Raw genomic sequence first — 144,179 nt, forward strand, 5'->3', positions numbered from 1 at the left:
CTTTCGACACATTGAAGCGCTGGACACATAGAGAGCGACAGACTGCAAACTACATCTGTCAAATATTAAAATACACACGTTCTTATGGGCAGTGTTATTTTGACAGCTGCACGACTACACGACTGCAGGCCGACAGTTGTCGTTCTCGCTAACTTCAATATCCTCCTATATTTGCTAACGACAGTAGGACGACAGTAGAATGGAAGATAGAAAGAGGAGGTAGAGGGTGATGCCACTAATATGTAAAATGTAAAATTATTCACAGCTCTAACAAACTTGAAGTTATTTTACAAATAAAAGCATAAAATAGCTATATTATAGCTCTGTTATATCATGTGTAATAACAATTGATAATTTAAAGCAAAAATATTGACGTATTTACTTATTTTTTGCATAAAAAATTTCACTTTGAACAAAATATTTAAATTTCATTGAAGTGAAAGGAATTAGTATGGCCACAACGAAATTGTGTACATACAAAATGGACAACTGCGTTGTTTTGTGTACATGCCGGCCATTGTGTTGTTGTTGCTTCTCAAAATGTACATGCAGTAAGATGAACAACGACGTTTTCAGTTCACTGTCGTGCTGCTGCAGTCTGTCGCAGTCATTGTGTTCACCACTTGACTCTTTGACATGAAAGCAAAAAATATGAGCTTCGCCATTGGTTGTCCGCGTCAACGTAGATTTCGCATGAAGCATTTAGTGTACATATTTACATACATATGTTGCATGTAGACAAATTTACAAACATTATGCGTATGGTCTGTCATATTTGTTTACATGCACATATAATTATATATGGACAAATGTGCGACCGCTTGGTCTTTTAACATGATATCGAAAAGTTTAATGACCAAAGCAAATATTTATTTAAGTATATAAATATACATATGTATGTCGTACCAAACCTATATAAATGCATATTTAGGTAGTAATACAAATCTTATTGAATTAAGTATACATATATGTATTTGCAAAGATTTTATGGAAATCATCATAAAATAGCTCAATTTTAAAATATATATGTAAAAATTATTAAAACACTTGTTGAGTTTTAATCTTTTTTATTTCTCTTGTTTACACAAGAGCAGCCGTTTGTATCGGTCGATTTATTACAACTGATTTGCTTAAAAAAATATTGCGACGACTACGCCTAAATACCTGACTCTTTGTTTTATCTGTCAGTTGCTGCACATGTTTTGTGTGTTTGCGCATATTTGTATGTACTCGTATAGTGTAGCTAATTGAAAATCTTTTTTTATATACCTGTGATAAAATACAAAATTGGTAAGTTCTACGATGCGCATTTTTACATGAATTACATGTGTTCACATTTTGTTCATATTATTAGATTATAATGCCTAGGGCCACCTTAAATCCTTCAACTGAGCGAAGAAGACGTCAATAACTAGAAGAAGTCGACCAAGCCAGCAAAGAAATATTCATCTAGCCCATGCAAGGCAAACAATGCGTAACCGCCGACAGGAACAAAGTCATCAAATGGTAGTCCAGCGTAGGAGTGACTTGGTACCATCATATATTTTAAAGTTAAGCAGTGACACAAATTCTAGGAGAATACAGGAAAAGCTTCCAAAAACTTATTGTTCCGCACGCCTCGGAATCATCCAAGAACCACATAGCGTTGGGCGTATGGATCAACAATGTATATTTTGTATTGCAAAACTATTTGCAAGTGAAGTTAGCGATAGAAGTTCTTCAATTTGTTGTCACAAAGGGAAGGTGAGTTTGCCAGAAATTTCTGTATGTGAAGAAATTAAAACTATAATCCAACGCAATGATTCTGTAACAAAAAACTATTTGGAAAACATAAGAAAATTTGACAACTCTCTAGCATTTGCATCAGTTCAAGTAAACTTTGTTAACATCTTTTGTTTCAAGCTAAACGGTCAAGTATATCATAGAATTGGAGGTTTACAACCACCTGAGGGCGAAACACCCTCATATGCTGGCCTATTTATTTCAGACAATGATGATGCTTTGCACTATCGTACAAACCGAGAGGTTAATAACAGTTGTTGCCAATTTCTTATGAACCAACTACAAACAATGCTTATACCCTACAATCCGTATGCGAGTTTATTCAATTGTGTCAAAGATATGTCTAATAATATTGCTGATATGCAAATACAATTTAGTACGGAAAATGCTTTCCATCCTGGAAGATATAATGCACCCACTGTATTAGAAGTTGCGGCAGTTTTTTTGAGTCAAGATGGTGTTCCACCAGGCAAATTTGACTTTACAATTTCTTATAAGTCAGATGGATCACTTAGTAAAATATCGTATCTGAGTCCCCATTCAGATCCAATGTGCTATCCTCTGCTCTTTCCCTGTGGAGACGCAGGATGGAGACCAGGTATGCAACATCTCGACATCCACGCAACTGCAATACGAAGCGTTACCACTCAATTGCAATATTATTGGTACCGTTTAGCAAAAAGAGGTGAATTTAATATAATACAAGCTTCAGGCAAATTATTTCAGCAATACGTTGTAGACAGTTATGTCAAAGTGGAGGGCTCCAGAGTTGCATACATTAGATCATTTAAAAAGATTTAAGAGTTGAAAGCTATACAGGGTTAATGGATTTCCTTCATGCAGATGCTCAACAAAGAGGTGCAGCTACAGGACTTCCTGTTATTCTTCCGTCTTCGTTTATTGGTAGCCCGCGAAACATGCTTCAAAATTATCAAGATGCTGTGACTATAGTATCCCCCTTTGCAAACCAGACATTTTCCTTACATTTACTTGCAACCCTAAATGGATTGAAATAACATCAGAACATAAACCGTATGAGAGGACAGAAAACAGGCCTGATTTACTCTCAAGAGTATTTCACTTAAAACTCAAATCACTTTTAGATGATTTATTAAAAAAGCACGTACTAGGTGTAGTTCTTGCGTATGATAGTGTAATCGAATTCCAAGAAAGAGGCCTACCGCACGCGCATATTCTTCTTATGCTTCGAGAAGTCGACAAGCTCCGTTCAATTGAAGATGTGGATTCCTTAATTTCTGCCGAGCTTCCAAACAATGAGGAAGACGCGCAACTTTTTACAATTATAAAGCAAACTATGACGCACGGCCCATGCGGTATTTTAAATCCAAAAGCCCCTGTATGAAAGACGGTCAGTGTAGAAAAGGGTTCCCCAAAGAATTTCGAAGTGAAACAAACATAAACGTAAATGGTTACTCTCTTTATAGACGTCGTGAGAATTATGTTACAGCAACTACTGAAAATCAGGAAATCGACAATCGCTGGATCGTACCGTATAATTCTTACCTAAGTCGAAAATATCAGGCTCACATTAATGTCGAGCATTGTTCCTCAATTAAATCTGTTAAGTATTTGTACAAATGCGTTTATAAGGACTGTGCTTCACTGAAATTGAGCATTAACTCTGACGGGCAAAGGGAAGTAAATGTAGACGAAGTTAATACATTCTTAGACTGTCGTTATGTTAGTCCTCCAGAAGCAATGTGGCGACTTCATAAGCGCCAACTCTTTCATCGTTCACATACTATTGAGCGGCTACCTGTCCATTTACATGAAGAACAAATGATTTACTTCCGAGCTGGTCGCGAAGCTGAAACCAATATTAGCAAGGACTCCGAACTCATGGATGGAGTCATGTGTAGTATGCTGATCGCCATTCACTTGGGAGTGGCCAGAAACGATTCTTTTACACATGGCTCAAGCAGCTCACTACTTCCGGTCTTTGACCAAGTATCCTCTGGGTAGCCTAAGAACATCCGTTCGAATTCTGCCCAGCTGGTTGATGTCCTCGCAAAAATAAAGGCTGACATCACCGCCGTCCAAGAAATGCGATGGACGGGACAAGGACAGAGACGAGTAGGTCCTTGTGACATTTACTACAGTGGCCATATAAAGGAGCGCAAGTTTGGTGTTGGATTCGTGGTGGGAGAGAGACTCCGTCGCCGAGTACTATCATTCACTCCGGTGAATGAACGTCTAGCCACAATCCGCATCAAAGCGAGGTTCTTCAACATATTGCTGATTTGCGCCCACGCTACGACGGAAGAGAAAGACGATGTGACCAAAGATGCCTTCTATGAGCGCTTCGAGCGCGCTTATGAGAGCTGCCCCCGCCACGATGTCAAAATCGTGCTTGGCGACTTTAACGCCAGGGTGGGCAAAGAAGGTATATTTGGCACTACGGTCGGTAAATTCAGCCTCCACGACGAAACATCCCCAAATGGGTTGAGGCTGATTGACTTCGCCGGGGCCCGAAATATGGTTATCTGTAGAACTAGATTCCAGCATAAGAAGATTCATCAAGCTACCTTGCTGTCTCCGGATCGAAAAACTACCAACCAGATCGATCATGTTGTGATAGATGGAAGACATGTCTCCAGTGTTTTAGATGTGCGTGCGCTCCGAGGTCCTAACATCGACTCGGACCACAATCTTGTTGCAGCTAAGATTTGCACTCGCCTCTGTGCAGCAAAAAACGCACGCCAACAAACACAAGGAAGGTTCGACGTCGAGAAGCTGCAATCACAACAGACAGCCGAACGATTTTCTACTCGGCTTGCACTCCTGCTCTCTGAGAGCACTAGTCTTCAACTCGGTATAAGGGAACTGTGGGACTGCACTTCAAATTCCTTACGTACAGCTGCAACCGAAACCATTGGTTTTCGGAAAGAGCAAAAGAACAGCTGGTACGACGAGGAGTGCCGTGTCGCAGCGGAGAGAAAATAGGCTGCCTACCTCGCAACGTTACGATCGACCACTACACGTGCGGGATGGGATAGATACCGAGAGTTGAAGAGGGAAGCGAGACGCATTTGCAGACAGAAAAAGAAAAAGGCCGAAATGCGCGAGTACGAAGAGCTTGATAAGCTGGCCGACAGGGGTAATGCTCGAAAATTCTACGAAAAAATGCGGCGGCTTACATAAGGTTTCAAGACCGGAGCATACTTTTGTAGAACCCCCAAAGGTGATCTAGTCACTGATGCCCAGAGCATAGTTAAATTATGGAGGGAACACTTCTCCAGCCTGCTGAATGGCAGTGAACGCACAACACCAGGAGAAGGAGAACCCGATTCCCCAATCGATGACGATGGAGCAGACGTTCCATTACCCGACCATGAAGAAGTTCGAATAGCAATTGCCCGCCTCAAGAACAACAAAGCGGCAGGGGGACGGACTACCGGTCGAGCTATTCAAACACGGCGGCGAAGAACTAATAGGGAGCATGCATCAGCTTCTTTGTAAAACATGGTCGGACGAAAGCATGCCCAACGATTGGAATTTAAGTGTGCTATGCCCAATCCATAAAAAAGGAGACCCCACAATCTGCGCCAACTACCGTGAGATTAGCCTCCTCAACATCGCATATAAGGTTCTATCGAGCGTATTGTGTGAAAGATTATAGCCCACCGTCAACAAACTGATTGGACCTTATCAGTGTGGCATTAGAACTGGCAAATCAACAACCGAACAGATATTCACCATGCGCCAAATCTTTGAAAAGACCCGTGAAAGGAGAATCGACGCACACCATCTCTTCGTCGATTTCAAAGCTGCTTTCGACAGCACGAAAAGGAGCTGCCTTTATGCCGCGATGTCTGAATTTGGTATCCCCGCAAAACTAATACGGCTGTGTAAACTGACGTTGAGCAACACGAAAAGCTCCGTCAGGATCGAAAAGGAACTCTCCGAGCCGTTCGATACCAAACGAGGTTTCAGACAAGGCGACTCCCTATCGTGCGACTTCTTCAACCTGCTTCTGGAGAAAATAGTTCGAGCTGCAGAACTAAACAGAGAAGGTACCATCTTCTATAAGAGTGTACAGCTGCTGGCGTATGCCGACGATATTGATATCATCGGCCTCAACACCTGCGCCGTTAATTCTGCTTTCTCCAGGCTGGACAAGGAAGCTCAGAAAATGGGTCTGGTAGTGAACGAGGGCAAAACGAAATATCTCCTGTCATCAAACAAACAGTCGTCGCACTCGCGACTTGGCTCTCACGTCACTGTTGACAGTCATAACTTTGAAGTTGTAGATAATTTCGTTTATTAAGAACCAGCATTAACACCACCAATAATGTCAGCCTGGAAATCCAACGCAGGATTGCTCTTGCCAACAGGTGCTACTTCGGACTAAGTAGGCAATTGAAAAGTAAAGTCCTCTCTCGACGAACAAAAGCTAAACTCTATAAGTCTCTCATAATTCCCGTCCGGCTATATGGTGCAGAGGCTTGGGCGATGACAGCAACCGATGAGTCGACGTTACGAGTTTTCGAGAGAAAAATTCTGCGAAAGATTAATGGTCCTTTGCGCATTGGCCACGTCGAATATTGTACTCGATGGAACGATGAGCTGTACGAGATATATGACGACATTGACATAGTTCAGCGAATTAAAAGACAGCGGCTACGCTGGCTAGGTCATGTTGTCCGGATGGATAAAAACACTCCAGCTCTGAAAGTATTCGACGCAATACCCGCCGGGGGAAGCAGAGGAAGAGGAAGACCTCCACTCCGTTGGAAGGACCAAGTGGAGAAGGACCTGGCTTCGCTTGGAATATCCAATTGGCGCCACGTAGCGAAAAGGAGAAACGACTGACGCGCTGTTATTAACTCGGCTATAATCACGTAAGCGGTGTCTACGCCAGTTAAGAAGAAGAAGAAGTTCAAAATATGCGAGCCAATAATGACCCTGAGTTTAAAAACTGGCTACTCAAACTGGGAAATGGTGACTTAGAAATCCAACATGAAATATCCGAAGATACTATTTAAAATTCCACGACAATACTACGCTGATTATGATAACCTAATTGCTAAGGTGTACGGCACAAATGAAATAAATGACAGTAACATATCTAAGCTTTACCTCACAGCTATTTTATGTCCAAAAAATGACGAATGCTCCACTTTTAATGATATTAAAATTTATCTATGTTGCGATACAGTCGAAAAAAATGAAAGTTATGATGCTCAGTGTTATCCAACTGAGTTTCTTAATTCTCTAAATCCTTCCGGCTTACCTCCACATAAACTAATTTTGAAGAAAAATACAATCGTTATGTTGATTCGTAATCTTAATGCCAAAGAAGGACTTATAAATGGTGCCAGGATGGTCGTCAGCCATTTAGGCGAGAACGCAATAACTGTCAAATTAATCGATTCGGGAAAAATAGCTATCATACCGCGAGTTAAACTAACTCCTTCAGATCCAACTGTACCCTTCCAGATGACTAGAAAACAGTTTCCTTTAAAAGTCGCTTTCGCTATGACTATAAACAAAGCCCAAGGTCAAACATTCGATAAAGTCGGTTTATATTTACCTAGCCCAGTATTTTCACATGGACAGTTATATGTGGCCTTTTCTAGAGTCAGGCGATTCGAAAATATCACTTTTTCAGCCCAAGCGACATTCAAGCAAAAAATTGAAAACGAATTTATTTTTACATACGTCGAATATTGTATTTAAGGAAGTTTTGTAAAAAAATGTTAAGTTAATAATACATGTATTTATTAACTTAACATTTTTTTATATCGAACATATGTAGCTAAAAACTTATATATATATCTATTACTTCCGATTGATGGTTTGTGGTTATTTATAAAAAAAAAAAGATAAATATTGCTTTTTCTCAAATTTTCAGAAATTCGACATATAATATGTAAGTTTGTATGAAGGAAACTTCAAAATTTTAGAAAAAGGTTTGAAAAATCCTCGACCTGGACTAATAAAAGGTTTCAAGCCATTTTTGTTTTTTTTTTTGTTGCGCAAAGCGCGCACTGGTCCACCTAGTATATATTATTTCTGTAAGGTCTTTTTGTGTTAGTTCCTAATTTTCTGCTCTCATTTGGAACCAATATTAATAAATAAGGTATCGTTTTAAAGGTGGCGGTTAGCTCTACATGCAAAACCATGTTTTAATTAGCGGGGTGCTTTTGTTTAATCGGTTTTATAAAAATTAATTATTTAAAAAAAATGATTGTGAATGCACAAAAAAATTAACTTGTACTGCAACGCTATTGTTGCGTAGATGTCGCTAAGACTGCTGCAAGCGCGCCTTCTACACTTGAATAGTAGTAAAATAAGTGAATAAGACTGCGTTCACGTTGTGTCATAAACTCGACTTAAAGGGACATTTTTTGGGTTATAAAGTGAAAAACTCTTACTACGTAACTTACTTAGTAACGGAAAATGTTTTATCTTGAGAATAACTGTTACCAGGCATCGCAAAACAAAAAAGTCGAAAATCAACTCAAGTTTATGGCTCAATGTGAATGTAATATGTATAAGTGGTGGAATTTCAAATAGCGGTTTGCGCATATTTGTATGTACTCGTATAGTGTAGCTAATTGAAAATCTTTTTTTTATATACCTGTGATAAAATGCAAAATTGGTAAGTTCTAAGATGTGCATTTTTACATGAATTACATGTGTTCACATTTTGTTCATATTGTTAGATTATAATGCCTAGGGCCACCTTAAATCCTTCAACTGAGCGAAGAAGACGTCAAGAACTAGAAGAAGTCGACCAAGCCAGCAAAGAAATATTCATCTAGCCCATGCAAGGCAAACAATGCGTAACCGCCGACAGGAACAAAGTCATCAAATGGTAGTCCAGCGTAGGAGTGACTTGGTACCATCATATATTTTAAAGTTAAGCAGTGACACAAATTCTAGGAGAATACAGGAAAAGCTTCCAAAAACTTATTGTTCCGCACGCCTCGGAATCATCCAAGAACCACATAGCGTTGGGCGTATGGATCAACAATGTATGTATATTCTGTATTGCAAAACTATTTGCAAGTGAAGTTAGCGATAGAAGTTCTTCAATTTGTTATCACAAAGGGAAGGTGAGTTTGCCAGAAATTTCTGTATGTGAAGAAATTAAAACTATAATCCAACGCAATGATTCTGTAACAAAAAACTATTTGGAAAACATAAGAAAATTTAACAACGCTCTAGCATTTGCATCAGTTCAAGTAAACTTTGTTAACATCCCTGGAAGAGGCCCCTTTTGTTTCAAGCTAAACGGTCAAGTATATCATAGAATTGGAGGTTTACAACCACCTGAGGGCGAAACACCCTCATATGCTGGCCTATTTATTTTAGACAATGATGATGCTTTGCACTATCGTACAAACCGAGAGGTTAATAACAGTTGTTGCCAATTTCTTATGAACCAACTACAAACAATGCTTATACCCTACAATCCGTATGCGAGTTTATTCAATTGTGTCAAAGATATGTCTAATAATATTGCTGATATGCAAATACAATTTACAATTGTAAAGGCATTATATCTTTCCATCCCGGAAGATATAATGCACCCACTGTATTAGAAGTTGCGGCAGTTTTTTTGGGTCAAGATGGCGTTCCACCAGGCAAATTTGACTTTACAATTTCTTATAAGTCAGATGGATCACTTAGTAAAGTATCGTATCTGAATCCCCATTCAGATCCAATGTGTTATCCTCTGCTCTTTCCCTGTGGAGACGCAGGATGGAGACCAGGTATGCAACATGTCGACATCCACGCAACTGCAATATGAAGCGTTACCACTCAATTGCAATATTATTGATACCGTTTAGCAATAAGAGGTGAATTTAATATAATACAAGCTTCATGCAAATTATTTCAGCAATACGTTGTAGACAGTTATGTCAAAGTGGAGGGCTCCAGAGTTGCATACATTAGATCACATCAAAAAGATTTAAGAGTTGAAAGCTATAAAGGGTTAATGGATTTCCTTCATGCAGATGCTCAACAAAGAGAAACAGCTACAGGACTTCCTGTTATTCTTCCGTCTTCGTTTATTGGTAGCCCGCGAAACATGCTTCAAAATTATCAAGATGCTATGATCCCGCTTTGGCAAACCAGACATTTTCCTTACATTTACTTGCAACCCTAAATGGATTGAAATAACATCAGAACATAAGCCGTATGAGAGGACAGAAAACAGGCCTGAATTAATCTCAAGAGTATTTCACTTAAAACTCAAATCACTTTTAGATGATTTATTAAAAAAGCATGTACTAGGTGTAGTTCTTGCGTATGTTAGTGTAATCGAATTCCAAGAAAGAGGCCTACCGCACGCGCATATTCTTCTTATGCTTCGAGAAGTCGACAAGCTCCGTTCAGTTGAAGATGTGGATTCCTTAATTTGTGCCGAGCTTCCAAACAATGAGGAAGACCCGCAACTTTTTACAATTATAAAGCAAACTATGACGCACGGCCCATTCGGTATTTTAAATCCAAACAGCCCCTGTATGAAAGACGGTCAGTGTATAAAAGGGTTCCCCAAAGAATTTCTAAGTGAAACAAACATAAACGTAAATGGTTACCCTCTTTATAGACGTCGTGAGAATTATGTTACAGCAACTACTGAAAATCAGGAAATCGACAATCGCTGGATCGTACCGTATAATTCTTACCTAAGTCGAATATATCAGGCTCACATTAATGTCGAGCATTGTTCCTCAATTAAATCTGTTAAGTATTTGTACAAATGCGTTTATAAGGACTGTGCTTCACTGAAATTGAGCATTAACTCTGACGGGCAACGGGAAGTAAATGTAGATGAAGTTAATACATTCTTAGACTGTCGTTATGTTAGTCCTCCAGAGGCAATGTGGCGACTCCAAAATCATGGCGTTTTTCAAGCTTTGCAACGAAGAGGAGGACGCCCGTCAGTATTTATACCACGAAATTCCCGAACACTACGTATGGTCGAAAAGCAAATGGTGCATAAGGGCGAGATACAGTAAGTGCATTGGTCGGATGTACACCGTAAATCCAATGGATTATGAAAGGTATTTCCTTCGTCTTTTACTTCTCCATACCAAAGGACCAAAGTCATACACGGAAATACGTACGGTAAATGATGTAGTCTATGACAGCTTTCAAGCAGCTGCGGAAAAATTGCATTTACTAGGTAACAATGCTGAGTGGAAAGAATGTTTGCAGGAAGCTGTAACTTACCAAATGCCAACTCAGTTGAGATGGCTTTTTGCAATTATTTGCGTTTTCTGTTCACCAACCAACATTTTGGAGCTTTGCCATATGTATATTTCGTGATGCATTATCAGAGGATTGCCAAAAACAACACCAGCGCGACGAGTCCTACAATCGTGCTTTACTAGATTTAGAATACATTTTTAAAATGCATGGCAGAACTTGTCAACACTTTTGCTTACCTCAACCAACCATAGTTGACCAGCCTAACATACTCTACAACGTTGAACAAGAACGTCAATATGGACAAGAAGCTTTTAGCAAACTGAATCAAGAGCAAACGTTAATAGTGGAAGAAGTCTTGAGTTCGGTTAGAAGGGAATCTCCAAACTGCTATTTCGTTGACGAACCAGGTGGTTCAGGAAAAACATTTATTTACACTACGCTATGTCACATCCTACGAGGGGAAAAAAAGGTGGTTTTACCAGTTGCATGGACAGGCATTGCTGCGAATCTGTAACCTGGGGGACGAACTTCACATGCTCTTTTTAAGCTACCTGTGCCTATTTTAGATACTTCAGTGTCATCTATGCGGCACAACTCAAAAAAAAGCACAGCTTTTACGGAAAACAGTTTTATTTATTTGGGACGAAGTATCTATGGTACCTAAGGATGCAATAAACATTGTTGATAAGCTTTTCAAAGATATAACAAATGTGAATTTGCTATTTGGAGGAAAAATATTTGTATTTGGAGGTGATTTTAGACAAGTTCTTCCAGTTGTTAGTCATGCCACCAGAACTTCAATTATTGAAAATTGTATTAAATGCTCACCGTTGTGGTCAAAGGTGAAAATTCTTAGATTAGTTCAAAATATGCGAGCCAATAATGACCCTGAGTTTAAAAACTGGCTACTCAAACTGGGAAATGGTGACTTAGAAATCCAACATGAAATATCCGAAGATACTATTAAAATTCCACGACAATACTACGCTGATTATGATAACCTAATTGCTAAGGTGTACAGCACAAATGAAATAAATGACAGTAACATATCTAAGCTTTACCTCACAGCTATTTTATGTCCAAAAAATGACGAATGCTCCACTTTTAATGAGTATATTGTATCAAAGTTATTTCCTGGGGATATTAAAATTTATCTAAGTTGCGATACAGTCGAAAAAAATGAAAGTTATGATGCTCAGTGTTATCCAACTGAGTTTCTTAATTCTCTAAATCCTTCCGGCTTACCTCCACATAAACTAATTTTGAAGAAAAATACAATCGTTATGTTGATTCGTAATCTTAATGCCAAAGAAGGACTTATAAATGGTGTCAGGATGGTCGTCAGCCATTTAGGCGAGAACGCAATAACTGTCAAATTAATCGATTCGGGAAAAATAGCTATCAGACCGCGAGTTAAACTAACTCCTTCAGATCCAACTGTACCCTTCCAGATGATTAGAAAACAGTTTCCTTTAAAAGTCGCTTTCGCTATGACTATAAACAAAGCCCAAGGTCAAACATTCGATAAAGCCGGTTTATATTTACCTAGCCCAGTATTTTCACATGGACAGTTATATGTGGCCTTTTTTAGAGTCAGGCGATTCGAAGATATCACTTTTTCAGCCCAAGCGACATTTAAGCAAAAAATTGAAAACGAATTTATTTTTACATACGTCGAATATTGTATTTAAGGAAGTTTTGTAAAAAAATGTTAAGTTAATAAATACATGTACATATCGAACATATGTAGCTAAAAACGTATATATATATCTATTACTTCTGATTGATGGTTTGTGGTTATTTATAAAAAAAAAGTTAAATATTGCTTTTTCTCAAATTTTCAGAAATTCGACATATAATATGTAAGTTTGTATGAAGGAAACTTCAAAATTTTAGAAAAAGGTTTGAAAAATCCTGGATCTGGACTAATAAAAGGTTTCAAACCATTTTTGTTTTTTTTTTTTGTTGCGCAAAGCGCGTACGGGTCCACCTAGTTGATTTAATTAATCGTGGTTTACACGAAAACTTTCGTCAGATTTCTCGTGAATACTACTTTCCAAATATAAAAAAAATTATTGAAATCAACAATAGCAAATCGCAAGATATGTTTGGAGAATAAATACCAAAGAAAAGCTCCTGATCCTGGAATAGGTAAAACACCAATCCCAAACCGCGCAGGTGAAATTCTGCACATGGATATTCTTATAACTGGCAGGCAATTGTTTTTAACGTGTATAGATAAATTTTCCAAATTTGCAATAGTTAAACCCATTACTTCAAGAGCTACGGTTGATATTAAATACGCCCTATTGGAAGTCCTGTTAGAGCTTAATAACACTAAATTCATTGTCTCTGACAACGAAAAAGCTTTTCAATCTAACACAATTCAAGTTATGCTCAGAGATATTTTTTCTATAGGCCTATAGACCAGATTTTCATTCCTACTCTTCATAGCGAAAGTAATGGCCAAGTAGAAAGGTTTCACTCCACGCTGTTGGAAATTGCACTCTGTATAAAAGAACAGCAAAACATAGATGATATTATTGACCTAGTTGTTTTATCAACGCACAAATACAATTGCAGTTTTCATTCTGTTATCAATGCTAGACCAACCGACATCTTTTACAACTGTGAGGAAGAAAAATTAAGGTTCATAAAAGAAAAATTATCTGAAACTCAAGAAAAAACTCTGCAAAGAAACAATGAAAGGAAAACTGCTAAAACATATGTATGTCTGTGGAGAAAAGGTTTTCATACGGCGAAACAAAAGGCTTGGAAATAAATTTGATAAAGTGTTTACTGAAAAGATAGTCGAAAAAGACCTTGGTACCACAGTTCTAATTAATAGTAGGAAAATACATAAAAGTAATCTTCGTTAAACATAAATGTTCATATCTAGAATGTACCTTGCAAAACGAAAAAAAAAAACAAAATTATAAAGATATAAAACTAAACATGAGCGACGCTAATTTCGTAAATAAACCGCTTGTTAATTTTTTTTAAATTATCATGATAGTCTTAAGTAATAATTTAATTATTGTTTATTTTAATTTAAATTTGTAACACTCATATTACATTAACCATTAATTGTATTTAGCAAAAATAAGCTAAAAGTTTTGAAAAGCTTAAGCCAAGCAACTAAGCAACTAAACCATTTGTCACCTCTTCAACATATGCTCAACAAAGCTCTTATGTTAAAAATACGGTACTCCGTCGATTCGAGGACGTTTCGAGACTTAAGAGGGGAATAGTTAACCTTAGTTTAGACAACAACTAACATAAGATGAATTGGTCAGCTAACATAACATAAATTGCTTTCAATGCTAAGCTCGTTCCTACTGGGCTCTTCATGCTAGAAAGCTTACTATGTTTATTTGCATATCAATACTCTTATTATTATTATCACCAATAAGAGCGCACAGCAACAGCATAATTCTTTGATGGGTGACATTCGGAAGGTGATGCGTAAAACACTGAACTGTTACGGTACCTTCTGAAGTTGTAATTGCAATGATAAAGCTATTAACATCACAAATAAAGTTTCTAAATAAATTAATAACGTTTTTAACTTATGTATATTTAATACATAAGTATTAAGCGTAAAAAAGTCAGTGTTGTGGATTGCACTTAAACATTTTTATACTCTCGCAACAATGTTGCTAACGAGAGTATTATAGTTTTGTTCACATAACGGTTGTTTGTAAGTCCTAAAACTAAAAGAGTCAGATATACGGTTATACATATATACCAAAGTGATCAGGGCGACGAGTAGAGTCGAAATCCGGATGCCTGTCTGTCCGTCCGTCCGTCTGTCCGTCCGTGCAAGCTGTAACATGAGTAAAAATTGAGATATCATGATGAAACTTGGTACACGCATTCCTTGGCTCCATAAGAAGGTTAAGTTCGAAGATGGGCAAAATCGGCCCACTGCCACGCCCACAAAATGGCGGAAACCGAAAACCTATAAAGTGTCATAACTAAGCCATAAATAAAGATATTAAAGTGAAATTTGGCACAAAGGATCGCATTAGGAGGGGCATATTTGGACGCAATTGTTTTGGAAAGTGGGCGTGGCCCCGCCCCCTACTAAGTTTTTTGTACATATCTCGGAAACTACTATAGCTATGTCAACCAAAGTCTACAGAGTCGTTTCCTTCAGGCATTTCCATGTACAGTTCAAAAATGGAAGAAATCGGATAATAACCACGCCCACCTCCCATACAAAGGTTATGTTCAAAATCACTAAAAGTGCGATAACCGACTAACAAAAACGTCAGAAACACTAAATTTTACGGAAGAAGTGGCAGAAGGAAGCTGCACCCAGGCTTTTTTTAAATTGAAAAATGGAAGTGGCGCCGCCCACTTATGGACCAAGAACCATATCTCAGGAGCTACTAGACCGATTTCAATGAAATTCGGTATATAATATTTTCTTAACACCCTGATGACATGTACGAAATATGGGTGAAATCGGTTCGCAACCACGCCTTCTTCCAATATAAAGCTATTTTGAATTCCATCTGATGCCTTCTCTGTATAATATATACATTAGGAACCAATGATGATAGCGGAATAAAACTTTACAAAAATACGGTATTTGAAAAATATGTAAATGACGTATTATGAAATCTCGATTATTACTTTACCATGCGAGAGTATAAAATGTTCGGTGACACCCGAACTTAGCCCTTCCTTACTTGTTTTTTAATTCGTTTTAGATATTACATCATTTTGCTAGCTAGCAATATAAACAATGGTAAATTTTTTTATTTACATTAGAGAAATGATTTTATAGTTTTAGTTAAAGGAAACATTAATCCATACAAAAACACTCTTTTTAGTATTTTGTCAAACCTCCTTTGTTTTTTATAACGGCTTTTATACGCCCGGGCATTGAATTTATGAAGTTTTTTATTGTTTCTGCTCCAATATCTTTGTAACACGCTTTTTCGAGAATTCCATCCAACTCTGCTAAATTCTTTGGTATCTTCTGTGCTACCTGGGACTTCATTATAAACCAAAGTTTCTCAATGGGATTGAGATCCGGACTGTTATCTGACCGATCCAAAGTCGAGATCACGATTTTTGATAAATAATACTTCACCTTAAAGAAAAAAAAAGGACAAGGACATTCGTCTGCCTCCATGCTTAACATACCGACATACCGTCGCTGCAAAAAAGTTTAAATTTGGACTAATCTGAGAAGATTACAATTAACTTGAGTCCAATTTTGATGTTCTTTTGCCCATCGTAAACGGTTTTGACGAATTTTTGAGGTCGAAAGTGGTTTTTAGCGGCCCAACAAGCATTCAAGCTCAAGGAGTTGGAAGCCTTCGACGAACAGGTCTTGCGCTAACTTCCGTACCGATATTTTCAAATAACTCCAATAATCATGTCCTTAGCAGTTTTGAAGCGATTCCTTAAGCTGATACGTTCTATCGCCCGATTTAGAACTAGAACTTGTCTTCTTCTTTGCTCCACAGCCAGTTTTTCTCTTAAGAGATCCTTAAGAAATTTTTTAGAAATTCCCCGAGAGAAGCCAACTCTATCGCTAATTTCCCGATTTTCCGATTTTCTTTTCGCAAAATCAAAATATTACTTTTTTGCAATTCCGACATTTTTTTTTAATTTGGCATATTTAAGCTTTAAAACAATTGAAAAAAAAAACTCAAAGTTGTTGTGTTCAGAGCACAAATTTATGTGAAATAATAAACGTTTCGGCAGAAAATTACAGTTATCGGTTACAATCATGCTTTAACTACAAACCGATGGGTTGTCCGGATTTCACTGTCCGCTACTGTATGTTGGTGATGAAATGTGAGACCTCAATGAAAATCTTCTTCTTCAGCCTCCTCCAATATCCCACATACTGTATATATATATGAGCATATACTATTATTGGATTTACAATAGTTTAATTCAAAAATATGTAAAATTGATCATTGACTTACATACATATACTATTATATACATACATACTATATACTATATGGAATATTATCTATATCGGTCTATCTATGAATTCTTTATTTATAAAATAGATTTAAAATATGTTTTCGAGTATACCTCAGTAATGTCAAAATATTGTGCAATATGCTCAGACATTTTTTGCTCCAATATACATAGATATTTCAGATTTCCCACCGTTTAGGCTGGTCGGAATTTTCATCGACATTGATATGGGGTCATATATATACATATAAATGATCGGGATGGCGAGACGAATTAAATTTGTAGTGGAGATAGAACTTGAAATACTTGCAAATACAGCAAATCGATTCGGTATCTTAGTAAGAAACATCAAAATGATTTACGCATAAACACCCCAGCAAAACCTGCGTGACCGAAACTCCCACACATTTACACAATTTTTACTTATTACTAACACACCCTCACAAATCATTTAATTGCGTAAAGAGTCTATCCGCTGTGCCTTTTGATTGTTTTATATTACAAGCTCTTCACACAACATCTTTTCTATAAAAACAAAACAAAAGAAGACAAACTGATTTCGGACTTGCCACTGTTTATGGAAAACGATGCATGTAAAAGTATACAACATGATAACATGATTTGAACGTTTATTCGTTGCGAAAATTCGAATTCAAAGAAAAAGAAATTCGGCACGCGTGTTAAATTGTGAAAAAATTGTATTCTAATTAAATTTGGTTATATTTTATGAAAAAAGTGATTAAAAACGTGGTTATAAAAGTGGTACATATATAATTTGAAAAGGTGAGTAAACGGAGTAAATTTTAATATGAAAAAAAAAATACATTTAGTGCTTACATGAGCCGAGAAAAAAAGGCTTTTAATGTCAGTGCCTCCAAATTTGCCAAAATATGTAGTATTAATGTGAATTCTGATAGTGATTCAAATGTGGAAGAATTGAGCTCCGTAGATATATCTTTAAATGATTATGATAGCCAAGATACCATTGATAGTGATAGTGACAATGTGAATATTGTAGTGAAAAATGATAAATGCAAAGAAATAAAAGCTTGGGCTTTACGCAATAGAGTGTCCCACAATACAGTGACTGACTTGCTTCAAACCTTGCGAAAAATAGGTTTAGTGGATTTGCCCTTAACAGCAAAAAGTCTATTAGGTACAAGTAGAAAAAAGGTTAATATTGAAACCATTCCATGTGGCGCGTTTTTATATAGAGGAATTCAAAATTATCTTGAGAAAAATTCATTTCCTCACCTTGAAATAAAAGATAGCATTGTACTTGATATAGGAATAGATGGTCTTAGATTATTCAAAAATTCGAATAAGGTATTATGGCCAATTTTAGCGCCCATCGTTGATTTTCAAAACGAATTGCCATTTACAGTAGCATGTTTTTCTGGAACAGAAAAACCCTGGAATATTAACGATTTCTTAAAAGACTTTTGTGAAGAAGTAGCTTATTTAAAAGAAAACGGTCTTCAGGTAGGTTCTTTTTCCGTTAAAAAGAAATTTAACATTCGTTTATTTTGCTGTGATTCTCCCGCTCGAGCTTTTGTCACAGGTGTGCAATCGCACACTGGAAAAAACAGCTGTTCGAAATGCGATCAAATCGGAGAATACAAAGAGAGAAGAGTTTGTTTTTCAAAACGAGTTAATCGCTTAGGAACTGACTTGTCTTTTAAAAATAGAATTGATAAATCACACCATATTAATCCATTTAAATTTAGAGAAAGCATTTTAGAATTAGCTAATTTCAATATGGTCTCCCAATTTTCATTAGACCCGATGCATCTTGTAGATCTTGGTGTATGTAAAAAGTTGCTTCAATTACTAATTAAAAAAGGGAATATAAATGTAAGCAAAATTAACGCAAAAATAACTTTTCTCTCTAATTTAGTTCCTTCCGAGTTTGGCAGGATATGTAGAAGTTTAGATGAAATCAGCAATTGGAAAGCGACAGAGTTTAGGCAGTTTTTATTGTATATAGGCATATTTGTCCTAAAAGGTTGTATTAGTAGTGACCATTACTACCATTTTTTATTATATATGGCAAGCTAACGTTGCCCAACAAATATTACAAGAACTCGTTGATTTGTTTGGGAATATATACGGAGACCATTTAGTTAGTCATAACGTGCATGGTTTACTGCATTTAACTGACTGCACTAAGCAATTCGGTCCTCTAGATCAGTTTTCAGCCTATAAGTTTGAAAACCATATACAATATTTAAAAAAACTTATAAATAAACCGAATAAAATCCTTCAGCAATTGCATTTAAGACTTGATGAAAGAACTAATACAAACATTGAACCCAACAAAAGTTTAAAAATTAATTTATTTAATATAGAATTTAAAAAAGAAAAAGATTCTTATTGTTTTAGTGAAAAATTAGGGCCCATAAAAGTAATAACTATGTCAGACGAATCTGGTTGCGTTATGGTATCTGCACATTGTTTTTTAGATGTTGAAAATTATTTTGAAGAACCTTTAGAATCGTCATCGGGTTTAGGTATTTTAGTAGCGAAGAAATTAGATAAAAAGGTATTTAAAATCAAAAAAGACGACATAGTTTACAAATATTTCAAATTAGGATTTTTAAGTATTTATGTACATTTATTTTTCTTGGCTCATTTTATTACATTTTCTTAAATTTTTGGAAAAGAACTTTGATACTGCCAATTTTTATTTCTCAATTAGATGGAAAATATATTTGACGAAATTGATTTGGAGGATTGTCCAACAACGTCTTCAACTCCCGCAAAAGGTATGTAAATAAATGTAAACTTACAAAATTTCGTTTCAATATATTGTTACGTTTTTGTTATTGTAGACTAATTACATTTAAAGCGTAAAAAGTTTAACACGTCTGGTTGCAACAATACAGAGGTCAGTATTTCAACACGACCTGTGGAAGGAAACGGTAATCTAACATCCATATAATTTATTTCTTTAAATTTGTTTAATTTATTATGTTTCCAACCTTTTTCCAGAGGTTATTGACATTTTTACCACTATTTCCAAACAGCTTGACGATTTGACGACGAGGGTATGCGAAACTAAAATCGATAAGCATTTAAAAGAAAATGTAAGTGAACAGTTTTTATATGCATACATTATTATTTTTCTCTACATGTCTCTTTGTTTCTTTTTCAGATTATTCAAAAAAACGGTTCGTGAATGCAAGGTCCTCATCCGCAAAATTCATCAATCGGTATGGCGAATGACTGGTGAAGATGTCGACAACGTTCAAACTGAAATTGCTTCCACCCTACCATTAAATACGCTTGCTGCAGCTTTGGAAATGGACGAAAAATTGAAATTCGACGAATTTGCTGCTACAACGGTAAGTAATATATAAACTTTTTTCAATAAACAATTCAGTTTTTATACTCTCGCAACAATGTTGCTAAGGAGAGTATTATAGTTTTGTTCACATAACGGTTGTTTGTAAGTCCTAAAACTAAAAGAGTCAGATATAGGGTTATATATACCAAACTGATCAGGGTGACGAGTAGAGTTGAAATCCGGATGTCTGTCTGTCCGGCCATGCAAACTGTAACTTGAGTAAAAATTGAGATATCATGATGAAACTTGGTACACGTATTCCTTGGCTCCATAAAAAGGTTAAGCTCGAAGATGGGCAAAATCGTCCCACTGCCACGCCCACAAAATGGCGGAAACCGAAAACTTATATAGTGTCATAACTAAGCCATAAATAAAGATATTAAAGTGAAACTTGGCACAAAGTACCGCATTAGGGAGGGGCATATTTGGACGTAATTTGTTTGGAAAAGTGGGAGTGGCCCCGCCCCCTAATAAGTTTTTTGTACATATCTCGGAAACTACTACAGCTATGTCAACCAAACTCTATAGAGTAGTTTCCGTCAGGCATTTCCATATACAGTCAAAAATGGAAGAAATCGGATAATAACCACGCCTACCTCCCATACAAAGGTTATGTTGAAAATCACTAAAAGTGCGTTAACCGACTAACAAAAAACGTCAGAAACACTAAATTTTACGGAAGAAATTGCAGAAAGAAGCTGCACCCAGGCTGTTTTTTTAAATTGAAAATGGGCGTGGACTCGCCCACTTATGGACCAAAAACCATATCTCAGGAACTACTCGACCGATTTCAATGAAATTCGGAATATAATATTTTCTTAACACCCTGATGACATGTAGGAAATATGAAATCGGTTCATAACCACGCCTTCTTCCAATATAACGCTATTTTGAATTCCATCTGATGCCTTTTCTGTATAATACGAGTATATATCTACATTAGGAACCAATGATGATAGCGGAATAAAACTTTAAAAAAATACGGTATTTGAAAAATATGTAAATGACGTATAATGAATAATGAAATCTCGATTATCACTTTACCATGCGAGACTATAAAATGTTCGGTGACACCCGAACTTAGCCCTTCCTTACTTGTTACATACTATTTTTATTTACAGAAACAATTCGTTTTGAGGATAAAAGGTACTTCAGATAGTGTACATGATGTGTTGCGAAGTCTGTACACTGATGAACTTCTTTGTTTATGTAACTGGGACGGTAGGGGTGGGAAGCAACCTCTCTCCAAATTCCTGCTGGTATCCAACATTTTATACGGTAAATTCTGTTTTTTATTTAATTTTACTTACAATTATTTGTTTTAATTTGTAATTTTCATTATGTTTTTTTATAGATTCATTCATAACGTATGGATTGGCAATGTTCGAAAAACAAGTTCGAAAAGCCATTGAAATGAGCCACCACAGACACAAACAAAGAATTTATAGGAAGAGGAAAACTGAGGAGTGAACCCTTTAAATATTTAATAAAAAGTTATATGTATTTCTGATATTATTAAAAATAAATATTTCAATACATACTAGATTTTAAGAAAGCATTGCAAAGCAGGAATTGAATTAATAATGAAATATTTATTTTAATTTAAACTTTAATGTAATTTTTGTTAAAAATAATTTGAAAAAAAATTAAAAAAAAAAATAAAAAATCTTTTATTTTGAGATTCGAACTCGAGTCTCACGGAATACCAAGCCGTGCGTTTAACCACTAGGCTAGTATAGCATGCAGCGTCGCGCTTTCTTGGAACCAGTTTTCCCCGTTTGCCTTAAATTTAACTAAAGTGTGAGTAGCGAGGATATAGTTTTTTTGTAGCAGATAACGTGTGCTCAAGAAGGTGATAAAAAATCACATGTATACAAAAGTTTTGGGAGGTTTTTTGATTCGCCCTTAAGAACGTGATAGGAAAGTGTGACAATTAAACCGGCACGAGTTACCGGCATGTCACTAGGTAACATGACCGGCACTGTTCTAACTGGTACCTTCTTACCATTTAAAGTGGCAGGTCTGGAGAGGGTTGTTTTCATAATGATGCAGATGCTAAAGGAACCAATTGTTGCAAGGCTTTAAAAGATATAAAATTTCAGCATTCAACTATCTTATATCCCTGAAGCTCGAAAAGAGTCAATGTAGTGTTCTTTCCAAAAACGTGCTTAAGAATACACATTAACGGGAAAGACTTTAAACCTTCAAGTCTCACCTTATTTATGTTGAAGGTAATAGAAATGCTAATTTATTTACATATAAAATGAAGCATAGTGGATACCTTGTCCAATTGATAGGATGCACATGTAAAGAGTCGATCAACTGAAACTAGCCTACACGAAGTGATAAATGTAATTGAAAACTCACTACATCACAAACAGATATGCAAGGTCTATGAAATAAAAGGTTTAATCTCTTGCTGACATTTCGTAAAAATTTTAAGACAATTGGATAAATACAATCGATGTTATCGATCAAAAAGTGACAGCAGTTTTTGGTCATCGGTCGTAAAATGCAAAGAGCAAATATTAAATTTTGTTTTAAACTTGGAAAAACATTTACTGAAACATTTTAAATGATGAAAAAAGTTTATACTGATCAGTGCCTATCCCGTAGTAATGTGCATGAGTGGCTTAAGCGATTCCAAGAAGGTCGTGAGGACATCTGTGACGATCAGAAGTTGGTCGTCTTCAAAAGCCAAAAATAAAGACAATACTGATTTGTTTTTACGACTCCGAGGGTATTGTACACCGAGAGTTCGTCCCACCTGGCCAAACGATTAATGCTGTGTTTTACCTTGGTGTTATGAAGCGTCTTTTGTCACGCATTCGTCGTACTCGACCACAATACCGTGAGGCAGGTTCTTGGCGCCTGTTGCACGATAATGCGCCGTGTCATCGGTCGACGCTTGTCACTGATTTTTTTTTCAAAAAACTCCATATTAACCATTAATCACTCACCCTACTCACCTGATCTGGGACCCTGTGATTTTTACCTATTTGGAAAACTTAATTTGCCTATGAAAGGACACTGGTTTCAGGACATTTCAGCTATCCAAAAGGCGACGACCGATATTCTAATGCTAATGACCGGGCTAAACGCTGTATCAAAGCACAAGGAAACTACTTTGAATAAAAAAATATAACTTTTGAAAAATATTAAGTTTTTGTTGTTTTTTTCAACAGTCCTGTTTCTTTTGCGACATACCTTGTACATAGAAGGAGCTGTAAACAATAACCGAAATAAGCAAAACTATTGATTCTTTGTCACGTGGCGGCATAGACGACATACCACAGTTTGCGGGTGGACACGTTCGATGCTAATAAATAGAATGAGAATCAAATAGTTCAGAAACACGAGCAAGTTAAACAAGAAGAGGCGCTCTTCAAGGAGGTGTCCTTTCATCACCATCAGTCCGATTATGGAAAGAGCCCCACGAAAGTAAACCCTTTGGGACGTGAAGAACGGACTTGGTGTAAACCTTAGTAAAACGGAACTGATATTCGAATAAAACCAAGGTACCGTAATTTAATCTTTCTTTACCGGCTGGTATAAAAATTCTTTTGTCGCTTACAGCTAAGAACCTAGAAACGAATACCAATCTGAATTGAGCACTGGTTTGGTAAGCAGCATTAAAGAAATAATATAATATCTGGAAATTAAATGTACTTTAGAGAGCAAGAGTTACCGGGCGCTCAGTATGCTTCTGCAGCAACTGGCCATAGACAGTACATAAACATAGTTTTGCTATAAGAATAAAAGAAGTAGATTACGATCAAAATATTATAAAAATTATTAATTATAAATCAGTAAGTTTTGTATTAAGACCTCTTTTGATAATAAATAAAGTATGAGGAACAAAGTATTAATTTACGTAAAACAAACTGATAGCCTTGAAGACACTATACATCAATAACACCATTTATATACAACACTGTTACTTAATTGGATTATCTTTACCTCCGAAGTTGGAGTGGGCAGTTTGTTTGTAGATCGGATTTCATGCATCACAAAGCAGTATATGTATATCAGTACGCTAAAGTATGTTTAACAATGAATGGAATATCTATTTGTTTAAATTATTAATATTTAAAAAATCTTTACTTAAAATCAATTTGTAAATGAATTCTTCCTTTATTTTGTGTTCAAAGTGTACATGGGTAAATTTATTAAATGTGGCTCTGCAATACTCTATTCTATATAACGATTAGCTTTACTTATTATTAACAACCGGTAGGTAAACAAAGCTAGTATACACTGTGCGTTATATTCCGAAAATATAATTAATTATTTTGAAAATAACTTACCTTGAATATCTGCGCTTAAGTCTCGCTCACAAAAGTTTGGCGATCGTTGATAATAAAATAACGATGTCTCAAGGTAACCGGCAGACCTTTTTTCATTTTTTTCCATTTTCATTTTGCGAATGGGTCTTACATTTCGTTCTCGGTTATCAGCTTGTTTAATTTTCGTGGAAGAATTTTGTTTCTTAGGTCGTGATCGTTTTAGTACGACTATAGGTTCTCCATTTCCCAAATTAGATTGGTCCACCAATAGAGCCCGCCGAAACTGATGCTTAAGCAATTTCCCAACTACGTGAAAATTAGGTGCAGATTTCCAACAAGTTTTTAACTGGCAGCTACCGGACATTCCATGACATTTACATCGTAGCTCCATGTGGTTGGAAACAGCCTGAAAAGAATTGTTCCAATTTCATTAAATACAAGATAGGTAATGCTGCTGGCTAAATGAGCCTCAGTCCCCTGCCCCACACAACATATAATCCGCAAGCGCCATTTCAACACCGAACACCTAACCACAGCAATAATACCGCATTAATAATACTCTACATTCACCGCATTAAAATATACGTCACTAACACGCTATATTCACCACACTCACCTCGACATCACCTACAATCCACATCACACATATCTACGATACCACTGCATTTTCCACTACTCTTTTGCGATCCGCTGATTAAAGCCGTGCTGCTCACTCCGAGTTCTAACTTTTATATTGTGCGAATATCCACCTTTTTAAAATCCGGAAAAAATTTGCATTAAAATTCTTACGGAAATAAAAACATTTGTAAAATTCTTGCGGAATTGTTGTGTTCCCTTTTTTTGATATAAAACTCCGAACGGAGAGTAATTGTCTAGAATATCAACATGGTCCTTCGAGCCTACCGAAAGGCACAATAAAAAAACAACAACAAATTTTAAAACATGCTATTGTAGTGACATTAGAATACATAAAAAGCGAAATAAACAAAATTAAGCTTTAATTGAAAAGTTGAGTGCATTGCCGTGACAAAAAAAATATAAAAAGAAATATACACATAGAAACAAAATTCAAAAAACAAAAAAAGCATTAATACAACATACTAAAGGAAAAAAACCGGAGAACACAGGCATAACGTTGCAGACCAAAATCTTACTTTCTCCCAAAAAACCCGCTTAAAACGAGATAAAGTAAGTGTATCGTTTTCATTTCTATTCATTATATGTACATACACAAGCGGATTTATATTTGAGATAATCCGTTTGAACGGTACGAACCGGGAAAAATTTAATCATATATATCATCTATCATCTATATATATGTAGTGTGTCTTTCTTTCACACACCGTCTTTCACTTAACACACTGTCTTTCAATTTCGAAATAAAATGCACTACGTCTTATTCATATAGGTACCTTCAATTTAACAAGTTTATTTATTTAAATTCATATTAGTTAATTTCACTTAGTCTACATAGGCGACTGTCCTGTACGATAGTTTGCGGTCAACTGTGCTTCCTTTTAGTTCTTCATTTTTTGTCTTTCGTTTTATCAGTGTTGTAATGTAATTGTCGCGTCATTGTCGCAGGGTCGTATTTTAAGGTCCGTAAGTACGTTTGGTTTGGGTCCGTGGTACATTTTCCGAATTCGGCCGTCCTGCGGCTTCATTCGTCCCGAATGAAGGGTTCCACTTCTTCAAGAACTCGGCAACAGTCGTGGTGCGCCTTGGGCCTTCATGGTCCCCGACTTTTACCACTTCATAGCGATCATGCTCCATCTTCCTCACAACTCTGTACGGCCCGAAATATTTGGGCTTCAATTTCAAACCCGTTCCATATTGGGTACGCTTAATGGCTACCAGTTCATCAATGTCGTAGTTGGTTGCTGTTCGGCGGGGTGAATTATAACAATTCCGATTCTCCTGCTGAATTTCGATGATGTTTTCCTTCGCTTGTTGGCGCACTGCATCTCGATCGGCATTAAGTTCATCGATTGCGGCTTCATCTAGTATTTCCTGTAGTTCTGGAATACCCGGAACACGCATCTCTAAGCCCGTCAGTATTTTGAATGGGGTCGTCTTGGTACTACGATCCGGAGTGCTATTTATGAATTGTTGCACTTTATCAACGTGTTTGTACCAACTGCTTGGGGTTTCGTGACATAGTTTTGACACCATGGGTACTACAATTTTGTGTATTCGCTCTACTTGGCCGTTTCCTCTTGGAATGCCAGTCGCTATCAGTAGATGCTGGATACCTTCGCCTTCACAGTAGTCTTTGAAGAGATTTGATGTAAATGCGGCGCCTGTATCGGTGATTACACGCTTCGGATTACCGAATATAGCAGCTTGCTTCTTCAGGCGTTCTACAACTGCCTCTGCTCCAGTGTTTTTCGTGGGATAAAGCCACACCAATTTCGAGAAAGCGTCAATAAAAACAAGTACGTAGTTGTATGACTTATTTGTAGTCTCCATTGGACCAACATGATCGAGATGGAAAGTTCCTAATGGTTTGTCCTCTTTGTTGATAGGATTCACCAATCCTTCTTTCTTTCCAGACTTAGCATCAGTTACAATACACTCAATACAGCTTTTCACGATTTTCGTCACTTTTGAATTTAATTGCGGGATAAAGAATGATTTCTCGACAGCGTCTTGCGTTTTCTTAATGGAAAAGTGACCTTGCCGATGTGCCATCTTGATGATTTCGTCCTCCATTGACAACGGCACGACTATCAGCTCTTTATCTGGGTTTTTATACAGCACCTCTTGCTTAATGTAGAAATCTTCGTAGTTATCCTTCTCCATTACTTTTCGTACGGCTCGCGTCCAATCGTCGCTTTGTTGAGCCTTCTTGAGTCGGTGATTTAGTGAGTCTTCCAACATCAAGCACGAGACACGGCTCAAAGCGTCGACATGTTCGACATGTGCATTCTAGTTCCTTTTCTATGCTCGGTTACATCGAAGTCTTGCAGGAAAATCGCCCAACGGGATACACGTACAACTGGTGACGCGTAGTTGGAAATACTGGGTTTAATGATCCCTTCTGCCAGCCACTACGGCACTTGCTCGTCCACTACGCATCGATCAGCGTAGGACATTCGTCTCGGTCTCTCGAACACAGGATAATCGTCGATCAACAAAATTTTCATTTCGACTAGTCACTCGAAATTTCTCACAGGGGTATATGCGCCAACCATTTCTTTTACCGCATCTGCGTGCTCTACCTTTAGGTGGGATACGTTCACTTCAACGTCGGCCTTCCCGTTTATGCTTTCGGCCAGACATAATTCACCGAACTCCTTCATCAGCTGGACAACTCGATTTTCGCCCGCAACTGCCATTGATTTTCCTGCTATAACAGCGCTCTTGCCTGCGCCTTCATTATACAGCTTCTCCATAGCGTTCCACATTGGTGGATGCTCACGTGGCTCCTCAGCCACACCAGCGCGCTCGCTCACGTACTCGCTGTGTTCTATAGCCACCGCCTTTTGCACACCACTGTTTCGGCTCACATCTTTTGCACCTGCTTGTGCTCACCCATGACCTTAGTCTCCGGCTCGACGGCTTCAGCTGCATGCACCTTAGCATCAGCACCATCCGAGCTTTCCTCGCTATGCTTATCAGCTAGTTGTTGCACCTTACGTTGTTGTTTCTCTGCTTCCTTTTGTCTGAACTCCGCATCATCCTCGGTTACAATCAGATCGACATCCTTCAAAATATTGTTACCAATTACTAGAGCATACTTCGAATCAGTCTCTTTGGCAACATGGAATTTCATTTCTAACCATATGCCATCAACTTCAATGCGAATGGAGAAGCTACCTATTGTTTTAAGTTCACTGTACCCAATTCCGACCAAGCATACTCTTTCCTTTGTCAGCTTCACGTCCAAATCCAACATCAACAGTGTATCGTATCGCATCAAACATACATCTGCACCCGTATCGATTAATGCCGAAACACATACTCCATTCATCCAAATGTCCTTGAAAGTTAAACTACTTCTCTTATTGGGCTTTACTGCTGCTTTTGTTTTCATCATGTTTGCGCTCTTCTCCTTCTTAACTGATTTTTCAACTGTAGCGCACTCTGTTGCTCGGTGACCTTCTACACCGCATTTGAAGCATTCATCTTTTTGCGTGGACAGTCTCTAGCAAAGTGTGAATCATCTCCGCAATTGTAGCATTTTTTCGCTGAACTACCTGAACTCGACGAGCCTATGTTTGATGACGTAGACGACGTTTTGTTTGCGTTGACGAATTGCGGTTTTGAAACAGGAACTTTGATTTTTTCATAAACCTTCACCTGCTCCTTTAGGTCTTTTACGGTTTCAGCCTGGTACAAATTTGCTTTACCCGCCTTGGAATCCGGAATGCTTTCAATGAAATACTCTATCAAGCTGGTGTCGTCTAAGTTTATCGACTTGCCGATCTCCATCAAGCTATAGAGATCTTCCCCTTGACGTTTGCGACGATTTCGTAGTGTGCGATGAATTTCTATTGACGATACAACAACTTCAAATTCCGCTTTTAGCGCCTGCTTCAGTAAACTCCAACTGTTGATACCGCGCTGACTTCGAACAAACATTTTTACTGCACCCTTCAAAAGCTGCTTTGCATAAATGAATTTCTGCAACTCGTTCCAGCTCACCGCTTCTGCATTCTCCTCGAACTCTTCCAACCATTGCTCGATGCTTGGTTGCCCCGAACCGGAGAATGATGTCAGCGAATCTTCAATATCTCGCAAGGTAAACACTGATCGCTCAATTTTTCGCACGCTCGAGACAGCACTACGTTGACTTGCAGCATCGTTACAATCGCTGTCTTCATTGTCGCTCACATTCAGGCCGAAGTGTTCTAGTAACCGGTCCTGCAATGACGGTTTTCGTCCAGTGGTCGCTAATCCCAACCCACCCAATTTCTCTTTCAGTTCCTGTATGTTCAAACCTAAAATTCGGTCACGGTCCATTTTGTCTTACAATGTTTATTAAATACAAAAATATTACAAAAACCGTATAAAATTATTATAATAAAATTATTTAAATTTTAAAATGTACTGCTCCGTAAACAAAGGTATATGTAGCTTTAATTTAATTTAATCAAAATTTTCTTAAAACTTTTCTCTTAGCTCTTTTCTCAAAATTATTTCATTTACTTTAATTTTATTTAAAATTTTTCCAAGTGTAATTTCTCAACTCAAAAATGAATCAGTTAGAGCAAAATTCATCAATACACATACAAAATTTATCGATATACAAATACTTAGCTCTAACGCTTCAACCAGCTTCAGCTACGATTGTTCAAATTTCATCCCTCGCTGCCGTCAATTTTCAAACGTTCTCTTGTTCTCCCGCGCAGCCGTCAAAAATGCACACAGCATTTGAATCTCCCACGCAGCCGTCAACTCTTTTGAATACTCTTCACCGTTCTCTCACGTAGCCAATTCCGCATGCGCTCGCACTCAGCGCTACCGCAGTCGACGCCTCTCTGCTGTCGACAATACCACACTTGCTATGTGACGTCACTTACACACAACGCAACTTTTGCTCGCAACTCTTGTCTACGCTGTCGCACTGCTTTCTGTTTCAGCTGAACGGCAGTTTCCACGCACAACGCAACTTTTACCCGCTGCTTCCGTCTACGCCGTCTCACTCCGTTCTGCACACTTCTCGTGAAATTTGAATTTTTTCTCTGCCGAACTGTTAGCGTCGTCGCCTTGTCTATATTCCCGTTGCAAAATCCGTTTTTTCGTAACGGTTTTTACTTTCGTCTGTCCTTTTTTCTAAGTTGAAAAGAACATTTTCCACAATTTTTGCCACCGTTTGAATAGTTTTTTCCGCGGTTTTTGTTTTAAGAAACGTTTATTTCGATTTTAGCGATTTGGTGATCAATCGGTTTTTCCCCGGCACTAATTCAACGTAGATAGTTTGCGGTCAACTGTGCTTCCTTTTAGTTCTTCATTTTTTGTCTTTCGTTTTATCAGTGTTGTAATGTAATTGTCGCGTCATTGTCGCAGGGTCGTATTTTAAGGTCCGTAAGTACGTTTGGTTTGGGTCCGTGGTACATTTTCCACATATATACAACGAAAAAAAATTGTATTTGCCTGTGTTACAAACACACATAACAAGCTAATAAAACAACAATTTGAATTCAAGTATCCGCTTGCAAGATTTTCCGCAATACTCCTTCTGTTTCTCAAAACAGTAAGCAGTATATCTAAAATAAATAAGCAAAAGACACAATAAAAAGACAAGAAGAGAAATAAAAGAAATAATAAATTCGAACATACATACATACATATTAACTAATGACAACTCCGTATTATATTATACGAAGTTAAAAATTTAATAACATACTTGTTAAAGAGGTTAACACTTGCGCATGGTGAACTCTTTTGTATCGCGCCTACAACAACAAAAGAACGCAAAAGCAATTCGAGCATTATATAAATATATTTGGTATACTCGAATACATACCATAGGGGAATATTAAATATAAAATAACCGAATTTAATAATTTGCAAAAATTATCCGACATGTATTGAAAATACATAAACGGTCCGGTGCAATAAAAAAAAAAACAAATTTAAATATATTATTTCAATAAATTAATCGTTAATTTGGAAATAAAAACTCTTATTTACGTAACAGAGTTTTCGGTTTTTAACATTTATATGAATTTACACGGAAAAATATATTTCAGTATTATTAATTTATTATTACTAAATGAGCACTGACTCTAAAGATTATAAATCTACTCAATTTTTAAAAATTCCGAAAATGATTTCTGATAAAATGATTCTCTCGAAACAAGGTGCTATAAAGAAAAAAGGGGAAAAGATATTTCTTACGCTAAATTCATTTCTGATAGTGAAAGCTTAATAAGATACTACACTCGATTTTCATCTTCACCGATTCAAGATAACTCTGAATCGGTGCTAGAAATGCAAAATCGAAATATTGCCAATTTCTGGACACGTCTCCAATCTGCATATGACGCATTAATAGAAACTGACGACTCATATCTACCAGATAATTTCAAATCCTCGGCTTACGCCAAATTTGAAAATTGTCTTGACCAATATGAAGAGACAAAAGCCATGACCTGTGATTAATTAAAATTAACAAAGTCAAATGCACCAACTCCACAACTGAGAGTAGAGCTGCCACAAACACGAGCCCAAGAGGCAAGTTCAGACATTCACCTCAAAGTGCCAGCATGCGACAGAGAAATATTTACAGCCATGTCTACAGCCGTGTACATAAACCATCCTAAATTATCACTAGTCCAAAAATTGTCAAGCAGGCGTCATAGTAAAACAGTTCGCTCTTAACGACAATAATTGCAATTTGGCTTGGGAATCTCTATAAGAACGATACGAGAATGAAAGAATATTGGTCGACAAACAAGTGACCATATTAATGAGTTTACCAAAAATTCAGAAAGAAACAAGTGAAGAATTCATAAAACTGAATTCTGATAGAGATCGCTCTCATCACAAGGAAAGTGCCCAACGTGGCAACAAATGAAAGATTTCTTAACTACCCAATATGAAATTGCGGAATGGGTACATAAAAAAAAATGGTCAGAACTAAAAACGTTCCACATGACCTAAATCGAAACCCCAAGCTAATAACAACAACTTAAATCGTAGTTTTTTCAAAACGCAATCGTTCACATCCGCACAAAACAAACATACGTCATGCAAACTATGTACAGGAGTGCATAAACTCAAATCTTGCGAAAAGTGTAAAAAACTTAATATCAATGAAAGGAACAACTTTGTCAGACCAAAAAGGCTCTGTACAAACTGCTTGTCCCACTCACATAATCCTAATAATTGCGAAAGCAAATTCAATTGCTTATATTGCCACAAGAGGCATTATTCGATGTTGCACTTCAATAACTTTACCAACACCCCAGTAGCCCTTTCTCAAAAATAGCCACTGGTTTAGTTGCAACCGCAACTCCCGAAACGCAAAATCCCGAAATTTGCCTAGAGACACCATGCTGCTCTAAGGCATTAAAAACTCAAACGCTGCACAGCAAGATTCAAAGAAGGGTACTACTACCCACAGCAGTCGTCTCCATAGAACTGTAGAATCTCAGGACCGTAATAGACCAAGGATCACAACGATCTTTCACAGCGTCTAGGGAACAAAATAGGCTAAAACTGCCAACAAAACAAGCCAATTATGAAATTACGGGAATTGGCGGAAGAGTAGTATAAAACTCAAATAAAATCTGCCCCATTATCCTAATTTCCACCCAAGCGGATAAGCGCATTCAAGCAGATGCAATAGTTTTACCGCAAAATTATACTAAAAGGTGATGAAAAAATTTCAAAAACCCTTCTAGCTCAAAATACCATATTCGGTTGGATACTAAGTGGACTAGTTGCGGAACCAGTCACAACAATGACAACTCAAGTTAAGGAAATCTCAAACGAGTACCTCAATTCACAATTGAGAAAATTTTGGGAGTTAGAAGAACACCCCTCCATTTCAATTACAACACCAAAAGATCAGTATTGTGAAGACTTTTACAAAGCCACAACTACTCGATCAGATAATGGTCGGTATGTCGTACGACTACCACTAAAACAACAATTTTCAGACACACTCGCCTTAGGTCACTCCCTCATCTCTCCAATACAGCAGTTCTATGTATGGAAAAAAACCTACTTGGAAAAGGTGAGCTCAAAAAAGGTTACGATGGTGTCTTGCAAGAATACCTCCATTTAGATCACATGGAGGAAGTAAGCCCAGCGGATTATTTTCCGAAAATCTGCCAATAGTCCACTACGCGATTTTAAATTGAAAACAGTTACCTTTGGCGTACACTGTGCCCCATATCTAGCCGTTCGTACCCTATACGAAAGTCAGAATTTCCTCTGGCAACACAAGCCCTAAAAACACAAACGTATGTAGACGATATCCTGTCTGGGAGCCACAGCCCCTCACAAGCATACGAGTCCTCATCACAAGTGATAAAGGCTCTCAACACCGCAGGGTTTCCACTAAAAAAGATCACAGCTAATCACCCAAATATCTTAAAAAATATACCAAACGATAAGAAGTTGGATACTAATTTCCTTATATTCGGAAAGAAAAGTACAACAAAAACACTAGACATCCAATGGAATGCGATATCAGACCAGTTTTCATACACAACAGAGTCCACATCCGCATTATCCGCGATAACAAAGAGACAAATTTTATTCTCGGTGGCAAAACGTTTCCACCCCGCAGGATGGCTTTCGCCAATTTTGATACGAGCGAAAGTCCTGATCCAAGAATAAACGGACGGGACGAACAAGTGAAACCTCTTCGCTTAGAAAAATGATCCCAGTTTGCTAATAATCTTTTCCTAGTGGCAAAAGCAAAAGCTGCGCCTTAAAAAACGCTAAGTCTCTCACGACTTGATCTCTGAGGCGGTTTGCTACTAGTAAAACTAGCTTCCATAATAATAGTTCTAGCCTGGTTAAAAGAGCCACTACACGCGTGGAAAACCTATATTTCTAATCGAACGTCGCAAATACTTGACCTAGTAGGATCAGCCACTTAGCGATACGTATCCAGTGCTGACAATCCTGCTCATTTAGGTACAAGAGAGTCCAAAACCCTGCATCTCGCCACCATCACTCTATTGTGAAATGGTCTCCGATGGTTCACAGAATCTCTCGATTATTGGCCAGAATCGCCAATGCGCAACATAATCGCCCCCGAAAGTCGAAAAATCCACACCTATCACAAAATATTGGATGATAATGACATCCTTGAACGATTTACATCGTTCCCCCGAGCCCTCAGAGTAGTCGCCTATACGCTCAAGATCTTAAAGCGGCTTAAACTTAAAGTTAAAGGAGCAACTTACCCCCATGTGATTGTGTTCTGATTTATGACGAATGCTTCCCCCTACCGAATGGCAACAGCTGCAAATATGAATTAACAAACGGGTCATGCAAGTAGAGGTACTTTTTTTGTGTTGTTGTCAAGTTGTCATGTTATTTTTGTTCATTATTGTTTTTTGGTATTTCCCGCGCCTCCCTCATTTTATGACAAACATCGGGGGTGGGCATATTAGCCCTCAGTGGCATTTTGCCCGTTCGGGCACGAGTGCACATTTTGAGGGCTAGAATAGGGGAATCATCGCGGGCAAACATGAAGAGGGAAGTGAGAGCAACCATATTTACAAATGGGAGCGCGCGCTTATGGGAATTTGCACTGTGGGTAATAACTGTAAAATTGCCTAACAATTTGTTGGAATAAAATATATTGTATTTTATTGTGAAAATCGCACTTAGATTCATTACAAGTTTTTGAGAGGATAAAATATTTGATTTGCCAGTCATAGTTCTAATCCAATAATGATATACATAACAGTAAACTGCGAAAGCAGGTGTAAGTGAACAATGCGATAAATAAGAACACAAACTAAACATCGCAGTGTTGCCAGACTTATGCAAAATCTTATACTTACATATTAAGCTTATTCTTATACAATTTCAACACTTCTTCTTAAGCAAATATATGTATGTTATACAAAATTATAAAAATTACATTTTAATTTAAACCAAGTAGTTTTGTAAAGTAACAGTGCTTTTGCTTACATAAATTTTTAGTAAATATATCAGCAAGGTTTTTATCAGTGGAAACATATTTTAATACAATTTCATTGCTCGCAATTTTTTCTCTTATAAAATGAAATTTAATGTCAATATGTTTTGTTCTTTTATGATGTACAGGATTTTTGGAGATATGTTGAGAGCTTAAATTATCTCCGCAGATAATCATTGGCTCCTGCTTTGTCCATCCAATTTCGGTTAAGAGATTTCGTAAGTATATTGCTTCTTTAGCGGCTGCAGTCAGAGCAACATATTCCGCTTCTGTTCTGCTTAAAGCAACAACACTCTGCTTTGCTGAAGACCAGGAAAATATGCTTCCACCCAAAAGGAATGCATATCCAGAGTAGGATTTTCTATCCAGCTGATCGTTTGCCCAATCGGCATCTGCGAAACCTTGCACGGGTTCGCCAACTTTCCGGTATACGATTCTCAGATGAACTGTACTAGAGAGATATCGTAAGACGTGCTTAGCGGCAGCTTCGTGCTCCGCATGTGGATTTGTATTGCGTTGCGACAATTTACCCACAGCATGCAAAATGTCAGGCCGGCTCAAAATTGCTAGGTACATCAAAGACCCTATTAGTGATTGGTATTTATTTATAGTTACCTTAACGCAGCTATCATCCTTGCAACCGATATGAAAACCTGGGTCGAGCGGTGTTACAGCTGCACGACAGTCTTTCATACCATATTCGTCTAACAGATTCTTGATATACGTTTTTTGACAAAGTGATACTGCACCTCGATCGCCGTCTCGTTGTATTTCTAACCCAAGAAAATATGAGGCAGGACCTCCGTCATGCATCTCGAATTTGGATGCTATCTTCTTCTTAATCGCTCGTTCTCGCTGGGTGATATGATTAATAAATCGTCCACGTAAACAGCGATGTAGCTGCTTTGATGCTGAGTCTGCTTAAAGTAAAGGCAAGCCTCGTGCTTGTTTTGTTTGAAGCCAATATTTTGTAGTACTTCATCTAGCGTCTGGTTCCATACGCGACCGGATTGCTTAAGCCCATATATAGCTTTATTGAGCTTTAAAACTTTGTTAGGATGCTTTGCGCTTACGAAATTTTGTGGTTGCTGCATGTATAGCTGTTTTTCTGCAGCTATGGCGAACAACATACGAATGGTTTCGTAGCGTATTACAGGAGAGAAGGTTTCACTGTAGTTGATTCCCAATTGCTGTCCGCAACCCTTTGCGACCAATCTAGATTTGAATTTTTCGATTTCACCATCTCGATTCCTTTTTACTCGAAATACCCATTTCGAACCAATTGACTTTGCACCAGTAGGCAAATCAACCAACTCCCAAGTGTTGTTAGCTATAAGTGCATTGTACTCTGATTGCATTGACGCTTGCCAATTTGTTGCATATTGGCTCTGCAATGCTTCAGCGACTGTTTGAGGTGTTTCGACATCACGCCTTTTTGGGTCTGCCTGGTTGACCTGTGCGTCTAATTTTTGGACGCCCTGGGCCCCATTGTTGCGTTTCTTGTTGATCATTATCACTAGCGCTGACAAACTCTTCTTCTTCTTCTTCTTCTTCGTCGGAGTCGCCACACTCGTACTGAGGTTTATCGTTACAATTTTCAGATGTTGACTCACTTTCAACCTGATTTGACGTTGCATCTTCTTCGGAAAACGTATGTGACTCAAGACGAATAATGTTTGTCTCAAAGTCATCATTTCGCTCTGATAAATTACATTTCTCAGATGTTACTGTGTCAAACTCACCTTCAACAAATTTGACATCCCTGCGCTCTATCACTGTACGTTTATTGCGATCATACAAGCGATAAGCTTTTGCTGATATTGAATAGCCGACGAAAATATACTCTTTTGCCTTTGCTTTAAATTTGCCCGTTCTATTTTTATCTATAGCAAATGCACGTGAACCGAAAACTCGAAGATGTTTTACGGACGCTTTGCGACCTTTCCACACTACGAAAGGGGTACACCAATTTAAAGCCCTAGTGGGGCACCAGTTGCGCAGATATGCGGCCGTTTGTACAGCTTCGGCCCATAGAAATTCTTCTAATTTCGCGTGAATCATTAAACTTTTCGCCATTTCCACTATTGTACGGTTAACGCGTTCAGCAACGCCGTTTTGTTGAGGCGTGTACGGAACAGTGTTTTGCCTTTTTATACCGCATTCATTTAAAAAGTTATTAAATTCATTGTTCATATATTCAGTTCCGTTGTCACTACGCAAACATTTTATTTTGTTACCGGTTTGCAATTCAACGTAGCTTTTAAATAGTTTAAATTTCTGAAACACTTCATTTTTAGCGCGCATGAAGTAAACAAAAATTTTACGCGTATAGTCATCGATGAAGGTCACGAAATAGCGATTTTCAGCTATTGATTTAACGTTCATTGGGCCACAGACGTCGCTGTGCACCAACTCAAGTACACTTTTTGTCATACGCTTTGCGTTTTTAGAAAATGGTAATGCACACAATTTTGCTTGGTTGCATGTATCGCAGTTTATGTCCGTATATATACATTCAATGTCCATACCTTCTACTAGTTTTTTATCATTTAGTAATTTTAAACTTTGAAAGTTTAGGTGGCCAAAGCGATTGTGCCACTTTTTTGCATTTGATGTGTCCCTTAACATATGCACTTCACTGTTTTTCGCCAGCGTTTCATCCAAATACAAGTTGCCTTCTTGCTTTGCTCTTAACACAACTTTATTGTTTTTGTTTTTTATTTGCACTTCTTTTTCGCCAAATATTATTGAATTCTTGTATTGTGTCGATTTACTAACCGACAAAAAATTCATTTGCAAAGAAGGTACGTACAACACATCACGCATTTCAATATTTCTTTTGTTTACTTTTAAGACAACTGTGCCTATACCGAACGATTCAACGTATTTATCAGCTGCTAATTTTACCGAAGTCTTTGTTTCACTGAACGACACAAACATGTTTTTGTTGCAGCACATATGTGTTGTCGCGCCACTGTCAATACACCACGTATTTTTTCTTTGCTCCGCGGCACTTACATGTAACAGACAATTTGAATATTCTGTTTTGCACTTGTTTTCTTGCGCTGTCGCTTTTTTGCGACATTCACTAGCACGATGCCCAATTTTATCGCAATAGAAACACTTGCCTTTGAATTGTTGCTTTTGATCGTTTTTCTTTATGTTCTTTTTTACACTTTCGTTATGACTACTGTTCGTTTTTTGATACTTATTGTATTGCGCATCCCTTTGCACATGTGTGTGTGCGTATACCGACGCACTTGAATTATCGCATTCGCTTGTTTCTGCCTTTCGCGCAGCTTCTTCTAGAAGTTTCAATTTTACACTTTCAAACGACGGCAAGATGTCACGCGTTTCAATCGCAACAACAAAATTCTCCCAAGAATTTGGTAGGCTACACAAAAGCATAATTGCTTTAAGCTCATCATTAATTTTTATGTCCAGCTCAGCTAATTTGTCTATAGTTTCGACAAATGTTTGCACGTATTTTGATGCGTCTTCTCCTGGCTGCATCTTTAAGCGCAAAAGCTTTTGGTAAAGTTGAACTTTTCTGACTGGTCCAGTCGGCAAATGCACATCACGCAATTTTTTCCATGCGTCCGCTGCGGTCGTACAAGCTTTTATATGCAAAAGCTGATTTGGCTTTACGTTTAAAATGAGGCACGCTAACGCCTTTTGTTCTGTCGTGTCCCATTCTGATTCTGCTTCAGTTGCTGTCTCGGGCTTCGCATTTATGATCACCTGCCACAAATCAGCCGTAATTAACACACTGCGTATGGTCATGCACCACACGTCGTAGTTATCATCACCAAGTTTTTCGATTTGATGTGACACGTTCATTTTGCTTTGCAAAAATTTTTTGTACACCGACACGATATACCGATTTTTTTTTATTGCCGTTTTTGCGCACTACTTATTCGCGATGGGTCTGGGCCCATAACCTTTGTTGGAATAAAATATATTGTATTTTATTGTGAAAATCGCACTTAGATTAATTACAAGTTTTTGAGAGGATAAAATATTTGATCTGCCAGTCATAGTTCTAATCCAATAATGATATACATAACAGTAAACTGCGAAAGCAGGTGTAAGTGAACAATGCGATAAATAAGAACACAAACTAAACATCGCAGTGTTGCCAGACTTATGCAAAATCTTATACATACATATTAAGCTTATTCTTATACAATTTCAACACAATTGTAAGCTTCTTGTAACTATTATAAATTTATAAACTGTAAGACAAACAACAAAAAGGATAATAAATATTTTATTTTAGTAATACTTTTTTTAATACGTTTTTATAACAGCATTTAATTTAGTTTTTTGAAGTAATAAATTTAATGTATGGTTAAATCTCATTTGCTGTAGCTACACGCATTATTGGCACACTTCCTTATAAAAAGTAATTTCAATAATAACTTCAGTTTATGAACCACTGTTTCTTCAAACACATATGCCCAAATGAATGTTGTGAGAGCGCAACCCGAAGGATGTACTTGCGTCCCACGTACTTTGTGTACAGCTGCTGTACATCGTGTATTAACATTTATAGCTGGGCTCTAAGCTACCGGGGGGGTCGGCAGGTCGCGGATAGCCGGACGGCCTGTAGTAGCAGGTTAGTTGCGAAATAAGTTTAAACGAAGAATCAATCCCCGACGATGAGCGACAGGAGTGGAGGATGCGGTATAAAAGCTAGCAGATCCGTTGAAGCTCCTGTGACTGTGGCGAACCGACACCGCCTCTTAGAAATATGTGTCCCCCTCAACACGCATAGGCGTGATGAGTAATACAAAAATCCACGTGCGACGGAACCATAGTGGGCGGCTCCCTGGTCAGCATCTGTTCACCAGGTTAGGTGCGGCTGTTAAAAGAATCTAAAGTTGACCGGTACACAACGTGGCGCACCGGGAGTCCCTCGAAACCTTAACAACGACCTCTCTGTTGTTAGTGTGAAGAGAGTGATGTGAGCTTGCTCTACCGAGGTGTTAGCCACGCTGTCTGCCTGTAACCAGCCCCTTCGGGCTCTGGTCAAGAAGTGTGCATTGGGCGTAGGATTAGTAGCCTGCGTTGCCCCGGGCGAGCGCCGGTCCGTCCGTGTTTTCCGGGACTGGTAAAGCGAAGGACAGGCCTCAGGGAACTGGGGTAGGGGCAGTGTCCCCGAGGGTACACCCGTTCCTGTCTATTTCGGCCCGCCCCCCTGCACACGATGCGCTGGTAAAATAAACATATGGAGCTTAATACGAGAAACAAAAATAACAATAACAACAGCAGCAACATCTCAGGAATAATAGGAAGCTTGACTGAAAATAATAATAACGTGCATTCTTCCCAGAATACGAATACGACGACAATGGATACAGACCCCTTTAAGAGGGCACCAAAACTGGGTAGGTCCCCGATAAAAAACCTTGGTGTTGAAAAACCTCTGAGAGCGAGGTCATCACCACCAGCGTTGGGCGACACCACTCCCTTGGCAAAAGCGATACAACCTCATGGAGACTGTATGGCTGAACTAGGGAATGCGATCAAGAAGCTGATTGAAACAATGCGCCCACCCCAGCGGACTATCAACAACACCATGCGAGATCTTCTCGGTGTGATAGCAAAATTACATGCAAGTGCTCAGGAAGAGCAAATTGCAAATAAGGAAGCACGACGAAGTTTTCTCGTCATGCCAACAACTGGAGAAAATACACCCAAGAGGCCTCGCGACGAAGTTCAACCAAAGCGAGGAACACCGCCGAAGAGAAATAAAATCACCCATAAGGAATGGCCGAGCAAACCTGAAGTTCCCTTGAACAAAGAAACAAAGAGTGATAACCCCAGCAAAGACATTGATAAAGAAATGGGAAAACAAGATGATTGGATCACAGTCAAACGTAAGCAACAAAAGAAGGCACCACATAAGCCGCCACCTCGACCGGATGCAATAGTCATTGAAAAAACAGGCGACATGTCATATAGCGACATCCTAAGGACAGTTAGGAAAAATGATACACTGCAGAAGCTAGGGGAAAATGTAACAAAAATCAGAAAGACGGCCAAAGGACAAATCCTGCTAGAGTTAAAAGAGGCACAGATGAGGAGCACAGGCATCTTCAAGACCGAGATAAGCAAAGTACTGGGAGAAAATGCACAGATAAAAGCTTTAACTCACGAGGTCATGCTAGAAATACGTGACCTCGACGAAATCACGACTAAAGAGGACATTGCCGAGGCTATACGACAACAAATAACTGGGTTGAGTACTTTTGATGAAAACTCGATCAAGAGTATCAGATCAGCGTACTTAGGAACCCAAACTGCAGTGGTAAACCTACCCGCGCTGGAGGCAAGAATACTTGAAGACGCACACAAAATCATAATAGGTTGTTTAGTGTGCAGAATAAGGGCGAAGCAAAATCTCAAGAGGTGTTTCAGATGTCTTGAGTACGGTCATCTGGCGAAACCTTGCAACAATCCTGATGATAGGAGCCAGTGCTGTGCCAAGTGTGGAGAAACTGGACACTTTGCGAAGTCGTGCGATAAGAACCCGTCGTGTAATGCATGCAAAAAAAAAGGACAGGGAAAACTCCGACCACCAAATTGGTAGTAAAAAGTGTCCTCTCTACCAAGAAGCATGTAGAAACAGCAGAAAATGAGAGTCATGCAACTCAACCTCAATCACTGTGAGGCTCCACAAGAACTTCTTAAGCAGACGGTTTATGAGGAAAAGGTCGATGTAGCTATACTCAGTGAACAGTATAAAAATATAACCGACGCAAAATGGATCTCTGACGACACGAAGAAAGCTGCCATATGGGCAGATGGAGGGAAAGTGATTCAAGATAAGCCGCTATTGGGGAAATCTTTCTACACTCGAGCGAAAGTCTCTGGGATCAACTTCTACAGTTGCTGCATACCACCAAGCATATCGCAGAGTGACTTTGATAAAATCCTTGACGAACTGGTCACAGAAGTTTTATCAACTACGAGGAACGTGGTCGCAGGCGATCTGTACAAATAGGCGTGGAGATGCCTTACTACAGGCATTCTCGTCGCTAGACATGGTGTTACTGAACACCGGCAACCAGAACACCTTCGAGAAGAACGGCTGGGGCTCCGTTATCGACATAACCTTCGCTAGCAGCTCTCTAGCGCGGACAACAAATTGGCAAGTGTGCGACCTTTACACACACGGTGATCATTATGCAATCATGTTTGAAATCTAAGACGCAGTGAACAATCGAAGGATAATGCCAACTAAGATAGGACAAAGCAAAGGATGGAAAATTGAAACTCTTGACATTGAACTATTTAAGCTCTCATTAGATGATAATCTAACATGCCAGGAAGAAATAGATCGACAAACGGAAATGTTAGTGAGGCACGTTTGTAAAGCATGCGACGCTTCTATGAGTAGAAAGAAAAATGGCACCCATAGAAAGCCTGTTTACTGGTGGAGTGAGGAGATCGACACATTAAGAAAGGAATGCCATAAAGCGAGAAGGAGGTGTCAAAGGAGTCGGGGACTCACGGAGCAAATGCAATTACAAGCATGCTTCAAAAGAAACCGAAGCAATTTTAAAAAAGCAATCAAAAAAAGTAAATCTTCCTGCTTTAAAGAACTTTGCGGAAAAATCGATGAAAACCCATGGGGTGATCCTTACAAGCTGGTAATGAAGAAAATAAGAGGTAGCAAAGGACAAGCACCAACGTGCCCAGCACTACTGAAAACCGTTGTGGAGACCTTATTCCCCGCACAGCCCCCAGCGAACCGAATGGTTAGCATGCAAGAACCTGCTGAAACAGAAGATACAATAGTCACTGATGTGGAAGTTATAGAAACAGCAGAGAGATTTGGCAACGCCAAAGCACCAGGCGTGGATGGTATTCCTAATAAGGCCTTAAAGATTGCCATTAAGCACAATACGAGACCATTCACAGAATTGTTTACGCGGTGTTTACAAAAAGGTATATTCCCAAAAACCTGGAAAAAGCAGAGACTGGTCTTATTGCAGAAACCAAATAAACCAGCCGGAGAACCTAATTCATACCGACCACTCTGTATGTTGGATTCGATGGGCAAGATACTAGAGCGGATAATCTGTGCACGATTAGAGCTGAATTTAGAAAAAGAAGATAAGAAAGGACTGTCCGACAACCAGTATGGATTCCGCAAGCAGAGATCAACCACTGATGCGATCAAGAAGTTTATCGGCATAGCCAACAAGGCAATAGAGGTTACCAGATGGCTGTATAGTACAAAGGAATACTGCGCAGTAGTCACGTTTGACGTTAAAAGCGCGTTCAACTAGGCATATTGGCCCCATATTATAAGTGCACTAGAACGTAAAGAAACCCCGGCTTACCTGGTTAAGATCATATCCAGCTACCTGTCTGACCGGCTGTTACTGTACGATACGGATGACGGACAAAAAAAGTATGAGGTAACGGACGGAGCTCCGCAGGGTTCGGTGCTTGGCCCATTGTTGTGGAATGTGTTGTATGACGGGGTACTGCGTCTCCCACTCCCGAAGCAGGTGCAGATCATCGGGTACGCGGATGATATTGCCATAACCGCAGTGGCAAAAGAATTTGGCCAACTCGAAAACCTCTGCAACCATGCAGCGACGGCAATCAAAGACTGGCTCACGGCAACAAACCTCCAACTCGCTGGACAAAAAACAGAAGCTGTGCTGATCACAAGTAGGAAAAAACCCGAAGACATCAAACTAAATATCGACGGTCATACCATCATGACACAGAAGTCGCTGAAGTATTTAGGAGTACTGATAGACAATAGACTCAGCTACAAGGAGCACATTGAAAAGGCATGTGAAAAAGCAGCACGTGCAACGGCCGCCCTTGCAAGAATAATGGCCAACATTGGTGGACCAAGCCAAAATAGACGTATGCTACTGGCCAAGGTGAGCCAATCAATTATGATGTACGCAGCGCACATATGGGGACCAGCACTACAGCAAAAGACGTATGCTAGGAAAGCGAAGTCTGCAATTCGGCTCAGTGCCATTAGAGTCACATGTGCATTTCGTACGGTATCCCACAAAGCGGCTGGGATCTTAGCATCATGCCACCTGATATAATGGCTACGGAACTCAAAAGAGTATATGACAGGTCTACAAGTCTGGGCAGGCGACTAACGGCTGAAGAACGGAAGGATGAGAGGCAAACAAGCTTCGATGAGTGGCAGAAACAATGGGATGCAGCTACGACGGGAAGATGGACCCACAGACTAATTAGAAGTGTGCAAGCATGGATAGAGAGGAAGCATGGAGAAACAGATTCCTACCTGACGCAGTTTCTGACGGGGCACGGGTGTTTTAGGGAGTATCTCCATAAGCATGGACATGACGACGGGACGAATTGTTCCTTCTGCGACAGTAGCGGAGAAAACGCGCTGCACATCTTCTTTTTCTGCCAACGGTATGAAAAGGAGAGAGGTGATCTACAGAAACTCGTGCGATGCATGACTGAATCGAAAGAAGTGTGGGATAGTGTGAGAGAGTGGTGTGCTATAGCTCTGAAAGAGCTAAGAAGGAAAGAATGGCAACGGAGAGAAATCAGAAGGATGAATGAGGAGTAGGTCAAACTGACGAGCCGAATGGCTAAGCTTGGCCTCACGATGTAATGCTTAACGGCGGTTCCGTGGAACAAGCAAAGACGATGGAGTTAAGGGTTTAGTACGTAGGCGTATTGGTCCCCGCTTCAGCGGCCAATACGAATCGTGCATACCGCCCGGAGAAATGATAGTATCTTTCGAAGATTCCCCCTCCAAAATCAAAAATAAAAAAAAAAACAACAAGTAAGGAAGGGCTAAGTTCGGGTGTCACCGAACATTTTATACTCTCGCATGATAAAGTGATAATCGAGATTTCATTATACGTCATTTACATATTTTTCAAATACCGTATTTTTGTAAAGTTTTATTCCGCTATCATCATTGGTTCCTAATGTACTATATATTATACAGAGAAGGCATCAGATGGAATTCAAAATAGCGTTATATTGGAAGAAGGCGTGGTTGTGAACCGATTTCACCCATATTTCGAACATGTCATCAGGGTGGTAAGAAAATATTATATACCGAATTTCATTGATATCGGTTGAGTAGTTCCTGAGATATGGTTTTTGGTCAATAAGTGGGCGAGGCCACGCCCATTTTCAATTTTTAAAAAAAGCCTGGGTGCAGCTTCCTTCTGCCTCTTCTTCTGTAAAATATAGTGTTTCTGACGTTTTTTGTTAGTCGGTTAACGCACTTTTAGTGATTTTCAACAAAACCTTTGTATGGGAGGTGAGCGTGGTTATTATCCGATTTCTTCCATTTTTGAACTATATATGGAAATGCCTGAAGAAAACGACTTTGTAGACTTTGGTTGACATAGCTAAAGTAGTTTCCGAGATACGTGCAAAAAACTTAGTAGGGGGCGGGGCCACGCCCACTTTTCCAAAAAAATTACGTCCAAATGTGCCCCTTCCTAATGCGATTCTTTGTGCCAAATTTCACTTTAATATCTTTATTTATGGTTTAGTTATGACACTTTATAGGTTTTCGGTTTCCGCCATTTTGTGGGCGTGGCAAATGGCCGATTTTGTCCATCTTCGAATTTAACGTTCTTATGGAGCCAAGGAATACGTGTACCAAGTTTCATCATGATATCTCAATTTTTACTCAAGTTACAGCTTGCACGGACGGACGGACGGACAGACGGACGGACAGACGGACGGACGGACGGACAGACAGACATCCGGATTTCGACTCTACTCGTCACCCTGATCACTTTGGTATATATAACCCTATATCTGACTCTTTTAGTTTTAGGACTTACAAACAACCATTATGTGAACAAAACTATAATACTCTCCTTAGCAACATTGTTGCGAGAGTATAAAAAAAGAGCGCAATGTAAATGATTAACCAACAACACCGCTTCTACCGCCCGCTTATAGCCCCCATACACGAGCACACAAGTGCGTTCGATCGGTATGAATTCGTTTGCCCATACACGACACACAAATCCATTTTGCGTTCGTTCTTCACAGAGGTAACATGTGCGACAGGCAAGCGGAACATTTCTTGTAATTTATTTCTAATGTAGCATTTTTATCTATTTCATTGTATTTCGTTAATAAGTTATTCTAACTTTTATTTTTCTTACACTATGTATATGTATGAGCGCTTAGGCAAAAAGCGAAAACTTTGAAGCGTGATTTCTCGGCTTTTCATTTTTACGATTATTCTTAATTGGCAGGCAGGATAGAAAAAAAACTAAACGTCGTTTGGAATTAGGGCAAAGTTTATTATCATTGACATAAAATTATCTTATATTTAAACTAAAAAAAAAGTATTAAAAAAAGTTAAGTTTTAACATATTCTTAAACAGCTTAAAGTAAAATTCTTTTGACCAAAAGCCACTATTTATTCAATTTCTAATAAAATTTTAAATTTTACACTTTTTTTGGAATTTTCTTAGTTTAACTAGGAGATAAATTAATAAAAAATATGAATCTCTTTGAATTTTTTTTTCCGATAGAAATTGCGACCTGCATCCTGCCCGCCGTCCGAAAAATGTACATGCGAGATGCATCGGGTAATTGCTTCCCAAAGGCAGAATATCAAAGATTTCGTATCCAAAAATTTGTGAAAGATGTTCAAATATATAAATATAAAGCCTAGAAATTTCGCTTGAATCAATTATTTCTTTCCCTACCAAAAAAATCCTCAAAAAAATCAATTTTTTTAAAGCGTCGAAAGCAGGCTCTGCCCTTAATACTTGCCATTGTCCGCGATCTTCACTGTTCGGCTACACGAGAGAAATGAGATTTTGTGCGCCGACAAGGCCATACACGATGCACATGTTCGCGCACCGATCGTAAAAAATCAAACATTTTCGCGAACATGGATCGGTACGCGAACAAGCCCATACACGATAAACCGCAAGCGCACACATACCGATCGAACGCACTTGTGTGCTCGTGTATGGGTGCTTTTACCATAGAACAGTAGTCGGCATTTCTTAGCACAATTATGCAAGCTAACTTCACACGTACGCTTACGCTCTATCGTTCAGTCGTTGTCAAGCCAGCAACGAATTAACATCACGTAAGACTATAGCGCAAAACCAAATATGCCCTGCGAGAAATATTTTATGATTCTAAATTCCTTTGGTGCCATGCAATGCCTTTTATGTTCCAAGTCTTTTAAATATAATAGGGACTATTAATTATTTAGATGAAAAAGAACGCAAATGTCATTTTAAAGAAAAAATATATATTTTATTGCAAAAAATATCTGATTGGTTACGTACAAACGAATACTTAGATTATAGTAAACGTATTAATGAAAACCTAAAAAAAGATTGATATAGATAAATGAATTAAAGATATAACATTAAACAATTAGTTTAAGCTATATTTATATTATATATATAAATTATTCCCTTCATTTCGAGAAACTGCAGAACTTCTTATTTATCTGTTTATTATTTGCTCTGAGATTTGAATAATCGTTTATTTATATATAGCTTTTAGTTTTATTGAATATTTTCATATATTTTTACTCCAACGTAGTGAAAAAATATATAATTTTCAAATTTTATTGAACAATAATTTATTTTATAATTTTGCTTATAAAATTTGCTTAATTTTAATTCCAATTTCTCACTGGGCTACTTTTTTTTCGTGCTCACCAACGCAGTGACAGATCCTCTCATGCCGACCACTGCCATAGAATTTCTAACGATTTGTGGTTTTTCCTGTAGAAACGAGTCAGCATTTTGCTCTCTCACAACGCAGGGTTGCCAATCTCAATAAACTGCAGTAATTATGAAAAATGTCTTCAATATGTTCGAAATTTTTTTAAACTAACTCGAATGCTATTATTTATAAATATATTAACTATTTTTAATAGTTTGATTTCAGTTTTGATATTTTATATTATGAAAAATTATTATTAAAAAGTTAGATGTGTACAAAACACATATGCGTATTGAGTAATGGTAACATTGTTCGAATGAAAACGAGAACCAAATGCTTGCCGCTGGTAGCGAAGGGAGAAGCGGAATTCGTTGTTTCTGCCATTATCGTTTGTGTTCTATTTGTGTGATTAGCCACTCTCAATTAATAATGCCATACCGCGCAAATATATTTTTACTTAATGATTTCTTTTTTTTTTTTGAAAATATATATTCCCTTTCTATAGCGCGTATTATTATTTTGATACATTTCCAGAGGCAACTTAAATCTTTAAAATTAAAAACAAAAAAACAATTATAGCAAAAAACCTCAACTCTTTGAATATTTTGGAAAAACAACCAAACTAAAAATATCCAAAAAAAAAATTTATATGAGCATTTTCATTAAATGGAACTGCAATATGTTTAAACAAAATATATATTATGGTCACAAGTATCTTTTCTTTTTTATACATGCAGATAAATAAAACTGCCCTGTATATGTAAATTAAACCATTAGTTTGTAGTTTTGATTTTTAAAAAAGGATAGCTTATTATAAAAATGATGTCTTAAGACTGAATACAATTTTTACCTTAAGTCTAAATTAAACCTACGCATGTACCGTTCCCTATAGTCAGCAGTTAATCGGATGCGCGTGTGAAGCCGCTAATATTGCTGATGCGACGTCAGCTATTGCTGGGTTTCGAGTTACGTACTGAGTTGCTGACCGATGGTGGGAATTGTCTGAAGTGCTGTGTTAACTCCTCCCCTCTTAAATATGATCGCCCTCGATCATCAATAGAAAGGCAGATCGTTAAATGTTATATAATTTGGAATATTATGAGTTTCTTCTGACTCATGTTAGGTCTTATTTTCTATATATTTTATTTCAATCGTCTTTTTCCGTAATAAGATACAAATTATTATGGTGGTAGTTAAAGCTACCGATGTCAGGCTGCCAATAGATAGTGTAGCTTTCTTAAGAGAATTTATCCGCTTGTTGTTGGTGAGATGTAATTCTTTTAAAGCTCCCAATGATTGCAATTCAATACGTTCTTTTTCTATTGGGGCTGGTTGCAAAATTGCGGGAATGGCTTCAATTGTTTTTGCTTCGATATTGCTAAATATTTGATTGTTTATTTTGATTGTTGAGTTGTAAAATATTATGACATGTGTTCCATTTATTTCTTTAGTTTCCCCATCGGCTTCTATTTTTCCATTAAATTTATTCAGCAATATTATTCCAGTTTTTGTTTCTTCGATTGTGGGCACGTGATTCTCGTTTGTTATGGTACATGTGGAATTTAAGCTATTTACTATTCTACTTATACAATCGTCTTTACTTAGGTCTATTAGATTAATTTCTTTACAAATTGCTATTTCGTTAAAATTTTCACATTCATTTTTAATTCCGTATATTTTGTTTTTTCCTTTAAGAATTTCTTTATAGTCCGTTTTAATTACATAATTGTTTTCTTTCTTTACAGGTCTTATAATTATTTTTTTTAAATGTTTCATAAAAAGTTAACTGAATTTTTATCATATACATATAAAATCGTCATATCTTTGCTTAGTACTTTTATCTTTGAGAATTTCAGTGCCTCTCCGGCAGTTTTAAAAGGCATTTGTTCTTCCTTTAGTTTATTAATAGAAAATTTAACTTCATCAATGCTTAAAAGTATTGAGTTTATTATATGAATATTGTTTTGCCTATTGAATGGCATATTTTATCTTTATTAATTCTTCTTTGATCAATCTTATTCTGTTTTGTAAATTTATCATAATTTCTGTTATAGTGTCTTCATCCTTTTTTATGGTATTTAACACTTTATTGACAATATTTGTTATATTATTTATACGTTTTTCAAATAAATTATTAATAATTATTAGATTATTAGATCGGCCTCAACACCCGCGCCGTTAGTTCTGCTTTCTCCAGGCTGGACAAGGAAGCACAGAAAATGGGTCTGGCAGTGAACGAGGGCAAGACGAAATATCTCCTGTCATCAAACAAACAGTCGTCGCATTCGCGACTTGGCACTCACGTCACTGTTGACAGTCATAACTTTGAAGTCGTAGATAGTTTTGTCTATCTTGGAACCAGCGTAAACACCACCAACAATGTCAGCCTGGAAATCCAACGCAAGATGACTCTTGCCAACAGGTGCTACTTTGGACTGAGTAGGCAATTGAGAAGCAAAGTCCTCTCTCGACAAACAAAAACCAAACTCTATAAGTCACTCATAATTCCCGTGCTGCTGTATGGTGCAGAGTCTTGGACGATGTCAACAACGGATGAGTCGACGTTGCGAGTTTTCGAGAGAAAAGTTCTGCGAAAGATTTATGGTCCTTTGCGCGTTAGCCACGGCGAATACCGCATTCGATGGAACGATGAGCTGTACGAGATATACGACGACATCGACATAGTTCAGCGAATTAAAAGACAGCGGCTACGCTGGCTAGGTCATGTTGTCCGAATGGTCGAAAACACTCCAGCCGGGGGAAGCAGAGGAAGAGGAAGACCTCCACTCCGTTGGAAGAACCAAGTGGAGAAGGACCTGGCTTCGCTTGGAATATCCAATTGGCGCCACGTAGCGAAAAGAAGAAACGACTGGCGCGCTGTTGTTAACTCGGCTATAATTGCGTAAGCGGTTTCTACGCCAATTAAGAAGAAGAAGAAGATTATTATTATTTTGGTTCAGATTATTGAAATTGTCATTTATAATATTAAGATCATTATGATCAGGAGATCCGGCGATGTATTTCCATGCCGTTCCTAATATGTCAATTGATCTCCTCTTATTTTTGTTTTCTACCGGTTTAATGGTGTTGAGGATTTCAAAAGTTTGAGTAGTTTCATGTTTGAGGATAGTATAAAGGAAGTTATCTTTAGGGACTTGAGTGGTTATTTCATTACAAGTTTCTGTCAGGAAATGTTCGTAACGGTCCAGGTCAATGAGGTGTATTAGTCTAAGTGTTCCGTCCTGTATTTTTGCATTTCCGTTGTCTATTGTAATGAGTTGAGCTTTACGGTAGTCCAAAATTTTTACATCTGCAAGTGAAGATGTAATCACCGTGAAAATAATTATAAATTTGGATAGATCCATTGTTCCTAAAATAGATAGTTAAGTTTTTATTAGGGATTTGTGAATTATACGTCCTGACATTGTTTTAACTGTTGTTCCATTATTCTCAGATACTATTTCTTTTTTATATTTTGGAGTTAGTTTTGAACCAAGTCTTTTTTTATTTTTGCATAAATTATATCTCCTGGGGAATATTCTTTAGGTTCTGATCTTTTGCTGTTATGGTAAGAAAGATCTTGTTCCTGTTTTTCCTTAAGTATTATAATATTTTCGTTTCTCTGCTGCTCTAACTGTTGCGGGTCGGTAAAAATTCTATTCCCAAAGAATGTGGCGATGGGTTTGTTTCTGGTTGTTAAATGTATCGTTGAATTATATTCTTGCACAGATTTGAATAATAATTCTTCGAACGTTATTCCTATGTTGTTTGCATTTAAACATCTCATTATTTCAGAAAGTGTACTATGGAATCTTTCAACTTGTCCGTTACTACTGCTACTATAGGGGGGTGTGGTATATACGTTAATAGACATTTGGTCCTTTAGTAAAGTTAATATTGTGGCTGAATTGAGAGATTTTTTGTTATCTACTATTACTTGTTTTGGTATTCCAAATTAGATCATTAATCTCTTATAGGGTTTTGTTATATGTTCTATTGCTTTGGACTGTATAATTTTAACCTGTGCGTATTTTGAAAATTTATCAATGGCCGTGAGTATTAGCCTTTTTTCTGTCGAGTAAATATCAATGTGTACGAGTCTCTTGTAACCGTGGTTTTGGAGGATGTCTATCATATTTATGCTCGCGACATATGGAACATTGTTTAACTGTTTTTTCGATTTTAGAATGCTTGCTTGGAAAGTAAAATTTCTGTAATATTTGTGTTTTGTTTTCGCGACTATTTCTATGTGCTCTCTGATGTTCCTTAATAATTATTTCTTCCTGTTCTGTCTCTGACACGATGTCTTGAAGTATGGTTTGTGTGAATCTAATTTTGATATTTGCAAAGTGAAGTGGATATATTTCCTGAATTCCCATTAAGCTTTCTGTAGTATATAAACCGTTAAGTAATGCTGGGCCAAGGTGTTGTTTAAATATGTTTATAATGTCCTGTGTCGAATATTCTCGTTTTGTAATTGTATGTCTATGGAAACAGATGAAAAGATGAATAGTTGATTTTTGAAGGCATTTATGGGTGCTTCAGTAGCTGGGATGAGCTGATGTGCGGAACTTTCGTCGCTATGGTCAGTAGTCGTTTGGTTTGTTTTTCATTTCATAATTGTACTCTTCGAGGATACATTTCCATCTTTTAATTTTTCCGTTATAATTTTTATTACTTAATGCATAGGTTAGGGGGTGACGGTCTGTGAAAATGATTACTGTGGGTGAACCATACAAATAACTTCTGAAACTATTAAGTGCCCATATTATTGCCAGCATTTTTTTCATATGCGGCGTAATTTTCTTCGGCTTTACTTGGTGAACGGGATATGAATGCTATGGGTTTGCCTGATTGTTCTAAGACTGCTCCGAGAGCATAATTAGATGCATCAGTGGTGAGGTGAAAATCTTTATTAAAGTCAGGATATGCTAGAACTACTTCCTTTGAAACGAGTTAGGATTTTATTTTATTGAGGGCTTCTAGTGCTGCGCTATCGAGAGATATCTGCTTTTTACAGGATGCATTTTTTGAAATGCGTCCATCCTCCCCTCTTAAGAGCGAAGTAAGGGGCTTTGCTAATTTAGCATAATCCCTTATGAAGCGGCGGTAGTAGCCGGAAAGGCCAAGGAAAGATCTTAAGTCTTTGAAAGTTTTCGGACATGGGAAATTTTGTATAACTTCAACTTTTGAAGGATTGGTTTTTACACCACTTGGTGAAATAATAAAGCCTATATTCGCACTTGTCCAGTTGAACTTTCATATTTGTTTCTTTGAGAGTGCGAAATATTTGTTCAATATTTTAGAGATGGCTTTCTTCATCTTCTCTGAAAACTATTATGTCATCAAAGTAGACATAGCAGATTTTACCTATATAGTTTCTTAGAATATCATCTAAGGCTCTTTGAAATATAGAAGGAGCGTTTTTCAGCCCGAATGGGAGTCGTGTAAACTCATATTTGCCATTATTGACAGAAAAGGCTGTTTTTTCAATGTCAGATTCTTTCAAAGGAATTTGATGGAATCCACTTTTTAAATTCAATACGGAAAAATATTTATTATTTCCTAATTGCGCAATAACTTCATTTATTTCGGGTATGGGGTAATTGACGGAAATAGTAGCATTATTTAATTTTCTGTAATCAATTACGAGCCTAAATTTCTTTTCGCCGGAGGCGTCTAATTTTTTTGGAACAACCCAAACTGGTGAGTTGTATGGAGAACGTGATGGTCTTATTATGCCATCTTTGAGTAAGGTTTGGATTTCCTTGGTGACGAATTCTCTCATGCCAATAGGGTGTGGATAATATCTATCGCCTACTACGGTAGCAGTGTAGGTTAGTTTTTCATTTGGATCGGAAAATAAGTGAGAATATTTGTTTGAAAGTTTTTGAATGAGGAATTTCTGAGAAGGTGTCATATGTTCTGTCCTTACGTCAATACTGTTTACTGTGGGAGAAAGCTTTTGTTTTCTTCTTACTTCTTTACCGTAACCGAATTTAATTATGTCATCGCGAATGTTTATAGTTGCATTGAGGCGTTTGAGGCTATCGTTTCCGATAATACAATCAAAAGATTTAAGTCCTGGTAGGATAAAAAATTTCAAATTCGTGTTATCTATTTGAGCTAGATTAATTATTGTATAATGGGTAATTTGAATCTTTCCTGCTATGAAATTTGCAAAAAAGCTTCTTCATTAGGAATTGGTTTTGCTACAAGTGGTGGTTGTATGTGTAGGGAAGTAGTTAATCCCTAAGGTGATTCTACTGGACTTTGGTCAATAAAACCAGCCACAAGAGCCAATGCTGTCTACTTGTGTCCAAGTTATATTGATCGTAGCTGACTTTGATTAACAAAACCAGCCACAAGAGCCAATGCTGTCTACTTGTGTCCAAGTTATATTAATCGAAGCTTCCAAAGAAAAGTATAAAGCGCAGCTTAGAATGTTAGACGCGTGATCTTTATTGGTCGCAGTTCGAATGACCTGAGTTCAAATTAACAGGGTACTTAAATAGACAAATTGAGCAAAGTTAAATATAAAAGGATCACAGTTATTAGTATTCAAACATTGAGTGAAACTGTGGTGAATGTAAAATGATCAAAAATGTAAACTTAACATAATGTAGCTTCTAACATTGTCGAGCTTTTAATAATTAACATAACTAACGAATAACATTGTAAAGTATTAATAATTATAGCATCCGTGCATCCGGTTACAGTCGTTACATCCTCCCCCTCTGACTCAGAAATCGTCCGGATGATGAAGTCAGCAAATATTATTTTCGCGGACGTAGAACTCTAATTGATGGGTTGGTATGATTACTGTGGGCATTTACTGTGTTGTTGTTGTGTGACATAGATTGTTGCATGCTATTGTTAGTCGTTGTGTTTGCAGATGAACATGCAGCTTTTGGTCGTCCTCGTCTTCTGTGTAGATATTTCGGCTTAGCATTTGGTCCTTCATATAACGTCAGTGCTGTTGCATGGTGTGTTCCAATAGGCTCATCTGGATTATGAATTGTTGCAATCATGTAACATGATGCACCTCTTTTTGCTATGATGCGGTACGGACCATCTCTTCGTGTCGCAAATTTCGACGTCACTTTCTCACTACCCTTGCTTAAAAAATGTGTTGTAACAAGAACTGTATCGCCAATGTTGAATGAAGGCTGCGGTCGCCGCTTCTTATCGGTGTAAGTTTTATTCCGGTCTTGCTGTTTTTCTTGTTTTTCTCCTGCTAATTTAAGTGTATTGGCAAGTTTGGTTAAATGCGGAGTTATTTGTGGTATAAAGTTTTCTGCTTCGATTACTCTTTTTAAATCGTAGTGTGCTTCGTCGATACCAAGGGCATGTTTGCAGAAAGGAAATAAGTTGTTTCAGATTTCTCGGGTATGGTCGTTTGATAATAGCGTCTGTTTTCTCGTTGTCAACTTTTAGTCTTTTGTGGTCAAAATGTGCGCAAGATACTTTATCTCCGCTCAGCAGAAAACGCATTTTGCTTTATTTAATTGAATGCCATAGTCTTCCAGTTTTGAGAGTGTTTGTCGTAAGTCCTGCATGTGTGAGTGAAAATTATTTGAGCTTATAATTATGTCATCTAAATATGCAAGTATAAAAATATGTGGTAATCCGGATCAAAATTTGTCGATCAGTCGCTGGAACGTGGCTGGAGCATTCTTTAGTCCGAAAGGCATTCTATTAGAAACGAAAATTCCGAAAGGGGTTGTAAATGCAGTTTTCGGCTTGTCATCAATTGCCATTTTGATTTGCAAATATCCGGCTTTCAAATCAATCGTAGACATGAACGGTGTTGCTTTTGCTGCATGAAGCAAGTCATCCATTCGCGGTAGTGAATATGTATGTGTCATGCAAAGTCTCACTCCGCCATCTTTTTTTCGGTATTAGTACAACCGGAAATGACCACGGTGATTCGCTTTCCTCTATTATGCCCTTTTTCAGCATATCCTCTAATTCAGTCTTTATTTTTCATTGCCGGCGAGATTTGGTAAGGTTGCGACGAAATAGGTGCATGCGCCTTTGTTTTTATGTGATGTTCTATATGCGGTATTGGTAGTACGGCATCTTCAAAAATTTTCTTATGCGCAAACAACATAGTCTCCAGCATACTCTTTTCATCTTCATTAAAAGCACACCTTCATCAGGACGCAATTTTATTTCAACGGAATTGATTTCGTTAATAGATCTTACTCTCGCTTTAGCTTTACTACTCTTTTTCAGTTTTTTCATAGGTGGAAATAAGTCGAATTGTACTGGTGTTTCGAAACCTGATGGTATACAACCTGTGAATATGTCGTTTATTGCATTTGGCGAGTATTCGTATGACGATTCTACATAACTATTTGCAGTGATAGCGTCACTATTATTGGGATTTTCGAACCAGGACATAAATTCATCTATTGCCTTATAATCGCTGTTGTGTGTATATGCGCTCGTTGTTGCTATAGATACGCAATTTTGTATTTGAGTTTCTTGCATCTTAAACTCGAAAACAGTATTAGGGTCATCCTTAAAATGCCATGTGCGCTGTGCAAGATCCATAACTATGCCAGCTTGTTCGAGAAAGTCAATACCTAACAACGTTCGATTGTTTTTAGCATTCGGTAAGCAAATAAATCGTATACGTTTGAAACGTTTGCCAATTAAAATGTCGACGATCGTCGAGTAAACTATCTCCCGACGAGTTATTCCGTCCGCTAATTTAATTTCCGCAAAAACTTTTTGAAATTCAACATCTTTTTCTTTGAGCTTTTTATACAGTTGTGTACTTGCAACACTGGTTCTTCAAGCCGTATTTAAATATGCTTCACCTTTTAAACCATTTATATTGATGTCGACGGTTGGCACATTCCTACCTATTACGGTGGTTACAACTGTGTTGAAGTCGAGCTGTTCGGGACTACGTAGTGGGTTTTTCTTGTTGCAATTTGGGCAGTTTGACCTGTAGTAACCTGGTGTACCGCAACCATAACAGCTAAAGACGGTTTCTTTCATTTTCTGGGTGGTTCTTTTCTCTGCTTCAATTTTTTTAAAACAATTTTCTGCGGAATGATTCTTCTTCCTGCAGTAAGAACAACGAGTAGGAATTTTGTCTGTTGCTTCGCTAATTTTGCTGGTGTCTATTTCTTTGTTTTCAACCAATAATAATTCTGCCTCCCGTGCTTTGTCTAGCAAGTTCTTACGCTTTCACGAGGGGCCTTTTCTCGTATTTTTAATATCAATTGCGAAAAAATGATATCGATCATAGTTTTTTCGCTAAGTTTTTCGGAAAGCTGAGCAAATAACTGTCGCTTCTTGCATATAAACGAATCAGTTGATTCAGCAAATTTCTGCTTTTCTTGATTTAGATCAGAAAAAATACGCCAGTCTGGTTTCGGGGGAGAAAATGCCTTTCGAAGCAACGCAATGGCGTCGTTGAACGTTTCCGCTTCTTGTTTTACGCCCTGCCACCACGAAGACGCATAACCTTCTAGCAATAGAGGCAAACTCAGCAGAGCGCGTTCATCCGTGATATTTTCTGCATCTTTGTATACTAGGACGGTAGCTATAAAATCTTCAATTTTGCTGGTATTCCTCCCACCATTAAAACGCACGCTACATTTACTAAAAGTAGCCCTGGTATCTACGTTTACGTGTAGATTTCCTAGCAGCTGCCTAAATTGATTGTCTGTTAACGTAACATTAGAAGGGTTATTTGTTTGGTTAACATCCGCTGTAACATCCACATTAACATTAGGGTTAGCAACATCTGCGCTAGTCTCCATTTCCGTGTTAAGCCTTTGCCTTTTCCTGCTCATTAAAATAATCAAAACCTTTGTGCTAATCGAAATCAACTTTTCTTATGCACTTGTTGAGGTGGATATTGTCCGATTTATTAACAGGATCAGTAACAGTACGCAAAAGAAAGGAAAATATAGCAGCAATGCACTTAAGCCCAAAAGTATGCAACGGTAGTTTGGCAAAGTAACAACACTAACAACGCAGTAGCCAAGCCTAGTTTTAAAGCCAATGTTTCCTATGCAACAACTATGTGCCTTTTGCGGGACCTTCGAGGGATAACAACAGCAACTCTATACTTGAATGCAGCAACAATTTAACACACGAATCAGGTGATCTTCTCAGCAAAACGAAACCCACAGCAGAGAACGTATATTATAGAGAAGGTTCACGATGTCGAGAATTTAGGGATATTTCAATTTTGGGATATTTACTGTTTTGGATGAGTGCATTTCACCACAGAAAATTATAAGCGCATTTCACCACTTAACATCAGGGGCACGACAATAACAGAACTGAGTAGTTGTTAGATCCAATGGGAAAAAATATGTTAATTTCAATGTTTAGAAATGTACGCTTACAGATTCCCTTTTTTACTATGCGCAAACGATGCTGCATATAATTTATAGATCGGTATACATATGTACATATATTTGTTATGAAAGCACATAAGTGTGTACATACATATGTATATACTTATTTTAAGATTGAGCTATTTTATGATGAATTCCATAAAATCTTTGCAAATATATACTTAATTCAATAAGATTTGTATTACTACCTAAATATGCATTTTATATAGGTTTGGTACGACATACATATGTATATTTATAGACTTAAATAAATATTTGCTTTGGTCATTAAACTTTTCGATATCATGTTAAAAGACCAAGCGGTCGCACATTTGTCCATATGTGTGCATGTAAACAAATATGACAGACCATACGAATAATGTTTGTAAATTTGTCTACATGCAACATATATATGTAAATATGTAAGTTAACACGAAACATATTCAATATTATAGCTGACGCTAATATTTGAGTTAACATAAATAAAATAGCTGACGCTAACAATTACAAGCTGTCAACAGGAAGTAACATAGTTAACACGAAATATATTCAAAATCATATCTGACGCTAATATTTGAGTTAACATAAATAAAATAGCTGACGCTAACAATTACAAGCTGTCAACAGGAAGTAACATCCGACACGAGCCGCTAAAGCTACAATTCCGAGGAATTGTAAGTTAAGGGACAGGTAGAATAAGGTTACCTTTTAGCTTAAGTAAACAATGTAAAATCAGTTGCAATTAGCAGTTCAATAAAGAAGGTCATACGGACCTAATAAAAAATAAAAAAACATTTTTTTTCGGAGCTATAACAAAAAGCCCGATAACTGGCGCCCGAGTTAAATAACAGCATAAAATCAGCATAAAGTGGCGTGAAGAGGAACGTGGAACTTCCTTGACGCCCCAACGACAGCACGACACCAGCCGACCCGGAGTAAAACAGCAAGGAGTAAGCAAGTGTTCCCGAGTACCGTAAAGAAAAAAGGATATCAGCACACTTACCGGCATATCTATCAACAATGCAGCTGCTACTAATGTAAGAAATAGATTATAAGTACTAATTATACCACATAAACTCTATTTTTAACTAAATTTAATGAGATAAAAAATAGTTAGAGAAGGAATTTAGATATACGTCAGAAAAGTGAAAAATTTAAATAAAGGAAAGTTTTTGTGAAAAAATAGAAAATAGTGGAAAATTTAAACAAAGAAAAATAAGTAGTAAAAAATTTCTTTAATAAAGGAAGTTTTTGAAAAATAGGTACATAGCTAAAATCTAGAAATAACAAATTGGCTTGTACAGCCTATAAAATTAAATATTACTGAGGCTGCGATTCACCACCCTCGGGGGGACCCTCCAGCCTATAACATAAAAAAAACACTGCGATTCACCACCCAAGGGACCCTCCAGTGATTTATCAACTAAACAAAAATCTAAAAGGATAAATTAATTATAAAAAATAAAAAGCAGATAATAACAACAAAAGAAAATGGCAAATCCAAACAATTTAATAAGACCACCCGTGTTAGGGAATAACACAACTCCCCCACCTGCCCAACAAATTTCCCCAGATTTGGCAAACATGATACGAACTATGGTTTTTCAGGCTATAGAAGCCAGTGGACCAGAGCTAGTCAGGACTACTCTAGGCAATAACAATAACCCTATTATAAAAGATCAGACCATAGAAGAGCAATATAGGAATAATATGGCTGACATGGACAAAGTCCCAGATGTCGTACGATCCTTGAGAGAATTCTCAGGTAACGCCTCTGAGTTCAGCTCATGGAAGAAAAGTGTTGAGCGAATCATAAAAATATATGAACCCTTAAAGGGCACCCCAAAATTTTTTGGAATTCTAAATGTAATCCGGAACAAAATTGTTGGAAAAGCGGACATAGCATTAGAATCATATAACACCCCCTTGGATTGGACAGCCATTTCCCGTTGTCTGACCACCCACTATGCCGATAAACGCGACATAGGCACTCTAGAATATCAGATGACGTGCCTTATTCAGGGAAGGAGCTCTATAAATGAATTTTATCAGAAGGTTTATAGTCAATTATCCCTAATACTTAACAAAATAGGATGCATGGAAATTGGCGAGGAGGCAGTCCATCTACTAACGGACAACTACCGTGCCAAGGCCCTGGATACCTTTGTGAGAGGACTTTCCGGTGACCTCCCGAGGCTTCTGGGTATAAAAGAACCCAAGACTTTACCAGAGGCACTACACCTTTGTCTAAAGCTGGAAAATCAAAGCTTTAGAGCACATCATGCCAACAACCAAGTGTTAAATGCACCATTAGTCCCTAGACATCAAAGTTTCAACTCTTTCATTCCTAGACAACAACCCCCCATGGCAAGGCAGGTACAACCATTATACTCACGATTTCCCGAAACAAGATTCTATCCTGAATTAGCCCATATACCTCACCCTCAGCAAACTTATCGCCAACCAAATTTGAGTCCCCATAGCTCCCAGCAATATCAAAATTCAAATTCCAATCCACACAATAGCTACCAACAACAAAACTCCTATAACCACTCTAGATATCCATATAACCAACAACCAAACTATCCTCCCCCAAGGCCACCTAAACCTCCTCAACCCATGGACGTGGATGAAAGCGTCAGAACAAGAGCGGTAAATTATGTGAACCGCCCTAAGCCCCAAGAAACTGGCAAACGACCATTGAATGCATCCATGATCAACCACCCCCCAGCGAAAGCTCAAAGGAACTTTCATATAGACACGGACGAAACAACTTACGATCCATACCATGAAGACCAACATTATGACCAATACGATAACACCCAACAAACAGCTCACAGTCAGGAAACAGCTTACAATAATGTAGACAAAGAACCATATGACCTAACGGATGTACATTTTTTAGACTGAATAGCTCTTCGTTGCCCTATTTTCGATGCAAAGCGAAGAGCGGCGAAATACTTAACATATTGGTGGATATAGGATCTAACAAAAACTATATCCAATCCGGTCTAGTTAAAAACGAAAAAGAAAACGATAACCCCTTTTTCGCCAACTCAGTTGGAGGAAAAATAAAAATTACACAACACACATTTCTAAATCTTTTCAACTTGGAAAATTGCAGGCTCAAATTCTTTCTACTACCAACACTTAAGACTTTCCATGCTATATTAGGAAACGACAGTCTAAAAGAACTTTCAGCAGTCATACACACAAGAGAAAATTTCATGGTCATAGCAAACACAAAAAGAATCTACCTAAGACAATTTAGTATACAGAATGTTAATACAATACATATTCGAGACGAACATCCTACAACAATAGGTAAAGACGAAATAAGCCAGCTAATACGAAAACACCGCAACCTATTCTCAGAACCGAACGAAAAACTGACATACACAACAAAAGTAGTAGCAGAGATACGAACAATTTCCGACACGCCCATATATTCAAAATCTTACCCATACCCTACCAGCCTTAAACAAGAGGTGGAAGACCAAGTAAACAAATTATTGGAAGACGGAATCATCCGAAAATCAAGGTCACCCTACAACTCACCTGTCTGGATCGTACCCAAAAAGAACGACGCTTCAGGCGAAAAAAAGTTCCGAATGGTTATTGATTACAGAAAACTAAATACGGTCACAATTGCAGATAGGTATCCAATACCAGAAATAAATGAGGTTCTCTCTCAACTAGGAGAAAACCGAATTTTCTCTGTAATTGACTTAAAAAGCGGTTTCCATCAAATTCCTCTTAAGGAATCTGACGTGGAAAAGACAGCTTTTTCAGTGAACAATGGAAAATATGAGTTCACTAGACTGCCATTTGGTTTGAAGAATGCCCCGTCTATTTTCCAACGGACATTGGACGACATACTAAGGGAATATATAGGACGGATATGCTATGTATATATAGATGACATTATTATATTTAGCAAAGACGAAAAAGAACACTCCGAACATATAGATACAATTTTTGACACCCTTACAAAGGCAAACATGAAAGTGCAAATCAACAAATGCGAATTCTTTAAAAAACAAGTCGAGTTCTTAGGATTTGTAGTATCCTCCGATGGAATTTCAACAAACCCATCCAAAGTACAAGCAATAGCCAACTTCCCCTATCCTCAAACGATCAAAGACTTAAGATCATTCTTAGGCTTATCTGGTTATTATAGACGATTTATCAAAGATTATGCTATGCTAGCAAAGCCGTTAACATCCTTACTTCGAGGTGAAGAAGGAAGAATGTCTAAGAGCAGTTCAAAAAAAATCCAAATACAATTAAATGAAGAAGCAAAGGCAGCATTCAATAAAATCAAGAACACATTGATATCGAAAGATGTCATTTTACAATATCCCGATTATAAAAAAGAGTTCGATTTAACAACAGACGCTTCCAAATATGCCATAGGCGCTGTCTTAGAACAGAATGGAAAACCCATAACCTTTATATCTAGGACACTAAGTAAAACCGAAGAAAATTACGCGGTAAATGAGAAAGAAATGCTTGCCATAATTTGGGCACTCAACTCCTTTAGAAACTACCTATACGGTACAGGAAAAGTAGTAATCCATACAGACCACCAACCCCTCACATACGCCTTAAGCAATAAAAACAACAATTCTAAATTAAAACGGTGGAAAGCGATACTCGAAGAGTATAACTATGAATTAAGATACAAGCCCGGAAAATCGAATGTAGTTGCAGACACTTTATCTAGACCATTTGAATTAAATTCATTATCAGTTGCTACCCACTCCGATGAAAGCTCATCTCACAATCTAATCCCATCTGTGGAAGGACCCATAAACGCCTTCAAAAATAAACTTTGGATCTCTTTAGGAGAAGAAGACAGCTATCAGTTTAAAATACCATTCCCGACCTACCATAGACATCTAATTACTAAACCCAATTTTTCAATGGACAACCTAGTGGCATTATTAAAACGTTACCTAAACCCTTCAGTCATAAATGGCATAATTACCTCTGAAGAAATAATGGGAAAAATCTAAGAGGTCTACCCCCTACATTTTTCCAATTATAAAATCCGCTATACCCAAACAAAAGTAGAAGACTTAATAAACGAAGACGCCCAAAACGAAGAAATTTTAAAAGAACACAGACGAGCACACAGAAATAGAGATGAAAATAAGAAACAACTCATACAAAAAGTCTACTTCCCCAAAATGAAAGCAAAAATAGAAAATATTATTAAGCAGTGCAAAGTTTGTAAGGAACATAAATATGATCGTCATCCCAACAAACCGAAATTACTCGAAACTCCAATTCCCCAATACCCCGGTGAAATAGTTCACATAGATATCTATACTACAGAAAAATACCTGGTCTTAACGGCATTAGACAAATTTTCGAAATACGCACAAGTGAAGTTAATAAGATCAAAAGCAATAGAAGACATTAGAGAACCACTACGAGAAATAATCTTTTCTTTTGGAGTACCGAAAACAATAGTCATCGACAACGAAAAATGGCTAAAGTCAGCTTCCATTCAATTCATGGTTGAAGATCAACTTGGAATTGAAATATTTAAAACACCCCCCTACACAAGCACAGTTAACGGTCAAGTGGAAAGATTTCATTCCACACTATCCTAGATCATGCGTTGCCTTAAAACAGAACAAACTCATCGCTCGTTCCAAGAACTTTTAGATAGATCCACATATGAATACAACTACTCCATACACTCCGCAACAGGGAAACGACCGATAGAGACATTTTTCGGCAGACGAGTTTCAATAGACCCCGAACAATACGAAAACTCACGCAGAGAAAACATAAACATACTTAGGAAAAGACAAGCGAAGGACTTAGAAACTCATAACAAAACAAGACAACCCATAAAAACATATTCCCCTGGTGACATAATTTACGTCAGAATAAACAAACGATTAGGATCCAAACTTACCGCTAGATATAGGAAAGAAATAGTGAAGGAAGACAAATCTAGCGTGGTAATAACTGAAAAAGGACGGACAGTACATAAAAGTAACATCAAGACCTAGAAACACTAATAATCTTTAAATTTTCTTATAAACGTATAATTTTTTATTTTCAGACTTCTCGTACATTTAGTGTACGCAGACTTTAAAATTATAGACTATACGAACTCACAACTAGCAACATTTGACACAGGACTGACGAAAATTCAAACTGGGACCTATAGGATAATACACAAAGTTGATCTAGATGCATGCCAAAATGCATTAAATGAAATAAGCACCACTGTAAAATCAAAGATTACTAATGGAAACCCCCTTTTACCCATCCTTATTAATGAATTAAATCTAGCACAAACTTATCTAAATAGACTTAAACCAAAAAGATTTAAGAAGTCAATAGACACGATAGGAAAAGTATGGAAATGGATCGCGGGAAATCCCGATCATGATGACCTAGTTACACTGGAGAGCCAAATAAATAACATAGTAGACACTAACAACAATCAAGTAACAATAAATAAAATGGTTTTTGATAGGATAAATAAGATAACAGCCGTTTCAAATAAAATTTTGAAAGCCGTTCAATCTAGCGAAGACATACAGCACAATGTTGCTATAGAATTAAAATACAAACTTAGAGTTATAAAGGAAGAAATTATCAATATAGATTATGCGATTCATTGGGCTAAAGCCGGAATAGTAAATTCATATATTTTATCAAACGAAGAATTAGAATTAGTTAAATCTGTAATTTTAAAGAATAATCTTACATTAAATAATGTTGAAGAATCATTAGAACTAGCAAATATAAAAATAGCTTCAAATAACACAATGTTATTTTACATAGTAAGCATACCATTAACAAATGAAGAAATTTGTGAATCAATTCTAATTAAACCAATAAAAAAGGAAAAATATATTAATAAAATCCCTTTCGAGGACATTGTAACTTGTAATGATAATAAAATATTTGCCATTAAACTAAAATGTAAAGAAAACAACAATATTAGAATTTGTAATCATAGGAATATTATAGACATTAGTAACACTACCTGTGTCCCACAACTACTCAAGAGCGAACCAGCAGAGTGCACATTAGTCAACAATCAGCACATCCCTTCAGTTGAAAACATCTCACCTGGAATAATTCTATTAAACCAGTACAAAGGTACAATTCAAATTGACAACCAAAAGATAACCCTCGAAGGATCATATGCAGTGCAATTTCACAATTCCACGGTTATAATCGACAACCAGAAATACTCTTTTAACGAGATACTAACCAGCAAACCCCTGCCTGCTATACTGCAATCAAATATCCCCTCAAACAAGGAAGAAGAAATTTTAAGCTTAGAAATGCTGAAAGAACTTCACATTAATAACACCAAGCGGTTGGACGCATTGAAAACAACCCACACAGCAGCCCTAGTAACAAATTTTTCGCTAACGATCACTAGCATTAACTTCATAGCGAGTTTTATTATCAAGTTAATCATGAAAATAAATTTCAAGGCAGAACCAGAGCTATCGAGCTACAATCCGAACGCCAATGAGGACGATATTAAAAAAGTCGCAACACCCGAAATACCTTACTTAACAGAACCCACAAGCCCAGTTTTTTAATCCAAACAAATGAGGACGTTTGTTTTTGACGTCGGAGGAGTTAACACGAAACATATTCAATATTATAGCTGACGCTAATATCTGAGTTAACATAAATAAAATAGCTGACGCTAACAATTACAAGCTGTCAACAGGAAGTAACATAGTTAACACGAAACATATTCAAAACAAGAACCGAAGCTAAATACCCTTCACAGGTGCATTTCTGTTAGTAACTATGTGTTCAGTTTGTATGGAAGCTATATGCTATAGTAATCCGTTCTAAACAAGTTTTTTAGAGATTACATTGTTGCCTTAGAAAATAACATATATCAAGTTTCGTGAATATATCTTGTCAAATGTGAAAGTTGTCCATACAAGAACTTGATTCCGATCGTTCAGTTTGTATGGCAGCTATATGCTATAGTTAACGGATCTGAACAATTTCCTCGGAGATTACATTGTTGCCTTAGAAAATAACATATATCTATCAAGTTTCGTGAATATATCTACATACATACAAGAACTTGATTCCGATCGTTCAGTTTGTATGGCAGCTATATGCTATAGTTAACGGATCTGAACAATTTCTTCGCAGATTACATTGTTGCCTTAGAAAATAACATATACAAAATTTCGTTTTCCCTACAAGAACTTGATTCCGATCGTTCAGTTTGTATGGCAGCTATATGTTATAGTGGCCCGATATCGGCCGTTCCGACAAATGAGCAGCTTCTTGAAGAGAAAATGACGTTTGCAAAATTTCAAAACGATATCTCAAAAACTGAGAGACTAGTTCGTATATATACAGACAGACGGACAGACAGACGGACATGGCTAAATCGACTCAGCTCCACATACTGATCATTTATATATATACTTTATAGGGTCTCCGACGATTCCTTCTGGGTGTTACAAACTTCGTGACAAACTTAATATACCCTGTTCAGGGTATAATTATATCTGACGCTAATATTTGAGTTAACATAAATAAAATAGCTGACGCTAACAATTACAAGCTGTCAACAGAAAGTAACATCCGACACGAGCCGCTAAAGCTACAATTCCGAGGAATTGTAAGTTAAGGGACAGGTAGAATAAGGTTACCTTATAGCTTAAGTAAACAATGTAAAATCAGTTGCAATTAGCAGTTCAATAAAGAAGGTCATACGGACCTAATAAAAAATAAAAAACCATTTTTTTCGGAGCTATAACAAAAAGCCGGATAACTTGTACACTCAATGCCTCATGCGAAATCTACGTTGACGCGGACAACCAATGGCGAAGCTCATATGTTTTGCTTTCATGTCAAAGAGTCAATGTGTCGAAAGAATGAAGCGACGACAAAGCTTAACAACATTGTGTTGTTGGTAGAAAATCCGAGCTGTGCCGAAAACACAAACGAACGATCGCCAATTGCTACTGCTTCCCTTGCCGCTGTACCAGCATCACTTACAAACCAACGTAGATATGTATGTTTGTGTGTGAGCTTGCATACATGTCGACTCAGATTTTTGCAAGCCGCGTAACAATATTTTGTACATTCCTTGACTAATACAGTCAATCCCGGTTATGTGCCACAATCAAAGATACAGCTTTTTGTGGTTTGTTAAACAAAAAATTTAATATGGCACATAAGCGAGTGCGGATACTTAATCGAGTGGTACTTAAAACAATAATTTCTATGTATTTTAAAAAACAAACCGTAAGATGCAGCAAGATATAGGCAGTTAAGAGGGATGATTTTCATTTAAGCGGAGTACTACTTAACCGGGATCCATTGTACACATAAATCAGAGGAATATTGAATATTTTCTTTGGCATATTTGTTGACTTGAAAATCGAAAAATAAACTATGTTGTCAATTTTATTCTATACTTATATTTGCGGGGTTGTCGCTTTTTCCTTTTCATACAAATATCAGAAATTGTTCAATTTATGATTTTTAGCTTTTGCCATCGTCGCGAAAAGACGCTTCTTGGCAAAAGCATGCTCGGGGAGATGTAATGGTAAAGTTTGCCTGTTGAAAGTGTGCTTGCGTTCATGCCCTGCCAACATTTGGAAGTGTTTTTTATCGCCAACGCCAAATACGTTACGCTTTAGTCACTTCCGTTCGTTAAAATAAAGATAGTTGTCGCGTTCACGTGTCAAACGCCAAATGCGTCACTTTTAAGTCACTTTCAGACGTTAAACTAAAGATTGTTGTCCCGTTATGCAAAAGATACAAATAAACAATTAATGAACTGAAAAATTAAAACAAAAAGTGAGTGTGCTTATGACCGCACGACTGAAGTGAAACTTCTTTCGCTCTATCTATATGTATATATATGAATGTGTGTGTGCAATATATACATGTATGCACATATACATATATTAATTTCCTACAAATATTTAAATTTATTTTATGTTTTCATTAGTAAATTAATATTTTTACATAGATCTTTTATTTTTTTTCATTGTTTTATTCGTTATTTTCATTATTGAGTACATCAGTAATTACTGTGGTTGATTGTAAAACCGAGACAATAGGCTTATGATACGAGAAATACGATACATATATTTTAGAATTAAAATTAGACAGAAATCTAGAAAAAACTGCATCGATTGTTGTTCCATGTCTTGTAGTTCGCTCATTACGGTCATTATTCATTTGTAATTCTAATTTATCTCGTAGAAAGTTTATCAAGAGTTGTCCATCTTCGGATGCGAAATTGATATTGAAATCTCCTGCTAAGATTAGTGGCAACGTATGATAGTTATCTCCTAGTTCTTCAGAACCTACTCGACCATAAATCATAAGTCTTCTGTATATAAACTTTATGATATTATTAACTGTGTTATTGGGCGAAATGTAAACAACTACCATTATGATGTTTGTTCCATCGTCCAAAACACGTCCAAGAGAAAAAGAGAAAGAGAGGCAAGAAAAGGACAGAGAATCAAACGCGTCCCAATGTCGAGAGTAGAATGCCGCATATTAGTAGAGGGAGAAAATAATCAAGGACAAAGCAACAATGCATATGACGCTACGACACTAGTAACTGGTTTGAGATGCGTACTCACCTTCGTGATTCATTATCAATTGATTGGGTCTCACTAGGTTTAAAATCTTGTCTTGAATCTATTGTCACACACTTTTTATGCACAATTTCCGTACGTAATTTCTTCTTAGTTGGTGGTCCACAAGCACCGCTTTGATACTCGGAGTCTGTGTCACTTTTCTCCATAATTTGTTATTATTTACCCGAAAATTCACATAACATAAACTTTAAAATAAATTTACAATTTTATTCACTTTAAACATAAGATATTGAATGTATTGAACAATATTAATTCATAAAATTGTTCAAAACGCAATCAAATTACAGTAAATTACGATAAAATAACCAAACCGTTCGCGTAACGCTAGTAAACTCGCAAACGAACTACTGACTGAAGTATACACATATTTCATTTCCCAGCTGTAAGAGAAAGAAAGGAAAATGTGTGCGCGCACTGCTGACGCTTGCCTATATGCCCCACCAATTACCGTTCGCTTCGCCTGATCACACTTTTCGTAACGCGTTCGTCAGCTTACTCCCCAAGCCAAGCGCGTGTAAAGAAGTTTCACTTCAAAAATCTTATTTCTAATATTCACATGAATTAATTATTTTTTTTTTGTAATACATTTTTGAATTGAAATAAATATAAAAAATTTAAAAACGAAAATTTTAACTTCCACAAGTCACTAATACGTAACTTCTACAAGTCACTAATACGTAACTTCCACAAGACACTAATACGTAACTTCTGAAAGTAACGTCCGCGGGGAACAACTTCGCAATAAGGAAGTGACTTCTACGATGAAAAAAATGTATCGCGGACGTTGAATTGTAACTTCTTGAAGTCACTTATAAGTGACTTTTGCGATAGAAAATGTTGGCAGGGTGAATGAAAATATTGTTGTTGTGTGTTTTTCTACAAATTTGGGCATCGACTTGGCTGCCATATTGACTTGTGACGCTGCTGATGCTATTTGAAACCATTGTTGTTTTTGTAGAACAATATTCGTAGTTTTTGCGGGTGACATATCTACAATGGAACGTATGTACATATAAGTATGTATGTTGTGTATGCATTATTTGTGTGGGAATGTCATGCGCACATATTTACATGTGTACTCATATGTATTTGTATGTTGGTTGGTATACATTATTTTTTCAGCAATGTCGTACACATATGCATGTACATACATATAGAGCAGTGCGCGCACACTTTTTACTGATAAATGATATTACGATTTGAATTTGAATTGTAATTATGCGCTGATATGTAGATGGGTATGAAAATTAAATGGCATATTATAGTAATATGTTTGTATATTAAGTTTTTATGATATTAGGATAGTATCTCATATACATATACATACATACATATGTATGTATATTATATTTACAAACATATTCATATACATATGAAATTATAATACATACATATATTCTCAAACATAAGAAATATTTTAATAAATAACTCTAAATTGCAGATTAACTACAAATATTGTTTTGAAAATAGCATAATTTAATTAGAATGATATAAATTATGCATATATTCATAGAAATACGCAAAATGATACACATCACATGAATTAACATGATGGCATGTGAGCATATAAAAATATATATAAGCAAAAGGCCAACATACGTCTGTAATAGCAATGCATGTTTCTGAGCATAATTTTCATTGAATGCTCGCTCTGTTCATGCGCCACTGTTAAAGTTTCTCCTTCTTAGCCTGCTGTGGTGAAATGCACTCATCGCATTTTGTTAGCTTTTGACAGTTTACACGCCTGTCCGTTTTTGGACCTTCTCTATAAATATAAGTTCTCTGCCCACAGTAATGCACAGCTGAACATTTGTTGTTGAAGAATTTTTGGTTTATTGTTGTTTTATTTTCGTTTCTGCTTTTATAATTAGCCGCAAGAGCCAAAATTTGTCTTCAAGCGTCTGAATTTTATTTTGATTTTAAGCAAACTTTATTTGGTTTTACGTTTTTATAATTAGCCGCAAGAGCCAAAATTTGTCTTCCAGCGTCTGAATTTTATTTTGATTTTAAGCAAACTTTATTTGGTTTTACGTTTTTATAATTAGCCGCAGAGCCAAAATTTGTCTTCAAGCGTCTGAATTTTATTTTGATTTTAAGCAAACTTTATTTGGTTTTACGTTTTTATAATTAGCCGCAAGAGCCAAAATTTGTCTTCAAGCGTCTGAATTTTTTTTGATTTTAAGCAAATTTTATTTGGTTTCACTTTTTTATAATTAGCCGCAAGAGCCAAAATTTGTCTTCAAGCGTCTGAATTTTATTTTGATTTTAAGCAAACTTTATTTGGCTTTACGTTGGGCGCCAATTGTAGGGAAGTAGTTAATCCCTAAGGTGATTCTACTGGACTTTGATCAATAAAACCAGCCACAAGAGCCAATGCTGTCTACTTGTGTCCAAGTTATATTGATCGTAGCTGACTTTGATTAATAAACCAGCCACAAGAGCCAATGCTGTCTACTTGTGTCCAAGTTATATTAATCGAAGCTTCCAAAGAAAAGTATAAAGCGCAGCTTAGAATGTTAAACGCGTGATCTTTATTGGTCGCAGTTCGAATGCCCTGAATTCACATTAACAGGGTACTTAATTAGACAAATTGAGCAAAGTTAAATATAAAAGGATCACAGTTATAAGTATTCAAACATTGAGTGAAACTGTGGTGAATTTAAAATGATCAAAAATGTAAACTTAACATAATGTAGCTTCTAACATTGTCGAGCTTTTAATAATTAACATAACTAACGAATAACAATGTAAAATATTAATAATTATAGCATCCGTGCATCCGGTTACAGTCGTTACATATGTAATTTTTGCTTGATCCTGTATCTATAAGTATTTTTAAAAAATTTCCGGTCTTCTTTCTAAATTCTATATAAGGCAACGAAGAACTTTTCATCCTAAAAAATTAATATCTATGTAGATGGGTTGGCTACTCTCTTGAACTAGTTGTTCGATTTGTTCGTTGTTTAACATTGCTTCGTATTCTTCCTTTGTCGATGTCAAGATTTGTTCGTCATGGTGGTCATATGTGGCTTGTTGGTCATATAGATCTTCTCTACCGGTTTCTATATGGAAGTTCCTTTGTTGTTTGAAAGGCACTTGTGGAGGGCAATTTGGCGGTCGTTTCCAAGCTTGGTTATTGGGTGCGTTTCTATTCATATAGTTAACCGCTTTTGTATGTAGGGGATGGTCTACATCTATTGGCTCTGGACGCGGAAGTCCGAAAGGACGTGGGGGTTGTGGCCTAGCGGGAAGTTGATATGTTGGCCGAAAGTTTGGAGAATTGCTATAGTTAAAATTTGGTTGTTGCCGTTGCTGAGGCACTTAGTTCGGCTTAGATAAATATGGCTTAGGAATGTAAGCCAATTGTGGGTAGAATTCGATGGTGGCCTTTTCAGGCGGAAGAGGTGGGCGAAAGTCCTGAGCTTTTCTAACGTGGGAATTATTATTGATCGCGTAATGCGAACGAAATTTCTGGTTTTCTAACTTAAGACATAAGTGAAGAGCTTGAGGGAGGTCTACGGGTTCTCTCATACCAAGGAGCGTTGGAAAATCGCCATTCAGTCCTCGAATAAAAGTGTCAAGGGCTTTGTCACGATAAGTTCGTGTGAGTAAATGCATGGATTCAGCACCGATTTCCATGCAACCAAGTTTATTAAGAATGAGAGATAGGTGCGAATATACCCTTTGGTAAAATTCCTGAATAGTATGGTTACCTTGAACTAATGACGTCATTTGGTACTCTAAGGTACCTACGTCCCTTTTATCGGCGTAATGGAGAGTAAGGCATTTTGAAATAACTTTCCATTCTAAAGGTGTGTTATATGTTTCGAGGGTGAATAATTTCGTAACCATTAGATACAAATGTATATATGTATGTATATCTTTAAATGGTTATCATGCACAATCGAAATAAAAGTACCGGGTACACTTGAGTTTATAATGACAATGCATGTAATTTATTATAAAAATCTTTTCTTTTGTATAATTTTATTTTGAAGTTAAATCTTAAATGTTAATTTTAACAGATAAGTTAAATGTTTTAAAATTTAATGTTATTAGATTGTGGGGGTCACAGTGGTAATTGCAGCGCGCGAGATTGGTGTCCAAAAAACGAGGGTATATAAAACGGATGGTGATGCTCGAACTGTATGTGACGAATTGCGACGAGTGTCTGTCCAATTGTGTTCGCTATCCTTTTTCCCATCCTTTTTGTTGAGTGGGTTGATTGATGTAGAAGTGAGGTGAGTTGTGTTGAGTGGTATTGTATTATTAGTGTGGTAGCCGCCTGCTTGGTGATGTTCTCAATTGTGGTGTGATATAGAGTCATCAGCTGTGGTGAATTAAGCTGTCTTATTAGTGTGCGCCAGTTTTTTTCGGGTAAAGTGGGTGAATGCTTAAGTCATTTAAACAGAGGGCATTGTCTGCGTTGCCCACGATTTTGTTTCTTACTACGTTAAGGATACCGTAGTATTTTGGCGATCCTCTTTGAGGTTCGTATATTTCCAAAATTCTGTCCACGCTTTTCTTCCATGAACTGAATTCTCCTGGGTTCCCAGAGAATTCACGAAGACATCTTACCACATCAGGGATTTTGTCTACGTCGTTGATGTTGTTTGTCAAGGTAGGGTCTATAGTCACGTCAGTTAAGTTCGCAAAGTTTGCGATTGGATTAAGCGCAGCTTGGACTATGTTTCGTCCTTCATGTCTTAAAATGTTTGTGACAACACCACTTATAATATTGGTTAATTGTTCCACATTCATTTCGCCCGAATTTGGAACAGGATGGGATGTTTGGGTATTGCCTGCGGTGGGTGCGTTTAGCACAGCAGGTCGTATGGGATTGTTTGGCATAATTTTATTGGATATTTTGAGGATATTATTGTTTTTAGTTATATGTCCTTATTCTGGAGGGTCCCTTTGGTGGTGAATCGCAGAGTTGGACTGTAGTTATTAAGAACCGGAGGGTCCCCCGTTAGGTGGTGAATATCGGCTCTTTCGTCCTTATAATTTATTGGCTGTACAAGCCGTTCTTATTTTGTTTATAGTTTATAATTCTCTGGTTTTTAATTATCTCTTTCCATTTTTTTCCAAATGTTTTAAAAATTTCCTAATTTTTTTATTAATTAATTTAATATTTCTTAATCTATATGCTTACTTATATCTAGCCTCCTGGCGCAAGGGGTGTCGTCCCGTTTGCTGTCCTACTAGGGTCCCTCGTTGCGCACGTGGTGGAGGGTGCATTTCCTTCCTATCGGATCCTAACGCTTTCAGTCCGGTGTAAGGGGACAGCTTCCCATCAGGATATCTTTGGTCCTTCGACGTTATTATTATTTATCCTTTGGGGCTCCGGTAGCCGCTTTTGTGTATTACTCGGTACTGTAATTTTTACTTACTCGCGTAGCCTTTCTTTTTAATTTTCAGGCTTTCACTACCGTCGCGCGCGGTCCCTGCTCGGGCGCCAATTAAACCATTAGTTTGTGGTTTTGATTTTTAAAAAAGGATAGCGGACTCGCGTCTTTATTATAAAAATGTTGTCTTAAGACTGAATACAATTTTTACCTTAAGTCTAAATTAAACCTACGCTTGTACCGGGTCACGTTCCCTATAGTCATCAGTTAATCGGATGCGCGTGTGAAGCCGCTAATATTGCTGATACGACGTCAGCTATTGCTGGGTTTCGAGTTTCGAGTACTGAGTTGCTGACCGATGATGGGAATTGTCTGAAGTGCTGTGTTAACTTTTACGTATAAAAGCCCACAATCTGAGAAAAGTTTTCCCAATCGAAGCTAAAATTAATTTTTACAACTGGCAACATTTTAAAACTTAACAACTCCTTATGGTTGTTTCTATTTTGTTCACACCACTGTACATGTGATAGAACAGTTATCACCACCATTAACTGTTCTATCACATGTACAGTGGTGTGAACAAAATAGAAACAACCATAAGGAGTTGTTAAGTTTTAAAATGTTGCCAGTTGTAAAAATTAATTTTAGCTTCGATTGGGAAAACTTTTCTCAGATTGTGGGCTTTTATACGTAAAAGTTAACACAGCACTTCAGACAATTCCCATCATCGGTCAGCAACTCAGTACTCGAAACTCGAAACCCAGCAATAGTTGACGTCGTATCAGCAATATTAGCGGCTTCACACGCGCATCCGATTAACTGATGACTATAGGGAACGTGACCCGGTACAAGCGTAGGTTTAATTTAGACTTAAGGTAAAAATTGTATTCAGTCTTAAGACAACATTTTTATAATAAAGACACATGTACAGTGGTGTGAACAAAATAGAAACAACCATAAGGAGTTGTTAAGTTTTAAAATGTGCTGTTTTATTATTAAATAAAATTGTTTTTAGATACAAGTATAACTCATATAATTTTTTCCTACCAGTGATTGAAAATTCTCACCATGCAAAGGTAAATAAAAACAAATATTAATGCGAAACTCTAAAACCTGCAAATTATGTTTACCTCTTTTGTTCACACAACTGTACAATGCCGACAGTGGTCGGCATTTCATAGCAAAATTTTGCAAACTAACTTCACACGTACGCTTACGCTCTATCATTCAGTCGTTGTCGAGCCAGCAACGAATTAACATCACGCAAAACTATAACGCAAATCCAAATATGACCTGCGAGAAATATTTTATGATTCTAAATGGCTTTGGTGCCATGCAATGCCTTTTATATTCCAAGTCTTTTAAAGATAATAGTGAATATATCCTTAAGAGACGTTTTGTTAATTTTCATTATACTCTTAATTAATTATAAAATTTGCTTAATTTTAATTCCAATTTCTCACTGGGCTACTTTTTTTCGTGCTCACCAACACAGTGACAGATCCTCTCATGCCGACCACTGGTGTACAATGTCTGTGTGGCCGCAACCAGAGATAGAGAGATGTCCAACTCCTCTCTCACTAGAAGTGAGATAGCAATTGATAAACGTCAAAACCTACTGAACTTTGACAGCTAATCGAGTTCAGTAGGTTTTGACGTTTATCAATTGGGAACGAGCGATGGCCAGATTGAAATCTTACCAAAACAATATATAAACGGAGGGATTTGTTGCATCGTTCAAGACCACTTATAAGAAATGTAAAACAATGAAAATTAAATAAATTTGTGAAATTTAAAGATATTTGATGAAACATTTTGTAATTTGAAGCATCACAGTATTATTTTCAATGAAAAATTATTAAAGACATTTAATGATTGAGAGCTAACAAACTTAAATCCTTTTATTGAGTATTGAAAGGTCAAAAGTCTGTTGTTCTAATATACTTTAAAAAGATTTAAATAGTTTCTCCATATAATAAGTAACCACTATATAGTAATTTTTATTCCTACTAAATGTTTGGTGTTTTAATTTAAATGCCCAAAAATTATTATTTTGTTCAATCTGGCCATATTGGAAAATGTTATAGAAAACGCTAATTTTGAAGCGCTCTCACACTGGGGAATAAGTTGAACATCCCTTTATTCCTGGCCGCAACTATTCTACGATGAACATTAAGTTACGGAGGAATGTAATTGATTTTTTTCGCAAATTTTTCTGCCCTTCCCTCCGTAAACTGATATTCCCCTCATCAAGCCCTCGTGCGCACTTGCTAACTTTGCGGGCTAAAAATGTTACCATCCCTGATCAACATCAACATACTATTGAGCCTACAATTTGCAACACTTGAGACACAGCATTCATTATTGGATAATATTCTTCCGAATAGACCCCGTCCAGCACGCAGTAAAGAAAATGTAGTAGCCGTAGCTACTTTTAATGTTGACCAAACCACACAAAATTATTCGGAAATTTAGTTTCTAGTAGGATCTGCAAAAGTCTCGTCATTATTGCTGGCGTTTAATGCTGTCAGTAGCGATTTGTGTTCAGTTTGAAAAAGCTTTTTTAGAATCGGATCATTTTGTCTTTGTTGGTGAAAAATACGTTGAATTGTGTAAAATATGCGAAGAAAATAAATGGAAACTACATTCGAAAAAAATTAAAATAATATTTCATTTTCGGAAGGAAGGAAAAACATTGCAGGAGACAACAAAATTTACCAATAGAAGCGTTTCAACCATCAACTCGATTTTGTAGACAAACTCGTTGAAGTTGGAGCAGTGATTAGAAAGGCAGCAAAATCTTTAAAGTCGTGATAAAAACGTTATCATGAGAACAATTAAAAAAATCTACGTATTTCACTCCAGAAATTAATCAAAGCCTCGCTCAGGATGCTGGAATACGTAGAAGAGACATACTTCACGAATAAACCAGTTTATCATTGAAAAAAATAGAAAGCGGTGGAAATATACTGCTATGAGACTGTATGTGTATAAGCATTTTGTTACTGACAACATGGATCATCTGCAACTTATTAAAATACTAAAAGATAATTTAAATGTTAGCGTGGAGAATTCGGACTTTCTGATCGTTATACATATACATATTTTCTCAGGACAACGACCCGAAACATAGTTCGCGGTGCAAAGCTGTGGAGATTGTACAACCTCCTCGGAGTTTAATCGGATTGAGCACTTATAGGCAGATTTGGAACGTGCTATCCACAAGCACAACATAACATCCAAAAGCAACCTGCAAGAAGCAATTCTCAAAGAATGGGGAGAAATTCTGCGGAATGAACAAACAAATTTTTTTATCGGTAATTTTTTCTGTAAGTTTGTAGTACTGTAAGTGACATCTATCCTAAATTTCATGTCAAAATATTAATTAGTATTTGAGATACGCGTCGTTTTGTGAGGCTCTAAAAGTGAATTCTTCGATTTTTACTATATCTGAATTCATTGAACAAAGCAGTGCAATAATGAAGCATTTCATACAGCATTGGTTATTCGTGATCATTTCGTTACATTTTCAACTTACATAAATCGTGCCGCAACCACCGCTTTCGCCTGATTAACCTTCGTGTAACTTCTGGTTATTCAGCAAATTCACATGACTACTCCGAGTAGTTTTGACTCGATTGAGGATATTAAGGCTGTATCGAAGAAGGCTCTAAGGATGTTTCCAAAGTTGGCATCAGAGTATTACAGCGGAAGGGGATTACTTTGAAGGAAATGAAACGGACAAAATTCACCTTTCAATTTGATCGCATTAGTATATTTGCAATTTTTTATACTCTTTCAACCAGTTGCTACAGAGTATTATAGTTTTGTTCATCTAACTGTTGTACGTATCACCTAAAACTAATCGAGATAGATATAGGGTTATACACATATATGTACATATATAAATAATCAGGGTGCCGAGAAAAGTTGAAATCCGGTTGACTGACTGTCTGTCTGTCCGTCCGTCCCTCCGTCCGTGCAAGCTGTAACTTTGGTAAACTTTGTAAAAATTGAGATATCTTATAGTATGTAGGTTTCTTAGTACAAAAAAAATTTCGAGTTCGTAAAAGGGCGTAATCGAACCACTGCCACGCCCACAAATCGCCATTAACCGAAACCCTATAAAGCGCCTTAACTAAGCACCTAATTAAGATATAAAACTCATATTTGGCACAGGGGCTCGTAGTAGAAAGGGGCACCTGTCGGAAAAAATATTTGAAAAAGTGGTAGGTTTAATGTGTTTATCTCCTAAACCACTTAAGATACAACAACTAAATTCGCTCAGCGCAAATACTAAAAAAACCTCCTACCTATATTGAAAATCCCGTTCACTCCCCATATAACGGTACTGTTCAAAACTACTAAATGTGCGATAAATCAATAACTAAATGCGTCCGAGACGTAAAAATTTTCGTATATTTAATATAAATATAATCGAACTTCTATATGACTTTGTACCGCATACATCGGCCATTATGTGAGCTAACAGTATATCGTCACCTGAAATGCAAAATAACGTAACAACATTTTCGGAAATTTACAGTGGCATGAATGAAACACGAAATAAAATGGAACATGAGTGAAAGACAATTTTAATATTGGTTAAAACTAGTTTATATTTGATCGGAGAACCAGAAAATGTTGAACATATGTAATATTATGTAAGTAATTTGAAGTGGTGAAGCGTAATCAATAAGACATTCAATTTCGAATTTTTTGATGATACGTTATTTTGCATTTCAGGTGACGATATACATATTTGTGCCTAAAATAATTAAATTTGAGCGAAAACTTGGCTTACCCCCCCTATAATCAATATCAGGCTTTTCGAACATCCGCCTGAGTTTACTCTATATGATTAGTTTTTTGGTATGTGACATTTTATCAGTATGTGGCAATGGGAAAGAAGGATGGGGTCATATGTAGAAGTTCACGCAAGTGAGGAAAGTTCTCTGATCGCCATTCACTTGGGAGTCGCCAGAAACGCTTCTTTTACATACGGCTCAAGCAGTTCACGACTTCCAGTCTTTGACCAAGTATCCTCTGGGTAGCCTAAGAACACCCGTTTGAAGGCGAGCTAAAGTGAGAAGGCGAAACATCCCCTCCGCAGGGTTTTGCGCAGGGTTTTCGACCCGACACGTAAAAAAACGCTCCAATGCCAACAAATTAGGTATTACGATTTGCACCTGGAATGTCCGGTCCCTTAATTGGGAAGGTGCCGCTGCCCAGCTGTACAAGAAATGCGATGGATTGACAAGGACTGAGGCGAGTAGGTCCTTGTGACATTTACTACAGTGGCCATAAAAAGGAGTGCAAATTTGGTTTGGTATTCGTGGTGATCATCCCGGTGGATGAACGTCTAGCAACAATCCGCATCAAAGCGAACTTACTCAACACATCGCTGATTTGCACCCACGCCCCGATGAAAGAGAAAGACGATATGACCAAAGATGTCTTTGAAGAGCATTTGGGGAGAGAGAGTTGCCCCGCCACGATATCCAAATCTTGCTTGGCGACTTTAACGCCAGGGTGGGCAAAGAAGGTACCTTTGGCACCACGGTCGGTAAATTTAGACTCCACGATGAAACATCCTCAAATGGGTTGAGCCTGATCGACTTCGTCGGGACCCGAAATTGATTTATCTGTTGTACTAAATTCCAGCATAAGAAAATTAATCAAGCCACCTGGCTGTCTCCGAATCGAAAAACCACCAACCAGGTCGATAATGTTTAGATATTCGGAAGACACGTCTCCAGTCTTGTAGACGTGCGTACGCTCCGAAGTGCTAACTCCCACTCGGACCATTACCTTGCTGCAGCCAAGATTCGCACCCGCCTCTGTGCACTAAAAAACGCACCTCAACAAACAACAGACAGCCGAACTCTACTCAGCTTGCACTTTTGCTCTCTGAGAACACTCGTCAACATCTCGGTATAAGGGAACTGTGGGACGGCTTTTCAAGCTCCTTTGCTGCAACCGAAACCATTGGTTTTCGGATAATGCAAAAGAACAGCTGGTACGACGAGGAGTGCCATGAAATGAGAGAAAACAGACTACCTACCTCGCAACGTAATGATCGTCCACAACACGTGCGGGACAGAAGAAAAGAGAACAAGTAATGAAGGGCTAAGTTCGGGTGTCACCGAACATTTTATACTCTCGCATGATAAAGTGATAATCGAGATTTCATTATCCGTCATTTACATACTTTTCAAATACCGTATTTGTGTAAAGTTTTATTCCGCTATCATCATTGGTTCCTAATGTATATATTATACAGAGAAGGCATCAGATGGAATTCAAAATAGCGTTATATTAGAAGAAGGCGTGGTTGTGAACCGATTTCACCCATATTTCGTACATGTCATCGGGGTGTTAAGAAACTATTATATACCGAATTTCATTGAAATCGGTTTGAGTAGTTCCTGAGATATGGTTTTTGGTACATAAGTGGGCGAGGCCATGCCCATTTTCAATTTTTAAAAAAAGCCTGGATGCAGCTTCCTTCTGCTATTTCTTCCGTAAAATTTAGTGTTTCTGACGTTTTTTGTTAGTCGGTTAACGCACTTTTAGTGATTTTCAACATAACCTTTGTATGGGAGGTAGGCGTGGTTATTATCCGATTTCTTCCATTTTTGACTGTATATGGAAATGCCTGACGGAAACTACTCTATAGAGTTTGGTTGACATAGCTGTAGTAGTTTCCGAGATATGTACAAAAAACTTAGTAGGGGGCGGGGCCACTCCCACTTTTCCAAACAAATTACGTCCAAATATGCCCCTCCCTAATGAGGTACTTTGTGCCAAGTTTCACTTTAATATCTTTATTTATGGCTTAGTTATGACACTATATAAGTTTTCGGTTTTCGCCATTTTGTGGGCGTGGCTGTTGGCCGATTTTGCCCATCTTCGAACTTAACCTTCTTATGGAGCCAAGAAATACGTGTACCAAGTTTCATCATGATATCTCAATTTTTACTCAAGTTACAGCTTGCGCGGACGGACGGACAGACGGACAGACAGACATCCGGATTTCAACTCTACTCGTCACCCTGATCACTTTGGTATATACAACCCTATTTCTGACTCTTTTAGTTTTAGGACTTACAAACAACCGTTATGTGAACAAAACTATAATACTCTCCTTAGCAACTTTGTTGCGAGAGTATAAAAATGCGTTAGTAACATGTGTATTCGCATGAATTCTTTTTGTGCATTTTAATGAATACATGTGCAATTGAATATTGATTGATTTACTTTTGATTAAATTACTTTTTCAGAGCAATATTCGTAGTTGATGTGAAAATAAAGCATATTTTTTAATTATTTTTTGTATTTGATATATGTATTTATACTTACATATTTATATAACAAACTAACATCATATTATTTAAAAAATGAAATACTATATTACAATAGTGATAAATGAACATTAATCGTATATTTTATCATTCAAAACTTATATTCACATGTGTCATGATCATACTTATGTGTATATGTTCGCTTTCGCGAAATCAAATCATATTATCACTTATCAATAACATGTGCGCGCTGCTCATTGGTACACAAATAACGCATACACAAACCTACATACTTGTATAGATATGCGTACACACCTCCAAAAGCTATAAATTTCAGGCATTTGTTGTTTTTATAGAATAATATTTGTAATTTTTGCGGGTGACACATCTACAAGTGAACGCATATAAGTATACTTATGTATGTCGGGTATGCATTATTTGTGTGGGAATGTCATACGCACATATGTATTTACATGTGTACGCATATAAGTATGTATGATGCTATTGCAATCGATTGTTGCTTTTGTAAAGCAATGTTTGTAGTGTTTGGGGGTGACATATTTGCTTGTGTACGCATATGTATAAGTTAACACGAAACATATTCATAATTATAGCTGACGCTAATATTTTAATAACAAATATAGCTGAGCTAATATTTCGCAATCAGAAATAAAGTTATAGCTGACAGTAATATTTTCGTCAACAACAGGAAGCGAACATCCGCCACGAGCCGCAAAGGTGCAATTCCACAGAACTGCAAGTTACGGGACTGGTAGATTAAGGTTACTTTTAGCTTAAGAAAGAATATGTAAGTCAGTTGCAATTTAAAGTTTAATAAAGAAGGTCATACGGACCCAATTAAAATAAAACCACTTTTTTTCGGAGCTCTAGCAAAAAGCCCGATAACTGGCGCCCGAGCAATGTGTTAAACAAGCAACTCACAAAAGTACCATAAGCAGTACGGAGAGCAATGTGTTAAACAAGCAACTCACAAAAGTAGAGGAAGGTGGGGAATGTTGGGCAGGTAGGGAATCCCGGGCCAGCGCGATATTTTTTTCGAACGGTGCTGAAGATAAAAATATCATCAGCATATAGTAGATGATTAAAGTATTTTTGTTCGTTTATAAGGCGACTTATTCGATCAAATGCTATAAGTAGAAAAGTAACAGATAAAGTAGATCCTTGTGGAATACCGTTTTCTATTTGCCAAGAATCGCTTACAATACCATTAACTTGCCAAACATTATTGATAATTTTTGGACCGAGTTTCCATGAAGTTAGTTGTGTTAAAATCGAATAATTCATCTTTACCAATAGGAGGAAGATTTTAGGGTAAGGGATATTGTCTAGGCAAAGTGTATTGTCTTTCAAAGTGGATAGGTAAGCATTTAGTTCAAGTGTTATTATATGGTAATAAGTTATTTGAAGAGAATGTGTTTTCTGTTTGATTGTTTAATTTAGTTGTATAATTGATTTGTTGGAAATATTTGTTATAGCCGTGGGAAGAACCGGGGCTATGGAAGTAAGAAGTGAAGTGACAGTGTTGATTTGGTTGGGAGAAAGATCAGTAGGTAAGAATTTGTTGCCGTCGAGGCCGGTAATGGTTTTTGATTAAAGTTCGTTGGGTATTCCGATTATTTTATTTGTTGCTTCTTTAAGATGTTCAGTTCGTGATGGCTATACTTTATGTTCGTTGTCAATTTTTTCGGTAGCTTCCCTATAGATAGGATATATGGCTCAACCTTGACTTTAAGTTAAGTCATGCAATGTTAACTTCTTCAGGTAGTTCGTAGGCACTAAAGGAAATAATATGAAGAGGAGTGTTGACAAGTTTACCGTCTTTTAATTTAGTATTGTTTTTGCATTCTGTGGCTCCCTGTTGAGAAAGACCATCTACGTATACTATTTCACTTTCCGTTAGACTATCGAGACAGCTTGAATATACGACTTTTTTTTTACTTTGTTTGAACTTGGGTGTAAATTAACAGATATTTCACATAGGTTTGAAAGTTTTTATGAATTTGGTGGTTTGTTGATTGTTTTTTGTAAGAATGAGAAGATCACCTTCTCTGAAAAATGAGACGGAAACAGGTGGACCATAAGTTATCGATTCTAGGGCTTTTTGGAATGGAAATATGTTGTATGATTTTAATTGTTTTTGGGTGTCTTTATTTTTGATTAATAGGAATTTAGGGCAGGAGGATGTGGTGGAAAGTTAGGTTTATTGCTTTTCTTAAGGCTGCGGAAGCCATGAGTGTTGTTTAAGTTAGATATTTATCTTTTTGATGACCGTTCTTCTCTAAGAGTTGCGAAGTAGTTTTGATCTCTAACTCCAAGATCGGAGACTATGGTTGGTGGGTTGACTTAGTAGATTTTTTGTTTAAATTACACTTAATCACTTGATGACTGCACACAGTTGTTGAGATATAATTCTAGATAGAAAGTCACTATCTACAAATACATATTTTCCTCACCGCAGAAGCTAACTTAACTCACCTTGATGGAAGAAATTTTCGGCACTTCTTTATAAGTAGTGAAAATACATATGTGACATCAGATAATAACCATGCGCACTGCCCCCCATATAATGATAATGTAGAACACTACTGAAAGTGCTATAACTTACTTGTTTAAATGAGTTAAGCCTCCCCCACTCTATCCGGGAAAAACTGGCGCACCCTAGCACAACTCAATTCCCCTGAAAAGAGCACCACACTTAACATGGGAAAACTACATGCACTAATACTCGTACACCACACCTGGGGGCAAATTGCATTTCGCCACAGCAGATGACACTATCTAATAACTAACAAAAGGAGTGGATCATCGCTGCTTTTTTCACACTAGCTAAAACTTATAGAATAGAATAGAAACTCGACTACGATCTGCATCAATTCGAACGCCAGCGCCGGCAAGTTAGAATTGGATTCTCACCGCCCTACTCGTCGACATTTAATTTTAATTAACTTCATCATTTATTATTTCGTTGATTAAATGATATTGTGAAAAAACAAACAAAATTGATTTTTATTTTAATTAAAGCAGTACTGTGTACTAATTGTCTTATAAAATACCAGTAATGGGTCATTAGTGCATACACATTAGGGCGCTTCAAAAAAATTTTTTTGAATTTTTTTGTCAACTCTTACCCCCTCAAATGTTAGTGATTGACAAACAAAAAATCTTCCCTCAAGCCAGGCGTTGTAGCTTAACTCTAAGGGGTCGCAATTGTTTCTTAGGTTCCCATACATTTTACATAAGAATTTTCGTTTTTTCATTCAAACTAAAATTTCACAAACTAATTTTCGTTTCTCAGAAATATCCATCACATATTCATAAAGTTGGCTTTTCAAACTTTAAATTTAATGCAAAACTTCCGAGTGACTTTATTTCTCATATGTATATCGGCCAATATGTAAGTTATCTTCCTAAAATTAATCAATGCATCTTTGTGCCTGAAGGTACTTTCCTGGCTGCAATCCTTCCTTATATTTCGTAGTATAATGTAACTTCATTAAAAATACATGCACTTTGTAGTTATTTTCTTTTTTGAAACCATTTCCTCCATTGTGTTTTTTGTCAATTGTATGGCATGTTGTTAAAAGGTCCTAGTTTATGAAAAAGTTTTTTAAATCAAGTAAATAGTTAATAAAGTATACTAACATTTTATTGATAGATGTTGCCAACTAACAATTTTATGAACAAATTTCATTGATCCGCGTGAATATAAATTTATTTACAATTAGAGAAAATTTTTGAATATGGGATGTTTTTCCCAAGTGAAGTTCGCGATATGAAATTTTTTGTGAATTTTATCATTGTTAATGGCGTTTACGCGAAGTTTACGATAAGGCTGATTATGACTAAATGGTGCCAAAGAAGACGAGACCAAAATAACTTTGTCATGTTCGTCCATAATTTACGTTATTCCTACAAACACCAATAGGGAATCCAAAGTACTCAGGACTAAAAAAAACAGAAGAAATGATTTTTTTGGAAAAATCAATTTATTTTATTCAAAATAGTCTCCTTCTGCTACAGCTTTTTGCACGGTCCAAAAGCATGTCGAACGAGTGTTTTAGCTCGTTGGCCGGTATATCTGCCAGTATGCCTTTTGAATGGCCTATACGTCTGCATAACGCGTTCATTTCATGGGCAAATGCATTTTTCCAAAAAGGAAGAAGTCGCACGGTGTCATATCAGGAGAATACTGGGAGTGGTTAATGGTTAAAATGTGATTTTTGGTCAAAACATCGCCCTTCGGATGTCGGATTTTTGGTCGTCAGTCAATTTGTGCGGAACAAACCGGGCACACACCTTTCGTAAGCCCAAATGTTCGGTCAAAATGCGATAAATCAATGTTTTGGAGATGTTCAATTTCATTTCCATGATTGGCCCACATGTTGATCGTCATTTATGTCCTCACGACCACTTTAAAAAAGTTGAAACTACTCGTGCACTCTGCTACGGGATAGGCAATCATCGCCATAAACTTGTTTCATCAATTAAAACGTTTCAGTAAAAGTTTTACCAATTCTAAAACAAAATTTGATGTTGGCTCTTTGTTCGAAGCACATTTTCGCACCGATAACACAAACATGCTGACACTTAAAACGCAATAACTTAACTTCCAATAGATGAAATGTCATGAAATTCGCACTGGACAATCAATAAACATAGCAGATTCACCAGTCGACATATAGACAGAGCCACCAGGGGACGCTAGATTCAAAAAGTCCCATTTACTTTGAAACTTACCTTATACCAGTATTTTTGTCATTTTAGAAACTCCTTCACTACAACACAAAAAACTCTTCGTGTTCGAAAATATTTACTGTCATCTTTGGTTTTAGCAAACCAAAATTAGAAAGAAATAGCAAAATGAATGTAAACTAATGTTATTATTCCTATTTTTGCATATGTAAATCTGCTGTATTAAAGGAAATTTAAGCACCTTAAGTAGATTCTATGTCCAGTGTCAAATCTAGTCAAGTTTTGTAACTTAGTTTGTGACTTAGCTGCTTACTGTAGAATGATTAAGATTATGTTCTGTCAAATTATCTAACGTCCTCTAGAAGTTGATATAATTCTCTTAAGGAGGGACATTTGGCAATTTGTATTATACAAATGCCTCACAAACTTTGTTAAATTTACATGTTAAAAAACAAAAAAAAAAAAATGCCAACGAACTCATTCGCAAGTTCCATCATAGAACTTAATCAAATTGACCATTACATAAAGATGAATACAAAACTTTTTTAGATTTAAAACAACCTATCTATCTAAGGGAAGGAGGGGCTAAGTTTGGGTGTAGCCGAACATTTTATACTCTCAAAGTTGTATGGAATTTTCGTATATACATAAGTTCCCACATTAGAATTGCACTTTTTTTACATTGCAACATTCTGTTGACGCATAAGTTCGTTCCCAGCCACTGCGGTCAGTACGGGTAATCCGACACTTGCCTATATCGCAAGCGACTGTGTTGGCGTATGTTCATTCGGCTTGGCAGATATAACAGCAGACACTGACGCGCTCAACTTTTAGATTCAATTACAGTTCAATAATATTTCTCAGTTTAGTTTGTATATTTTTTTTACTAACATAGAAACCACTTACGCGGTTACAGCCGAGTTAACAACAGCGCGACAGTCATTTTTATTTTCGAAAGGTGGTGCCAATTGGAGATTCCAAGCGAAGCAAGGTCCTTCTCCATCTGGTCTTCAATAGCCTACTTAGTCCGAAACTGTTGACAAGAGATATTCTGCGTTGGATCTCGACGCTGACGTTCTTGTGTTAATACTGATTCAAAGATAGATAAAATTAACTATGACTTCGAAGTTTTGACTTTCAACGGTGACGTGGGTGCCTAGTCGCGAGTGCGACGACTGTCTGTTTGATGACAGGACATATTTCGTCTTGCCCTTGTTCACCACCAGACCAATTTTCTTCGCTGCCTTATCCATTTTGGAAAAAGCAGAACTAAAGGCGCGGTTGTAAGGCCAATGATATCAATATCATTAACATACGCCAGCAGTAGTACACTCTTGTAGAAGATGGTACCTTTTCTGTTTAGTTCTGCAGTTCGAATTATTTTCTACAGCAGCAGATTGAAGAAGCCGCTCGAAAGGGAATCGCCTTGTCTGAAACCTAATTTAATATCGAATGGCCCGGAGAGGTCTTTCCCGATCCTGATGGAGCTTTTGATGTTGCTCAACATCAGTTTACACAGCCGTATTAGTTTTGCGGGGACACCAAATTCGAACACACCGGCATACAGACAGCTTTTTTTCGTGCTGTCAAAGGCAACTTTGAAATCGACGAAAAGGTGGTGTGTGTCGGCGGGTGAATATCTGGTCGATTGTTGACTTTCCAGGTCTAAATCCACACTGATAAGATCCAATCAGTTTGTTGAAGGTGGGCTTTAATATTATATGTATACGCTCGATAGAATCTTATACACGATGTTTAGGAGCCTTATCCCACGGTCGTTGGCGCAGATTGTGGGGTCTCCCTTTTCGTGGATTGGGCAGAGCACAATTAAATTTCATTGATCGGACACAAAATCGGTATCTATTCAATCCCGCTCGTGTTGTGGTCGATTGTAATGTTGCAAGGTAGCCAGTCTGTTTTCTCTCCGCAGCGACTCGGCACTCTTCATCTTACCTGCTGTTCTTTTGCATTTCCCGAAAACCAATGGTTTCGGTTGCAGCTGTACGTAGGCAGCTTGAAAAGCCGTCTCATATGCCGAGTTGTTGATGAGTGGTCTCAGAGAGCAGGAGCGCAAGCCGAGTAGAAAGTCGTTCGGCTGTTTGTTGTGATTGCAGCTTCTCGAGGTCGAACCTTCCTTGTGCTTGTCGGAGCGTATGCGCGTCTAGATCACTGGAGACGTGTTTTCCGTCTATCACAACATGATCTTTTCGATCCGGAGACAGTCAGGTAGCTTGACAAACTTTCTTATGCTGGAATCTAGTACTACAGATAACCTTATTTCGGCGAAGTCGATCAGCCTCAAGGCATTCGGGGATGTTTCCTCGTGGAGGCTGAATTTACCGACTGTTGCGCCAAAGATACCTTCCTTGTCCACTCTGGCGTTAAAGTCGCCAAGCACGGTGCTGACATCGTGGTGGGATAGCCCTCATAAGTGCGCTCCGAGCGCTTATAAAAGGCATCTTTGATTGCATCGTCTTTCTCTTCCATCGGGGGACATGTTGAAGAACATCGATTTGACAAGACTAGACTAGACGGCCACAAGTGAATGGCGATCAGAGAACTTTCCTCACTTGGGTGAACTTCTACACATGATTCCATAATTTGTATTTTACCAATAATAAATGTACTTTTTCCGGCCACGCTGTTAAAACATTGCCTTCTGACCATGAAAGCACACAACATAATTGGCGCCCAACGAACGAGAATATAAGTTAACACATTAGTCTGCTAGTCTACCCACTGTAGCGTTCTAAGAGCTATTCCGCACCAGCCAGTAAGCGTGGGAATAGTCCGCGTCAGCATTAGCTATTAGTTAGCAAATTCTTCGCTACTCCAATATCAGCGCGGTAGCAGCGATTCACCTGTTGTCTAAACGACAACAACAACAGCAAGTGCAGCTAGACAACAAAAATAGTATCAGGTGCAGAATTGCCGAAATTGAGCTAAACATAGGGAATCAGACTGGGCTCATATTTTTAAGTTTTAGTCTTAAGCGAGACTTTAAGAAAAGCAAATTGTAAAAGTGAAAGTTAAAATTATTTCCTGGACAACAGCTGTAGGACTGGAGAAGTAATTTCCATTTCCTGAACAACAGCCGTAGGACTGGACCAATAATTGGCGCCCAACGCAGTTAGAACCAGAATAAAGTATACTGAGGATTACAATTACTACTCCAAAGACAATTACCAGCATGATTTATAACATTTTCAAGTAAGTACTCAGTGATCGAGATAAAAGGAAAAAGAAAACAGAAAAACAATAAATAAATTTATAAGTACAATTTACTGAAATTAATAAAAAGATAGCGCGTAGCGCTAAATTAGTGAAATTTTCACATGTAAGCAAAATTTTTAAAGTGACCGTAGGACTAAATTATTTGTGGGTTTAACTAATCATTAAGAAATTATCGATATAATAAAAAAATAAAAGAGAACAAGTAAGGAAGGGCTAAGTTCGGGTGTCACCGAAAATTTTATATTCTCGCATGATAAAGTGATAATCATTCATCATGATTTCATTATCCGTCATTTACATATTTTTCAAATACCGTATTTGTGTAAAGTTTTATTCCGCTATCATCATTGGTTCCTAATGTATATATTATACAGAGAAGGCATCAGATGAATTCAAAATAGCGTTATTTGGAAGAAGCGTGGTTGTAAACCGATTTCACCCATATTTCGTACATGTCATCAGTGTGTTAAGAAAATATTATATACTGAATTTCATTGAAATCGGTTGAGTAGTTCCTGAGATAGGGGTTTTGGTCCATAAGTGGGCGGCGCCACGCCCATTTTCAATTTTTATTAAAAGCCTTGGTGCAGCTTCCTTCTACCATTTCTTCCGTAAAATTTAGTGTTTCTGACGTTTTTTGATAGTCGGTTAACGTACTTTTAGAGATATTCAACATTACCTTTGTATGGGAGGTGGGCGTGGTTATTATCCGATTTCTTCCATTTTTGAACTGTATGTGGAAATGCCTGAAGGAAACGACTCTATAGAGTTTGGTTGACATAGCTATAGTAGTTTCCGAGATATGTACAAAAAACTTAGTAGGGGGCGGGTTCCCTCCCACTTTTTTTTTTTAAAGGGACATCAGAATGAACGAAGAGACTTTGAGGGTAATAGCGGCAGCTAGCTCGAGAGGATAATAGAACAGCTGACAGATCGACTAAAGGCTTTAGGAACTCCATTACAAGTAGAGAAAATGCAGAAACCCCTATGGAGATTGATCGAGCTCTATCACACTACAGGCAAGGAGGGAATTATAATCCAAATTGGAGAGCTGAGCGGGATCCTCATAGAACCCGAATGGCATCCCAAAACTTAAATCAAATGCTGACGGCCCACACCCTCAAGAAAGGGAAACAATGAAAAGACCTCACGAGAGCGATCGGCAAAATACTTATTTCGAAAATACAAAAGGTTAATCACTTAACCCAATATTCAGATGAAAACTTTAATGAAAATGAGTCACAATGTGACTTTTTGGAAGATATACATTTTTTTGACAATGATGGGATCATTGAGTTTGACTTTTTAGAAATGGAAAAATATGAAGCAGTGAGCATAGACCCGACTTTTCGGTATGATGAATCTCTAGAAATAAACGATAATGCGCCTCAATGTGACTTTTTGGAGGAAATGCAATTTTTTGACTATGATGGGTTTATTGGTTTTGACTTCTTGAAAGACGTTGACGCAAAAATAGACGTACAAAAAGAAATTCTTCACATTGAAGGTGATGAAGAGAAAAATTTATATTATGAATGTAATAAAATAGATGGAAATGGGAATTCTCCTATAGAACCAGGGAATACGGAAAAGATTTATTTTATATTGGAAAAACATATAAAAGTTTTCGCAAATTCAGGGTAGCCACCATTAGGGCAGTTTATAATGAACCCATCTATTCAAAGTCATACCCTTACCCGATAGCCACTTCAGAATTTATAAATCAGGAAATTAAAGATTTACTACGAGATGGAATAATTCGTTCTTCTCGATCTCCATATAATAATCCCATATGGATTGTCGACAAAAAAGGGATAAACGAGAACGGGAGGAAGAAGATGAGAATGGTAGTTGCTTTTAGGAAACTGAACGTCAAAACAGGTACTTCGGTTATTTTAACAAACATGGGGAAATCGGCATTTTTTATAACACTCGACTTAAAGTCAGGTTTCCACCAAATTAAGTTGGAGGAGAAGGACAGGGAAAAGACTGTCTTCTCTGTAAACAATGGGAAGTACGAATTTTGTAATAGCGGTAAACTTACGAGGTTTATTAAGCCAGGAGATAAAGTTTATGTTAGGACCAATAAAAGAATTGGACCAATAAAAGAATTGGCTATAAATTTGCAAAAGTTTTTACGGAAAAAACGATACAAAAGCATCTAGGATCAACAGTTTTAATAAATAATAGGAAGTTACTCTTATGAACAACCTTAGGTAATACATTTTTTTTTTTACCTTTATAGAGTTATTATACCACTTTTGCGTACTCAGGGATCCGACAGCAAAATTATTAATTTTACAAAATCCAACTACATACCAGTTATTGACGGAAATGTAGCAGTTTGGGACAAATATGACTGATTAACGCATTGAACGAATTTGGCGAATTACCTTACCGTCTTGCGGGAAACAGAAAATATATTTCACGTTTCTCCCCAATCACATATGACTAAAGTTCAGGCGGACATTAACCAAATTTATCGATTGATTGACACGGAGAAAATTCATCGTAGACAAACGCGAAGCATAAACATGATTGGCACTGCGCTAAAATACATAGCCGGAACTCCAGATTTCGACGATTTTAACGAACTAAAATTTAAAACACAAGAACTTATAGAATCCAATGACCGTCAATTTTTCATAAACACTCAGATACAACAGCAGATCAACAAATTGATTGAGACTGTTAACAAAATTACTTCTAATACAAAAGAAGCTGACACTGGTCATCTTTTCTAATTACTAATGGCCAGAAATAGGGCAGTTATAACAGATTTGGACAATATAATTTATTCCATAGTTTTAGGTAAATTAAATGTTGTAAATCCTATAATTTTGGATAAAGATGAAATTTCGAAAATATCGATCACTGAGTACACTTTAAATGTAAGCATAAGCGATATTGTAAGTATTTCTAAGTTAAAAATGTTTCAAAATGATGATGTAATATACTTTATTGTTAAGTTTCCTAGAATACAAAAAGTATGCAACTTAGTTTGAGTTCTTCCTGTGGCACACGATGACAAAATAATTTTTTGGGGGACCGATACTGTTGCAGATTGCGGCAATTCAACAATTCCAATTCAAAACTGCACGACAGCGCTTTCTGCAAGTTTCTGTAAAATAAAAACGGATTCTACATGTATGAGGCAACTATTCAACAACAATAAGGCGACATGCTAAACTACCTATAATAACCTTGATCTGATCATCGAAGCTGACAGTGGCTTAATCATCATAAACGGACAAACAGTAGAAGTTCGGGAAGAAGAATCGGTAACGATATCCGGCACTTATTTAGTGACATTCAAAGGAGAAGTTTGCATAAATGGTACAACTTTTTTCAAGGAGAAAGTAAAGGCAACGCTCCGACCTGGGATTCCCTCAACACAGTTTGTTAACTTGACCGACCATTTGGAAATTTTAAGCCTACCTTATTTGCGCAAAGTTAATTTAAGGAACTTTGGACACATTGAAAAGCTACATGAAATGGTCCATAACCGCATTACTCTCTGCATGTTGGTGATACTGGCCGTTGCTATCATTATAGGTGCAGCATTAGTATTTTGGATACGCAGGACGAGTGAACGCATAAAGGACACAAATGACACGAAGGAAGCGGTAGCCAAGATCATGCAAGCCGCCGCGGACGGTCTCGATTTAGCTGCCCCCTTCTAATTACACACACATTAGTCTGCTAGTCTATCCACTGTAGCGTTCTTAGAGCTACTCCACACCAGCCAGCAAGCGTGGGAATAGTCCGCGTCAGCATTAGCTATTAGTTAGCAAATTCTTCGCTACTCCAATATCAGCGCGATATCAGCGATTCACCTGTTGTCTAAACGACAACAACAACAGCAGGAGCAGCTAGACAACAACAATAGTATCAGGTGCAGAATTTCCGAAATTGTGCTAAACATAGGGAATCAGACTGGACTCATATTTTTAAGTTTAAGTCTTAAGCCAGACTTTAAGAAGAACACATAGTGTTTAAATAAAAAAGTTATCAAATTGTAAAAGCGGAAGTTAGAAATATTTCTTGGATAACAGCCGTAGGACTGGAGAAGTAATTTTTATTTCCTGAACAACAGCCGTAGGACTGTATCAATAATTTATACACTCTTAGATGTATGTATCAATGTCTCGTAATAAGTAAGTTCATTACAAATTGTTTTCAAATCATAACAATATTATAACAAAACTGCTGTGTACTGTGTTTACAACTATATCAAGTTATTCTAAATAAAAATATATTGTATAAGGAATATACGAGATATAAAATATTTACATATGTACGTGCTTCATACTTAGCGGTTCTTATCAATTAGTATATTTCGCGACAATATAAAAATTTCGGTGTTAGAAGCAATTGAAAATATTAAAGTAGAATTAGACAGTGAAACAGAGCGTGACACAGTGGAAGCAACTGTCAGGTGAACGTAAAAGTCAGCGACAGCCACCCACAAAGCGACATGAGTATTAATCAAGTGCAAGAGCTAGTGCAGATCGCTGTCAGCCAAGCATTGGCGCAGCAGGAACAAAGATTCCAGGCACAGCTCAATGCTATGAGCGCAAAAGTTAGCAATTTGTGCATTCAAGCGCTACAAGTGGAAGTTTATAAAAAAATTTCGGTAAATCCAGAAATCAGGTGCGATATTCCTCTAGATATAATTAAGTCAATTCTTGAGTTTAGTTGCATAGAAGTCGTAGATGCGTACGAGCTGTTTAAACCCTTCAACGGCAGCTGCTCGTATTACCAAGCGGTAACAATCATCAGAAATAAAGTAAGGGGTGCAACTAAGGCAGTACTTAATTCCGATAGATTCATAGCTCGGCTAGATGTGTGACAAAGTGGCTACATTGCTAAACGATAAAGTCAGGGCAGGTCAGTGAAGACCCCGAACCACACCGTTGGTGGCATAGGGATCCTGGAGTAGAGCACCCACCCTCAACCATGCTGCCCTCCAACTCGCACATCACGGCATAACAGCCCTGTGAGTTCAGCTGGATGATCTCACCCATCAGTGTCTGGCGAGGGCGCGCCCAATAATGCCACAATAGATCGTTGGTCTACCCTTAAACTCACAATTGCGGCAATGTAGTGCATTTGTGGTCTTCTTGACCGCACCTCCGGCAGGCATCTGCTTTAGCCCTATACTCAGCCACCCTGTGGTCAAATCCCATGCAACGGAAGCAGCTAGCGACGGCGCTATCCGGTCGCACCTTGAAAGAGAACCACTTTATGTAGCACCTACCTGCCTCCAGGAGGGCGGACATCAACCGTGACTGTTGACAGTCATAACATTGAAGTTGTAGATAATTTCGTCTATTTGGGAACCAGTATAAACACCACCAACAATGTCAGCCTGGAAATCCAACGCAGGATAACTCTTGCTAACTGGTGCTACTTCGGACTGAGTAGGCAATTGAGAAGTAAAGTCCTCTCTCGACGAACAAAAGCTAAACTCTATAAGTTACTCATTATTCCCGTCTTGCTATATGGTGCAGAGGCTTGGACGATGACAATATCTGATGAGTCAAGTTGCGAGTTTTCGAGAGAAAGGTTCTGCGAAAGATTTATGGTCTTTTGCGCTTTGGCCACGGCGAATATCGCATTCGATGAAACGCTGAACTATGTCAATGTCGTCGTATATCTACATTGACATAGGTCAGTGAATTAAAAGACAGCGGCTACGCTGGCTAGGTCATGTTGTCGGAATGGACGAAAACACTCCAGCTCTGAAAGTATTCTCCGCAGTACCTGTCGGGGGAGGCAAAGGAAAAGGAACCCCTCCACTCCGTTGGAATGACCAGGTGGAGAAGGGCCTGGCTTAGCTGGGAATATCCAATTGGCGCCACGTAGCGAAAAGAAGAAACGACTGGCGCGTAAAGAAAATAAATAATTCAGCAATAGAACAAAACCCAACAGTTGTGTTAGACATATCTTCTGACGACAGTGCTATTTTTAAGTCAGTCCATAATAAGCGTACACGATTGTTATCAACTAGCTGCACTCTTACTTCCTAAATTTTTTATTTTTCTATTTTTTTGTATTTGATTGAACATAAACTGTAAACTAAATCATATCTTGTTTTGTTTTATTATTACTTAATGGAGTTTAATATCACTTTTTCTGCACAGTTGTTTAAGAAAATATTTGAATTTGTTTCATTTTACACGATTTTTTAAGGTAGTGCAGCAGATTCCCAAAATTTACATATGATTCGTGTATTTTTTATATTATTTTGACTTACAAGATTTTACTGAATAGTATATAGATTTAGGAACTTACTGATGACTTTCTGTTATCTCAATGAAAATCACAAATCGTGTTTTACGTATAACAGTGTGTTTTGTGCTTAAAATAGATAAAATTGGGAGAGAACCAGACCTAGCCCATATATAACTATTACCAGGATTTTCGAACATCCGACTGAATTTGCTCAAGTAGTAGTTAGTATTACAATCGGGTCGAAACTACCCCACATCCCGTACACTACATATAATTGATTTCGTTTTTTTTAACAAACCTTAAGCCGAATACAGGGTTTGTCCGGAAAGTAATAGGACTGATTTTCTTCCGTCGCGACTGGACTTAGCAGCATGCGCGCACCGACTGGATTCGGTAGAGGGTGAACAAGCGGTTGGTGAATTGTCTCCGAGCACCTGAAGAGTTAGGACAAACATATTCTGTGAATGGTGCAAGCCGAACATGCAGTGTTTGTTAGAGCAGAGGTAGGCAATTAAATTCTGTGTGAAACTCAGTTAATCTGCGGCAGAGACGTTTGATATGTTCAAGCAAGCTTGTCCAGATGTTGCTTTAGCAATAAGTGGTGTGTTTCGGTGTCACCAGGCCGTTTTGGAGGGCCTTGTCTAAAAATAGGGAAGAATGAGCAAATCCAAAGTGAAAACGATGGTCATTTTCTCTTTTGACATCAAAGCCATGAATTTGTTCCTCCTGGACAAACCGTCAACGACCAGTTTTACGTGGAAGTCCTCAAGAGACTCAAACGACGCATATTTTGAAAGTTTTAAAAGAGTTGTAACAATTGGTTCAATAATTTTTTTAAATCACTTAGTCGATTTCCATTTACTTTCCGGACAAACCCTATATGTCGGTCAGTGAGTAAGTTGTATATAGTATAAGCATATATAAAATTGCTTAGATTCCGATCTTCTGTTTGAAGTTTACATTTTACGGTTGTTCCCTGGTTTTGATACTTGCTAGTTGGAAGAGCATAAAATGTTCATTTGCATCCACACTTAGCCCTTTCTTACTTGTTCCCTTAGTGATTGTTACTTTATCTTTCGTTTCCGAATTGGCAACATGTTGCTATAGAGTATAAAAGTTTTGTTCCCCTAACGTATGTTTGTATCACCCAAATTTAATCGATCATACATATATAATCAGGATGAGGAGACCGAACTTTGTACACGCAAGCATTTTTTTTCTGCGGATGAGGAGGTAGAAAATGCCATCCGCATAATGAGTACTGTCGTCGCAGCAACGGTATATGCCACTCGCCGGTCACTACACCTCCCCGCTTTAAGAAAACGTGGCTCACCTTGGAGCCACATTTTCTCTACTTCAGGGTGGCGTGCCATTTATCTCATTGAGAGACTTACATCTGCGAACCCCTGCCCACCTTACGACGGTTTTCCTTTTTAACCACATCTGCCCAGATCTCTGCCTCCTATAATAGGACGCTGTTTGTCGTCGGTAATAGGAGCTTTTTGTTTTCTTACATGGGCCCCCTATGTTTGGCCATTAGTCTGCTAAGTTGGGAGGTGATTTTCGCTGCCTTTCCTGAGGCGTAGTGGATTTGTGCCCAAAAGGTTTGTCTGGGGTTCAGCTTTACGCCTAGGTATGTAGTTTACTTCTTTTTGCGTCTTAAGAATATCATTAGATCATATCCACCCATCTAAATTCGCCAACAACACTATTTTTTGTATTTATGCCATCTACGCTACGCGGCTTCTACATTTTCAATTAGGCATTTTATAGCTCCTAGAGTTGATCTGCCGAATCTAAAACCGTGCGGTGTAGGGTAAAGTCCTCCAGAGTCGTTGAAAGCCGCTTCAAGTCTGGGTTCAAGTAGCCTTTCATAAAGATTTCCCGCTGTTTAAATAGGGGACAATGCTGATGGCAAGTTGGAATCTCCTTTTCCCTTACTGATTAGCACAAACTTTTGCTTTTTCCAGGGTTCAGGGAATATTCGGACCGATATTCTCAGTCCGCCAGTAAACTGCTACTTTAAGTTTGCTTTCGGAAGCCTTGGGCATTGAGTTTTGATAGGCTTTTGTTATATAAGGCATTTTGGGCTTGACAATTTTCCTTGCAATTTTGTGGGACTTACTAGATGGGTTCTGATTGTCTATTGCGGAGATTTAGTTTCGAAATGTTCCATTTTCGTGTTTCAATATTTTTCATGTGCTGATTAACGTTTGTTCCGGTGTCGATCGTGAAATAAATGTACTGATGATCGCAACCAGTATAATCTTTTAGGACTTTCCATATCTTTGTTGAGCCTGCCATGCGTTCTGATGATAGGGTAATGTCTGGTGTAGCTTCCTCGCATCACATTGTCTAAACATGGTTGCTCTTCTAAACGTGGTTGCGACTTGTGGGCAACATCGCATACAAGAAACTGGTGATAATCAAACTATCAAGTGAATATACACATACATATGTATATTAGTTCATTTCAACAATACTCAATGAGGATTATACCACTGTAAGATATATACAAATACAGTTAAATTAATTATAAAACATATGCGTTTTTGAAAGTTTTGATCAGAATATGCGCATGTTTATAGCATTACAGTCGCCAAATTTCATAGAATCTTATATGCGTTTGCAAAGTTATCGGCATTTTTGAATTCTACCTATATAAAACAAACAGTTAGTTAGCAGTGCGTTATTGTCAATAATATACACATAAGTACATATGTATTTAGAGATTCGAAAGGAAAAACTGCAATTTGTGTGTAAATTCTTCGTAGATATTAAAGTAAAAATAAACATATTTAAAATATGAAAACTGGCTAGATATCATGGTCGAGTGACATGCAAAAAGCAATGGAATTTCTTTAAAAAATTTAGAAATCGCATTGCATTCGCAAGCGAACACATAAGCAAGCATATACATATGTATCTTTCTGGGAATCGGTTTTTTGTTCGGATGAGTTCAAATATTCTATTTTTAGAATTAAATAAAAGGTAACGAAAACCTGGTACGGCCGTTGAAGCAAGAAATCTTTCTTCAACTGTGGGGGCGTTCAACTGTGGCAGCAAGTGGAACAAATTTGATAACCTAAATATTTTAAAACGACAAATAAAGCAAAACACGAGGAAAGTAGAAAATTTCCCATACAAAATCTTGAAGAAGTTCTGAAAAGTCGATTGTGTTTTCTTTGATGAGCGGAGACCTTTTCTGTTTTAGTTAATTGTTTTTGAAACTTTGAACTTTGTGGTTGTATTCACTAAATTATTTGAAAAAATATGTTTCCTTAAAAAACTCATTCAATAATACAAAACAAATTTATAGTCTTATTTGGTGAAAGATTTATTTTAGTTTCAAAGAATTTATACCTAGTTATGAAACCAATAATTAATTACTAAATTACTTACGATTCGTCCAGCATTATTATTATGCAGGTTAATTTTTGATTGTACATCTCCAGCCTTCTCACGGCAATCCAAGAATAACTTAGAAAATTCAACTCCAAAGTCCATATTATGAGAACATCCTCCCCATTTCCAACGGCTGGTAATTTTTGCTCTTTCGTACTTCTTCTCCTCTTCAGGTGTTAGTATTTGGTTTGTTTCTAAGTATTGGAGAAATAGTTTCTTCTCCTTATCAAGGCTTCTTCTCAGATTTCTATTAAGCGTTTTCCGATTAATTGAAGGATCACAACCGCATGACACCAGACGTCCTTGACTGCAAGCACGAGCAACATTATGCGCTACACCGGCAGCGGAAATGGCAAACACAAACGCACTTTCCCTGTAACCTGTGAAAATAAACTTTTGAAAAGTCTGAAAATGTTTATTGTTTATATGTATATATATACGCTTACTTAAATTGGGTCGGCTTTAGTATACCGTCCCAGGATTTCGGGAATAAAATGGGAATTGATAAACAATAAAAAATATATAAAAAATTTAAGCGGCCTGAAGGCCGCTCACGCAAAAAGAAGTTCTACGCGAAAAAAATTTGATACACCCCGGTGTTGGTCCGACCAGGGTTATTTTTTTTGAAGCGCGTCCGAAGGTCGCCCACGCAAAAAGGAGTTCTACGCGAAAAGAATTTGATACACCCCGGTGTTGGACCAGTAAGGATTATTCTTTTTGAAGCGCGGCCGAAGGTCACCCACGCAAAAGGAGTTCCACGCGAAAAGAATTTGATACACCCCGGTGTTGGACCAGTAAGGATTATTCTTTTTGAAGCGCGGCCGAAGGCCTCCCACGCAAAAGGGAGTTCTACGCGAAAAAAATTTGATACACCCCGGTGTTGGGCCGACCAGGGTTTTTGTTTTGAAGCGCGGCCGAAGGCCGCTCACGCAAAAAGAAGTTCTACGCGAAAAAAATTTGATACACCCCGGTGTTGGTCCGACCAGGGTTATTTTTTTTTTGAAGCGCGGCCGAAGGTCGCCCACGCAAAAAGGAGTTCAACGCGAAAAAAAATTGATACACCCCGGTGTTGGACCGGCCAGGATTATTTGGTTATATATGTAGGTTGTTGATTCTCGTATTTGGGGTATAATCTGTTAACTTTATTACAAATGATGTCGATAAGGTAACACTGATTATTTGACAGTTTGTAATTCATTTGTTATTCTTAAATAATCATAATTCAACAATAATTTAAATGTATATTAAAAGCTATTTTTGCACTATATTATATAAAATAAATGTGTACAAATGAATAAGTGAAGTGTTAGTGGATATAAAAGTGAAAAATATAAGTGCAAAATTAATTTTATATATCGAAAATGTGTAATTAAAATATTGCAAATTTTCAACTTTAAACGCGAATATCTCGAAGACTATAAACTAAGCTTCCTGCGGCTATAATTATATGTATCCTTGATCAGGATAATCTTCTCTATCCGACCATATCCTTTTTATTCTTGAAATCCTGGGACGGTTTACTAAATTCTTCCCCATAAATTTAGTAAAAGGATCTAGAAAACAAGTAAGAAAGGGATAAGTTCGGGTGCAGCCGAACATTTTATACTCTTCCAACTTGCCAGAATCAAAGCCTGGAAAATACCTTAAGATGTAAAATAAGAACCATACGATCGGAATCTAAACAATGTTATATATATGTACATACATACATATACTCTATATAACTCATACACTGGCAGACGAGTTTGGTACAAGATTTCTTAGAAAAACAGAAATAATTATACTTAGTACAATATACTTACATAAAATCATCAATCAAATGGAGTATAGTCAGCCGGATATTCGAATATCCTGATATTAGTTACATGGGAGGTAGATTAAGTTTTCGCTTTTTCTCAAAATTTTTTGCCAACTGGTGCTTCTTGCTACTGTGATAGCTTTATGTATTGTTTTAGTGCTTCGTTATGACCCTTTATGGGATTTCGGCTAATGGCAGTGCGCGTGGCAGTAGTCCGATTGCGCCTATCTACGACCTTGTATTTTTATAGTACTCTTACGAACCTACTACAGAGTATTATAGTTTTGTTCACCTGACGGTTGTACGTATCACCTAAAACTAATCAGGATATCTATCTATAGGGTTATATATATATATATATATAAGTGATCAGGGTGACAAGAAAAGTTTATATACAGTTGACTGTCCGTCTGTCCGTTCGTTCGTGTAACTTGAGCAAAAATTGAGATATCTTAATGAAACTTGGTATGTAGGTTCCTTAGTACAAAGCCAAATTCGCGTTCGTAGATGATGTAATCGGACCACTGCCACGCCCACAAATCTCTGTAGCAAGTAAAACAAATGGGAAATTTTTTTTAAAAAGTGGGTGTGGCCCCGCCCTCTAATAAGTTTAATGTATGATCCATTCCATCAATTGGCGACATGGTTTTGTACCCGTGGTCTCCGATTTTGACCAAACTTTAGAATATCATAATATCGACCAGAAGAAGAATATCGTTTAACTTTTTAGTGGTCAAAGTTGCTCCACTGTTTTTTCGCGCGCAATTCAAATTCCGATTAAACAAAAAAATTACTATTTCTTTTATTTTTTAACGACCTGAAAACTGAGTAAAACAAATTTTGAAGTTATCCAATTTTATGTAAAAAAATCCCAGTTTTCTGATAAAAATTTTGCTTTTGCTATGTACATTCATATGTTGCATATTAAAGAGCAAACAATAACAAATATTCAACACTTGCACAATGCACGAATAAAAGTGATAGGGAGTATATACAAGACTGTCCATTTCGCTCTGAACGCCATCTGCACGTATCTCATTGCACTAAACAGCTTATAAAGTAGCGGTATAATTTAAAGCACCGAATGAAGACATAAAATGATATCAATATAAACTAACATCATATTTTTATGAATGCTGAAATACTGATTAATTCATTAATTATATTCTAAGGAAACAATTTACAAATTTGCCTCCTTCACACAACCTTCTAAGCGAACAGACTGCGACAACTTTGCATTCTTTTGCAGTTCATGGGCTCAGAGTCCCATACTTTTGAACACTGATTCTTATGTAAAATTGATCGAGAAATCGAATGGAAAAGTCAATTGAAAAAAAAAAGTAGGTCGAAAAGTGCAAAAATAATTTTTTTTTTGGAAAAAAATGTTTTTTTTTAGATTTTGAAAATTTTTTTGGATTTTGAAAATATTTTTATCAGAAAGTTGAGATTTTTTGACATAAAATTGGATAACTTCAAAATTTTTGAAGTGAAACTTCTTAGGCGACTTCGGAAAAGGTTGCGTAAAACGTTTAACGCTTCAGTGGAGGGGAAAAGCGTTGAACGATTAACGCAACTCGGAAGGAGGAGAGCAACAGAGAAAGATAGAGTGCGAGAGAGAGAGAGAGAATGAGAGTAAAGCAGAGAACTTAGAGCATATAGAAGGTGCAGGTTCGACAGCGAACATTTGTTAGATTTGTAGTAAGGAATTCACCTCACTACCACAGAATTCACGCTGTGAAATGTTAACATTTCTAATAGTTTTCCCCATACTCAAACAGAGAATATGAAAAGAAATAAATATATGTATTTTCGGCATATGATGACGTGGCATGTATGCCCAAGCAGAGAATATGAAGAGACATATGTATGTAAATATATGTATGTATGCATCAGAGAACTGCAAAACTCACTTTTTCCTTGAATCAGCTCATACGCAAAAGTTTCTATTCAAGTCAAGTATTGTTGCCGAATCGCTCATTCGCGTAAGAATTTGGTACACAACTTATATTTTAGTATGTATTTGTCATCCCGTCGATATGGAGCAAGAAGATATTTTAGAAAAAATACGTACAAACGCCTACACATTGTCAGCCCGATATAAGGGAAGGAGCCATGTTTGGAATATATTATATGAAATTATTAAAGAGGATGGCACTATTTGGAATGGATTTACATATATACTGCCAATCCTGTAACAATATTTTAAAATATTTGCCAAAAAATTCTTCAAATTTAAACAGACATATGTATGTAAGTGCTGCAAATTGCTTAAGGAGACGGCGCTTTTCTTCAAGCACAGTGAGTTTATTCATATGTGTTGAGTTTGCTCATACCCATTGAGTTTGCTCATAGGCGTTGAGTTTGCTCTTTTGTGTTTTTGTTTTCATTCAACACGATCATTGTTGAGCCGAATGAGCGAACGCTTGAGTAGAGCTGTTTCAACACGAGCGTGAATAAACTCAGCAAGCAAACGAATTTACCGCAATTGAGCTGAATTTAGCTCAGTAGCGAAAACAATCACGAATGCCATTTTGAGCGCTTGAGCCGAATGTGCTGATAGTTCGGGTATTGATCGTGCATGATCATTTTGCGCTCAACGGAAGCCGTTCTCTGGTATGCATGCCTATGATTACACTTCCAACGAATGTAAAGAATTTCGTTTTGCTTGTTTAATTTTTTGCTTTCAACCAGGGAATCGCTTGTATGTATGTGCAATGTATGCATATACATATGTATGTATGTATGTATGTATGCTTTTGCGTTTTGCCCTCAGCAATTCAATATTGACATGTAAACATAATTATGATATGAGTATAATTTTGTATGAATGCACGTATAGTAATATTTTTAGTCAATTTGGACTTTTACATAATATATGTAGCGATTACCATCTCTACAAATTGTAATAGATCCACTTATTAACTATTTCTAATATTGTAACTACTTAACTACTTTCATCTGGTAATACTGTATTCAGCAAACCAAAATACTTAATCCCGTTACAATATTGATCACCTCATATTAGCTTCTTTAATTCGTCCTATTCCTTTTGATCATCGGACGAGATCACACGTGTTCTATCGCACGCAACATAAAACATTTATATTCATATTCAAAATATATTTGTAAGTCGGATTTACTTGTAAGTAAATAAATATAATAAAATTAAGTAGCTGGTTAAATAGTGTTTTACTTATTAACACCTTAACCGTCTGACCGCATTGGTGACCCTGACGACCGAAATTCATGCAATATGCCGACGTTAAAATTACATTGGCGACGCTCACAACATACTTGACGTCCTACGCCCGGCGTACAAGCCAAAAATCGACGTGATTTATGGACTAACTGCTACATTGGGAACACGTTATTCCGATGTGCGTACCATAACCTCTACATAAGTGAGCCACAATCGTCAAAGTAAATCTCGATAAAGGAGTTGCACGCACAAACTCAACCATATCACACCACGCGGCTAAAGCGATAGAACACTAAGCCTGTCACATCACTCCAGTACCAACTGGGTACAAAGATGACCAACATAAAGCAGTCACCATCGGAAGACAATTCCGAAGACAGGAAACCGCTACAACCAACAACTAACATCATTCGACCTATACAGTTTCACCTTGAGAAGCCATCGCTGTGGATCGCCCAAATCGAAGCACAGTTTAGGATTCTGGGTGTGGTAAGAGATCTTGACAAATTTTACCATGCGGTTTCCATCCTCGACACGCGTCATGCGGCAGAAGTGGAAGACATCATAGTTGATCCTCCAACATCAGCACCTTTCACTGCACTCAAAATGGCACTAATTAGCCGTTTTTCTAAGTCGAAAGAAGTGAAGATACAACAACTTCTCGAAGCTACAACAACTTCTCCTGCGTCATCTTAAAGCCCTAGTTCAGGCGTTGACCAAGATGTACTTAAGGCTAAATGGTTGTCCGCTTTACCGAAAGACACTCGCGCCATGTTAGCATTGCAAACAAATAAACGCTGGAAAATTTAGGAGCTAGTACAGACAGACTCCACGAAATCATACAAGGTATGCAAGTTTCATCAATATCAAAAAATACCAACAACACTAATGATGCAGACTTCGCACAACAAATATCAGACTTAACCAAACACTTAGCAGCACTATTTGCCGTTATTAATAAACGGGAATCCAGATCAAATACACGACAGCATAACAAGCCGAGGTCACGTAACCAGTCCCAACAACATAGGCTGAGCTCTAAAGGGTTTTGTTACTACCACTCGAAATACGATAAAAACGTCATTCGGTGCAAACCAGGTTGCACATTTTCGGGAAATGCTGTAGAGAATCTCTAATGACGGATAGTGATTCTCTGCAAAATTCTCACCGTCTGTACATTAGAGATGGAGCCTCTGGTACCCAATATCTGGTAGACACAGGTTCCGATTTATTCGGTTTTCTCAAAAGTTCGGTCGAAAGTACAACACCAACATTTGGTCATACGCTACAAGCAGCAAACGGATCCATCATCCAAACATACGGAAAAACAGTTATTGTCTCTTAATCTAGGTCTTCGCCGTGTATTTTTTGTGGCAATTTATCATCGCCGACGTCACGAAACCAATCATCGGGGTTGACTTCTTGAGTCACATTGACTTATTAGTCGACCTCAAGCGAAGATGTCTACTCGTCGGACGTACTGCATTAACATCACCCGCTTAATTGCTCCAATAACGAATACAATTTCCATCCGATCAATTAAAGAAGATACAATATACCACAAACTACTACGAAATTTTCCCCAGATTACAAATACAGACAGCGTAACAAGAGGAAATAAACACAACACTTTTCACCACATACGTACTTCAAACGGACAAAAGCACGCCGCTTACCACCGGATAAACTACAAGCTGCATGTCACGAGTTTGATGACATGATCAAACTGGGAATCGCTCGACCTTCGAACAGTCCATGGTCATCGCTTCTGCACATAACAGCGAAAAGCACTTGAGGATGGCGACCATGTGGAGACTACCGCAGTCTAAATGCTCGCACAAATCCAGACAAATACCCCGTAAGCTGCCTTGAGGACTTTACCGCAACATTACATGGTAACAAAATTTTTTCAACTATAGATTTGGTTCGTGCATTTAACCAAATCCCGGTCGCACCAGAAGACATTTCTAAAACGGCCATTATAACGCCTTTTGGACTATTTGAAATTCCTTATATGACCTTTGGTCTAAGAAACGCAGCTGAAACGTTTCAAAGGTTCATCGATGAAGTAACACGAGATCTTCCATTCTTAATCGTATATATCGACGATATCCTGGTAGCTTCAGTCAATAAGCGCGAATATTTGCAATATCTTGAAATTTTTCAATTCCTTTGGAAAATGGTACAGCAGATACGGTAGCACGAGCACTACTCGCCCACTGGATCGCTCGGTACGGTGCACCAAAACGAATAACATCCGATCAAGGACGACAATTTGAGTCAAAACTTTTTAACTCACTGTCGCAGATCCTTGGCATCAAACATCTGAGGACTTCCCTATATCATCCGCTATCAAATGGCTTAGTCGAACGTTTTCATCGCCAACTCAAATCTACACTCTTCGAGAAACTTGACTAGACGCTTTACCGGTTGTACTACTTGACCATCGAACAGCATGGAAAGAAAACATGGGCACAACGCCAGCTGAACTCGATTATGGAGAACCAATACGTTTGCCAGGAGAATTCATTGCTCCTTCAAACAATCAAACAACCACTGCCGAACTATTACAGAATTTGAAACAACATTTCAAAAATCTAGCACCAGCAGAAACGTCAAGACACGGAAAGAGATCAATTTTTTATTTTAAAGACCTAAACCCTTGTTCTCATGTTTTGGTAGGATCGTAAAGAAATTTCATTCTCCACACCCTACTAAGGACCGTTCAAAGTTATTGCTCGTCACGACAAATATTTCGTCATAGACTACCGAGGCAACGTAATCTCTATTTCAGTGGATAGACTTAAACCAGTATACGTTAGAATTCTTCACATCGGCCGAGAAAACTCATCATACTATTTTTGTTTTTGGTTTAGTAATAAGAACGCCTATATTCCAAATTAATGTTTAAAAATTAAATTTCTTCTTAAAAACTTTAATTTTTTTTAAGAAGGAGAGTATTGAAGCGATTAGCATCTCGCCAAATTGTAATAGATCCACTTATTAACTATTTCTAATATTGTAACTACTTAACTACTTTCATCTGGTAACACTGTATTCAGCAAAAAAAAAATATTTAATCCCGTTACAATATTAAACCCCTTATATTAGCTTCTCTAATTCGTCCTATTCCTTTTGATCATCGGACGAGATCACACGTGTTCTATCGCACGCAATATAAAACATTTACTTTATTCATATTCAAAATATATTTGTAAGTCGGATTTACTTGTAAGTAAATCTACACTAATATTATAAAGAGGCAAGATTTGTACCTATTTTTGTATGTTTGTATGTTTGTAATGAATAGGCTCAAAAAGTACTAGGCCGATTTAAAAAATTCTTTCACCAGTAGAATGCTACATTCTTCCAATTTGACAGAGGCCACATTTCATTTTGAAAAAAATTAGGGATACTTGGTAAAATTTGAACAATGTAACCGAAGGTGTAGAAAAATGAGTCTTAAAATGTCTTTCGTCGAATGCGCTGCCGAAACTATTAGCGATAGAACAAAATAATGTACAACAATATTGAAGAACATCATAATATCTACAAGAAACTGCTCAGTAGCATATAGATAGTATGTCCAATTATTGTAGTTATGTCACTACAACAACTTTTTTTCATTTTAAACATTAATGAAAATGCTAACCAAATTCAAACCATGCTATTTATGTGTTTATATTAATCCTTATCCACATAAATTATTTTATGGTCAAGACCATTTAACTACCTATAAAATAGTTTTTAAATAATTAAAATTGGACTTTCCATTCAAAAGATATCACGGATTAAAAAATTCAAACAGTAAACAAAACCGCCATAGCGCCGTGGCCGTTGTTTGCGATGCAGTCTGAAAAGCGCGCCGGGCCAGAGAATGTAAAGTATAGAGAAGGTGCAAATCGAATTCTATATGATGTTCGATTTGGCGGCTAACAGAGCCGATAGAATCAAAGTAAGGAATTCGCCGTTGTAGCTGCTATTTAGCAGAATTGAGCACGTGCAGTGGCAAAAATATTTGTATGTACATTAGGCATATAACAAATTTTGACGAAAAATTTGGCATACCACCACGTGGTGGCAAATATTGTACAAGTAATGAATATCACTTTTTTAGGTGATTTCGGTTCAAAAACGTTCCGCGCAAAAATGGATTTCTAAAAAAAGTCAAAATTTTTAAAAATTTATTTTAATATCTTTATTTTTACATATTGGTCAATTGTTACATGAAATAAGTTTTAAGTTTAAAGTATGTGATGATTTACACAATGGTAAAATGTCTTGCACAATTTTAATTGCACGCTCTGTGCAGATGTTACTTCGCTGAACTTCCTTAATAGCTGATGGTTTATTTACCCAATGTCTGAGAAAACATTAATTTGCTTTTTTGAAGCCGGCCAATGATTTCTGTAGTGTGGCGAAATTATTTTTGTTGAAAGTATGATCGGAAAACCAGATTACGCTCCAAGCACCGCACACAAACTTACAAATAGGATATAATTGCAAACGATATTCAGGAATAAGTATAAAGGCTAAAAGTGCCAAAATAGCTCTAGAATTCCAACGGGCATTACTGAGTGCTGGTATTGCTTTAAATTGTATGTAGGGAAAACGTTCATTTTTCTCGAAGTATTTAAAAGATTCGACCAATTCATATAAGTATTGCATGTCATTTCGCCATTTCATGCTTTTAAATATGTAACTACGCTCTCGTCTCGTCAGATGTAAAGACATTGTCGCGCGCACAGCTGTGTTATTATTATATTGAATCAGAATTTTCTGAAGAAATATTAGTTTGGGGTGGGTGTGGCACTTCCCTTAGGTCCATTAAAAGGCGTTTGGAATAATAGGAAGATTATAAGTTAAATAAATATCTATTATTATGAAGAAAAACGTGTACAGTGTACAAAACTTTTTTTGTTTTTTTCAGCAGTTCTGATAAAAAAGTAATTTCGTTTTGCGCGGAAACTTTTTTGCGATTTCTCAAAAAAAAAAATAATGGAGTTCATACTTTTTTATTATCTATTTGACTATGGTATGCCGTTTTTCATATTTGCAAAAATTGTAAAAAGTTATATGCCAAATGTACATATGTAAAACGACTGAATTCATGCCAGAATAAATAAAGAGAAATGCTTTGAAGAAAAATATACATACAAAGCATTCTCTGAGTCACATATGATTGATTATTTTGTATTATATGGACCATTCTTTTCTGGATGGTAAAAATTTTAGTTATTTTTACAAAATCGGGAAAAATTGGGAAACGTTATTTTAATTTTATTTTTCTTTAATTTAATTTTTTAATTTTTAAATAAATTAATATTTCAAATAAATTATACTTATTTCGACCGTTAAAAAGTGAAGAAGAAAATTGATGACCTTCAAGAAATATGCATATTCGCTTTATTTTGTTATCATTTCCATATTTGTACCAATAGAATTTCTATGACACATGCATATGTACATACATATGTATATTATTTCTTTGGCACATTTGTCTGTATGTTTACGAAAGCAAATGCGAGCCATATGCATACATACATATGTACATACATTCATAATAACAAGTGTCGCACGCTTCTTTCGCATCTGCGTTGTCACGGTCAACCAATGGCCGAAACTTGCGTTTTGTCAAAGAGTCAAGTGCTGAACACATTGAGCACGACAGACTGCAAGAGACATCTATCAAATATTAAAATACACACGTTCTTAGGGACACAGCTATGTAGTTATGCAGATGCCTCAATACCTGTGTCCCTAAGAACGTGTGTATTCTAATCTGTCGCGCTCATTGGTTCAGAACTTGTGTCATGATAGAAAATCCAAGCTGTGCCGAAAAAAATAAACTAATGGCCGCTCATTGACCGCTTTCCTTGCCGCTGTAACAGCTTCGCCTACAAACTAGCGTAAATATGTATGCATATGTATGAGCTTGCATACATATTGACGGAGATTTTTCTCCACTTCTTCTTCTTTTCTGACTTCTTTCTGTGAAGAAGCATCAGAAAGTTGTTCAATTTATGGTTTTTAGCTTTTGCCATCGTCACGAAAAGGCGCTTGTAGGCAAAGGTATGCTCGGAGGGATGTTACGGCGTCTGTTTTTATGAATGAAGCGAGTTCGCTTGTAGAATTTGCGCCTGCGTTTATGAATGACATCGTTTTTGTTGTAAAATGTATTGCATTTGGGCTTCGCCAATTCGGCTGCCAAATTGACGTTTGATGCTTCTGCTATTTGAGCAATTGTTGTTTTTGTGGAACAATGCTTCAATTTTTTGTTGGTGACATATTCACATGTGTACGCATATGTATGTATGCATGCTTGTGCATTATTTGTTCGGAAGTGTAAACAAATACATATATGTATGTACATACATACATTAGAGTGATTCAAAAAAAATTTTTTTTTTTGCGTTTGGTACTCGGAAAAATAGGTTCCTAGACACCTCTAAGAAAGCCCCTCCAAACATGAGCTTTTAATTGTAACGGGAAGGTCCTCTTACATACAGTTTTCTATTTTTTCTTATTATCAGATAGAAAAATGTATATCTCGCTTCAAACTACTTGAAAAAATATCTTGTTGCTTAGATTTTGTAGGAAATTGAATGCTCTACAAAAAAGGTCTGACGTGATATTTTCGTAAACCCAAACGTTTAAGAGATATTAACAGTTAATGTTTGATTATTTTTGGGAAATTTTTTTATTTCTTATGAATTTAATAACTCAATGAAAAAAATTATTATGAATCACAATAAATAAGTCGATAGTTCGATGGTTGGCATCGACCTAAGAAAAGAATGCTTTTCTCATGGACAACTACATATGTATATGTTGCCCTTTCTCGAGTGGGATCTCTTGAAAATCAATATATTTTGTTGCCATCTACAAATACCACTGCAAACGTAGTTTACATTGAAGCTTTAAGATAAAAACTGACAAATATAAAAGTGAACAAGTAAGGAAGGGCTAAGTTCGGGTGTCACCGAACATTTTATACTCTCGCATGGTAAAGTGATAATCGAGATTTCATTATCCGTCATTTACATATTTTTCAAATACCGTATTTGTGTAAAGTTTTATTCCGCTATCATCATTGGTTCCTAATGTTTATAGCTCGTATTATACAAAGAAAGGCATCAGATGGAATTCAAAATAGCTTTATATTGGAAGAAGGCGTGGTTGTGAACCGATTTCAGCCATATTTCGTACATGTCATCAGGGTGTTAAGAAAACATTATATACCGAATTTCATTGAAATCGGTCTAGTAGCTCCTTGAGATATGCTTCTTGGTCCATAAGTGGGCGGCGCCACGCCCATGTTTCAATTTTTACCAAAAGCCTGGAGGCAGCTTCCTTCTGCCACTTCTTCCGTAAATTTAGTGTTTCTGACGTTTTTGTTAGTCGGTTAACGCACTTTTAGTGATTTTGAACATAACCTTTGTATGGGAGGTGGGCGTGGTTATTATCCGATTTCTTCCATTTTTGAACTGTATATGGAAATACCTGAAGAAAACGACTCTGTCAGAGTTTGGTTGACATAGCTATAATAGTTTCCGAGATATGTACAAAAAACTTAGTAGGGGGCGGGGCCACGCCCACTTTTCCAAAAAAATTACTTCCAAATATGTCCCTCCCTAATGCGATCCTTTGTGCCAAATTTCACTTTAATATCTTTATTTATGGCTTAGTTATGACACTTTATAGGTTTTCGGTTTCCGCCATTTTGTGGGCGTGGCAGTGGGCCGATTTTGCCCATCTTCGAACTTAACCTTCTTATGGAGCCAAGGAATACGTGTACCAGTTTCATCATGATATCTCAATTTTTACTCAAGTTACAGCTTGCACGGACGGACGGACAGACGGACAGACGGACGGGACGGACGGACAGACGGACGGACAGACAGACATCCGGATTTCGACTCTACTCGTCGCCCTGATCACTTTGGTATATATAACCCTATATCTGACTCTTTTAGTTTTAGGACTTACAAACAACCGTTATGTGAACAAAACTATAATACTCTCGTTAGCAACATTGTTGCGAGAGTATAAAAATGTAAATCTACCTTAATATTACATCTTTAAATATCGTAAAAGTAAACCTGTAAAATAAAAAATACTAAAAATGTAAATTATTTAGTAATAATAAGAATGAAAATGATTAATGACAAACCCTTTTTTAATAATAAATAAAAAACAAAAAAAAACACAACAAACATGTAACACCAAAATAAAAAGCACAAAACCACAAAAACAAACAAAAAAATAATAATTTTGTAAGGAAAATACTAAATAATGATAGGCAAGTTTCTATCGACACAAACAAAAATTTCTTTGAAACACCTAGATGTATAAGTAGATACATTTTTAGTTGAAAGTTGTCAACGTTTAAGTTAGACTGTATATATTTTTTTCGACTCTGCTTTTATTCTAATTACTTAAAAAAACATAGTAAAAATGTATATAATATCCTATGAAAATATTACTTATTTAAGTGCCCGCCACTTAAACCATCAAATAAATTGAACATAAATAGAATTACATACAAATATAACTGTGGGATTTTTTTTAATACAAATAAAAATATTTGTGAAAAAGAGGTTTTTATATCCAAATTTCCAAAAATAAATAATTGTCTACCCCGTGCGAAGCCGGGACGGGCTGCTAGTAAATATAATAAAATTAAGTAGCTGGTTAAATAGTGTTTTACTTATTAACACCTTAACCGCCACATATGCTATACTAATAAATATTTTTGTATTATATTTCTTACTAATAGAAATTATATTTATCAAAATATATATACATATATATGTATACTAGGCCGGGTCGATTTGTGGGGAGGCAAAAAAACCGCCCATTGCTCTATGAAAATCATATTCTAGGGATCAAAATAAGAAACTTTGCCGAAGGAACCAAACCTCTGAAACGAATTCTGATGTCCCCCAATTTGGGTCGAACTTTTGGGTAGGGGCAAATTTTGAAATAGAATTGAAATTACCATTTCATTCTTATTACCTCTGAAAGCGAGGAGAACTAAAGCAATAACCACTATGGTATTTCAAAAAAAATAATAAGTGATGTGACTATTCCAAATCAAAAAATTTACAATGAATCCACCATCCTCTACACCGCAAGATGAAGCAACTACATTAACAACTATCGAAAACCCAATGAGTCATATACCCAAGCATGATTTTACTGTTTTTGGTGTGTCTACTGATTTGACTGATCTTAATTTACCAACCCATCTGGATATCTTGAGATATTATTTTTACTTAAGCGAACTTGCTAAAACAGAACAAAAGAAGTTTTCCCATAAATCATTCACTATTAAAGTAAAAGATAAGTTGATTGGAATTTGGGAAAAACTTGGTATGGAAATAATGCTGAAAAAAAGTGTATGTAATAAATTGAATAAATTGTTTGACAAGTATCAAGAGCAAATCAAGAGAAGAAACAACACCCAACAATTTACAGAGTATGTAAAATCTCTGGAAACAATTTTTTACATTGGAACATGTAAATGCGATTTGAAGGCAGCTCCATGTGCATGCGGCTGGGTTCCCGAACGCCTCAAAGAGTTCATGCACGATCAACATAATCAGAGAAGACTAACAATGAATGCATTTATGATGGAAACTGAAGAGCAAGGAGCAAGGTCTATGTCATCAATGCCAATATACCAAGATCCCGATGATTCAACATACACACCGCCACCGGTTCAAGAAGATATGGATAGAAGCACAAGTTCACAATACACAGAGAGATACGATTGTTTTAACTATGCCTTGGTCTGTGACAGATTTGGTGTGTCTGACAGAGTAGCATCAGCATTGGGAACCGCTCTTTTGCAAGATTTCAAAATTAAAGATAAGCTGGGGAAACCTCTCATCATGGATAAATCGAAAGTTCGCAGAGAAAAAGAGAAATGCAGACAAGAAGTGCTTCGCAAACGGTTAGATGTTACCAATTTGTTAGCGTTTTCATTCGATGGCAGAAAAGATGATACTTTAACGATAGATAAAATTGATGAGAAGAACCATACTAGGATGGTAAAAGAACCTCATCTTGTTATTTTGAGAGAACCCAATTCTGAATTGATTGGTTACGTAAGACTGGAACATGAAACCGCTGAATACAAACGACCAAATAAAATGGTTTTTTCACCGATAAAAATATATCACTGGATACATTAATTGGAATATGCACTGACGGTGAGCCAACAAACACTGGCCCACACGGTGGAATTATACGACGATTCGAATTGCTGTTAAAAAGACCATTGCATTGGTTTGTTTGCCTTCTACACTTCAACGAACTTCCGTTTCGGCGTTTGCTTGAAGCTTTGGATAAATCAACTAGCACTGGACCAAGATCGGCAACCGGAAAACTGAGCCGCCAAACCGAAACTTGTGAAACTCTTCCGATAAGTTATTGCTATCACTCATTTATTAAAATTGTCAACCATTTTTAATTATTTTATTATTATATATTTTTCGGTGGTGGACGGCTTCCAGAAAATTGAGTTGCAAAATATGCCCCCTGCTCCAGAAAAAAAAGAATTTTCCACCGATTCGAAGTACTTATACGACATGGCCCATGCAATTTCTAGCGGCGTGGTTCCGGTCAATCAAGTAATTAAAGATAATTCATATTATGCGCATTCGGAAAATATCTTGTTATCAATGTTGTTTGATGATAGGAAAGAAAAGCGCGACTGTGCCATCAAGAAAATTCTACGCTATCGAACCGATGTTGACGAGCCAATGGAACTTAGAGTTTATAAAAAACCAGATATAAACTTTAATTGCACAAGTTATACGGAAATGATCAATTTGAATGATATAAATATCGTATTTGAACCACCATTCACGCGAAGCATTCCGTACGATACATTGAAAGAATATTTAAATCAAGATGATCCACCGTTTAATGATCCAAAAACTACATCACACATACAAGGAACGGAACGACATGTTCAATTGCTAGCTAGCGTTTCCAAACAGGTTATACCGGAAAATGTAGAGGCTGTTATGGCGACGACATTAGAGAGCCGTGCGAAATTGCCCAGACTTGAAAGTAAAAAAGAATTCAAACAATAATTTTTTTTCAGTTTCTTTTCTATAACTCACTTAAATTAATTTTTTCTTTTACATATGTTCTGACTAAATAAATTTCTTAAGAGAAAAAATAGATATTATTACAAATAAATAAATAAAAATAAAGAAAAAACATAGCCATTTAGCTGATTTTTTCATGAAAAGGCTAAAAATGGTGATTTTTTGAAATGATTGTATGGGGAACCCCCCAGGGGAGTTCCAGGGGGTGTGCCACTGGCATGGGAGGATCGGCCGTCCAAAGTTAGAGGGGGTCGGTCATACATTTGGACTCGATTGGAGCACTCTAAATAGGTCAAAGTGGGATTTTTCAAAATTTGCCCCTACCCAAAAGTTCGACCCAAATTGGGGGACATCAAAATTCGTTTTAGAAATATGGTTCCTTCGGCAAAGTTTCTTATTTTGATCCCTAGAATATTATTTTCATAGAGCAATGGGCGATTTTTAAATCGACCCGCCCTAATGTATACCTATGTATACACATGTTCTATCATATTAATCTTATGTCTCTGCGGCTGCTCATATGAATGTATGTATACGCATTTGCGCGTTTAGAAATTCAAATCATGATTTTATCACTTATCAATATATTACATGCGCGAGTTAATTTTTACATTAAGTAAAAATGAGTCAAAAGAATATATTTTGATCTGCACCGAAAAGTGTTCTCTTTATTTATACTTTTAAGACTAACATATTACATGGTTCTTACTTCTATTTATACTAACTAATTTGTTTACTTATTACTAGTTGATAGTTTGATAAGATACAGATTATATTATTTGAATGCTTGCTTAGATACAATTGCTTTGTTTTAAGATAAGGTTGTTGTGGTATTCAAACTCAATGTTGTTTTGATACTTGTTTGTTTAGGATTGTTTGTTGTAGTAATAGTGCATTTCAATTGTTCGAACTCAAGGTTGTTTTGATGCATTCTGTTTACTAAAACAAAAGGTTGTTTTAATGTTTGTTACTATTATAAGGAATACTCGTACGTTCCTCAACTCGCGCGCATTGATCTGCATGTTCATACATTCATATATATTTATATGTACAAATAATGCACAAACATACAAACATAAACATGGGTAATCAGGTCAATATGTCACTAACAAAAAATTGAAACATTGTTTTACAAAAACAGAAATAGTCTCAAATATCAGAAGCATCACAACTCAATATGGCAGCCAAATTGGCAAAGCCCAAATGTAGTAAATTTTACAACAAAAACGATTTCATTCATAAACACAGGCGCAAATTCCACAAGCGACCTCGCTTCATTCATAAAAACAGACGCCGTAACATCTCCCCGAGCATGCCAAAAATCATAAATTGAACAACTTTAGGGTGTTTGTTCTAAGAAAGATTTAATGTCAATTCTAAAATATTATTTTAAGTTCTCTGCTTAAAGCCTAGAGAAGGTGGAATATCACTAAGAAGTTTCACTTCTTCCGCGCGTTGGGACTCCACGCACCAGTTTTTTTTACTCAGTTTTCAGGTCGTTAAAAAATAAAAAAAATAGTAATTTTTTTGTTTGATCGGAATTTGAATTGCGCTCCACAAAACAGTGGAGCAATCTTGACCACTAAAAAGTTAAAAGATATTCTTCTTCTGGTCTATATTATGATATTCTAAAGTTTGGTCAAAATCGGAGAGTCACGGGTACAAAACCATGTCGCCAATTGATGGAATGGCCCGTATATATCTGCCAAACCTCTAAAGGTATAACAACAAAATTCCCGCCACGAATATTACACTAGTTCCTGCCGACAGTGTGAAAATGGATAAAATCGGATTAAAACCCCGTTCACTCCGCATATAACAGTACTGCTCAAATCTACTAAAAGCGCGATAAATCAATAAATAAATGCTTAAGAAACGTAAAAATTTGCTGCAGGGATGTTATGAGAAAGCTTTATGAGAGCAGGTGTGAAAATTTGACCATTGGCGTTGCGCCGCCCACTTTTTGGTGAAATCCCATATCTCGGAACCCGACTAACCGAAATATGGCATTTTTCATATTCTTATGTCATATTGTGAAAATGAGCGAAATCGGACAATAACCACGCCTACTTCCAATATAGCACAATTTTAAATTCCTTTTGATTCGTTCAGTTTCCAGTACACAAATCAAAAAGCAATTAATATAACGCTCTTGTTGTATGTCACCCTATGGCCAAAAATTGTTCAAATCGAACAAAAACTGTTCACGCCCCTAGCTACGGAATATTTAGACTATAGGTACAGTTGACTTTTGATCGAAAATTTCGGTCAATGTGTGTTATATATAACTAAAATTAAGAGATAATCCTTCTCTTGTAATGGTATGTCTGTATATCAAAAATGGGTTGAATCGGACCAATACTTCCCGTAGCCCCCATAAACTTAATATAAAGATTTTCGACCTTTCTGGTGACTTTGTACTGGAAATATCGGTCAATATGTAAGTTATCCCAATGAAAAAAAGAGAGCGTGTTTTAATCATAACAGTGTATCTTTAAAAAAATTTAAGGGAAAACTTGACTGTAGAATCGATGTAGAACCCGCGGACTCACCCGTTGATTTAGCGACGACTTGGATGAGAGAAATGAATAGAGGATCGCGAAGAAAAGTCAAGCTACGAGCTGGCTGTTGATGCGTATATGCGCACGGATCGTAAAAGAGAGAGAAGTGGGCGTCGTCCGACAGTGCCTTGTTTGGTGTCCTCACGTGTATGGTGTGAAAGGTATGGTGTAAATTATGATGCGGTGTGCATGATGACGAAGTGTTGAGTGTGGGGTGTGTAGTGCGGGACGAAAAGATGGTGTGCATAATGCCGATGTGTTGAGTATGGTGTGTGTAGTATGGGGTGAAGAGGTGGTGTGTTTAATGTATGTGGTGTAGTTGTGTTATATTATTAGGCGACTGTTTAGCCTAGAAGGCGCAGCCGTGAGTCGACGAGGTGATGGTCCAGGCTGTCGACGCCGCAACGAGGTTCCGCTCCGCTGGTGTACGACACGAACTGCGGGTTGAAGTCGGGATACGCGGCCGCGATGGATGTGCGACCGATTCACTTCGCGTGACGAGCTGCGATGTAGCAGCGTGTGATGCAGCCTGTGACATATTTGGCACAGCCCTTGTGACTCACACTCTGGAGTCGTATGAGTGTGCGAGAGGCAGTTGTGGCAATGCCCGTGTGCGTGGGCAATTTGCTGCTGTTGCAAGGGTCGCATACCCCTAAATTTAATGATTTCATTATATCGGGATAATGTTGGTTTAGTTTTTTCGGTTTTTGGATTCCCGATCGTCGGTGGTTGGTAAAAAGCACAGCTTCACGAGCGGTCTGTTTAGTGTTCCGTTTCGCGTACGGAGATCCACGACTCGTATGTGATCATCGGGGCCATAATGTAGCTTTTCTATGCGGCCAAGCCGTCATAAATGAGGACGCAGTCTCTAAGTTTAGGCGCTTGTTCAGGAGTCTTCCAAGGGTATCTTTTGTGGAGATCCTTTACGTACTTGTCCTTCAATAAGCGGCTGAAATCATGATGGAGAATTGAGAACGACTTCAATTCGATTTAATAACGTCGTGAACTTTTCGTAACTGAATTTGTAATGAATTCCAGCTACCCGTTTGAAATGCGATTTGAAGCTTTTTACCGCTGATGAAAAGGGTTAAGAACTAAGAGTGAGCTCTTTTTATCAATCGGCTTCGATTCTCTTAGTAGTGATACGGAATATCGGGGCTGAAGTAGCGCGCTTGAGTATATGCGATTAGTGCGAGCTTTGCCTTTTGTAACTGTAGGTGCGTCACTGTGTTACATGGGAAATTTTGTGATCTTTTGACTTTGCTTTTGAGTTGCTCAATATATTTGAACATGTAAGCAATTACTCTGAGAGCTCTTGGAAACGACGAAAATCGTTCAAGGATGTCGGCATCATCCAATAATATGTGAAAGGTGGCGATTTTTCTTCTGGGGCGATTATGTTGCGCATGGGGGACTGTGACCAAGAATCAGGAGATTCTATCAACCATCGGGGACCATTCCAACAGAGGGTGGTGGTGGCAAGGTGCAGTGGCTTGCACCCTCTTGTACCTAGATCGGCAGGATTGTCAGCACTGGCTACGTGACGCCAAGCGACTGATCCCACTAGGTTAAGTATTTAAGACGTTCGGTTAGAAATATACGTCTTCCATGCATGTGGTGGTTTTTTCAACCAGGCTAGTACAATTTCGGAATCGAACCACATATATAGTTTGCATTTTGTCATGCTTAAATACATTTGCACCATAGCTACTAGTTTGGAAAGTAGCAGTGCGCCAAATAACTCAAGTCGTGGGAGACTTATTGTTTTTAAAGGTACCACCTTTGCTTTTGCGACTTATAAGTGGCTTCTGGTCATGGTGTCACTTTGCGTGCGCACATAGATGTAGGGGTGGATTCGTATTTATTATCAGAAAAGTGTTTAATTTACAAAAGTGTTCTTATTTTATTTTTTATAAAAATGTTCTTAACAATGTTTTAGTTTTTATTTTTCAACTGGCACCGTGCTCGTCCGCGTGTCGACTGACTGTCGTTTTCAAAGTCTTCGTTACTTGTTTCTTCATCGCTACTCGTTGTCTTTGTCGCTACTCGTTGTCTATTGCGATCAGTGTTGCATGTTACTGTCCGTACGTTCGCCCACTTCTAGTCTGTCCTTTATTCGTTCCCACATTCGGCCGTCCTGACATTCGTTCGTCCTCGAACGACGTGCACCATTTTTTCATGAACTCGGCAACTGTTGTTGTTCGATACGGTCCTTCGTGTTCGCCTATTTTTTCGACATCATACCTACCATGATTCAATTTCTTAACAATTTTGTACGGTCCTAACAACTTTTTCGTAACCTTTGATGCGGGACTATATTGTGTACGCTTTATAGCTACTAACTCATTTTCTTCATATGTTTGTTCGGCTTTTCTTGTTGTATTAAAATTTTTTCGATTTTCTTCGTGTGTTATTTTAATATTTTTCTTAGCCATCTCTCTAACCTGGTCACGTTCTGTTTCTAGCTCTTTGATTACTTCATTTTCAATGTACTCACTCAAGTCTATCTGATCTTCTACATGCAAGTCAAGCCCTGTTAACAGCTTGAATGGGGACACCATTGTGCTACGATTTGGATTATTGTTTAAACTTTTTTGTATATTATCAACCTTTTTATACCACTGATCTGGATTGTTCATTCCCCTATTTGATGACATCCCACCGTAACCACCTTGATTACCTCCTGACATACCCATATAATTGTTGCCCTGTCGCATGCCACCAAAGTTGCTGTTCATCCCACCGCCTTGTGGCATGCCAACGTAGCCATCGTTCATGCCACCTACTTGTGGCATACTACCAAAGCCAACACTATCACCCCCACCATTATTCATGTTTATACCCTTACCACGTTGCATTAATGACATCATACTTCCACTACCACCACCTCCACTTTCACTATTTCCGTAGTCACCACTACCACTACTTCCTTGATTCCAATCATTCGGTGCATTTACGTCCCAAGAGCCTAAACCCCCACCACCTCCACTTCCACCTTGATTACCTCCTAATCTCCCTCTACTGTAGCCAGGTGGTGAGTTGTTTCTACCCCTCACCAACTGATCCAATAGATCGGCCAAAGACCTTTCGTTTGATTTATAACTGTTTATCAATTCCTGAATAACTACGTTGTCACTATATTCCCCTGCACTCAAACATAACTCCTGAAACTGTTTTAATAACTCTATTCTTTTTTCTTTGCATCTTTCTTCCACTTCTTGTTCAACATTACTCCTCTCTATGAATTCTGCACCTTCTGACTTTATATTAATATTGACTTTATCTAGCACTGATGTGCCTATGAATACTGAACACGGAATATCGGTTTCGCTGGTGATGTGGAACTGTTGTAAGAATTTTAAACCATCAACCTCCAATTCTGCGAAAAAACTACCATATGTTGAAAATTCTTTGGCACATGCGCCATATAAAGTGCGCTTGTCATCGACCACTTCAACGTCAAATTTAATTTTTTTGAAAACGTCTCTCCGTATTAAGCACAAACAACACCCAGTATCAACTAATGCATCAACTTTTAGTCCTCCTACCTTCACTATTTTCACCGGTAAACTTATTTTTGATTTGTCAAAATTCACAACATTAATCTTATCTGATTCCTTCTTTACTTTTATACCCGCAGTACTATTGCATTCAAAAGACTTGTGTCCTATACCATTACATTTGAAACATTTGGTTTGTTGACTGTTGCAGTCCCGAATGAGATGTGTGGAGCTTCCACACCTAAAACACGATTTTGAGACTTTCTGATTATAAGCTGTATTTACAACTTTCTGTATTGACTTGTCTGCTTTACTATGGATTTTTTCGTAAACTTTTATCTTATCTTTTAACTCAATAATTGTGTTTGCTTCATACAGAACCGCTTTGTTTAATTTCGTATCTATTATACCCTCAATGAAATATGATATTAAACTTTCAGTATCGATATTTACTGGCTTTCCAATTTCTGTAAGAACATACAAATACTCGCGAAACGTTTCGTTTATCCTCTTCTTACGACTTCTCAACTGACTATGCACTTCTGACTACGACACCTTTTTCCCAAATTCACTGACCAATTCTTCTTTCAGTGATTCCCAACTGACCAAGCCTCGTTGACTTCTAATAAACAATTTAGCAGCTCCTTTCAGCAACTGCTTACTGTAAATAAATTTCTGCACACTATTCCACCCTACTACTAATGCATTTTCCTCAAAGTCATTTATCCATTGTTGAATATCGATATTATCGTCACCGCTAAATTGTGTTAGGCTTTCTTGGATATCACTAAACGTAAAAACAGATCTACCTATCGGTGCCACAGTGGCAGTAAAATTTGTATTTGGTACATCGTCGTAGGAACTAACTGATTCAGCACCTTCATCATCCTCATGCGTCTCATGTCCATGATGCAACAACAGTCTCTTTTGCAACTCTGCTTTACGTCCAGTAGTGGAAATATTTAGTTCACGTAGTGCTTGCTGCAATTCCCTAATATTTAGTGTCAGTATTGCTTGTCTGTCCATTGTCGCAATGCACTGTTACAATTCAAATTTGTACTTATAATTAAAAAGTATTTCTAAACAAACTACTAGGAATGTAAAAATAATGAAAAATATATATGTATATAAATATATCGATCTTCTGTTCAACTTATCTGCTTTCTGCGTCCAACTTCTCTGCTTCTTCGTTCAACTTCTCTGCTTCTCGCTTTTAACTTCTCTGCTACTTCGTTCAACGTATTCGACTTGTCTGTTTCTCGCTTTTAACTTCTCTGCTACTTCGTTCAACGTATTCAGCTTGTCTGTTTCTCGCTTTTAACTTCTCTGCTACTTCGTTCAACGTATTCGACTTGTCTGCTTCTTCCTTCAGCTTATTCAACTACTCTGCTTCTTGCTTTTAACTTCTCTGCTACTTCGTTCAACGTATTCGACTTGTCTGCTTCTTCCTTTAGCTTATTCAACTACTCTGCTTCTCGCTTTTAACTTCTCTGCTACTTCGTTAAACGTATTCGACTTGTCTGCTTCTCGCTTTTAACTTCTCTGCTACTTCGTTCAACGTATTCGACTTGTCTGCTTCTTCCTTCAGCTTATTCAACTACTCTGCTTCTTGCTTTTAACTTCTCTGCTACTTCGTTCAACGTATTCGACTTGTCTGTTTCTTCCTTCAGCTTATTCAACTTCTCTGCTTCTCGCTTTTAACTTCTCTGCTACTTCGTTCAACGTGTTCACCTTTCATTACTTTCAAATTACTGGTCGATGCCACCAATTGGTTTCTATTGCTTACTTCTTTTGTTTGCTACACTTCGTTACCACACGATCGTCGTTTTTTCTCGTACTCGAATTCGCTGCTACCACTTATCGCTGGATCTGTATTTCATACGAATGGAATACATTAGCTGCTTTTTCGCCGTTAATTTTGAAATGGCGACTTCGTATGACGACGAACAATTAATGACGCTTCCCGAACTTTCCAGAATTTTAGTATGTTTGAAAATTAAGAAATTTTTATAGCGTTTGAAGACGCTTTTTTTCACTGGCCGACACTTGAAATATGTTTGTGTATTACACTGCGTTTGACGACGCTGACAATTACAAAATAACGGACGATTTAATATTGAATGTTTTTATAGCGTTTGACGACGCAATTTTTCAACGCACTACCAACAAATGATTTTTAAAACTTTTTTCTTTCACAATTCCACCGGTTGAGCCCCCAATTTGTAGGGGTGGATTCGTATTTATTATCAGAAAAGTGTTTAATTTACAAAAGTGTTCTTATTTTATTTTTTATAAAAATGTTCTTAACAATGTTTTAGTTTTTATTTTTCAACTGGCACCGTGCTCGTCCGCGTGTCGACTGACTGTCGTTTTCAAAGTCTTCGTTACTTGTTTCTTCATCGCTGCTCGTTGTCTTTGTCGCTACTCGTTGTCTATTGCGATGAGTGTTGCATGTTACTGTCCGTACGTTCGCCCACTTCTAGTCTGTCCTTTATTCGTTCCCACATAGATAGTAGCGAAGTATACCTTTTCAGAAGCGTCACAGAAGCCATGTAATTCGACTTTGTGATCGGGGGAGTAGTTAACCCATCGTGGAATTTGTATCTGAGAAATATCATTCAGATTGTTTGCGAACTGGGACCATTTTTCTAAGCGAAGAGGTTTCACTTGTACGTCCCAGTCGGTTAATAGCCATAATTCTTGTATTAAGATTTTCGCTTGTATCATAATTGGCGAAAGCCATTCTGCGGGGTCGAAAAGATTTGCCACTGATAATGCGGATATGGATTCAGTCGTGTATGAGAACTGGTCCGATATCGCATTCCATTGGATGCCTAGCGTTTTTGTTGTACTTTCCTTTTCAAACATAAGGAAATTAGTGTCCTACAGATTTTCGTTTGGAATATTTTTGAGTATATTAGGGTGATTTGCCATAATCTTTTGTAGTGGAAACCCTGCGGATTTAAGGGCTTTTATTAGCTGTGATATGGCCTCGTATGTTCGAGGAAGAGTGTGACTTCCAGACAGAATATCGTCTATATACGTTTGAGTTTTTAACACTTCAGTTGCCAGAGGATATTCTGACTTTGTGTTGTCTGCCAATTCGGGAGTGTTCGAATGGATAGATATGGTGCACAGTTAACGCCAAAGGTAACTGTTTTTAATTTGAAGTCGCGTAGAGAACGGGTGGGGGATCTTCGGAACATAATGCGTAGAAAATCGTGGTCGTCTTTATGTACGACTATTTGCCGATACATTTTTTCAACGTCCCCATTTAATACGTATTTGAATAAACGCCAATTTAATATCAGAAGCATTAAATCTGTTTGGAGTGTGGGTCCCATAAATAGAATATTATTTAGGGAATTCCCCGAACTACTGGTTTTCGAGGCAATAAAGACAACTCTTTCTTTTACTACTGCGTGATGTCAGGTAAAGGTAAAAGGAGCAGTATTTGCCGTTGACGATTTTCTCACCTGGGTTTACTTCCTCCATATGATCTAAATGGAGGTATTTTTTAACACACCATCATATTCTGATTTGAGTTCACCTTTTTTAAGTAGGTTTCCTAAGGCGAGTGTGTTAAAAAATTGTTGCTTAAGTGGTAGTCGTACGACCCACCATTTTCTGATCTAGTAGTTGTGGCTTTGTAAAAGTCCTCAAAATACTGATCTTCAGGGGTTGTGACTGATGTGGGGGGAGTTCTTTTAATTCCCAAAATTTTTTCAATTGTGAAATGAGGTACTCGTTTGAGACTTCCTCAACTTGAGTTGTCATTGCTGTGACTGGTTCGGCAACTAGTTCATTTAGGCCCCATCCTAAAATGGTATTTTGCGCCAGAATTACCTGTGGTATGAGATCGCTGCCTAATAGAAGATCTATTTGAGGGGGGGTGTTGCAGTTTGGGTCTGCCAGCTTTAGGTGTGAAACCTTTTGCCAATGCATGCTATTTATATGATAGCGGGGTCGCATGTTCAATAAATTGTGGTAAAACAATAATTTTGAACAACTTTTCCGCCCATTCCCGTAATTTCATAACACTACTCATTTTGGTGCCTAATATTTTATACCTGATTTTGTTGTATTTTGTGAGTTGATACGTCTTGTTCATAAGAAAGAAGAAAACAACATCTAGTAGCGGAATGTGGTTCATCCTACCTACTATACCGACTACTGATGCGCACAGAGCTGCACCAAAACAAAACAATTTTTTTGTAGGCCAGTGTAATTGGTTTATTCACATAAATTGCCAGAAGCCAATATTTAAAAAGGCTGAACTCATGCAGGACAGTACCATACAAGCTTACATTACTTAGTGTATGCCAGGGCGTATGAGTGATGCGCGATGCGGCAGCTGCCAAGAGCTTGCATACATAGTACGAGTATACGGGGAAATTAAAATGAGAATTGTAGGTAAATTAGAGCTGTCAGCTGACATCTAGTAGCGGGAACGTGGTTCATCCTACCTACTATAGCGACTATTGATGCGCACAGAGCTGCACCAAACCAAAAAAAGTTTTTTTGTAGGCCAGTGTAATTGGCTTGTTTTGTTGGCAACTGTAGCCTGTTTAGAGCACTAGACGCTATAAATGATTCTTGTGATCCTTGGTCTATTAAGGCTCTGGGTTTAAACAGTTCTCATCGGTGTTCGTGGGAGACGACTGCTGCGGATAGTAGCACCCTACTGTGATTTTCGCTTTGTAGCGTTCGTGTTTTAACGCCTTTGAGCAGCATGGTGCTTCTGGGCAGTTTTCAGAATTTGTTGTTGCAACTAAACCTGTTGCTTTTTTTACGTTTGCGCTGTTTGGGGGTTAGCTGGAATAATTTGTTATATGTAACATTGAATGATGTCGTTTATGGCAGTAATCGCAATTAAATTTGCTTTCGCAATCTTTAAGCATGTGCGCATGTGACAAACAGTTGATACATAATTTTTTCGTTCTTGCGAAATTGTTTCGATCGCTAATATTCCTTTTTTTGAATTTCTCGCACGATTTGAGCTTGTGACCTCCTCTACAAAGTTCGCATGACGTTTGTTTATATTATTCGGATGTGAACGATTTATTCTTAAAAAAGCTTCTATTTAAATTATTGTGGCTACTTGCTTAGGATCTATTGAAGCTTCTATTGAGGTCGTTTTGAACGTTTTTCGTTCTGACTAGTTTTTTATCTACCCTTTCTGCAATTTCATATTGTGTAGTAAGAATTATTTCATTTGCTGCCCCGTTGGGCACTTTCTTCGCGATAAGAGCGCTTGCTCCCACAAAAGTAACGATTTTTCTGGTAATGCAGATGTGCATATATTTATCAGAATGAGGTCCCAGTTATCTGTGTGAATATTCCGTGTCGATAAAACCGACAAACAATTTGAACTTCACTTGTTTCTTTCTGAATTTTTGGTAAATTCAATAATATCGTCACTTGCTGGTCGACCAATATTCACTCCTTTTCGTAACGTGCTTTTAGAGCGTCCCAGGCAAAATTGAAATTTGCGTCATTGAGAGCGAACTGTTTGACTATTATGTACGCCTGCTTGACCTTTGGCTTTATATCTGAGGTGATAAAATTTCTGCGCTTGTGATAATTTAGGATGGTTTATGTACACAGCTGTAAACATGTCCCGGAAGGACGGCCACTGTTCATAACCACCATGAAATATATCTGTGTTGCATACTGGCACTTTAAGGTGAATGCCTGAGCTTACCTCTTGGGCTTGTCTTTGTGGCAGCTCCACTATCGGTTGTGGAGTAGGTGCAATTGATTTAATTAGTTTTAGTTGATCAGAGATCATGGCTTTTGTCTCTTCGTATAGGTCCAAGCAATTTTCGAATTTGGCTTAAACAGAGGGCTTAAGGGGCTATACCAGTGTGACACTTTTAAAAAAAATTTTTGTTTTTGCTTTTTCGATAGCTTATATATTCAAAAATATCCTGTGAAATCGTATCTTGAATGGTTTTTGAATGGGAGCGTTTTAAATAGCGACCGATCAGAGGTGCAAACATATATAAGTGAAACTTTAAACGCATTTTTCTCGAAACGACATTCTTCTGCTGACATCATAACTTACCGAGAAATTGACCCATCGACTTCAAATTAAAACTGGGTAGAGTTGAATACATTTGCTACACAATGGACTACGATCTTTTTGATTGCTTGAAAATTATCAATTTGGTATTAAAAAAACGACCTTTTTTTCGTAAAAAAAAACGATTTTTTTTTTTCAAAATTATGACTTTTTTATTTTTGATATTTTTTAAAGATCGTAGTTCATTGTATAGAAAATATATGTATTTAAGTTTAATAAACATTTTGAATTTTTTTTCAGCTACTCATTTGACCGGAATCATGCCAGCAGTTGACGCACTTTTTTTTCGGCACTTCCCCAGACAGCACATTACTCCGTTATTTTCCAATATTTTTGTAAAAAAAAAATTTAATATAGCTAAAAATACACTCGATCGAATCGAATCTAGGCGAGCTTTCAATCTAAACGGACGTGTATTGATGCGCTCCGTAGAAACTTTCTTTAAAAAACAAAAATAAAAATAAACAAATACCAAAAAAGTGCATTAGGTGCAAGCGTTAGGCAATAACGCCGTAAGTGTTAATAAAAACATAAAAAACACAAAAATTAGACTTTTTGTAAACAATCAAAATAATAAAAAAACAAATACATAAGTGCGAAATAAACAATAAAAGAAACAAAAAAACATGAGCGCGGCGCAGCCCCACCAACAAGGCCGTAGGCATTCTCTGAATGCCTACTTCAGCTTTGTCGAGCCTGCGAATACAGCTCATAACAACAAACAAGGCAACGGTGAGAATGATGAGTCATCGAAGCGAACAACTGAGCAGCATCATAAGCAGAGCGTACAAAATACAAAAGCAGCAGAGAACGGCAATCAACAACGGCCATCAACAAAAGTGATCACACCAACAAGTAAGCAGGTACCAGCAAGCACGCAGCCAGAGAAGAATAACATAACGCAAGGTGAGAATGTACCATTAAAAAAAGGCCAGTCTGTGCAAACTGGCATTGATCGCTACGTTAATATAAAAAGGAAATTAAGTCCTTCAAAGGCAGCGGTCAATCCTAAAAAATTTCAGGTCGGCACACCAAATATGAATAAAACGGGAGCTTTAAATGGTAACAGATTTGCCTTACTAAGCAAGTGTTCAGACGACGTTGCGAAGGGTACCACCACAGTCGTAAATGCCAAACCCCCTCCAATTTATTTGCGTGAGCGTAGCAGTAATGCTCTCGTTGCTGAATTAAGTAAAATTGTAGGTACTAACAATTTCCATATAGTGCCTTTGAAAAAAGGCAATATAGATAAAACAAAAATTCAGTCCTACACTGAAAAAAGTTTTATGGACATAGTTAAATTTTTGTCAAATAAAAACAAGAATTTTTATTCGTATCAACTGAAGAGCTCTAAGGGCCTAGTTGTTGTAATCAAGGGTATAGAGTCCGCCGTAGACTCTAGTGAAGTCAAAGAAGCATTGGAAGAATGTGGTTTTGAAATTAAAACAGTTATAAATATATTTAATAGAAACAAAATACCACAGCCAATGTTTAAAATTGAATTGTTGCCGAATTCGAATCAGCTTAAAAAAAATGAGACCCATCCAATATATAATCTGAAATATTTGCTGCATCGTAGAGTAACTGTGGAAGAACCACATAAAAGAAACGGTCCGGTACAATGTACTAACTGCCAAGAATATGGGCATACTAAATCATATTGCACTCTACGAAGTGTTTGTGTGGTATGTGGTGATTTACATCCCACTTCCAAATGCACTCTTAAGAAAGAAGAATTAAATAAAAAATGCAGCAATTGTGGAGGAAATCACACTGCTAACTACAGGGGTTGTCCTGTATATAAAGATTTGAAATCAGAGAAGTTGTCACTGGGGCATTCAAGCACGTCGTAACCAAATGTTACAAACACCCCGTACTGATATTATAATAACCTCAGAGAAAAGTTCAAAATCTATTACTTCTACCAATAATAATATGCAAGGAAGCTATGCTAATGTGGTGAAAGGCAACACTGTGCAAATGCAACTGCCGCAAAATCCTCCAAATGGAGGTATTGAAACTATGATTATAAATCTTACACAGTGTATGACACAATTTATGTCTAGCATGCAAAACATGATCCAGGATTTAATAAAATCACAAAATCAAATGCTGCAAAAATTTATTAAGTAAAAATGAGCTTACTAAATATATGTATATGGAATGCTAACGGTGTTAACCAACATAAATTAGAGATTATTAGATTTCTGTCTGAAAAAAACATAGATGTAATGCTTATATCAGAAACTCATTTAACAAATAAAAATAATTTCAATATACCGGGATTTAGACTATATGTTACAAATCATCCGGATGGAAAAGCACATGGTGATACGGCAGTGTTGATTAGAAATCGTTTAAGCCATTATGCTCTAGAATCTCATGCTACACCACAGTTACAAGCTACAACAATATCACTAAAAAATCGGGGTTGTGACCTAAACCTTACGGCTATATACTGTCCACCTCGTTTTAAAATTACAGAAATCGAATTTAAAGACTTTTTTTGGAACACTAGGTCAAAGATTTCTAGCAGGTGGAGATTACAACGCATAACACACGTACTGGGGCTCACGTCTTATTAATCCGAAAGGACGACAGTTGTATCAAACTGTTATAAATAGGCACAATAACCTTGAAATAATATCTCCTGGTAAGCCGACATATTGGCCTAGTGATCGTAAGAAAATACCAGATTTAATTGATTTTGCTGTAATCAAAAATATAGATAAATCGCACATAACAGCTGATACATGTACTGATCTATCTTCTGATCATTCTCCTGTACTGATAAAGTTATTTGAACAACCCATATTCGTTAATCCAAAAGTGGGTCTAACTTCTTATAAAACAGAATTGGCTAAAATATAAAAAAATACGTCAGTAGCCACATTAATATTGAGTACAAAATAAATACAGAAAAGTGATATTGACGAAAGTATAAGAGAAGTTAATGATATAATAACCAGCGCAGCTGTCTTAGCAACACCAAACAAAAGATATACTCGTAATCCGCTTGGCTTCAGAAAAATCTCTAATAGAGAAATAGAAATGCTTGTAAATGAAAAAAGGCGTGCAAGACGTGAATGGCAGATAAATCGCTCCCCCTCCATTCAGCTTCAATTGAAAGCTGCGGTACGTAAATTAAAAAAAGCGCTCAAACGTGATGAAGAATTGAACACCGAAATGTATATAAAGAAGCTGTGTCCAAATTCAAACAAGCAAAATTCCCTTTGGAAAGCCCAAAAGTCCATGAAGCCACCAACAAACTCCAACATGCCAATACGAGACTTGGGTGGAAATTGGGCTCGAAGTGACGAGGAAAAGGCTAATTGTTTTGCTAATTGTTTTGCAAATCACCTAGAAAAGGTATTTCAACCCAATTTGCCAAAGAATAACTTTAAGCTGTCAATCTTACCCAACACAGCTAAAGAGTCGCTCGTGTCTCTTAAGACCTCACCTTCTGAAATTATTGGTATCATCAAAGAACTTAATCCAAAAAAGGCGCCGGGATATGAAAATATTTCCCCAAAAATGCTAATTGAGTTACCAATTATTGTTGTAGAGGTGCTCTCTTTGCTCTTCAATGCAATTCTTAGTTTCGGATACTATCAATTTCATGGAAAAAGTCATGCAGATTATCTTGATAGATAAACCTAGGAAAGACTTAACACAGCCGTCTTCATACAGACCAATCAGTCTTCTACCCTGTCTTTCAAAAGTATTTGAAAAAGTATTACTATCAAAGATAACTCTTTCCTCCATGAAAATAATACAATACCCATGCATCAATTCGGTTTTCGTGCGAAACATGGCACAATAGAGCAAGTAAATAGAATTACTTACGAGATAAGGAAAGCATTTGAGCACAGGGAGTACTGTTCAGCAATATTTTTAGATGTAGCTCAGGCGTTTGATAAGGTGTGGCACGAAGGTCTTTTATACAAGATTAAAAAAATTCTACCTTTAGAACTGTGTAAAACATTGGAGTCTTATTTAAAAAATAGACGATTTGTGGTAAAAGTGGGAGATTTCATATCTGATGAACGACAGATAAGGGCTGGTGTACCCCAGGGCAGTGTGTTAGGCCCAACACTATACATCATATATACAGCAGATCTTCCAACAGCTAATAATGTATTAACTTCAACTTTTGCGGATGACACAGCTATAGTGAGCCGTAACAAATGCCACATTTTAGCATCACGAATATTAGCGAAGAATTTAAGTTCTGTCGAAGAGTGGCTAGCGAACTGGCGTATAAACGTGAATGAACAGAAGTGTAAGCATATTACATTTTCGCTAAGACCAAAGATGTGCCCGGCAGTAAAAATAAACAATATGTTAATACCCCAAGCGAACGAAGTAACATATCTTGGTATTCACCTAGATAGAAGGCTCACGTGGAGAAAACACATCTCTAGTAAAATAACATGTATGGAGATTAGAGCTGCAAATTTAAATTGGCTTTTAAATAAAAACTCAAAACTTAGCCTAGACAACAAAGTGCTTTTGTATAATGCGGTCATAAAGCCGATTTGGATGTATGGCATTCAACTGTGGGGTACGACCTGTGCAACCAATATTGATATATTACAAAGGTTTCAATCAAAAATGCTTAGAACAATCACGTGTTCACCATGGTACATGCGTAACGAAAATATCCATAAAGACCTTGGTATCCCTATGGTAAAGAAAGAAGTAGAAGACAGCAGAATTAAATATATATCTAAACTCCGAGATCACCCAAACCCTCTGGCTAATGCTTTGGTACATTCCTGCGATCAAACACGACTTAAAAGAAGAGATATGCCAGCGTACTAAGGAGCAACGTATCACCAAAACAGCTCAATCACTTGCTTGAGCCTGTCTAGTTTTTAATTAGATTTAAGATTTTATAACTTATTGTTAGGCTTTAAGAAAAAGCAGATTCAATAAATAAAATAAAAAAATTTTGAAAAAAAAAAAAAAATACACTTTAATACGTCCATAGAACGTCGAAACATTCAATCTAGTACTTTCTTTTAAAAAAATTCACGAAAATCGCCTAATTTTTCATGCGTTACACTGGTATAGCCCCTTAAAGTTTTCTGATAAATCTGAGTCGTCAGATTCTACGATTGCGTCATATGCCGATTGGAGACGTGTCTAGAAATTGGCAAGATTTTCTTTTTTAATTTCTAATACCGATTCAGAATTATTTTGAATCGGTGAAGATGAGAATCGAGTGCAGTATCGAATTAGACTGTCACTCTCATAAATAAATTTAATGTGTGAAATACCTTTCACCCTTTTTTGTTTTGTAGTACCTTGCTTTGAGCGTGTAGCTTCTGTAGGTGTACACGGACTTTTTTCGTCCCAAATCATCTTTGGAACTTTTAGCAATTGAGTTGTTTTAGGTTCCTTTAAGTCTGAGCTCATTTAAAAGATGTATGGCATAAATCAATAACGTCTTAGTGAAAACTAGACTTATAGATGTTTAGAAAAAATTTCGTATATAAAATGTTGAATAGAAGACTCTTTTGTATGTAAGAGTTTCAAAGAAAATCGATAAACCCAATGGCTTTTTGATAAACCGTGATTTCAAAAATATTTTCGTATATATACTTATGTATGTATTTATATGTTTAGACGATGTGTAGAAGTTCACGCAAGTGAGGAAAGTTCTCTGATCGCCATTCACTTGGGAGTGGCCAGAAACGATTCTTTTACACATGGCTCAAGCAGCTCACTACTTCCGGTCTTTGACCAAGTATCCTCTGGGTAACCTAAGAACATCCGTTTGAAGGCGAGCTAATGTGAGAAGGCGAAACATCCCCTACATAGGGTTGTGCGCTGCGTTTGGGACCCGCCACGTAAAAACACAATACCAATGAAAAGTAAGCGACAGCCTCGGATGAGAGACCCCCCTTTTGATGACGACCATGGCAAACGAAATAAGGACTACGATTTGAGGGCATGTCCGGACCCTTAATTGGGAAGGTGCCGCTGCCCAGCTGGTTGATGTCCTCGCAAAAATAAAGGCTGACATCACCGCCGTCCAAGAAATGCGATGGACGGGACAAGGACAGAGACGAGTAGGTCCTTGTGACATTTACTACAGGGGCCATATAAAGGAGCGCAAGTTTGGTGTTGGATTCGTGGTGGGAGAGAGACTACGTCCCCGAGTACTATCATTCACTCCGGTGAATGAACGTCTAGCCACAATCCGCATAAAAGCGAGGTTCTTCAACATATCGCTGATTTGCGCCCACGCCCCGACGGAAGAGAAAGACGATGTGACCAAAGATGCCATCTATGAGCGCTTGGAGCGCGCTTATGAGAGCTGCCCTCGCCACGATGTCAAAATCGTGCTTGGCGACTTTAACGCCAGGGTGGGCAAAGAAGGTATCTTTGGCACTACGGTCGGTAAATCCAGCCTCCACGACGAAACATCCCCAAATGGGTTGAGGCTGATTGACTTCGCCGGGGCCCGAAATATGGTTATCTGTAGTACTAGATTCCAGCACAAAAAAATTCATCAAGCTACCTGGCTGTCTCCGGATCGAAAAACTACAAGCCAGATCGATCATGTTGTGATAGACGGAAGACACGTCTCCAGTGTTTTAGATGTGCGTGCGCTCCGAGGTCCTAACATCGACTCGGACCACTATATTGTTGCAGCTAAGATTCGCACCCGCCTCTGTGCAGCAAAAAACGCACGCCACCAAACACAAGGAAGGTTCGACGTCGACAATCACAACAGACAGCCGAACGATTTCCTACTCGGCTTGCACTCCTGCTCTCTGAGAGCACGCGTCAACAACCCGGTATAAGGGAACTGTGGAACGGCATTTCAAATTCCTTACGTACAGCTGCAACCGAAACCATTGGTTTTCGGAAAGTGCAAAAGAACAGCTGGTACGACGAGGAGTGCCGTGTCGCAGCGGAGAAAAAACAAACTGCCTACCTCGCAACGTTACGATCGACCACAACACGTGCGGGATGGGATAGATACCGAGAATTGAAAAGGGAAGCGAGACGCATTTGCAGAGAGAAAAAGAAAGAGGCTGAAATGCGTGAGTACGAAGAGCTTGATAAGCTGGCCGACAAGGGTAATGCTCGAAAATTCTACGAAAAAATGCGGCGGCTAACAGAAGGTTTCAAGACCGGAGCATACTCTTGTAGAACCCCAAAGGTGATATAGTGACCGATGCCCAGAACATACTTAAATTATGGAGGGAACACTTCTCCAGCCTGCTGAATGGCAGTGAACGCACAACGCCAGGAGAAGGCGAACCCGATTCCCCAATCGATGACGATGGAGCAGACGTTCAATTGCCTGACCATGAAGAAGTTCGAATAGCAATTACCCGCCTAAAGAACAACAAAGCGGCAGGGGCCGATAGATTGCCGGCCGAGCTATTCAAACACGGCGGCGAAGAACTGATAAGGAGCATGCATCAGCTTCTTTGTAAAATATAGTCGGACGAAAGCATGCCCAACGATTGGAATTTAAGTGTGCTATGCCCAATCCATAAAAAAGGAGACCCCACAATCTGCGCCAACTACCGTGGGATTAGCCTCCTCAACATCGCATATAAGGTTCTATCGAGCGTATTGTGTGAAAGATTAAAGCCCACCGTCAACAAACTGATTGGACCTTATCAGTGTGGCTTCAGACCTGGAAAATCAACAACCTACCAGATATTCACCATGCGCCAAATCTTGGGAAAGACCCGTGAAAGAAGAATCGACACACACCACCTCTTCGTCGATTTCAAAGCTGCTTTCTACAGCACGCAAAGGAGCTGCCTTTATGCCGCGATGTCTGAATTTGGTATCCCCGCAAAACTAATACGGATGTGTAAACTGACGTTGAGTAACACCAAAAGCTCCATCAGGATCGGGAAGGACCTCTCCGAGCCGTTCGAACCAAACGAGGTTTCAGACAAGGTGACTCCCTTTCGTGCGACTTCTTCCACCTGCTTCTGGAGAAAATAGTTCGAGCTGCAGAACTAAATAGAGAAGGTACAATCTTCTATAAGAGTGTACAGCTGCTGGCGTATGCCGACGATATTGATATCATCGGCCTCAACACCCGCGCCGTTAGTTCTGCTTTCTCCAGGCTGGACAAGGAAGCACAGAAACTGGATCTGGCAGTGAACGAGGGCAAGACGAAATATCTCCTGTCATCAAACAAACAGTCGTCGCACTCGCGACTTGGCTCTCACGTCACTGTTGACAGTCTTAACTTTGAAGTTGTAGATAATTTCGTCTATTTAGGAACCAGCGTAAACACCACCAACAATGTCAGCCTGGAAATCCAACGAAGGATTGCTCTTGCCATCAGGTGCTACTTCGGACTGAGTAGGCAATTGAAAAGTAAAGTCCTCTCTCGACGAACAAAAACTAAACTCTATAAGTCGCTCATAATTCCCGTCCTGCTATATGGTGCAGAGACTTGGGCGATGACAACAACCGATGAGTCGACGTTACGAGTTTTCGAGAGAAAAATTCTGCGAAAGATTTATGGTCCTTTGCGCATTGGTCACGGCGAATATCGCATTCGATGGAACGATGAGCTGTACGAGATGTACGACGACATTGACATAGTTCAGCGAATTAAAAGACAGCGGCTACGCTGGCTAGGTCATGTTGTCCGGATGGATGAAAACACTCCAGCTCTGAAAGTATTCGACGCAATACCCGCCGGGGGAAGCAGAGGAAGAGGAAGACCTCCAATTGGCGCCACGTAGCGAAAAGAAGAAACGACTGGCGCGCTGTTGTTAACTCGGCTATAATCGCGTAAGCGGTGTCTACGCCAATTAAGAAGAAGAAGAATATAACAATAAAGCTTTACGTATTTGATACTTAGTATGTGTAATCGCGAACTCTTTTATGTTAATAAGAGTTTTTCAAATGAAATAAATAATTATCGATTAAATTTGATTTAATTATTTATTAATGACCGGAAATATTTTATATATTTTATTTTTTGTGTATATTTCTTTTATATATATTTTATGTCCAAATGTCCTATTGGGTATACATATAGATTGATCTTTTATTTATTATGTGCTAATGAGCGCTCGTTTTAGAGATCACTGCACGTGTATGTACATATGTATTACGCTTTGGTTTTTTACACAATCCTGCTTGTTTTTGTTGATCACAAATCAAGGGGTACTGCGGGATATATGCCAATATGGACTTTGAAATAATATGCGTATCTACATACATACATACATATGTGACTATACACTTTTGTACAAATTTTAAAGTATGTTATAAAAATATTTTTTTGTTGTATTTATTGTTATATATAATTTGTACCCGATTTCGATGGGGTACATCTTTCAGTATATATTGTATATATTTATATCAGTGATGCCCAAACGCATACTACCAAACTGTGTGCTTGTGTTGGAGTATGAGAGAGCTTGCTGCTACACCCAAAAAAAAATGCAAAACTTTAGTAATAATTATTATAAAAAAAATTTGAAAGTGATTCGAGAACTTTTACAAAATTGTGAAATTAATGAAATTATTTATTAATTTCTTATCAATTACAAAAATAAAGACAATTCACGTGTCAAACAGAAATTGAAATTCCAAAAATTTTAAATATTGAATTTATGTTGAAGTTTCCACCTAAACGGCTATATAAAAAAACTAAAAATCTATATTTTCATGGTTTTGAACCAACTTATCTAAATCTAGTTCGGAGCCGCAAAACTTTATACGAAGTAAGTCTTCAAGGTGCCGATCGCTAATTTTATTTCTAGTATTTTATTTTATTAATTTCAAAGTGGAAAACGAAACTTCGCAAAAATAAGTAGTTCCAAACATTGAAAAGAGTTTCCACATTTCGTTCTTTAATTTCGGATGAAGTTGTCGTTCAGATTTTTCCAAAACTGTTGCCCAGTTTCACGAGGCAACAATAAATCACGTTGCATCTTTTTTAATTCGGATTTTAAATCTAAACTCACCCCAGAAGTATTACGCCCAGTAGGGTCGTTATGAATTTCAATAATATGCTTAATTTTATAAATGTCATGAAATCGGTTATGAAAATTAGTCTGCAATATATCAAGGATTGGTTGATATTCTTGCAGACTTGCATGGTTAGAATATTTTTCTACCATAAAGCATGTTCTTCTTAGAACAGTGAGGTCGTTTTCTTTAAAATTATTAATAAGCAAGCTTAATTTATGGTGAAATTTTTGGCATATAAATAATTCTCTAGAACTGCCCGTTACCGATTCATAAATAAAATGGTTTCCGCTATAATGCCTTTTAACATAGTACTCCCTATTTCGTTTAGTTATGTGTTTACAAACTAAACACTCAGCATTACCGAAAAAGTTTTCGGAAAACAAAAACTTGTTTTCCCACTCAATATTAAACATAGTAAAATTGTTAATCAGCGCGCACATACAAATTACATGCGTAGCAGTCAACAGTCGTTGATCAAGTGATTTTCAAATGCACATTAATTTTCCACAATGTATAGAGAGCGCTTAACTAATACGTGTGAGCGAATCTGTGAGAGAGCAATAAAGTCGGCCGCCCGCGGGCTAGGTAAAGCGCTTCACTGATTTATATGCGCCCGTATGTGCATATATATATACGCATGTATATGTATGTATATATGTATGTTCGTACGAAAAACCACGAAAAGAGAATTAACCGACCGCAGATAATTTTCGCAAATTCACTTGCATTGTATGTATGTATATACATATATATAATTTGTACAATTGCGCCGCATATACATATGTATGTATGTATATATGTTCGCATTGAGAAGGAGCCGCGAAAAGAGAATTTAATGAACTTCAAATTTTACACATATGTATGTATGCAAATATTTTGAAATATATTGATTTGATTATGTTTAAACTAATAAATGAGCAAGTTATGCTCTTTTTATGTTATAGAAATACATATATGCACATATGCTTTTGTTGTTTTGTTTGTGATTGCCGTAGCTTATTTTAAGCAATCCTGCTTATACTTGATTAATCATAGAGAAGGTTCACGGCGCGGAGATCGTAAAAATATTTTTGGCTAACTCGGTCGAGATGGTCCAGTTTCACCACTGCCAGCTCTGCAGCAGAAATTTTAACATTTCGCTTGAACAGAGCAGCGCGGGGAATAAAAATTATGCTCAAAACTATATATTGCTCTAACAGACGTACATATGTATGTTCGCTCTTTTTCTTATATTTTTATACGTTTATATGCGAACATGTGTATTCGTATGAGTTCTTTTTGTGTACATATATTTATGAATACATGTACAATTGAATACATTTAAATTAAATTACTTTTTCAGAGCAATTCTAACTTTAATAATTATACGTGGCGTGATTCGCTTCCACGAATCTTATGCTGCGCAACAGGTAGTGCAAACGCTGACCATGCACTTTCTGGTGCATTTCGGTCACACGTGCCGGAAGTTGTAAGTCGATACTTGAGTAACAAGTGTTGTGTTAACTAATATGTACATAATATTATGCGTGCACATAGATAGATAGATAAATGTTATGAGGTAATGCACCGCGACATAAGGTCTATTGTGCCCTCTACGATATCACATGTCTTCCCAGAGTCCCAGCAGCCTGAATAGCTCTAGGAGTTTGCCGGGCCCTGCTGATATAGATGGAATCCAGGGCCTTAAGCCTTTTTCCACAGATTGCTGTGCAATCCAGGATTAGGTGTGCTGGTGTTTCCTGTTCCAATGCCGTTCTCTCTCCGTTCTTTCCTCCGTGCGGAGCAGCTCCTTAAAAGTGTGGGATCCTACCGCTATGTATGGTTCTGGTCCCATCACCTTGGACGCTGCCGCAGCGCGGGCCAGTTCGTCGGCCTTCTCGTTTCCTTCTATACCTTTGTGCCCTGGCACCCAAATTAGGTGCACCCGGTTGCACAAGGACAGGCGGTTTAGCCTTTCTATGCATTCCTCAACTAAAAGCGATTTGATCTCATATGATGAAATCGCCTTTAGTGCCGCTTGGCTATCACTGAGGATAGCTATACGCTGGTTGCGATAGTTGCGGCTGAGGTTGACTTCAGCGCACTGACATATGGCAAAAACTTCAGCCTGGAAGATGCTTGGGAAGCCGCTTTGGTGGCCCAAGCCACCGCTCCATAGGTGATAATAGGCCTTACTATCATGGTGTACAGCCATCTAATGATTCCTGGCTTACAGCCCCATGATGTGCCGGCCAGGCGTCTGCATACCATAAGTGCTCTGGTTGCTTTGGACAGCGTTAAGTCCAAATGCCTACTCCACCAAGGAATTTGACCTCTTTCGACATTTCTACCTCTGTGCCTCCTAATGTTAGGGACCTCAGGCCCGGAAGAGATCTCCGCCTAGCGTACCCTTGGCAGCGGATTCCATTGCTGGCGAGCAGCTCGAGGAGTTCGTCTACCACCAAGCTCCAAAGCAGAGGGGATAGTACTCCCCCCTGTGGGCAGCCCCTTGTGGTGCCAAGACGAATCTTGCTTTCCCCCACCGTCGTTTCCGCTACCGTAGTACGCAGAAGGGCTTCTATCCATCAGCATATTGGAGTGGTAACGTTCCTTCTCTCGAGTGCCTTGATCACGCTAGTGAGAGACGCCAAAGGCACCCTCAATGTCCAGGAAGGCGCAGATCGCAACCTCGCCGTTATCCAGCGAGTCTTGCAGCTCAGACGTGAGTTGGTACAGAGCAGTGTTTGTGAATCTGTACGCATGTTGCCTTTCATGTAGGGGTGCGTTCTTCAGCGCTTCCGATCGAATGTGGTTATCTATTACTTTCTCCATCCCCTGTAGCATGAAGGATGTGAGACTTATTGGCCGGAATGATTTGGCTAGCGAATAGTCTCTCCTCCCTACTTTAGGGATGAAGATTAATTTTGCAATTCTCCATGGCTCAGGTATATACGACATTGCCAGGCTGTCTCTCATCAGCCCTAGCAGGTGTGGCAGGAGAGTATCCATACCTTGCTGCAAGAGGGCCGGGAAGACGCCGTCCACTCCCGGTGACTTATAGACTGAAAAGGAGGCCAGTGCCCATCTGACTGAGTCCGCAGTGAACAAATTCTTTGCAGTCAGCCAGTCTGAGCGGTCCGGCCTGCGTTTGTCCGATGCTGGAGTTAGGTCGGCTTGAACCGTCTCCGGAAAGTGCGCCTGTAAGAGTGTTTCTGCCCTCTCCTCCGCGCTAGTCGTATAAGTCCCGTCCTGTCTCTTTAGGGATAATACTGTGTCCGTCTTACCTCTCGACAACGCCTTATGCAGCCGAGCTGCCTCCGGGGTCGAGGAGACGCTGTCACAGAATTTCCTGAAACTGTTTGTCTTGGCAAGCCTGATCTCCTTATTGTAGATTGTTAGGTGCCGTTTGTATTCTTCCCAGCTGCCTGTGCGCTTGGCTTTATTAAACAGCCTTCGCACCTTTTGTCTGAGAGCTGAGAGTTTACTAGACCACCAGGGGCACGTTTGTTTACTGGTGGTCGCTTTCAGTGGACAAGCACAATGATAGGCGTTCATAATGGACTGGTTTATTGCACTTAGTCTGCTCTCCAGTCCAGTTATGGAGGATCTACCATCTGCCTGCCTCACTCTGCTTATGCTTATGTTTAGGGTTTCTTTGTAGATACCCCAATTCGTGTTTCTAGGGTTGCGTGTCGGAGCTTTGTCCTCGACTTCTACCCTCAGAGCAATCCGAATGATCCTGTGATCTGACAATGAGGGTTCTTCTGACACCCGCCACTGTGAGATCAGCCCGATCATGTCTTCGTTGCTCAGGGTAATGTCTAGGACCTCCCTGCGAACACTAGTTACAAAAGTGGGCTCACAGCCTACATTCTCTATGTTTATATTATGAATAATTATAAATTCTAGAAGTGACTCACCCCTGACGTTGCAGCCCGTGCTACCCTATTCCGTGTGATGCGCATTGGCATCGCATCCCAGGGTCAGGGGAAGTTTATTGATCCTGCAATACTCCACAGATTGAGTATCGATGGGGGGGGTGCCGTGGCCATCTCCCCCGGGAAGTAAGCGGATGAGAGGACGAAGTCCGAACCTTCCTTGTCCTTCACCTGTACCGCCACCAGATCTTGCGTTAGAAATTCTGAAATACAGAAAAAGTCTATATCGGCTCTAACGACTACACAAGAGCGGGGTCTCTCGCTAGAGAGATCCCAGATTACCTTGCTTCCTTTCGTGTTGAGGCCTCTTACCTCTCCTTTAACCACCCAAGGCTCTTGGATCAAGAGGATGCCCAGGTTATCCGAGATGAACCTTTTCACGATGACAGCCGAGGCTGCCGATGCGTGATGTAGGTTCACCTGAGCAACTTCTATTCCGGCGTCGGAGCTTATAGTATGGGTTCGATGAGAGACAGGTGCTCGTCCCCGATCTCCTCATCAACCTGCATATCCAGCCCTTCCAGGAGCTCTTGGGTGGATGGCAGCATGCCTTCTTGCTCCTTAAGGAGCTCATTGCTCCTGTTTTCATCCACGGCGGTGGTCACAGCCCTCTCGGCCGGGATGAGGTCGTTGGGGGACTCGTGCCGCTCCCCCGCAACCATAGCGGCAGTCACCTCCTGCCCTGCTGAGCTGGCTGCGGATGAAGCCGGAGCTTCGGTCATCCCCGTCGCGGGTTCTTTCTCCGTCGTCGGCGTAGCTTTGGGCCTCCATGGCCTCATTACCACCCTGCCGAAGCGGAAGTTTAGCTTGAATCCCTTCTGCCTTATATATTTATAGGATTCATCATCCACCGTTATGTTGAGGTTCCACCCTGAACCCACAACACTGCTTGATACGACTTTCCACGCCGTGGTTCTTAAGCCCACGTTTTGGTTTTTCACTAAACCAAGCGCGAAGTCGTAATTTTCGTCCGCGCTTCTAGGGAAGAATACCGCCATACTGTGCAGTTGTGGTATATCCTCGCCTCTCTTAACACACAGGGCTGGGCCATTCCAACCCACTAGCCTTGGCGTGGTCTCCGTTAGCCAGGTGGCCGACTTCTCATCTTGGCAGTCTACCAGCAGCATACCGCCCTTGAAAAAGATGCCATTAAAGGCGCCGGTATACTCGTCGTCCACGAATAGGTCTTTCACTAGGCAGTTCTGGAGAGACGTCTGCTGTTCCGACCCTAGAGCCTCCGCCGGGTAGTTGCGGGGCAACACTGCCATCCGGATGCTCTTTACGGCCTCTGAGTACTTCCGGCTTACGGCTCTCGTCGGCTGCTAGTTGGGGTTGGAGCTTTTTCCCCTGGTCTCCTGTGGTTTGTCCTCTCGGATTCTCTTGGACCTGGAAGGCTCCTGAGGAGTTATTTGGCCGCTTTTCCTCTTCTCCGTTCGATTAGGTGCCTCTTGGGGTGCCGGCTTAATTTCGCTTCGTCCCTCTGACAAGGCTGCTTCGGCTCGGCGCCGCCTCTGATTCCTGCGTTTTGTTGTAGACGAACCGTTGGCACATGCGCGCTGTGCATTTTTAGGAGAGAGGTTGCTCCCCCTGCTCCTACTCAGAGCCCGCTTTTCAGCTGACTCCGGTGTCATGCCGTCCTGAAGGAATCTGAGGTACCACTTGAGAGTGGCCCCACTCATTCCCGCTCTTCGTGGGTCATCGTGACCTCCTGGGCGTCCTGGCTCCGGGGTACATGGGATGTTCCCTCGTTGCCGTCTCCTTTTGCGCTCGCTCCTTGACTCCACTTTCGTGAAACCACCCTCCTCTCCGCAGTCGATCCTGCTCGAGGGGGTTGTGGGGGCGACGTTCGCGCGGTTCGCAGTAGTCGCGATGGACGCACTACGTTGAGTGCCGCTGCAAGAGGGCATGTCGTCGTCGTCACCCGCGTGCTCCTCAAAGAGTGCTCGCTCTTCCGGCGACAGAGCATCCAGGAAGCTAAACTTTCGTCTAGCCCCCGGGCCACTCTTGCTTGTGCAGCCGTGCACTGTTGTTCTTGATGCTGCTGTTTCGGTTGTTGTCTTTGTTGCGGTTGTTGAGTTTTGTTTGTTGTTGTTGTTGTTGTTGTTGTTGTTTCATCTTTTTCGTACGACCGTTTGGCCCGTGGTGTGGGCCTCCCGGTCTATTCTTATTGAAGGGGAAACTAAAAGGTCCGCCGCGCCAGAGCCCTTTGACGCGGTAAGGCCACCGTTACTTCCCAAGGCGGCCCGATGTTGGGAAGGCTCCGTTCGAATACAGCCGAATTTACCTCCTGGCTGCAAATCATCCAATGGCCACGGGAGTCGCATAACACCCTGGGTTAGAAGGTGGTAGCTCTTGGTCGCTGCACACATGCAGCCTCTGCCAGCCCCCAGGAGAGATGCTGTGTAGCATCGCCCCTGATGGTTGGGAGATGCCGTACTGTGTTGCAGTTTAAGCCCCTGCACCGCGACAAGGTGCCTACCATTCGCACATGCAAATATGTACTTATGTCACCCTCAAACACTAGAAACATTGCTTTACAAAAACAATCGTTTGAAATGGCATCAGACATACTTATATGCGTACACATGTAAATATGTGCGTATGACATTCCCACACAAATAATGCATACACAACATACATACTTACATATATGCGTTCACATGTAGATATGTCATCCGTAAAAATTACAAATATTGTTCTACAAAAACAACTAATGTCTGAAATAGCATCAGCGGCGTACCAAGTCAATATGGCAGCCAAATGTAGTAAATCTTACAGCAAGAACAATTTCATTAGTGAACGCAAGCGCACTTTCAACAAGCAAACTCGCTTCATTCATAAAAGCGACCACCTTCACATCTCCCTGAGCATGCGTTTGTCCACAAGCGGCTT

The 144,179-nt window shown here is 37.9% G+C and overlaps 1 protein-coding gene across 1 annotated transcript; it reads right to left on the reverse strand.

The window, feature by feature from the left end:
- Positions 1-23,447: 23,447 nt before the first annotated feature.
- LOC120781853 (protein Wnt-10a) lies at positions 23,448-103,261 on the reverse strand. The gene is made up of 5 exons (XM_040114071.1): positions 103,258-103,261; positions 99,124-99,506; positions 24,577-24,961; positions 23,958-24,016; positions 23,448-23,588 (listed from the first exon to the last, which is right to left on the reverse strand). The coding sequence occupies exons 1-5, from the start codon at positions 103,259-103,261 to the stop codon at positions 23,448-23,450; spliced, it is 972 nt and encodes a 323-aa protein (XP_039970005.1).
- Between the last annotated feature and the right edge of the window lie 40,918 nt (positions 103,262-144,179).

The sequence above is a fragment of the Bactrocera tryoni genome, unplaced genomic scaffold (assembly GCF_016617805.1).
Source record: "Bactrocera tryoni isolate S06 unplaced genomic scaffold, CSIRO_BtryS06_freeze2 scaffold_7, whole genome shotgun sequence".
NCBI lineage: Eukaryota > Metazoa > Arthropoda > Insecta > Diptera > Tephritidae > Bactrocera > Bactrocera tryoni.

What these genes read in the sequence shown, in the direction of transcription:
- LOC120781853 (XM_040114071.1), bottom strand. An exon ending in CTTAAGCGCAGATATTCAAG is followed by an intron (nt 24,017 to 24,576) that starts GTAAGTTATTTT and finishes TTATTCTTATAG; the next exon opens with CAAAACTATGTTTATGTACT. An exon ending in AGAAGCATACTGAGCGCCCG is followed by an intron (nt 23,589 to 23,957) that starts GTAACTCTTGCT and finishes TCTATTTATTAG; the next exon opens with CATCGAACGTGTCCACCCGC.